Below are 144179 nucleotides of genomic sequence, written 5' to 3'. Positions count from 1 at the left end.
CAAGGAGTTAACTAGCACTACTACAAAATTGATCTAAGTAAGAAGCAAAACCATGAGAAGAAACTGAGAGGAGATCTTGGAACAAGGCCTCGAGTTCAAGAGCAACTTAAGAACAGTCTAGAAACTGACTGGTAAAGTAGCAGTTCTGCAGGGAAGGATTTTTGTGTGCTGGTGCAAGAAATGTGAACAGGAATCAGCACTGAGCCCTTGCAGTGGCAAAGGCTAACCACCTAAGTAAGCCCATAGTCAGCAAGTTAAGGGGAATGATGGTTCGCTTCTACTTGGCACATGTGAGGCTGTATCTGGATCTGAAACACTCATTACAAGACAAAGATGAACAAACCAGACAGTCCTGCAGAGGCCACTAAGAGGGTTAGGGGACTGGAGCCTGGGATGTGGAATGGTTGATGTAAGTGGCTTTGGTCAGCCTGGTAAACAGAAGGCTGAGGAGCAATCTGCACTCTTCATGGCCTAAAGTGGGTGGGATACAGAGAAGCTGGTGCTACACTCATTTTCAGAGGTGCATAGTGAAAGGACAAGACATCATGATCACAGGTTGCAGTAAGGGATAATTTGATTTGATCTACATCTAAGTTCATAATCAAACAAATCAAGCATTGGAACAAGTTGTTCAGAGAGACTGGGATCTCCATCCTCGGAGATTTTCAAAACGTGACTGGACACGGTCCTGAGTTACAAAATTTAACTTACTAAATGGCCCTGCTTTGAGGGGGAACCTCAAGGCCTGGATAACCTCCACAAATCCTTTCCAGCCTAAATGTTTTTAGGATTGTGTTATTTCTAAAGAGAGATTAGATTTAAATAAAAAAATATATACAAGAAATCCCTGAAATGCAATCATAATATTGCTGCTTTTACATTTTGGAGAACTAGTAAGAGCCAATTAAAATATACACCTCCTCCCTGTATGTGAACTTAGAATGACCAAATATACTTCTTTCTAGGCAAATAATCACTGAAAATCTTTTGGAATACAGAATTTTCAACTATTTTAAGCACAAGAAATAATAGACCACCTTTCTTCTCAGCTTTTATTCTGTCTCTCACTAGTGGAACATCCCAGTAAACACTGTTGATAGCCTAAAATTTACAAAAGAAAAAATGTCTGAGAACTAAATATGGTAAAACTAGAACAGGAAATACTCAATATGCAGAACTATCATAACATTCAGTTAAGAACTTGCTTGGCAATCTGTCTGCCTAATTCCTAAAAAACAATGGAGTTCAGTGGGTTGCCTTCAGTAGTGGGACACCACAGGTAAATCTCAGCTTGGTAGAATGCTGACTGAGAACTCCTCTATCACAAAACAGGAAGGGAATGCACTCCTCTTATAATTCAAAGAGATGGGAACCACTGTTCTCTTAACCTTTCTTTTACATTATTGATGTTAACTATTTTTTAAAAGCATTGGCTTAATGTCTTTTTAGAGAAGGAGGATGTTCTTGTCATTTTATGTACAGGTAAGATCATTGTTTCAGCACAACAGCTTCTGCCATGATGGCCAAACACAGAGGTTTTTGGCTATATGTAAGCTACTGTATAACCTGAGCATGGAGAATTTCTTATACCAAGGATGGCAGAGCTATTGCATGCACCAGGGAAGCAAACTGGATTGTGGATTCACTCTCCCACTTCTCTTTTGCACCAATGATGGAACAATTTGATTGAAATTACATTTAGAAAAACTGTAGAGTGTTTATTTCTGTTCTTTATCCTTTCCTATTAGTTTTCAGAACAAAAGGCACAATGTAGGAGTAAAGTGCTACAAGAAAGTAAAAGCCATAAGTGTGTTAGTTTTCTTCAAAATTAAAAATTACTCAAGTTCACTTTCTGATATAAAATTAGAGGATTTTTTTTTTTTAAATTAGCATGCTACTGTGTTGTTGTTTTCTATATAAATTCATACTTTGTCTGAAAGCTAAACTCAATCATTGGCCCACTTTAAATGTTTACATTCATCGGGTCAATAACTTACTGAGACTGATCTACAGAAAACTCATCAGTTTAACAGGTTTATTTTTATTACACTTGGTTACTAAACTAACAGTGTTTCTCTGCATGAGGTAAGTAGTTGTGGTTAGGTAATCAGAACTCAAAGGGTCATTGCTAGTATGTAACACAGGAAATTAGTAAGATTTTGATGGTTACTGTGCCAAAAAAAAAATCACTGCTAACACAAATGCTTCTTTCTTTTGGGACATGAAAGTAACAGTAATTTAACAGTACACACTATTGGAAACTCTCTGTATCATTCGGGATAACCAAAAGACTATCAAGCAAAAGAAACCCTCACCTCTATAAACTATATACCCTATAATCCCTCACCTAGATAAACTATTTCAGATTACTGTTCTGCAGGATACAAACAAAGGCTGAATGTCCCATGTTCTGAGACAGTTAGTTAAGCTACAAGGCAGTATTTGTATCAGTTTATTCCCAGGACTCCTTTCTAACTTCACAGATGGAAACTATGAACAAACAATGTACAGTAACAGTGAAATGTATCTCACAAAGCCACTGAGATGAGTCATTGGTCAGTATAAGTCTCCTGTCAGGACAAACAAATTGGGGATATGCCTCAATATTGTGTGAATTGAGAAGTGGATAAACACAGCCTAGTATACAACATAGCAGGGAATGTCAGAGCTAGAAGATGGAGTTTTAGGAAGGCAAAGGATGAAACATCATATTGTTAACTCAAAAAACCACAACACTGATAAGATTATTTAATAAAGGGGACTCATTGCCAGCCACTATTATAAAGCCTAATTATACAACAATGAAATAGGTGAGGTTGAGTAATTATTTGGGGTTTAGCCCTGCAATACTGACAGATATGACTGGAATTTCTAGCATTTGAACTGCAAGAAGAAAACAGAGGCCTTTAAGACAAACCTCTTCATATTTATTATTCTAAAATCCTATAACTTTAAGAAAATAATTTTTTAAAGTCTTAAAGAGGAAATGGTGTATTTTAAGGTATATTTACATCTTTATATTTGCAATCTAAAACCACAAAAAAATGTAAAAGAAAGAAGTGTACATAAGCATGGTGTCCATGTACATCAATCACAAAAAAACTGGGTTATTTTTGGCCAGCTTCACTCAAAGCAATAAAGTGGTAGACTTTTTTGGTTAGTTGTTTGGGTTTTGGTCTTTTATTTTTTTCTCTTTGTTTAATTTATTTGTTTCTAAAGATTTGTGGAAACCAGTTTCTGGTAATAGGTGCCAGAAATTAGTGTTGTCTTTGTGTGAATGGGAACACTTAAGTATCTATAGATCAGTCAAAATATAGGCAATGGGGAATCAACCAGAGCAGTCAGTGCTTATTGTCTATTTGCAAGTTTAGGAACTCAAGAGAGAAGGGTGGATAGAGTGGAGATATTTTGCAGCTAAGCAAAGGAAACAGAAGGGGTTTTGGACACTGAAGTAAGAAGCATTAGATAATGAGAGGCCTGTTTCAATAGAACAAAGAAAATTAATTCTATTGGCAGTAAGTTTACTATACAGAACTGGATCTGCTAGAGTAATTAAGATCACTGACTGATAAGAAGGCCTTCCAGATCTCCTTGGAATGCAACTTCAGCAAATAAATTCTGCATTATATATAAAGCAAGCTCACAATGTGACACTGTTTTCCTTTTAATACACATGTATAGCCCAGTAAACTAAACCTTATCAAATGTTTAGAAGACATTAGTATTTTACTGCATTTCATCACATAGTTTTGTAATGTGTGGTTTGGGTTTTTTTTGTTTGTGTGGGCTTTGGTGTTTGGGTTTTTTTTTTGTTTCTGTGTTGTTTGTTTTGGGTTTTTTTTGGTTTTTTTTTTTTTTTTTAAACACACATTACAACTTGTCCTAAGTATTGACAACACAGAAATCTGGACAGTTCTGTATTTTCTCATGTCAGTAAACAAATTTTCAAAAGCACTGGCTGGCCAATTTAGACAATTAATAGCCCAACACTGAGAACTGATCAGAGCGTAATTTATATGCTGTCATATCATTTATCACAAAAACATTAACCTTTAAACTGCAGCTGAAGCAATTCCAATTTCATTACTCCCTAGAGGATTCATCTTGGTAATAATCTGCAACCCCTCCAGGCTTTTCTGTGTAGATGTAGAGGGTCTTCCTTTGATCTTTGTCCTCAGTTCTAGAGGGAAGGCAATAATCAAGTCACATTTTATGACTGACTCATAGCGCTAAGCCCAAGATAATTCTTGTTTTGAATCCTATTTCTCATCTCTGCCTCCTCTGATTCCACTTCCATCATTCACCTTTGCATGCCCAACTGAAACTGAACTGCATTTTACAGTGAAGAACATGGGTTTACATAGAAATTCTTACATTACATTGATGCTAATGAGAACAAGACAAACTTGCATTCTGAAGCTGGTTATTTGCTTCATTTCCCACTGCATGTGGAAAAAAAAAAACCACCTCACAATGGTGATGGGAGAATACAGCTGCCATGAGGGAGCTGCCTCACTTCTTAGACATGTCTTTGATAGCTCACTCAAATATGTGTCTTGAAAATTACTTTGTACATCCATAGTCTACTTCTGTTTGACAGCTATGTCCCAGCAAACACCATATATCTTGAGCAAAACACCTTTTAATCTAAATCACAGAATTCTCTGTAATTCTGTTGGAATACATCTGTAAAACAAGTGTAACAAATCAAGAATTGGTTCTCAGTTCAGTAGCATTCTGGAAAACTTGGAACAGAAAGGTTTAGACCAAAGTGAAAATTGAGGTTCTGACAGTGTTGCGAACTTAACACTAAATCTCTTATTTTTCTCCTAGTATCCTCACTCCCTTTGGGGCCATAACCTCCATACACTTATATCTGCAAGTCTCAGCTCTCAGAAGAAGAAATGAATCTAAGTGTTCGTAGAACCCTTCCCTTTGAACTAAAACAACATGCTTGGCTTGATGTAGCTAGTTGCCTGCTCCAGGAGATGTTAATGATAAGGATTGTTTGAATTAGATTTTCTCAAGAGAATTCAAGTGACATAACAAAGATCAATGAAGGTCAAATGTTGTACCAACAGATTTATGCAACCCAATCTTCTTGATCTTATGTGCTTTCAGAATACATTACTGTTTGTGAGCTTGGCAGGGGAAACACCTACCTCTGTAATAGCAAAATGGATTTTTTTCCATGCCTTTTCTGCAGTCCTGCTTTAGTCCTTCTGCCCATATACGACCAACACTTCTGTTAAGGTGGTGAGCATGCTTAGACTTCTAGAAGACTGCTGGATTGAATGTGGAAGTGTAGACTGTACGGAAAACTATGTCTTGTTAGTAATTACATCGCTACACATTCAGAGATGTTTGAGCTAGGTAAGGAAAACCAGCTCTGTATGTAGTGTAGGTACATTAGCAATGTGCTATATCCACAGGAACTAACTTGCTTGGAGTGAGCTCACCTGATGTTCACACAGTCAAGGTAACACAAGTTCTATGCCATTTGCTGAAGCCACAATGAAAACCACATTTTGATTTCAGGACCGTAGAAGAATGACTATAAGCTCTTTGCTACACACATCTTACTGCATTTACAGGCAGTGTGCAGCATGGCACCACCCACTCTGACACAAACTGGTTTTGTATACTTAAAAAAGAAATCCCTGCTGCTTCAGAGGTTGCTTATATTTCTCCATTTTGTCTCCACAGATGAAACTTCACTTGTGAATTTTAGTTTATTTCCAAAGGAGTGAAACATTATGTGTGCACACCTGAGTTCCAAAGACCAGGTTTGAAGTTTAAATTTTATAGTAGTCATGATTTCAGTACAATTATATGTCACAGAGAAGTTCCATTATTTAATGAGACTTAACATGCCAGATGCCTTTCATTCATGGAAGTATTAAAACCAGTGAAAGGTTAAACAGGATATTAAAACTTATCCCTCTTCTCAAACACACAAGAAATTCAGTCATTTGATTACTGTAATTAAAGTGACAAAGAACAGCTGAGCTCAACTGAACTAGTCTGGAGTGTCCCACTAATGGACAGACACAGAAAAAGGACTATCTAGGAGAGACCTAGAAGCAAAGCCATGCTTGCTTTCAGAGACAGCTTGTTCATTTTCTTCAGTTTAACACAACCCGTCTTGCACTTTGACACACTGAAAACACAATCCCAATTATATGAATCAAGATTAGATTAATTATTTGAAGATGTGAGAATGGAAGATGCTTCCAAAATGCTACAAACAGTTCTCATGCTGTATCAGACAACCAGAATCCAGAAGCAGAAACAGTTTTGGTTACAGAGCCACAAACCATGTTTTTTTTTTTTCATACAACAAGCACTTTTGCATGAACTTCAGTTACTGTCCTTCATAAAGGCAACATTCCATGCCTGATTAGACTGAAGTTAAAAGCTAAAATATTTGATCCTTGATCTTAAAACTTAGGGCTGCCTTTATAGGACTGAAAGACACAACTAGCTTGAGCTGTATCAGTTTTATTTCAGAGTAGAAAGAGAATATGAATTTATGTTGTAAAGGTATCTATTGTTCTTTCAAGCACATAGATGAGACATTGTTTTTTCTACTTCCTGACTGTGAAGTGCCAATGATGGGCAGAAAGGAACATATAAAGGCACAATGAAGATGATGTGTTGGCAGAAAGTAAAATGACTTTGCCAGCCCATGTCAGTTACATCCAAACTCAAGATTTAGAAAGAAAATAATATAGCTTGAAGATGTTTTCTTTTTTTATGCCCAAGCACAAACAAATGTTAAATCTTAGAAATGAAAGTACTTTTGTCACCTTCAAAAAACAAACTTGAAAATGCCAACAAAATTTCTCCTGACTTAAATTAATTTTGTAACTAGATTTTAAAAAATAAGTGTGGGGAGAAAAAAATAATCAGAATGTATCTCTCTCAGTCATATAACTAGGAGATGAAAAGTGGCAGCAATCAGTCTGAAAGCATCCTGGAGTAATATAGAACAAAATGAAGCTGCCAATATGATGGGAAGAACCCCTCCAAACTGCAGAAGATGAAAAGGAACAAACCATGAGGGACTGAACAGTAATGCTTCTACTTGAAGCTGGAAGAGCCAGTCTAGAAGGGACAGAGGATGCTTCTATGACTTCAGGACTTCCATTTAAGTTATTTATTGCTTTCATATACATATAAAAGGACAATGAGGCCTATGACAGACATTAGCTCATAACCTATGGAAAGAGAAAATGCCATCTCATTTACAAGAGTTGTGTCACAATCACTAAATTTCTGATTCATTCTAAGTCAACTGGAAGGAAAAGCTTTATAAAGTTTCTCTACTTACTAGTGCAACTCTTGTGCTGTGCATTTCCGCAAGATTCATAAAATACAGAAATGAATCTGATATAAGTAAACCATAAAAAACTTGGACTAAATTTGACAGCAACTTTCACAGATTATCACAGCAAAAGCCACAAGCTGTATTGCTCCTATGTGCACAAAAGTTAGTAAACATTATCGACATGGTGGTTGTGAAAGGAAAAACTGACAATGGAAGTGACTATGAAGGTTGGCAGGTCAAAGAACCAGAGCAGAATACAAAAATTTGAACCAAAAAGAAATACAGGGCAAGAGAAATTTAAAAGTGAACACCATTTAGTTATCTTGGCCGTAACTCATTATGTTTCAATAAGCAGCAGAACTCCTTTAATTTACAAGAAATATGCATAACATTTATTTTAGTTAGTAAGCATCTTAAAAGAAATAATAATATGAATGTATTGTAGGCTGGAAAGTTAGGCATTATACTGAAAACTGCAATAACTACTAGTATCCTTGAACAAAATAAAAGTATCTTCCAGGAAATAAGTATCTGGTGTTGAATTTGTAGCAAGCAAAGACCATTTTATGAATGATACTAATACCAAGCAGGCTTCTAAATATTTCAGAAAAGTTTCTGAAAAAGTGGAAAGTTATATAACCAGAAAAAGCTGTGATTAAGCATTTAATGGAAGCAAAAAGCATGAGATAATAAAATTCCATTCAATGCTTATAGTAAGGAACTCCTAAAACTTGTTGTAAATACACTGCCATGGCAACAGATATACATATAACTGACAGATTTTGTAACTTTTCCCCCTTCATAATCTCTCTGACTAAAGAGCAGAGAGATTTTGGTGTCATGTATTAAAGAAAGCATCATCACAAATTTTACCCAAAGGGAAAAACATTTCAAAAGGAAAAAAAATACTTTGGGGGGTTAAAAAGTTTGAAAGTTTCTAGTTGCTAAAGTTTTTATTAAACAACTGTTATAGGTTTTCAACTAAAAAAAATGCTTTCATGAAAATTTTCAATTATATTATTCTTTTTAACTGATAGGGTAATAAACAGACTTCCGAGGGGCTGCATTGAAAAAAATACAAGAAACAAACCCAGAAGGATCCTTCCCTTCCTTGGCCCAGCATGCTATCTGGCATTCCAGAATGGATTGTGCAATTCTGCTGCAGCAAAGCCACCATGGGACAAATTCTTCTCTCCATTGGATTGAGAGAAATCAGAAATAGCTCTGCCATCAATGCATTTATGCAAAGCCAAAACACTTCAATATGTTCAAATTCAAATGTGTTCAATTAAATAGTACAAACCAGGCTTTCAGCATCCACATGGAGGAGCTTGCTTTCATACTAGATATAATTAGATAACTACAATCAGTGCATTTGCCATCCTTCACTTACAGTTTCTAAGACAACTGTAAAAGTTCTAAAAGGCAAACCAATATTACGGTAGAATCAAGATTTCCTTTGTCATGAGTAATAACAGCAGGAAAGACACACAGAAAACTTTGATTTACACGGAATGGACCAGTGGCCTCCACCAGCCTGAATTGTTGAAAGATGTGTTGTGGAAAAAAGATACCAGTAAGGTAATTTCAAGCCATTATGTCCAATCATAATGCAACTCATTTGGCAGGACAGTTGTTTAGCTGCCTTCAGCAATTTGTGGTCTTAATTTGTATTCATTACCTGATCCATCAAAATGTTCATCTGATTGTCTAGCATATGCATTTGCTTAGGAACAAGCTGTCTAAATATTTTGTCAATTTGTACTGTAACTGGCATGAGGACAACTTGGCTTTTTTATTTCCTCCTGTCTTAGAGAAGAGAGATCAAAGGGGTCAGTAAATGTTTTTGTTGTTTTCCTAGCAGCATTTCTGTATCAAAGCTGTATAAAAAAAAATTCTGTATCAATTCTGTATCAAAAAAATTAAGCCCAGTTCGGCAAGGATAACAGGATAGCCAAGACAGCAGAGGACTTGCCCTGAGTGGAAGACAAAGAGGTTAAAGACTTTTTGGCCAAGCTTAAGGCTCATAAGTCAATGAGTCCTGATGGGATGCATCCTAGACTGCTGAGGGAGCTGGCTGATGTGATTGCTAAGCCTCTCTCCATCATCTTTGAACAATCATGGAGGACAGGTGAGGTGCCTGAGGACTGGAGAAAGGCCAATGTCACACCAGTCTTCAAAAAGGGCAAGAAGGACAACTCAGGAAACTACAGGCCTATCAGCCTCACCTCCATCCCTGGAAAAGAGATGGAACAACTCATCCCGAATGTTATCACTGAACATATGAAGGATAAGATGGTTATCAGGGGGAGTCAACGTGGCTTCACCAAGGGGAAATCCTATTTGACCAACCTAATATCTTTCTATGAGTGCATAACCGGCTGGCTAGATGAGGGGAGAGCAGTGGATGTCATCTACCTTGACTTCAGCAAGGTTTTTGACACTATCTCCCATAACATCCTCATCAGAAAGCTCAAGCAGCGTGGCTTAGACGAGTGGACAGTGAGGTGGATTGAGAGTTGTCTGAATGACAGAGCCCAGAGGGTGGTGATCAATAGCACAGAACACAAAAAGTTCCACTTAAATATAAGAAAATACTATTTCATCGTGAGAGTGACGGAGCAGTGGAACAGGCTGCCCAGGGGGGTTGTGGAGTCTCCTTCCTTGGAGGTCTTCAAGACCTGCCTGGACATCTTCCTATGCGACCTGATCTAGGTGAACCTGCTTCTGCAGGGGGGTTGGACTAGACGATCTCTAAAGGTCCCTTCCAAGCCCTACCATTCTATGATTCTATGAAATCACAATTAGTTTATTAGATTTATTTTACCCTTAACAACTACTGCAAATGAAGTTGGGACTATGGGAAAATGCTGTAGCACACAAAACCCTAATAAGTACTGAATTACGTATTAAAAAAAGAGTGAACCAACCAAATCTAAAGCCAACAACTTAGCCCAAAGTGTAACACAGACTAATGTTCATGTAAAGAAATAGGAAAAAACCCCACAACAATGTTACACCTACAGAATTACATTTGCATAGCAATTCACAAGCCGAAAGTCTTTTGTACTGTGATATTTCCATCGATCACTGAATCATCAACCTATAATTCAGTTGTGTACAACAATATAAATGGAAAACAGTTGGTCAATTTAATGACCTCAAGTTTGCCCGCCTGTGTTTCAGTTCTGAGGGACTTGAACCCTGAAAACTTGTCTGTTTCCATATTTAGATCCTGTGACTGTTGCATGAAATCTATTAAGTCAAAATTATTTACCAAGTTACCATTGTCCCCAGTAAAACATGTACTTACAGTTAAAAATAATAAATGCAAAGTTCACAAGGACTCCTATGGATATACAAAATAAGTGTAGGATTTATGAGAAACTGATGGGAGGAGAAGATGTTTATTTAAGTATCATAGGATGAGATATTAGCCTGTCAGCTACACATATAACACAACTAAATTTAATCAAAAGAATAGCTCACGGTGTTTTATTAGTTTATAAAAAGAAGCAGTGTTGCAGATGATTGAAGAGATACTTTAAACAAGTCAAAAGGAGCAGCTGGAAAACAACATCGTTAATAAAATAGGTAAGAGCACACACTGTCCTTATGAGTCATTAGTAATCACAATAAGTAGTGTACTAGGTTACTACCATAAAATAAAGCAAGTTCTACTAGCATATATTGAGCAATATTCTTGCACTGCCCTTACATTACTACAGAATATCTATTTTTGTTTCTTCTGTTTTGCCTTGACAATAAGAACCACTAGAAGGTGAGACTGGTTGGTGCCTTGAGGAAATCCTATTAGCTCTCGATGCTCAATACTTAGTTGCCAGGAATGCTGGTTAAATTTCTAGCTTCCATTATGAAGCAAAACTGAAGCACCAGCATAATCTGTCTCTGAGACAGGACATTCACCCTCCCCTCCCCATATCAGGTAAAAACATCCACCATGAGAAATACAGTTTCCAAAACCTCAAATATTTTAGGATTTTTTTTTCCCAAATAAAACTGGACAGCCAATTGCCCTAACTCCAAGCAAGTGTATGTGCCAGTCCTAATTCTGAGAACAGCCTCAGCTGCTGCAGGAAAGATAAGGACTTTCTGCAAAGTCCTCTTAAAGTTACGGCCAGCACTATCAGGGAGGATAAAATGCCAATACACCCACTTCAACCCAAAGGTGCCAGGCCTATCAAACTTATCAGTCCTTGAAATGCATGGCAGGGAAGGAGCTGATCCCATGAGCCTTCACTTAAGATGGGGTTATTTGCATTTCTATTCCAGCTTTGAAAACAGAATTATGGAATATTTACAGTATCCTGGCCAAGAAGTGACAAATGCTGAAAATTTACCATTTTTAGCACTGTGAAAGATAACCAAGCATGTTTCTGACAGATACACGACTGTGTGGAAGTGTGTTGAAATAGGTATATTTTTGCTTTACCAATATAGTAGTTTTCAAATAAAACCCCATCTATTTGATTACAAAATATAACCACAACTTTGCTGTATCACAAGTATCCTTGTTTCCCACTCTTCCACAGAAATAATTTTACAGCTTAACATCAGCTCTCACTAAAGTAGATTTCCAGTGAGAACTCAACTGGCCCAGGTATTTTTAAAACAAACAGCACTAATATATTCGCACATTACAAGTCAAAGTCCAAATGTTACTTACATGCAGAAAGTATTTTCTCCTAATGTCACAAGACAGATGACAGCATCTTCTCAGAAAAATAGCAATTCTGAAGAGGCTTAGAGGACTTTCCTAGTGGTCACCTTGAACCTGGTAGAATTCTAATTTGGCATGTTTAGAGTACTATGCTCTGCCAGATGTTGCTACCTCCCTCATCAGTGAGTCTTCACTTGCATTTTAGAGACAACACCTTCCACCTGGAACAGAAATCCTCTGAAATTCCCAGCTGCCTTGCTCTCCATATTCCAGTCTGTCCTCATTTTCTACTCTACTAATTTTAGCTCATCTCATGAAAGAAGATACAAATACCTGGCATAACATATAAATTCCCTTGCCAATTTAGAAGCAATCATTTTTCAGTTTATCATCCTCTACCCAGTAGCTACTTAATTTTCAGACTTTCTGTTTTGAAGGTGTTTCTTTGTCTTTATTTTCTGTCTCTTTAACCAATAACAATTGAAAATTTGATTTAAAGGGTTATTCTGGAAGACTGTGTACAAGAAACATAAAATTAAATCAGTCTTTAAATAGTAGAGTTCAGTCCTCCAAATCCAGGACTGATGACTAAGAAATTCTTAAGGTGAGTTCCTGATACTCAGTATAAAATTAAATCTTTGGTGGTCACATATTACCTTCACTCATCTCATGTATCAAAAGTCTACACCCAGGGCTAAGAATTCACAAGTACTCTCTTAATGTAGATTTGTATTGCCACTGATTTTAAGACAAGACATATTCTGATAAAGATGGGCTCCGTCCTTTTTGGGTTTTTAATATTTTGAGTTGGTTGCTTGGCTTTGTGGAATAACTGGTTTTGGTTATTCACTAAAAGACAGGAATGTGTGTCAAACAATTTCTTATAAAACCAACATTCTTGCACAAGATGCCCACGTGATCTAGCTACAATTGTATAAAGACTTTTTTAAAATATGAGGAAGAAACTTTCCAAATTGTGGTTGAAGTATGTTGGTCACAGTTCACATTTTTATCACCTTTATACAGACTCGGTTGTCAAAAGGAAAAGTATCAGGTGATGACTAGTTATTAAAGCACAAGAAGCGGCATGTTGGGCATAAAGACTTTTCTCAGCTAGTTAAGATGCTGCTGACATTGGTCTTTTATCCCCAGTTGCCTACGGGCTCCCTAATCAAACTCTCTTCCCCATCATTCACAGCACTAACTAGTCACACCAGTAACAGCATGTTTAAACTACTCTGCTGAGGTTTAATTATTGCATTTGATGACATGATACAATTTCATGCTGTTATGAAATATTAACTGCTTTCTGTGCTATAGTATATAACACATTCAAAAGTGGAAAAAGTAACATTGTTACTGTCTTTAATATGTTTCTTAAAAAAAAAACCAACAAAAAACCAGACACAAAGCTTTTAAATTCTTTTCCACGCTATTACTAAGCTAGTGAAACAAATAGCATCAGTTTTTTCCCATGTTTTCTACAGTCTTGGGCTGAAATTTGCAGATATTTAGTGTTCAGACCTTTACCTCCTACCGAAAGCTCTTGATTCCATTGGAAGTGAGCAGCTCAACAAGAAATGTATTTCTTTCCCATATACCAAGGTTACAAGAGTAAAGTACATCAATATGCAACATGTAATATTTCTTGGATGGTAACTGAAGGAAAGAGTGCCTGAAGCCACAGGGCTCATGAAAAACTCAGGAAGATAATTCCTAAATATGAATTTCCCATTGTGTTCTTGGGCTGCCTTTATATTACCAGTGAATGTCCTTATCTGAAAAAAATTTGGACTTTTTCATTATCCCTGTGAAAGTAAAATCCTTAATATTAACAGCTCACTCTGAAAGAGCCAACACATAAAAAGAGGACACTGAAGTAAAGTGGTAAATTATATAATTTCATCCATGGATTAAATACAACTGTAACTTCTTTCCACCAGTTTACATTTTCCTAGAATTTCTCTGGAATACACGTGGTAATGAAGACAAGGAAGAAGAAAAATTTGTCTAAAAAATTCTGTATGTTTCACCTGAAAAACCATGGCCTCCTTACCTCTTGGGCTAACAAAAGTTCCATTATTACTAGAACTAAACTCCTTTTTCACTGTCAGCTTCTGTTACACAAGGCACAAGGGCAGAAATATTACTGTTTATGTCACTCCAAAATGTCCATCCATACCTCACAAAGATAAAAATAATTATTCTCTACTAAGATAGGCAATAATTATTTTTCTTTATCCCATTGCCACTCTTAAGACTGATGGCAGTCTTATGTCACTCCCCTTAAGTGCTGATAATGAATTGATAAGAGAGAAAGGTTTACTTTATAGAAGGTTATATGCAATAACTACCATTCTGTCAAAAAAGAAGAATTAAAAAGTAAAGAAAAGGAAATCCATGGTCTTAAGAGGAGAATATTTTCTTCAGACAATTTCAGACAGCACCACTCTTGGCAAACATCTAAACATTTAAGTATTACCAGAGGTTTACTTTTTGTATATAATATCCACATTCAAAGCTAACTTTTAAGCTCAGCTGCCTCTATTTCCTAGATTAGTTAATTATGGACAGTCAACATATCCAGGCCCAGCTACAAAGAAAGAACACTGCAGAACATGTACCCGTATGCATCATACAAAGTGTTCCCTTAAGACATGGAGAAATGCTTGCCATACTGAAATCAGGACTCCAGCAGCATCAGGATTTCAGTGCTCTATTTTCAGCAGCCCAATCTCTACTTCCTTTTCATTTGCATTGAGGAGATCATGGAAGTATGACTCACTCCACTGTCATACCAAATTATGGGAAAGATTATGTAGTTACTATAGGGAAGAAAATGCAAGAACTTGTACATGTAATATTCCCTTGCCCCCAACCTGCATCTTCAGTGGGAGAAATAAAAAAGCACAAGCAGTCTATACCTTTCTGCACTCTCTGCAAAACTCTAGACCTCAGTGAATGAGAGGAATAATTAAAAATGTAAATTAAGATCAATCAATACTGTAAAAAAAGAGATACCTCTACTTAAAGGTGAAGAGGAAACATTCATTTGGAAAAATGAAGTACTATGATATTATGAAAAAGAAATACTTGTCAGGGCGTTGATACATATGTGCATTTAAACAAGAATATACCTTGATTGCTCCAAAATAAAGTGAGGTTTATATCCCAGGATTGAAAGGGAAGAATCATATAAGACATTTGGGAAAAGATCATTAGCCAATATAGATTACTGTAGTTTCACAATTGAAGAATTATATGGATGCATTTTTTTTTACATTCCAAGGCATTTATTTCCAAGATAATGCAGATGAACCAGTGACAGGCATATCTGGGAGGAAGCATCTGGAATATTTTCCTTCAGAATTATGATCCAGGGTTAAGATCCAATCTATAAGGCTTTCATAGCCAGAAAAAAAGGAGTCTCGATCATATAGAAAAAAAGCCAAAAATTTTAGTTATACTGGCACACATATAAAAAATTGTATGCTTTGAAAAAAGATGCAGCGAAGTAGGTTTGGACGGGGTTGGAAGGGGGTAGAATAACATTGCAAATATATAACTGAATAATAAATGAAAAAAAGAGTTAGGTAACCAGACCAAGGTTAAATAACCCACATGGATTAATTCTTAAGTACTTGCTGTAGTTTTTCCAAATTGGAAGTGTTAGACAAAATGTTAATGACCTCATCTCTTTTACAAATGAAGGAAAAAGATAATCCTACTATTAGTTCCAACACCATGCAAAAAAAAAAAATCCTGTTTCATTCAAAAATAATTAAGAACTTGACTGTTAATCTTGCCATGGATTTTTATTTGTAAAACCAAAAGTACTTTATTTCAAGAAAACAATTTAAATTTGGAAGGAGTGGACTTATTTTGGAACAAAATCAGTTTAAAAAACTTAAAACCTTTGTAAAATAGAATTTCTATTATCTTCCAAAGTAGATTATTAATATCCTTGGAGACATGCAAGAACTCCAGCCAGAGGCAAGCCATGTTGGGACAGAGAACAGACATTTAAAAAGAATGTTGCCATCCCACTTCAAATAGAAAATTTTTCACAGTGAGAATTTTGTTTTAAGAAGAACAGATAGAGACTAGACCACCAGCTGAGTAAGGAGATGTTATGGAACAAGCCAGAAGACATGACTCAAGGAAAAAATGCAGAGAAGGAAAAATTCCATATGTATCAGAGGAAAGCATCAAACAGTTACGGACACCAAATGAAGGAAGAACAGTGATAAACATTTCTTCTAAAAACATTTCTACTTTAGATACAGGTGGTAACCAAGTTCATAAACTTGCCAATAGCAATTTACAAAACACAATCTAAAATGTCAGCTTTGTTTTATGGTAAAATAAAATAGTAACATTATGAAGAGAAGCTTTCTCAAAGAGTAATGTGAAGAGTTTGTGAAACAAACTGAAATGCCATGGCTAAGGTGACTAGAACAATAATCCGTTGCTGGTTGATATCTCAATTATATTTGAGATATTTTCAAACCTAATAATTACTTCCAATGCCTATGAAAAGCACAGGCTGCAATTGAATCCTCTGATAGCATACAAAAAAGCGGTTTCCTCTTCCTCACCTCTCAAGCAGCAAAGATGTCCACAAAGGAAACATGAAATTACATTACTGTCTCAGGATTTCTCTGAACATTTCTGAGTGAAATCTCATTCTTTGCAGCCTGGTTGACAGTCTCTAATCTAAATGCCTTGACTATAAAACATAAGGGGGAAAAAAAGTGAAATTCTATAGCTATCATTAACTTAATATGCTGAGAATATACCAGCATCACTGAGCACACAAAGAGCAGGAAAGACAAGTTTGAAAACACAATCAGAATAAAATAAAATAAACAAAATTAACATGTAGATATTAAGTCTCCATAAGATGCTATTCACATTTGCAAAACAACTAATAGCACTTGCTTTATATTCTGAAGAAATAAACCACTTTCAGAGGTCAGCCTATAATCAACAGCTTGTAACATTCCTTAAACCAATGGACATCTAAGCAATATCCAATTTCTAAAGCATTAGGGTAATCTTTTAAATCCCTATTTGATCTCAACAATTGCTATATGCAGCTGCCTACAAAACAAGTACTCAGGAAGCTCAAAAAGTGTGAAAATATGTCAAAATAAATACAGTTTTGATAAGACCAGATGACAAGGCAGGGCTCTGAGGTACCTAAGCTAAAGCTGAATCTAACTTCCACATAACTTTAATCAGGGTTTGGTCCAGATGACCCCAAGAGCTCCCTTCCAATCTAAATTTGTCTAAGATCCTGTGTAAACTCAAAAATTATTACCAGAAATTATTTTTAAAAGATTACATTTCTATATGATATCTACAGTATTCTAAATGTCCTATGATATTTGTTCAAATATTCTGTCATATTTGAACAGAAAAGCAATATTACACTTCCTCAGTTAGCAAGCTTGCCTTATGCTTTTCACTAGCTCTTTCAAGAGTTCCTTCTCAATACATTTTCAAGCTGTCTTTGCAGGACAATCTTTTCATTTCCTCCTCCTCCATTTTTGTCTTTACATAGATAGCCTATGCTCAGGGCCATGGTATGAAGACTTAATTGTTGGATCCAGGTGCCACTTAAACCAAAGCAGAATGATTACAGGAAGAAATACAGTTGGTCACTTCCACAATGGAGTTAAAAACCAGGGGAATCCTCATTTAAAATCACATTGACAAATAATCTCAACCCAGCCTTAAACTTAAGAGTTTAAAATTTTTAGCATTTGGTGAAGCATTTAGATGAAATGATGGCCTTCATACTTCTGTTTTCACAAAAATCACCCCAAGCCCTTTATATTGTGAAACCAGTTTCCATCTTGATGTGGAATCATGCTGTAAGACTGCATTAGTAAGAAACTGCTTGTTCTCCCCCTCCCTGCCTCGAGAATGCAGGCTCAAGCAAAGCCTCTCCTACCAACTTGTTTTTCTGCCATAGGTTTGCCAGCTCCTTACCATTTACAAAATATATATAATTCTTTTTCCAGGAATGGCTGATAGTATAGGAACAGTATCTCCTGACTAAGACAGCAGAGTGTTGACAACAAAACAGGCTGTGGAAGGGACTGTATCTCACTTGCACTAGATTCTCACAGAGCCCGGACAGCACTTTTGGTCACTGAGCAAACAATCAGATCACACTGGATAGCAAACACTGGGAATGGGAGGGAGGAAGAAAGAGAAATAGTCCTTTTTCTTTTTTTTTTACCTCCCCTTCAGCAGTACCCTTTACACAAGCTACCCAAGCAAGCCCCACCTTCCAGTGATGACTAGTTATGTTCTCATGCTCTGGATTGCAAAATTCACTTTTGCCTGCACAGCTGAAATTGTTTCCCTGCTACTACAGAAGAATGAGCACAAACAAAGCCACTGTTTGTCCATAACACTCTTAAGGATACCACCATATCTAGGGTGTACATAGGATGTGGATTAAAAAACTGAGAAAGAAAAGAAACTTCAGGAACCAGGTTTTCTATAAGATCTCTGGGTAAGCTCCATCAGTCTACACCAGCAAAAATGTAAATGTTTTTCAAAAGCAAGCCAGGCAATTAAAGAAGATTTATGTTTCTAGCATTGTGTTAGAAGTTTCCACTGAGTGATTTTTCTGGTGTGCTTTCTCTCTTCTGAAAAAGCCCCACCAATTAGGATCAGCACGTAATAATGACCAGGCTCTTCCACTAGTCTCCTTAAGAACACAACTCTCTGTGGAAAATGTAGGGAAGCAGGCTAAGACATGTTACGCATTCCCCTTTTCCCCAACAATCAGAGGTCAGGTGTAACATGAAATCTGACATGGTTAACAGCTCTATCCCACTGGAAAAGTGTTCCTCCCTTACTATGTAGACTTTGAGAGAATAAAACTATGACTAGGTAGAAGCCTAAATACATCATTTCACCCAAGGAGAAAAAGGTAACATGCTTCTGGTGGGACTATGCAGCCCGTAACTTCCAGTGATATCCAAACACGGTATATCAAGTTATTATACTTTAGATTTTATCTTACATTTACATATATGCAAAATGTATAGTGCAGAAGGCTATTTTAATGTAGCACCACAATTTGAAAGTGCCAGCCAGGGAATTTGTGCTCAAAAGATATACTCATTTCAGAAGGAATCAGAAATCAGAAGGAATTATTTTAGAAGATGACTGATTATCCTTAATTGAAGTTCCTTATTAATACATAATTTTAAAAATTATGTTTTGCATATAAACTTACAAACTGAAATGCCAAAGATATGCTATGAGGCAGAGCAGCAGCACAGATGTGTAGTTAATGTAGCATCTGCCTTACTTAACATTTGTTATGGATAGAAAATTTTTGTAGGCCTTCAGTTCAGTTGCTATCACATGATTCCCATCTTTATGATTTTCCTCCTGCAAAAAAAGAGATTTTTAATTAGGGTTCTTAGAAAATAACAGAAATGAAATAAAAACTTATGATGTACTTGATCGCTTTTCCAGTGGCTTCAACAATTTGGTTGGAACGAGGAACATGGAAATATGTAAAATAAAGTGATGAGTATTATTAAAGTAAACAATTTAGCCATTGGTCTCTCATAACTGACAAGCTCCATTCCAAAATGTATTTTTCCGTGTCCATTATGAAAATCAGGCATGTTAGCTTTGAAGATTAAAAGTATTCAACATTTATAAGCAAAGTGGTTACAACAGACACTATGGTATAACAGCTGGACCAATCAGCAGCATGTTAATTGGAACATGAAATTCCCAGTACCATTAGCTTTTGCTTAAAAATTCCACATCAGAAAGAGTAGAGGACTATCCAATTTTAATATTTCCCCCTTTAAAATATGTGGGCAGATATATTTCTGTATCCTTTCTTGTAGAGGCTTTGCTTGGCCTTTTCATTTAACTTGTTTATTTAAGGACTTGTCCAAACAGCTCATGTAAAGCAATGAATAAGAGTTCTAGAATCTTCATTTCCAGTTTGCTGCTAGATATTGCCTGATTACAGCAACTGAAAGAGGAAAGAAAAAAACTAGAAACACTTGGAAAAAAAGAACTATTGTTTTAATACCTTAACTTTTAGATCTTAACCTACTGAAATAAGTTGCAAAAAGTTGAGTGAGTTGAAGCATGTATTTGAATCAGCTGGTTCAGAAAATCTGCTTTTCTGGGGGTAAAAAATTAAAAATACTTTAAAAGATAGCTGAGGGAAACAGATTGCTTTCACATGTCTGAAGGTTTGTTTTTCTGCCAGTAATGATGCTACATTAAGGCTGTAATTGGAGTTAGCTTGAAACAGGCTGTGAAAAGAAATGTGTTGGTAATTTGACCAAATGAACTACAGTTTTCAAGAAAGCCAGACAGTTTGAGTAACATTGCTTACAAGCACTAGAAAGCTAGTATCATTTAGTTCTTAATTTTAAACCTCTCATGTTTCCGATTGTAGTTATCCCCTTGACAAAACACCCATTTCATGTTACATTGCAACAGCAGGCACAGAAAAGTGGTTTTCTCTAAGTTGTCCTGCCAGTTTTGCAGTTCAGTCTCTTCTCAAATGCCGCTTGTTGGCTCTAACATTAAGTAATGATCATGAGAGATTTTGTAGTTTCTAAAGAGCATATACACAAGCAGTTTAATCCTCCATTCCCATAGTGCCTCTGTGATTATTTCCCTCCTGCAGAGCTCCTAATACACAATTTTATTATCAGAGTTAAGAAGAATGACTCATGCTTTGTGGGATGTAAGGTAAGTCAGTTCAATACAGCACTGTGAACCAAAGACACATGGATCTCAAATTGTACTCACAACATTACGAAGCTTCAACAACCAGCTCAGGTAGACTGTTCTCTCTACTATGACTTTCAAAAATACTATTCCAAGAGTCACAAAATAACAAATGGTTCCACACTTGCTTAATTTGAGTGACAGTATAGCAACGGGTGCTTTGGCTAGTCTTCTTAAACTTGTGTAAAAAGAAGGAAATGGTGAAACTACTGATCTTGTTACTGAATCCTATATGGTCAAGCTAAAGAACTACTAAATCATCTAAATCTTTCTTTGCTGAGTATTTTTTATAGTGTTATGCCTCACACTTCTATTTTAATGCTCTGTAACATTACTTTACTTGCAGCTATACAGCATGATACATATCAATGTCACAAAATTTCTTCCTGAAATTGAGTTAAACAGTGGCTTTGGGAAATATCAGGTACGTTGAACCTGGCCAACTGGTGTTGAAGTAGCACAAGCTGAGCTGTTTGACCATGAGAGTCCCAAAGACAGGTGAGGCTATTATTCTGGTTAGCATGGTGTCCCACTTGTATCACTTTTTTCCTTCAAAGACTGGAAAGTGGCAGAAGTCAGGGCTAACCTTTGGTCTGTTCTGTGCAATAGGAGAAAAGTTATCTCAACAGATGATCATTTGTTGATCATTGTACTATTAGTAGGTACAAAGTACATGTATTGTATGTTAAGCTAAGACCCAACATTTCATTAGCTGTATGAGACATTTAAGTGCTGTAGCATTTCTCAAGCAGCAATACTATGGATGTGGGAGCCTTTATGATTACGTTCCACATAGCTTCAAACTCCAGTTCGTACCTCACTTGGGAGGTGGAGTTTTCCAGTTTTCAACTGAGCTGCGAGAAGGACACATGTATAGTGATTCTGGATGGAAGATAATTGTACATTGAGGAGCTAGAAATCCATGTAACTATCAGCCTCGGTAGGGCCAGGCCTGTGTTATGTTTTGCATGGCTTTCCGGCACAGTGCTGTACAGTACGTGTTCTCTGGCTGCAGGATAAAGTTTCGCCAGCTCATAGTACCAGCAGAGCCTGCCAGCAGACCCCGCTTAGCACCAGGGACTAGACCACCTGTGTGGCTTTGCCGCTATCGAAAAGTGTAGCAATAAGCTCTCATGCAAATATCCTTTTGGTTTGGCAGTAGAAATGATAAACAGAGTTGTAAGGAAATTCTATAATAGCTTTAAGGACCGAAATGGGAAGGTTTCTTCGATAGAGGGCTTCTGCATAGCATGCAGCTGGTGCACCACTCGGGGTTCCCAACGTCTGAAGGGGCATATGATTATCTGTACTACTCTTTCCTATTGTGTTAGCTCTAATAAATACCATTTTAAGTGATATGTACAGCAGCTGAGTGCTCTTGCTACTGGGATCACAAGGGACCAGCACCTCTTGGTGCAAAACACATGTATCAGTACAATACATGTTGCTTAGTACGAGACCCACATATAAGTGTGCACACATGTCTTGAGTACTGTTTGCCTTCTCAGAAACATCTAATCACTTCAGCAGGACATTTTTGGAAGTTGCTCTCAATATGAGCTTAGACCACAAAGGTTAAATTAGTACTGATGAAAATGGTCCAATGGCTTAGACTAGTTTAAAACTCCAGTGCCCTAAAGGGAAATACATAATCATATTTTTTGAGTCCAATTAAGATTTTGTCTCCAAGTGTTTGGCAGAAGGACAAGACTGAACATTTTCTAGCTTGCCTTTGCATGTATTGTACTATGTAAAGGAGTTCCTGTATTAACTAATGAGGTCTATAGGAGTAATTTTTCTAGTCTATAAGTTTGGCATGCTGGTACTTTCCTAATCCTGAAACTTGACTTCAAAGGATGGATTACATGATGTATTATTATGTATTAACACTTATCAGTGTTATATTATTCTTCCTGTCAGTTAACTTGAAATATCTGCTCCTCCTCTGTGTGCAAAACTTTGTCTTGGTGGAAGAAGGACAGATTCACAAGGTCCTGAAGTCATTGTCTGTCATGTCAGTGTATACAGTCTAACTGCTCCTCAGATATGGCCACATCGCAGTAAATGGAGTACTACTGTTAGTGCATAAGAGTGTTAATGTTCACTGAAGTCACTGAAAACTCCCAGTTTTTTATGTGATGTCTTTTCAGGTAGCTTTGTACTTCCTTGCATCAGTGGTATCTCTGGAAATCCTTGTGCCTCTTGTTAACTCTGGACAGATTAAAGAGCCTTGGCAGCCTAAATTAGCAGTGATGTTCATTTCTCAGAACTTCTGTAGTTCTCTGAATAGGAATGGCATCCTGCAATTACTTCTTAACTTTCTCTCCCTGTCCAAAGAAAATCGTGTCCTGCTGTGTGCAATGAACAGACACAACACACTTTCTGATGTCCTACGCCCCACACTGAGGAAAGGTGCTGTGTATTTATAGCCATGCTTTATGCAGGAATGGCTCATTCTTCAGTGGAGGGGATTGCTCTTTGATGGAAGGAGGTGGTGCTACAGGGTTTACTGCAAGGTAAATTGATGGCTTTTCCTCATTGAGTCACTCTTCTTTGTGGTTCAAGCTGGCAGGGAAGGTGCCAGGTGAATGAAAAGGTTTTCAGATAATAGATTGATGTGCTTATTTGTGGAAGAGAGAAGAATACTAACAGTATGCAGGTTTAAAGAAGTGCCAGTTACAATCAAATGCTTTCCAAATTCCAAAAATGCTGCTCTGAAGAGGTTGTGGGGAAGAAGGCTTTGTGAGAGTCAGAGAAAGGAAGGAATGCAGATTGCACTCAGGAACCTGTTTTATTATCACTCCTGGGACCAATGTATGATGTAGTGAATTTTAAGAGAGAGAGAGAGAAAAAAAAAAGCAGTTTGCAGAATGCCTACAGCTACTCACTTATGCGTATGATAGATACTTATCTCTGATAGAAAAAATGGTAAAATCTATTTCTGGGCCTTGAAGCGAAATCTGGGCATATGGAACATGAGGAATTACTGCAGTTCCTGTAAAAATTTTTGCAGGCAACTCTTAGAAGGGGTTCCAGATTTCCTAGAAATGCTGTGTAAATTTCTAGGAAGGTTTTAAACCTTAGGAAATTCCTAGAGGAGCACAGGTTTTAGATTTAGGACTTCCTATAAACAGTGAGAAAATTCCAAGAAAGGTTTTAGGTCCAGAATGCCCTAGAAAAGGTCTTACTCCAGGGATTCCTAGAAGAGTTTTACATTTTGGAATACCTACAAAAGTCAGGGAAACTCCTAGAAAACATATAGATCAATTAATTCCAAGAAAGTGCTAGAAAGTATTTGAAAATTTCTTAATATAGGAAATGAAAGGCTCAATCTAGGCATTCCTAGGAAGGTTCTTGATCCAGGACATCCTAGAAAGGTCAGGAAAGCTCCTAGAAAACCCCAAATATTCCTCTAAAGTTTACAGATCTCAGAATTTCAAAAAAGAGCCAGAGAATTCCTAAAAAGTGTCAGGAATTCCTAGCAAAAATTAGGAAGATTCTTACAAAACTCCCAGAATTTCTAACAAGGCTTTTCAACGTGAAAAACTCAGAAGGCTGGAGAAAACCCTATGCAAGTTGCAGGAGTTATTCACAAAATTCTAGATATTCCTTTCCTCCAAATTCCTGGAATCTCCTGGGGAAGTCTGCTAAGTGGCAGGGATCCACAGAAACGCTCTGCATACAGTAGGGCAGTAGCAGAAATTCCTAGGAATACATTAAACACCAGAGTTTCTGGAACATGCCAGGGAATTCCCATAAAACCCCAGAAATGTCATAAGAGTATAAGGAAGAATCCTAGAAAGCATACGGAAACTTCATTGAGAACATCAGGACATTTCCAGAGAGCATCCCCCCAAAATTACGAGAAAGCTCCTGGAAATTTCCTGCAATCTTCCTTGGAGGAATTCCTAGAAGGCAGATGGGAGCATTTTGAAAACACATTACATTCCCAGAAAGCAACATGGAAAATTCTCAGAAAGATGTCAGGAAAATGCCTTGAAAGTACCGGTGCCAAGTCCTAGAAAGCAGGTGGGAGAATTCATAGAAAATAATCTAAATGCAATAAACCAAAGATTTCAGTTGACCTTCCTTTCTCCCCCTAACCCCACATCACAAACATTTTAAAGATTTGAGGTTATTTCAGGTTGAGCAACAAAACCTCCAGAGTCCTCAGCAATTTTCAGAGGACAGGAAACTGTTTCTTTCCTGGCCCTGCGAGTGATAGAGCATCACCTACAAAATCCATTAGACATCATTTGGATAGCTACTTCCTTGGGAAATTAAGGCCAGATCTAAACCTTTATATATTACTGAATTTTCACACATTTGCCTGCAAACTTTTAAAACAGAAAAAGCTCCATTAATTTCATCCCTGTATTTTAAGAGTCATAAGGATTCAGTAACTATAAATTCTGAAACAGATCACTTCGGTATTTTCAGCTACTTCTGGACGTAAAGATGGCTCAACCCAAAAGAAATACTATGAAGCATATAGACATTGACTTTTTCCTACTGAAGGTAAGCCAAAAGAAAAAGGATGAAGAGTTAAATACTAACCTTGGTTAATTTTCAAGCAAATCAATGCCAACATACAAATCAATCACCTAAGTATATATTTTAATCACCAGGGAATATATAAATGCTCCCTTCTGAAGGTGGGACCCTCAAATCTTCACAGATTTCTTTTCTATGAGAAGTCATGGATTTTAATAAACTGTTCAGAATTCTTCAGTCATTGACACTGTAACCCAAATGCTGTTTATTCTAAGTTGCTTAAACAAATTGTTTGAGTAATTTTTACTTTTCATCAGTTGATTTAAAGCCAGTAACACTCACCATATGGCCAAATTAAACATTCTGATACTGTAAAACTAAACAGAAATGTAGCCTCTCTTATGAAGTTTCTTCATAACTTGTGAAGAACAAGTACAAAAAAAGAACAAATCACAGGTACACCTGTGATTTTGTATTTTGTGGTTCAGCTGTCAGAAGCAATGTGGGCTTTGTCACTAAGTACTTTAAATCTACTAGTTAAGTTCTAAAGATTAATATTCACATAAAAAGGCTGGCAAACTAAGTTGGTGATCTGCAACGCATGACAGGGTTTTTTAAAGTCTGATCTATTTAAGTTCTGACGTGATGGATACCATTGCCATAAGTATGGCCTTCCTCATCACCACGTCCCTTTTACACAGCTGGCCTTAACATGTGTTCTCTTCATCACAGAATCTTAAGGGTTGGAAGTGACCTTGAGATCCAGTTTCTTCCTCTATAGCTGCTCTGACTCAACAGTGCTGACAGAAGTAGTAAAATCTCACTTCAGTATAGTAAGTGGCTCTGCCTCTCAGCACCAATTTATTAAGTAAGGAAACATCATTCTGCAACATTCCCTGTGCTGACCACAGCTGCATTAATCAATTACTGTAAAACTGCAGACTTCATGATGAAAACTCTGGACTTCTAGGCTGCTCCTTATTTTCTGAGAATATGCTTTCTTCTGCAATCACTGACAAGTTTTAAGCTACAGCCTTTCCACCTTCTGTTCATACAATAAGCTGAAAGACAAAAGTCTTCCCTAAGAGCACAGGAGAGCTTTAAAAGGACAATACACAAACATACCAAGGTCTCTGAAAGACAATTTCAGAAGGCAGAATGAAAAGTGAGAAAAATAAAAACAAATCACCTCAAGGCACAGGTAGGTCAAAAGAAACGAATAATGCAGCTTTCTTTTCTGAGGGAAATATGGGAAATGGGCCATTTGAGATCTAAAAAATACAGTATCAATCAGACAAGGAAACATCAAATACTATGATGTGGAAAAAGCTGCAGATTCACTCACATAGCATCCTCCATTTAAATCGCAACTTTAAGAGTTTGCTTATGTATTTTACACAGATCCATCCCATTCACAGCTTGCTGAAACACAAGGATTTGAGGTAAAAGTTTTTCTAACAACTAAGCTAAAATGGAACTAGATTCATCAAAGGTTACCTATAGAGCATACATTAAAGCATCACTATTCAGTCTAATCATAAAACCAGCCCATACATGAATCGACATAATGAACTTTTACTGGCTACATTATAGATGACTGTGAAACTCTGCTCAGGAAGAATGAAATGATGTAAGAAGTCCTCACCAAGAGTAACAACTGTGTAAAAAGAAATGCCAGAGGTGCTAAAGTCTTTGCTTAATGTACTCTACTTGGTGCAAAATATCAGGATTATTTAGAAATGTCAAAAAAAACCAAACCAAACAAACAAGACGTTCGTGTGTAACTTCCCATTGTATTTCTGTTCGGCTACCAAGCCCTGCTTTGGAAAAGCTACAATCACATAGTGCTCTCTAGTGGCTGTCAGCCAAAAAACCTCCGCAGGCTGCTATCCCAGGCTAAAACCGCACAAAATAATCAAAATATTCATCTGCCCCTGTAGTCAATCACAACTCGCTGAAAGAACCACGCTACTGACAAAGAGGATCAAACCTAGTACACAGGTAGCCCTGCCTGTTTGCAATGGCTTATAGAAATAGGCTCAAAATATCCTTAGTTATAATTAATCAGAACTGACATTTTGAATGTGAATCAGAAAGTAAAGTCAATTCTGTTTAAATGAGAATAAAATTGGCAGTTTAGTATATCTCCAGACCTGTTGACTCCGCATGTTTAACACCGAGGAGCAGTGACTAAAGGCACAGGGGCAGGGAACATGTTGCAATGAAAAAGGTAGCAGTTACATTCCTTCTCTTCCCTTGCTGAGTGTGATCACATTCCTGCACGTTTAATAAATTGATGTGAAGCTGCTTCAACAACAAAATTTATCATCTTATTCAGATACAGGAGTTGGTCAGTAGCTATGAGGAGAGTTGAGCTCAGGGTTTGTAAAATTATCTGTTAAGAAATTATCAAGTCTTGGAAGGGAGAAGGCACTTGTGTTTGTGTCAGCCTTCTGTACTGACACAAGTCTTGTTCTTTGTTAGAGACTGAATTCTGTAACACAAATGCAAATATACAAATAGTCTCAATTATTTTTAAGCACAACACTAAAACATAAAAACACATGACTTCTACTACCAGAGCTGAACTTAACCTTGTGACCAAAAATAAAAGAAAATCAAGGAAGACTCCAATGTGATTTCTTTCTAATATATAAAATGGTATTTTCTTAACCTTTCAGACAGCTTTTCTCTATGTCTTTTTTAAACTATGCTTTATTTCTACTTTTGTACCACACTGTAAGATTTGTAACATAATTAAAATATGTGAAAAATCCAATATCACTGCTAGATAGTTAAGAGTTTGATTACGTCTGCCAGTACTTCCCAGCCTCCATCATCATAATAATACAATATTTTGGGAAATTCCTAGATACTAATGCAGGGGAGAGTTGCTTCTATCCTAGATAACTTTCTCCAGACCTCTGAAGTTCTGCTATGTAACAGACAAGAGACTTATCTCGTGCCTGTATTAACTGACACATTTCTGTAACCACTGACTTGTTAACACTGCTGTTGTAAAACATCTTACTAAAGATAAATTATACTTCAATAGTTGTTACTTCAGATGTATAAATAAGGGCTAGATGGCAAAATTACCCTTTAAAATAATGACCCAATTGCCATGGCTTTCTGGTAGGCACACCTCTATTTTCCCTTATACAACACTGTTTCATAAGTGTGTTGTCTCAGCTACATCAGATATTTATTCAGCCAAAGAAAGCACAGTTTGCTCAGTGTAAAGCCACTACTGGATGTTTGCAGTATCATCTATTAGCTCCATGATTTCCTTCACTGCACAAAGGATTGCAGACTGACAATTATAATTAAATAGAGCTCCTTATGGTCTTTAGAGCAGAACTGCATATTACACTGGATAGGAAAATGCAGGTTAAAATGGACCAAACCTGGTCCTAGTAACTGTGTTCTACGGAGTTGGAAAAATCTCTGTAAACAATATTTATATGATGTTTGCATTGTGCAGAATATGTAAGCTGTGACATTTTTATGCTGTCAGACAGACCTCTATTTGGGAAATCCATCAAGAAGTCCCCAAGAAAATTTAAGCAGCATGTATTGCATCTTTCAGATCCACATATATAGCACCTTGGCAAACAGAAAAAAAGATTCATTTTGACAGCTTTAGTTCATAATGCACTGATAAACAGAAATTTTCTCAGAGCCACAAAGGCAGAGGAAAAAGGAGATAAAACAATATAATTAATGACTTCTGAATTGTTTTTGAAGAAGAAAACCTACTGGCATCTTCCCTGAGTGATCTATTTAAACTTATTTCTACTTAATTCTTTTTGGGGAAAAAACCCCAAAATATCACCAGCAAAAAAACCCCCGTTTGCTGGTTCACTAAGCAGGAATGTAATTACCTAATCATAAATGCTATATGAGTCATACAATCTCTTAGCTGTATGGACATGTACATCCAATACACATACCTACAGATGACTAAGGTTTTGTTTGGATATTAAGAAAAATGTAATCACTGAAAGGGTTGTCAAGCATTGGAACTGCTGAGGGAAGGAGTTGAGTCACTGCCTCTAAAGGTATTTAAAAGACATGTAGATGTGGTGCTTAAGGACATGCTTTAGTGATAGACTTGGCAGTAATGGGTTTATGGTTGGACTTGATCATCCTAAAGATCTTTCGTAACTTAAATGACTCTACAGATGAGAGACACATACTGGGGACAACCTCTAAGTGAAAACAAGATGACTCTTTCCATTGGCTTCAAAGGAGACGGGATCAAGCTCTAAATCCCATTCCACATTCCAGCTTGCCCATGTCTATGTTTTTAGTACCATTTCTGGTGCTGTTTCTAGTATAAACTAGCATGCTTTCCCATTGGCCTAACACTGCTGTACATTTGCACAGTATGTGATGTACAACCCAAACACATAAACTCTTTCAATATTTACAAACATATAACTGTCAGTCATGCAGCTCATATTATGTGGATATATATTCCCCATTGCTCTGGCTTCACAGTAGATTATGTCAATGGTTCTGAAACACTGGAAGCAGCTGGTGCTGTTATTCTTGCAGTGTACAAGTTCAGAGCCACATCCAATGTCCCTCAAATACATCGGTAGTAATTCCTTAAATCCACTCCTCACTACAGCATTTCAGTGTCTCCCAAATTTGTTGGTGAGCGATGAGACTGCTTTGTTAGAATGTCACTTTCAGCATAATGACACGATAAGAGGACTTTGCCAACAAAATCCCCATAAAGCATTCTTGCAAAACACACCTTGCTGAGTTCAAAATTTGCAACCCTGTCAGTTGTGCTGATGTAGCTCTTCATTTGACCATACAGAAAATCTGATCACTGACAGAGGTCAGGTTAGAAGCAGCACTTAAAAAAGGGATCGGTTTTTAACCTTCATCTTTTCACTGATTCAATTTATACTACAGTCCCACAACTACACTGGCACAACTGATGTAGACAGCAAACTAAAATGTACACAAGCAGGCTGAAGTAAAACTTCTGAAATCAAATTACTGTTGAAGTCACCATATCATATAACTGTACTCTCAGACTCCCGTATTTTAACAGATGCAGTAATCCTAGTGAAGAAAGACTCTCGCCTTTTAAATAGTAATTAACTCATACATGCTCATAAATTCTGCTTTGGAATTTGGTTCTTTAATAAGTTTATCAGAAATAGTGTTTCTAAAATCCTACTTGCACTTTTATTCCAATGTGGTTCTTGGCCTAGAAAGGGGCTTTGTAACAACCACATCAGCTTTGACCTCACAGGTAAGATCTGCATTTTAATTTTTGAATAAAGATGTTAAAGGATTTGCATCCAAAAAATACCTGAGATCAGAGCTGCATAGTCTCAAAGTGTTCACATGATTACAGTCCACTAAAAAGGTATTTTACAATAGAAATGTAGTACAGAAACATCATGATTAAATTGATTTTGCTTATAATAATATCATAGTCTCCAGCTTTGAAATTATAGAACAGAAGATCTGTCTAATTCTGTCTTGGGCTAACTTTTCAGGTTAAAAGTTTACATTAGAACTGATCCTAGAAAAACAATCACTATTTCTGTCCATCAAATAGCTCATCTTCTAAATTGCTAAGAAACCTGCCCTTCCAAAATTTGCAGCAAGATGGCATATGTGCCATTAAGAAACAGCATACTAAACTGCAGTACAGTGGATGAGCAGATTGGTTTAAGATTGCTGGCTGTAATGGCAACATACACAACTGTCAAAAAAAAGATATGTAAAAAATGAAAAAAAAAGGGCTTAGTTTTTACTGAAGAATGACTTAGAAAGATTGACATCTGCAAAGGAGCAGAAACACAACCTCCACAGCAATAATCTTACTGCATAATTGTATTTGCCTAAATGAGGATGCAAACCACTACTTAAATCCCTACTTCATCTCTTAGAAAGCAGTAACTTTACTATGTAGGAATGGTATTTGGTCCTAATTTTCCTTAAAATTCATGGAATTTATTTGTAGCTGAACTGCTTCCCTTCTCAATTCTTGCTTCAGGAATTGGTGAGCAGTTAATTGGATGGAACTGTCCCCAGGTTTACTCTAGCCTGGGTACATATAAAACTCGGTAACACACAAAAGCACTCAGAGAATTAAGAATATGTACCATGAAGTGAGCATTGTGTTCCTTCCTGGGAAAGCTCAAACAGCAAAAATTTCAGTCTCTATAGTCCATTTTGCATGCTGCAGCTCCACTGACTCTTGTGCTACATAGCGCCCAAGAATCAGAATTGGAACCGATAGCATGACTTCTGGGGAGTCATGCAACTCATAACTTCAGTCTCAAAACAGATACTGTGCTGCTGACTTGGACCTCGCTTATTATGAGTTCTAATCACTTTAATCTTATATTCGCTTATCTTCAGCTGCTGGTCAACTCTAGACTTCCTGTATTCCCTCCCATGAAGACAAGCTCAAGTTAGCTCCTAATTATACGAGGTTGTGTCTCCTGCGAGATGTTCATAAATCCTGATTATTATGGTCTTTGCTAGATTTCAGGTGCCCAAGAACTGCAAATGGTAATCTGCTGAGGGAAGCTCTGTCACTAATTCCATGTATCCCTGGCCCTCAAGATATTTTAACTCTTCAACTGCAAAATCAGTGTGTGAAATGCCAAAGTCTTGTGTTACACAAGAAATTAAATTGTTATGCAGGTAGCATCAAAATGCCATTGAATTAAATGTTGAAACTTACACTAACATGAGTAGAATCAGTATTCTGTCCTGCAACTCTACGTTGCAGATTCCTCAGCTCTCATCCAATTAACACAGAACATCAACTTTCTCTTTCTGCTTCTGCTGACAACTGAATGATCTTTGCCATTTGAATTAATTTGAAAAAATTATACATCAAAGTTATTTTAGATTCGGTCACAACAAAATGAGTTCTGAATCAGAATATACTGTCTGAATAAGATACATAATTAAGGACATCTCTGATAAGGGTACAAGTTATCCAAACCTATCTCTGAAAAAATTAGCTATGTTGGTTCTAAAATATAAACACTTCAACAGCAAAGCATAAGCAAAACTTGGCTTTTTATTTTTCATATATATTTCCTAATAGAATTTAAGGACTCAAAATAGTTATTTTAAAAGTCTACCTGTTCTCTAAGCTATTTGCCACGTGCAAAGAGAAAGCAATCTTCACTACCATAATTACAATGTATTTGTCTCCTTTGCACTGTGCTCCTGCATCACCCCCTGAGATTCAAGATTCATTGATGTGAGTGAGATTTATGGACAGCATAGGAGCTGCAGCAGTCTGCATACTGCATGTACTCCAGCAACATTGCACATGTTGATTTTATTGAAATATGCTGATATAAAAAAAAAATCACATAATGTACTAAATGTCGGGGTGTTATTTGAAATACATGTGTACATATGATTTACTGAGATGTTCATTGTTTCATATAGTCTAAAGAGTCTTTCTGATCTGTAATAAAGACAATGTAAATAAAAAAAACCTGTATTGCAACTGTGAACCAACGTAAGTGATGCAAGTGTTAATTTCTAGCACCTATGTAAACACAGTTTCATGCTTTCTCTAATAGTATTGGGGAACACATTGCAGCTTAGAAGTAAGCCTTCCATATTACAACTGCTTCCCAAGCATGTGACCTCTTGTTCTTGAGACAAACTGATCAGAATGACTTAGAACAGACTTTCATAAGCAGGTGGCAAGCAGACATTTGTTTATAATCCAAAAATCAATTAGTAGCAGATGCCAAGTTTTAGCTATGTGTAAACTTCCTCCACTTAGTACACCAAGCCAAATAGCTTCCATACTTTTTCTCTTTTTCAATGCATTCAAGTGATTTCAAAACATAAATAAAGGAAAGAAAATAATATACATAAGAAAAGCTAACAAACAGAATCAATCATTGGAAATATTGTGTCAACGAAGAGCTCAGGTACTTCAGGCATGGTATGCTGAGAACTGGTGAAGGAAAGAAAAAGCTTCTTAACATACTGTAACCAGGCAGAATGAGGAAAGGAGTTAAACAGAACAGCCAGATAACAGCTATCTGCCACAGTGCCTATTAATGCCCACAACAGTTTCAGGATCACAGCTGTAGAAGCACAAAATGAAGAATGGTGATTTTCCTAATGAAGACTCAATTGGATGCAAATCATTCCTGTTTTCTCTTTGCTAGACACGAGTGAGGAAAGTGACTGGCAAGCTGTCCCCAACGCCATGCTGACGCTCATTTCACTACTGCTGCCAGGCCTGGACCTAGGAATACTTGGGCAAGCTAAATCAGTGACAAACCCTTCACTAGTATGTGTTGCCTGTTTTTAGTGTGAAGAAAAGTCATAGTTTTTTACAAAATTCAGTTAAGACAGAAACCAGATTTTCATGTGTGGCTTGTTAGTAAGCAAAGGGCTAAACATGAAATAAAACACTGTCCAGCTGTTTGGAAGTCATCGGGAAAGCAGCTTCCCCTCCTCCCCTTATTAAATAAGGAGGGTGAAGGTCTTTAAGCTGTCCACATATTAACTATCAATATTTTTACAGTGTTACGGGCTCATAAAATGTTTTCATAAAATGAGGTTCCCGATTCTACGGAGCAAAAGTTAAACTCCAAAGTCAAGTACCTGCCAAACTGAGATTAATCCCAGTTAAACCCGGCGGGGTTTAGGCAGGGGCCAGCCCCGGGGTTCCTGGGTGGGGCTTTCCTCAGCCTCCGCCCCACGGGATGCCTGTGGCAAACCCCACGGACAGCGCCAGCCTTTCAGCGGGATGCGTTAGACCCTGTTAAAAGCGTAAAGAGGAAGCAGGGAAGGAATCCCGCCCTCCGGCCACGTACCTCCGCAGGAGCCTTGCTCGCCGCACCGCTCGCCCCGGGCTGCGGGAAGCGCTCTGAGGGGAAGGCTCTCCGCGCGCGCCAGCGGCCGTTAGGAGCAGCGCGCGGCGCCACCTGCCGCTCGCGCCGGGTGCGCGGGGCCGCCCCTCAGAACCGCGCTGTGCCGGGGGGCAAAGGGACGTTGCAGACCCCCTGGATGAGTGCCTGTGTGACCGACTCGTAACTGGTCCTGCTCTGGCAGGGACGTTGGACTGGATGACCTTTCGAGGTCCCTTCCAACCCTTAAGATTCTGTGATTCCTTTAAGCCATTTCTGTTATCCCGAAGTCTAAAACTTGCACCAAATGTGGCAAGAAATACTTCACTGGATTTTCCCATATTAATTACTAGAGCTTGCAGGGTCTCAGTTCTCATCTCCCAACTCTGCAGTTTTTCATAGTTCTGGATATCTGAGACCATGGAGTACTTTGAGGATGAAAGAATAATAAGGAAATTCCAGCCATATGCCTTCTTAAGAGAAAACTGTACCTGTAAAAAAGAGAAAGCTTTATATACAAGAATATTTATTTCTCACAAGGCAATGTAGAAAGGAGGAAGATCTGGACCTGCTATGGAAGTTGTATAAACACCCCTTTTTCTCAAAGATATTGTACAACCAATACTTACATGGCACATCAGCTCTAGCCTTGTTGGCTTTGACAGCACTCCACTGTCTTCCACACGCAGCTGCCTTTCCCTTGCTTATTACCCACAATTATGCACAGTAATCACATCCCTGTAACTCTGTTAGCCCTATCATGTCACACATGTGAATTCCCTCCCCATAAACTGATATGTTGCTGTTGCTATTATAAACTGCATAATTTGGAATAATTGACATAAGAGTAGATGTTCCCATTGTCATTGCACCGTGACCTAGAAGGACTTGTGTGGGTAGAGCTGTTTGTCAAGAAAGCAGGCAACTGAGCCTTCTGTTTTCCTTCACATTTTTCTTTGCCTCTCCCTTTCTTGTTCCTTCACTTAAAATATGACAGAGCAAGCACTAGAGCTGTAAGAGGAAGTAAACATGAATATCAGACGGGTGATTCCTAGAATAGCTCTTGAGTATCAGAGATATTAAATGTGAATGGGTACATGAAGCCACCAATAAACAAGTTCCTGATACTTATTTATTTTTAATTTTCCTTCTGTAGTAGCAACTACATCATCACACTTTGGAGAAGATATCTTTCAAATCTTTGTACTTACGAAGCTGTGACTGCCAGATGATACTTCTATCTAGTGACGTGCATTTATTTTCTTGACAAATAAAGGCTCAAAACAGGCCCCATGTCCTGTTTATCAAGAAAACATCTGAGGGGGAAAAAATCACAAAGTAAATGGAGACAAGAGCCTTTTGAGCATGGGAATGCTCATCTTTATTGTTACTGTAAGCACAGTGAACCACAACAAGCTGGCATAAAAATATATTAAAAAAAATAGGTTAAGGTTCATAAGCAACAGAACAAATACTTTCTGTTGCTGCTTCTAGGAAAACTGCTCTGAGCTAGGCTATTTATCTCTTGATCATCAAAACAATTTTAACATGAAAGCTGATATTGTCAATCCAAATGTATCCTGAACTCATTCTTCTAAAAAACAGGGCAGAAAGAAAGATGAGTTATGCTCAGAGATCACATACTGGCTTTGGATTCATGAAAATGAGGTTGTTTAATATTCTGCTGATTCGAGAAAAACAACACTGACATGACTCACCTCTTTTCTTTCTCCTCAGAGAATCATTCCTTTCTAACACAAATTAGGATTTCTCTTTATATCGTTAGGTCATGAAACAGGAGTTCAGTTGTCTATCAAACAGGAAGCAGAGTAATCAAGTCATGCATACCATCTATAGAATTACATGTTAAATATTTTTATCAAAAGAAGGCCTATCAAATGGACATGCATTGGTTTGGTTGTGGAATATGCATCATGCCTTTTATTTTCTTCTTCTTTTCTTTGTGTAGATATTTCATTTTAAGAAGTATTTTTTTTTCTGCAACTGAAAGGATGCAAATTGCAGAAATATCTGCCACTATCCTAGAAAAACCTCATCATAAATGTCAAAGGTTAGTAGTCCTAAGAGAGAAATAAATATATCAGCTCATTGTACTTTCTGGGAGAATGTTGCAAACTTGTTTACCACAAGACTGCTATAGTGAAAAAATAGAGACAAAATTTCATCTCTAAAATCTGTCAAACCTATACCTGGTATCTTACAATAAGAACTCTGTCAGCTTCATTTGCAAATGCTGATCCTAAGATATCTCCTAGGAGGTATGTGCATTCCTTCCACACTAGCTCCATACAAAGACAAAAGTAACGTTTAATGCATGCTCCTCAGAACCATCCCTCTATAACTACTGAGGGGAGAATGCACAGGATCCCAATAAGTGCTGACTAAGCATTCTCTAGGACTTCACTAGGAGAGAGATTAAAAAGCATCCGTGGCTAATACAGGTCAAGACTCCAACCAGATGTGACCCTGAGTACTTGCAAGCAGCCCCTCTACCGGCACCCACCGTATGATAGGAAGGAATCACCTTTCACTTATGGAAAAATTCCATTAAAACTGTTACTGCCTCTAAAAAAAAATCCCGGACCAAACCACCCCGTCCAAGTCGAAACACTCCATGTCCCATCGGTCACCGTGTGACATCTGTCTTAGCCACCAGACTCCCGCAGCTTAAGGGGTGACAGAGGGCGCGTCCCACCGGGGAGGAACCGGCGCCTTCTGATGTGAGGGGAAACGACAATCCCTGCTCCTGGACACTCTCGTTCAGACCCGGACGGGGGACAAGTGGCGGACACCGATTCCCGGGGCGGCGGCTGCTTCCACCCGCGGGCGCTGCGAGGGACAGGACCGGCGGCGCGGGGTACCGGCGGTGCCCTCGCTCCGCATCCTACGGGCGGGACGGGAAGCGAAGGGAAGGGACGGGAGGGGGAGGCCCCTCCCCATGCCCCTGGTCGGGGTGCACCCCCGAAGCCGCGCGCACCTGCGGCGGCCCCCGCCTTTGTGCAGTGCAGGTGCAGCGCCCGCCCCCCCCCGCCGTGACGTCACGGGTACTCGCGGGGCACCATGGGAGAATCCCAATGTTTTCCAACGGATGCGCTCAGCAGCGCGGTGGCTTGAGGCGACTCCGGGAGCGACGCTCGGGAGGGCGTCCCGGGAGGGGCCGTCTCGGGAGGGGCGGTGGGAGGCCGGGCCATTGGCCCGCGCTCCGGCTCTTCCTCACCCCGCCAGGCAGCATGGCCCACCTCCCTGAGGTGCCCGAAGCTGCCCCCTGAGTGCCCGGGGCCGGCGGAGCGCCCCGCCGCAGCCTGCCCACGGCACCGGGGAAGATGCTTTCGCGGCAGGTCCTGCCCGGCTGACGCTCCGCCGCCGCACCCCCGTCCCCATTGTCCCCCGGCCGCCTCCGGCTCCATGCGCGCCTCCTCCTCCCCCCGCCTCTGAGCTTCCCGCCCTCCACCTCATGGCTGCATCGGAAGAAGGGACCGGCTGTTTTCTACCGCGAGGCAGGTCGCAGAGCGACCCCAACATCCTCACCGACCCCGCGGGCCCCGGCACCGGGGAGCACCCAGGTAACGGCCCCGCTCTTCCCCGCCAGCGCTGGGGCGGGCGGGCAGGGGCGCGCCGGGATCGTCCACCAATTTGTAGCAACGCTTATCCGCCGCGGCCGGGCGGGGAATTGGGAACACGCTTTCTGCAGTAAGTGCTGAAATGATGCAGCGGCTTATCCCCAAATAGGATTACAACGGAGCTCTTCCCGCTGCTTTGCAAACCGCAGCCTTCGGCCGCGAAGTGAGCGGGCGGGGGGCGCGGCCGGCGGCGGGCAGCGGGCGGGGTCGGCGGGGCGGCCGCCGGCGGTGCCCCCGCCCCGGGCAGCGCGCCGCCGGTTAACGCGCCCCGGGCTTCGCACCGAGCGCACGCATTTAGTTTCCTGAGGTGGGGGGAATGGAGTCTAATAAAGCAGGCTGTTTGCGTGGGGTCACCATGGAGACAAGAGGAAGCAGAGTAATAATTAAACGCTTTCTCTTCACAAGAAAGTAATTTTCACTTCATAGGGAGAAGCGTAATCTTCTTAGCGAGTGTAGGCACAGAGGGTGATGCTGGGGGTACACAGCCGAGTCCATAGTATATAAATAGAATATTGTGATCTGATTTGTTTTTTCTTTAACAATGGATAATGGTGTTTTCAGCTTAACTTCACTTTGAGGACTAATTCTAAATGTTTGATGGTGGTGACTCAGTGATTTCAGATTGTCAGAGTCAAAGCAGTGATGACCCACTGGGGAAAAAAAAAAAGAACAAATAACTACATCACTTTGATGTGATTATGTGGACAGGCACAACAAAAAGCTATAAGCAAAGGTTAAGGCCTAGTTTACTCATTTTATCTGAATAGATGGCCGTACAAGAACTAGAAGGTTTCTTTATGAAAAAACGAGTCATCAAAACAGCATAAGACAATGCGGTGTTGATCGTCACTGCCCATTACACTGAACTCTAAAACCTAGAGAGGGATTTGGGCTTGAGTCACTGTTGGCCTGGAAGAGATAGTCCCTGAATGCAATTTGGAATGAACTTTAGTTCCATCCCCTTTCAGATTACTGAGTAAATAAAACATCCTAGTTTCTTGTCATACACCTGCTATACTGCTTCCTTCTGAGCCAATAAGGATAATAATATTGTAACTATTTTAAGTTCTTCTATTTATTTGTCTTATCAAGCAATTCTGAGCACCTTGCTCTGGAGTGAAATATAAGTTAAATTAAAGCAAACAATAGATAATCTATCTCTGATGCCCAACTGTTCCGATAACCTAAGTGAAGGGAACAAAGGACTCGTCTAACATGAACTGCTCGACTCACTCCCAAAGGGGCAATCTTGACTGAAAGAGGAATGTATGTTTCTGCCATTTGATTTCTGGAAGCAGAAGTGTCTAATGAAAGGAAAGCATATGCAATCTTGGTTTTGATTCCTCTGTATTATTTTCTGCTAATTAATGCTTGTGGCCTTTGTGAAATACACAACAAAGCAAGCACAAAACATGTCTGACAAATAGACAAAGATATAAACATTATTATGATTTTTGTAAGGAAAAAGAACTATCAATACTAAGTAGCATTTTTCCCCCTAATACAGACTTCATCAGATAAGACAGTGTTCCAATTCATGGCAGAAGCTATACTAACACACAAGAAAAGATGTCTTATGGTATTGTGTTATACATACACTATTTGGAGAAACAAAAGGTGATCAATACATATGGGTTTTGTCCAGGTATAAATAGTTAGTAGTAGTTAGGACATTTGGTAAGCTTTTCAGATCTTAAATTTGTTTATCAAATAGTTTTGAACATCTGTACACTTCAAAATAACAATAAAATAAACATAAGTGAGAAGTTAAATAATATTTTACTCCACCATGGTGTGAGTGGTCACTTTCTATGAGCAATTTCATACAACAGTCTACTTAAAAATCTGAAACATGATTTATACTGTTATCAATATGCTAGGTGACATGACTCTAATTTATTGTATTTGATTATTCGGGAAAATAATTCTATCATTAGAATAACAACATAACCACTGCAAGTCAAAAGAAAGTCTTAGAAGCGCTAAATGAAACACACAAAGTTTGTGTATGTACCCTGCTCACTGACAAACCATGTAGAGAAGTTACTCTGAACATATATGATTCTTTGTTAATTTAAAATATAAAGATTCTTTGTTAATTTAAATACTTGAATTTAAAATTAAGTTTCACTAACATTCAAGGCATGCATTTAAATTTTTCAGACAGATAAGCCAATAACAAAATATAGATATGACTGAAGGATCACTACAAAAACATTCTGCTTTTATATGGCATTTGAACGATACTATATTCCTACTGGAGATGCAATGTTGTTTTGCAACATTTTCTTGAATGCATGATGTGGTCAAGGATTATTCTGCACCAATTCATTCAGCTATACCTACTATAAGCAAGTATATCAAGGTATAAAATGTAATAGATGAAGCCAGCCTATATTCTGAAGGTTTTTATTCTGTTATGTGGGTTTGTTTAAAGACATAATTTATATTCCTCTTCTTGACCTATACAGTTACAGTATTTTGTTTTTAGCCCAGCTTTATACAATAAATTTCAGTCTTAGCTGAGGACATAGAGGTGGCAGCATATAGCTTTTAATGTATTTACTGAAGAAAACTCTCTGATGCAATACTTTTTTCTCTCTTTAAATGCCAGCTTAAGAGTAGCATTGACCATACGCAATATGGTTACAAGACTTCCTGGCTGTCTTGCACAAGTTCAGAATCTTCTATCACTGGACCATATAATCTTGTTTTAGCTGACAATGAGTAATGTAGACATCAGATTCAAGGAACCTGAGCTGAACAGACTGCAGATGACAAAGTGTTAGTTCACCTCCCTAGTGCTTTCATTTGCACTTGTTTTAATGAACTATTGCTTGAGGTCAAATCTTAAAGGGAGTTTGCCATGTGAGAACAAAACTGAACTTTGTTTTCTGGGGATTTCTGTTTGTTTGTTTGTTTCTTTAAAGAGGACTCCTTCCAGCATGAGCAGTGAATAACTAAGTAACTGGCTGGTTCAAATAGTATTAGATGTTGATTTTTAAGACATTCTGGACACTAGCAATCCTGGCTAATGCCAGCAAAAGCTGCAACTAATTCAAGCCTTGAACAATCAGGACTTCATAATAAAGTTTCTTATCCAATGTGCTTTTCTTCACAAAGCATTCACTGTAGAAATTTTATAACCTTGGTTTACTAGAAGAGATATAATCTTTACAGACTACAATTAATTTCATGTCATATAAAAAACTTAAAAATTGACACATGGCACTATGATCTTAATAAATGTTCCTGTAGTAGATAAGATAAAAAAGATGTTCAGTAGACTAGATGCAGTTAATAGCGATTTATTCTAAAACAGAGATACAAATTCACTGATTTAGATCATTTACATGTGACTTCAATTAAAGAGCATCTCCTCTCAGTGATCAACTATGACATCACAGTCATGGTCTGAGAAGAAAATACAGACTTCAGTTGTCTGTGCAGGCTTTACTGACAAACAAATAATTTCCTCTGGCATTTAAATGGTGCACACAGTTCCTATTGGTAGTGTAGAGAATGCTAGGAATAGTATAAGAAAGAGAAGAAGGAATGAATGTTTCTTTGTTTTAATTGAATCAGTTATTTTTTCCTTCAAGATAAAATAATGCATTTTAGCCTGTCATTTAAGTGAACTATTTTATGGCCATTGAGCAATATTTTATGATAATGACTATTGTACAGTGAACACTAGACTTCATGTTTTAGTCTTTAGTTAAGCACACTGTCACACTGAATGAGCAAGCCTTAAAAAAGAATATGTTCTGGAATTGGGAAACATATCAAAATACTCCTGTCTTGCTTAACTATAACTGTCTCTAGACAGTGCTGTTTTTAAGAAAGTGAATTTAATTTTTCTTATTGTGCCATGACTGAACAGCAGATTCACAGGAGACGAATCACAATTAACACAACTTTCATCTGAAAATCCTCACAGGAAAGAGTTCTAAAACCAGTAGCGTGCCTCCTTGCTGCTATTAAGATGGCTGTTCAAAGTCCCATTGTTTTCATTGAGTTTGAGAGAAGGCCAGAATATCCAATTTGATTGTAAATCTGAGATTAGATCTGAGCTGAAAAAATACTCTAGAAAAGATCATGTCTTGCCATAACTTCATGGGAAATGTTTTGAGGCAGTTGAAGTTTAAAAATAATAAAATACTAGTTAAGTCCTCATTAAAAAAAAAAAAAATGATGGGAGATGATTTTGATGGCAAAAGACAGCAATCACTTAAAAAATAATGCGAAGAGGGGTTTCATTAATTTCAGAGATCATGTTTTTTTCCTTTTCTCTTTCACCTCATCTGTCTTTCCAGGAAAGGATCAAGAGAGAAAGGAGGGCAGGTGTATGAAATTCAGAACAGGTTTCAGTATCACCATTTATTTGAGAGACAGTTGCAGGAAACCAAATCATTGCTCTCATTAAATCCTTCCAGCAGTCACAGGGCATAGAAAAGATTGACAATCTCATTTGATTTGTAGTCATAAAAACTAAGGCTCTACAGACCGAAGAAGAGCACACCATGTCAAAACTCTGAGGAGATTACAGACAACCATGACAATGTGTGAATATGTCCCTTAATTTTGGGGTAATCCATTTTCATTTCAATAAGTATACATTGGTGCCATCACGTTTTACTCTATGCTGTTACTTTTCCTACCTGTCACTGCGCAATTAAAGAGTGCTTTTTCAGGACTGACATTACTGGGTTCTTCAGCAGACCTTGCCAGTAGTCCAACCTGCCTTCCTTCTCCAGTGTAGGATCTGTACCAAGGCAAAGAGCTTCTGTGGTGCAAGCAGTAGTGTTAGTTGACGTTAGTAGCTATATTAACAGCTAAGAGAAGAACTGAAGTGTTAACATCTCTTTTACATTGTGTCTTTGGGCTGAAGGATGACCTGTAACCCAGCAAAGCCTCACAGGTAATATAAGGACATCAACCGTCTAAGTAATGCCTAGGGAAAGTCATGACAATAAAACATCAAGTTTAGAAATACTCTAACTAGGGCTTTTTTTCCCTTTCTGTTTTAAAGCTGTAACCTAGCTCAAATAGGCTGCCACTGCCTTCATAAGCCTGTCATTTTCAGTGGTAAATTGCATGAACTATAGCATTAAAAGCAGCAGGGATGACATTGCACACTGCAAACAATGCAGAATTGGTGTTTTTTTTTTAAATATCAATACCTAAATAATGCATTTGCATCTTATTGACAGTGTTTTTAGGTCTTAAGTATACAACTGTCAAAACAAACTTTATGAGTGCAAAAAGGCTTTTTCAGAGTTGCAGCATCTCGTACGTCACACAGAGCAGTATTCCAGGTCTCTCAGCTAGTCTTTACAAAGGACGTTTCCATTTCCTTCCTTAACTCTTCAGATGTTTTCATGTGTCCTAAAAGAACTATCACAGATTAGAAAAAGAAGATTCTGACTCAAGATTCTCAAATGCAGATGTCTTGTCTGAGAAATGTTTGAAACAATGCATGATTGTGCCAGTTACTGTGCAGCATATAAAGAAAAACTGTTCCTACCTTAAGTAATCTGCAATTTAATTTGAAAAAGAAAACAGAGAAAACCCAAGTGCTTCTTATATGTTACATATGAGGAACTGAGCTGTAATTAATTGCTTTCTCTGTATTTCTGTAAGAAGCCAGTGGCACCACTGGAAGTTGACTCTGGATTTTGTAAGGCTCATATTGTTTCAATTAATAGGAAGAAAAGGGAAAACATGGGCTTTTGGTGAAAGATGGACAAGGGTTTCTCATTACTTTTTAGTACTCTTCCTTCCTCTCTGCAGCTAAATTACCTTCTAATGATATTTTCTGATATGAAGTAGAGGTAATTGAAACTTAACAAGGAAAAGTTAAATCAGAAAATATTTATTTGAACACATCTTCCCACCCAGCTTTGGGTGGTAAGTTTTAGTGATGACACCAGTTTCAGTAAGGACTTGAAGAAAAAAAAGAGATGGTTAGACAAGCATCACTCTCCTAAATTAGGCAGAATGGGCACTTGAGCAGAATGGAAACGGTTCAGTCAACCAGCTAGTCTATGGAATACTGAAACCCTGTCTTATCTTTCTTTACGTTATAGCTTTATTTTAAAACAAAAGTAAACTCCAAATTTGATTTTATACCTTAAGTACTCAGACTTAATTTGCACGCACAATAATTTGCGTACACAATTAGTTGCTTCTCTGTGTAAATAAGATAAACTCATATGTCTGCCAAATAATAAGAAACCCCTTCACACTTTAGCTATGAATGAAGATGATTTAAGGTTGTTCAGTCAGTTGTTTGCACCTCACTGAACATATATTGATCACATAAAGCTTGGAGTCATGTTTATCTAACTGTTTCTTTCAGTGGGTAGTTAAGTAACAGTATTAATCTTTCACAATCTATATAGTTTTGCAACTCTTGTTTCAAGACTGCCCAATTTGTAAGATTATGGCATTATGTAACCAAATTTGTGGCTTTGTGTTTTTTAAATTCAATACATAGAATTAATTACCCTGTCTTCTCTAAGCAGGTCAGATCTATAAATATCAAAGAGTAAGTGGAGCTAAACATGATACCTTCATTTTGCTTCTAAATGTAGCCAGAGTTTGTATGCAAATACAATGGATTCTTTGTGCACATTAAATCCCATGCTTTTGTTTGAAATTCAAGTTGATTTATGGTCTAATATGTACACAATTTATACATGCCCTAGAGAGAACATCATGTAACTACTTGACGCAGGTCAATAATTTCATGCTCAAGTCTGCATAAATATTTCAGTAAGATGATCTTAACCAAAGGATATCTTATCTTGCTTTCTGTAGTGCAGAAATACCCTGGAATCACATGCTTGATGTTTACAGACCAGTGATTATATGTAAAGAAAGGCATGGCCATATGCATAAAGCACTTTATGACTGTTGCATAAAATTAAGAGATAGTTCATGTGTTAGCTTTTTTATTTGATTTTTTTTTATCCTTCTTTAAACAGTTCTGTTGCTGCATAACCCCCAATTGGATATAGATCACTATTACACCAAACTAGTGAAGCCTTCAACCTTCCCTGGAGGCCACATAGTCTTCTACATGCCTTGCCCAAATTGATCCATTGTGAATGTTTGTCACTTTCATTTGATTGCTCACAGAAGTCTGCATTTTACCTCTTAACTAAATGGCCTGGACCAAGACTTGTTTTTTCAGCCTTACGAGAACAAAAGAAGCGCTCTACTGGGCCAGAACCCTATTTTCAGATACAGCAATTCAGATTAACTTCAGCTAAAGTGTTTACTTCCATAATAGTAGCTCATTTGACTCTGCTCTATGTTACAATACTTAGAAGCAGAAAATAAGTACTCAGAATACTAACTGTGCAGAGAATACTCTAGAAAAAGAAAATGGAGCCTAATCTTGCATTCATATGAACTCTCCACTTGGTCATAATGAGTTTTAAATTTCTTGTTTAACTCAAGAAAATCAATGGAAACATCAGAATTGAGATAAACTACATATATCACTTCAAATTTCACATACAAGATACTTAGCTCTAGAGAACCTAACAATCTGTAACATTTCTTCCTGCAAGTGAGCAACACAAATCAACTTACTGTCATCTGGGAATCTCCTACATTTCGGAATGTAACAGAGGTACTGTTTTGCGGTAAACTCCTGATACTAATTCAGAATTGAATGGCATGATACAGAAAATGTACATCCTCACATCCTCACTAAAACCAGGACTCTTTTCTGAGATAAGCAAATATCAGCCATTGCCTGAGGCTAGTTTACTTGAGCCCTTGTGGTAGTGGGTAGCTTAACAGATGACATGATGCTGCATATTTTCTTAAGGCAAACATAGGGTATGTGAATGACAGTTGTCAAGATAGATAGCAAATGGACTTCTTAGTGTTATGGTGAACATTTTATGTTGTAATTCAAACACAACAATAAACTGCAAGGAAGCCAAGGAAAAGAGATCATTTTAACAAGTAAAAGTACAAAAAAGTGTCCTTCAAAAATCCAGAATATTGTGTGTGAATGAAAACATTTTAATGGCTCTGACGTACAGTAGAAATAAATACGGTATCTCCCTTCTTTAGTCCAAGAGAGTATCTTTGAAGACAATACAAGCTGATCTGGAAAACTGGCATTGGTGTTTTCCTGTATTCTCTTGTTGAGAAAGAGCAGAGCTTCTTGTAATGTCTTTTTTTTCTTCTCACTTTTCAGCCTGTTTTCTCTACAGTTTTTTTCACTTTTCTGTCATCTACTCTGAGTTCATTCTGTTAGCTAGAATTCTTCTTCTGCCTTATCTAATTCAGGAGCCTCCTGCTTCAGATGCCTTTTTCCTGAATTATTCTTCTGGAAATAGAATGAGTGTTACTACTGTAACAGCACAGAAGCCAGCAAAGCTTGTCTTTCTATAGTTCCAGCATTTTCAGTCCTCCATTTTATCTTGAATTGCCAAAAGTCTCATTTATGACTTACGATTTCAGACTGGATCCTCTATTGTCTAATGAAGTGACTGTCAGTCTTACTGAAAACCATTCCCGTATAGCACTTACAGCATTTCTTCTGGGTGGATACTTTGGTACATAAACAAAACTGGCTTCACACTGAGGCTTTTCCTACAGATAATACTCAGCAGGGTCTCAGATGTCTTTTTTTTCATGAACTATATCCTTTGTTGAAAGTTGCCAGTAAGCTCCAAAATTATTGTGGGCAACGTGAGAGGAAAAGTGATTGAATAACTCTTGTTTCTGAAAGAACCTGGGAGCAAAAAGAGAAGAAGCTGTTTTCAGTAACTTGCTGTTCCATTTATATTTTTCTCACTCTTGCTCTCATAACAGTACTTTCAGGACATGTTTAGGCTTTATTCTAACACATCAAAGGTCTCTGGTTGTATCAACCTCTTGAAAAAAACCTGCACTATGACCTGGGGCATTACTCATCAATCTTATCTGGGGGATGGTGTTTTATATAATCAGCTCTCTTGTGTCCTGCACCTGCAGAAAATTCATTTCATTTCCCATCCTGGAATTTGATATTTATCAATTCCTCCATTTCTTTGCCAGTTGAGCATTTTGGACAAGTTTGGCAGTAACTTATTAAAACTCCAGCAACACTCCCTACCCCCAAACCGAAACAAAAACCACATTGGCAAGAGTTTATGCATTTTGAGATCATGATTTGTTTGGCTGCTCTAGTGAACAGTACGTTACTGAATATGTGCTTAGTGGCTTAGGCATCACAAACGTATCAGTGGAGAAATATATCCTAAATTTTTGACTATGCATTTGTGGGATAGTGTTTCAACTCTATCCGAAAGGACAGATCTCTCAGAAGGAGAGTGCACCTTAATATAGAGGGGTTTTTGTACTTTTTTTTCCCTCATACTATTAACAGAAATGGAAGGCCATTTCTGGTAGGTTTAATTAATTAGTTTTTAATTCTAATTCACTGCCCACCCTCCCTTAAGAATTTCCCCTGCAATTTGGCATCAGAGCATTGCAGAACTCTTTTTTAGATCTTGGTAGCTGATTTAAAGTCGGGTGAGAACAAAAAAAACCCAACTTTTGAAGAGATTAATCTAAATATACATATACAAGTAGAAATAAACTGTAAGTAGATACCTTAGATCTTCGAAATGTATTTTAATTTTAAGTAGTTTCATGAAGAAAAAGGAGAACCTCAGGTATTACATAGTGTCTTTTCAGAAATACCAGTTTTTAGACACCAGAAAACTTCTTTTTTCTGCTTTATATTAATGACCCGATTTTTAGCTTGATAGTGTCTGCTAAAATACAGTCATACAGACTTAGAAATATCTTTTCTGACAGAAAGAGACAAGTCTGGTCATGTCAGAGACAACAGGAATACATGCATTTTAGAGATTTTGGTGGTATTATAGATCAGAATATTCTCATAACACAAGAGAGATCATGGAAATATGGCATAGTCTTATTTTGTCTGACATTGTAAAGAGAGAAAGACTTAAAGGATTAGTCTTGGTAACTTAGCTGTTCCTTTGCAATGTATTGTCATATAATAGGAAATAATGCAGCAAATATCCTGAACATGAAAGAGGGCCTCTGGTCAGAATCTCGTTAATGCCAGAAATGATTTAAAGCCAACTAACAGTCCCATTTTTCTGTCCCAGAAATGACAACACGAGATGTGACACCTCTTATTCTAATGCTACATAAGAACATATCATGCATATGATTATGATATCATTCCACATGACTAATTCCTCAAGACTCACTTATCTTCATTGTTAGAAATCTGAGGACAGCACAAGAAATCAGGATTAGGTTTGAGATGGAAGCTGATACTTTGACAGGGAATAAAGTATCTAACTACTTTCTTTTCCAATGTCTGTTGAGGAGGATGGGCTGAGGAGGCAAAGTGTACTGTTTTTAACTCAAGTAATCTAAGCACCTAATTTACACATTCATTGGACACAAAGCTTCCCTGTCTGTGCTAACAAATCACTGTAATGAAGCATTTGCACACCCACACACATTTATACACATGCTGTTGCTCAGCTTGCACCTGCAATGATGGTGAATAGATGTGTAATTGCATATATAAGTTGTTGAAAGAACAGTTACTAGGCAAGGTCTATATAGCTGTAGCAAGGGGCTGCCTTTTTTCTCTACATTGCTGTGGTTGGCAACTTTTTGGAAGCTGTTTTGCCACATAAATCCTGCTTTCTATTATATAACTCTCAAAGACTTTTCCAGAGAGCCTGTATCAGCTCTACAGGTGTCGGTATTGAGTCATGAAAATGTTGGGTAACTGCTCCATGGGCTTGTGTCTCTTATAGAATCAGAGCCCCCAGCTCCTGACTCTGATAAACTCAGAGCAAGAGTCAGTGCTAGAGGACCAAAGTTTAGGCATGGTCAGATCTTACAGCTAAAGGAAGCTGTGCAGAAGAGGTCAAAAACTGGTACTAAAAGATTCCCTCTGAGAATAAAAAATACCACGTGGAGAAATCTGTGAAATTGGTCTTGTGTGTGTTGCTAACAATAGCACTGTATTTCCTGGCTTACAGCTTCCAAGTCAGTTCTTAGCATCACTTGATGTCACAAATAAATAATCCTGTCTTCAGAGGGGCTACTAAAATGCTGAAGTCATACCACTTCATTAAACATCCATGCTCCAATCATAACTGTTATTGTGAAAATTTTAGTTATAACTTCTCAAAATAATTTTTTTGTTTCCATTTCTCATGTAACTCTCATCTGTGCAGAAAACAAAATCATTGATACCTGGATGTTTTGAATCCTCCTGAAATAGCTCTGAGATTCCTTTGTAGGCATTTTACTATTGCAACAAGCCTGACCGACCCAGTGCTCCTGTTCTCACCTTATCATGTTAGTAGCCTTCAGAAAGTATGACTTCAAAGCAACTATTTTAAAAAAGTATGTCTGGAGTGGTTTTAAGCAGCTGCTGTATTTCATTGTTGATCTGCCTGTAACATACTCTGCCTTCTAAGATATGAAGAAGGCTGCATCTATTCCACAGCCATCCAAGCCTACTTGAAGTGACAATCTTTTTATTTAGGATTATTTCTCATGACTGGTGGGTTATTTACAGATTTTTTTTCCCCAAAAAGATGTACATAGTATCATTTTCATAAATTATCAGCAGCTTTGGGATCACAAGTATCACAGTGTATTCGTTTAGTCTCATCCATTCATCTGCAAATAAGCGAATTCAAAGTGGCTCCAACATCAGTACTCCTGTACTGGTGCAGAGGGTTGTTCCTGCTTAGGTGCAGGACTCTACATTTGTCCTTGTTGAACCTCATGAGGTTCCTCTCTGCCCAACTCTTCAGCCAGTTGAGATCTCTGAATGGCACCACAGACTTCTGGTGAATCAGCCAGTCCTCCCAGTAATACAGGCAATTACAGTCTATATGTTTTACAGATCCTGGTGGGAGAGGGAGGGGTTTTGGATTTTGGGTTTTGTTGTTGATATTGTTGCTTGAATCTGAATTTTAAAAGTATGTAGCTACATTTTTCTGCACTGCAGCTAGGGTCAAGCTCTAGGATAAGCTCTAGGAAAAGAGAGGATAGCCATAAGGTTTTATAAATTTTTCAGTTTTTACCATTGTAGCTGGAAAAATGATATTTGCAGCCTTTATTGGTCAGGAGAGGTGGGAAAAAGAGAGGTAAGGAGGGGATGGGCACTGTCACTTGCTTACATTGTATTTTGATGTTTTTTCCTACCAATGTATTTATCAAAAAGCACAACTCAAAGAGTAATCTGGATTTCCCACATTTTCTTTCTTCATGACTCGTGTCACTATAAATCCATCAAACCTGCAGTCATATCCTCAAACTAGGTCTGAGTGAGCTTAGGAGAGGCCACCTTAAAGCAGCAACTTTGGCCCTAATAGCCATATGTAAGAAGTTGCTCAAACTTCAGCTATATTTAGGACTGAATTTCAGCCAATGAAGTACTCCTGTAAGAGCTGTTTCTATAAACTTGTTTTGAATGCAGAGCCAAGGATGAAGCCATTTGGCCATCATAAGAGATAAGCTTTTCAATTCAAAAGGATTTAGCTGTGGAACAGTCTTGTAGAAGTGCTTGGGCAAGTCTAGTCTGATAGCTATCTAGAGAGAACTCTTTAGGTAACTATCCTAATTTTCTAATTTTTCTACCAAAAATTACATTTACAGATGTAGCATCTAACATTCTGTTTCCAGAAGATTCTTATTCCTCCCCTCCCTGAAAGACTCCAGAAAACCCAACCCCAACCAAAGTTTGTCCTCTCAAAAGAGTGAGACAATTATGTGCCTGAGTTACTAAAGTTATTGCTAATTGTTTTAGGCAGAAAGTGCTCAAATACTTGGATCACAGATAGCATAAAAAACCAGTATGTAACAGCCTTAACAGAAGACACAAGTTTCGAAGGGGCTGATGATGTAACTAAGCTCCGATTGGGAGGATTGGAAGGAAAATTTCACTGTGATTGCTTGTGAAGTTCTTGTTCTGTAAACAACAGAACCTCAGTCCTTCTGGGCATATCACAGTCGCTTCAAGGAAAAATATAGCCTGCAATTTGTTAGTTCATGATATGCACATTGTTTACTATACAATAAGAGATTTAATGCAATGACGTGGGGACTGAAGCAGAATGTTTCAGCTATTTGTAATTTTGTAGCTGATTTAACCATTCACCTAGGATTGTGATGCAGAGCAAGTAATTGCACATGTTAATAGCAATTACAATAACTAACAGGCATAATTACGTGGTTTGCATATGCACTCATGGGATTTTTGTGCATACAAATGATCTGTGTATTTCAGCATTCGATTTTACAAATTTTCTTCATTGTATGTAAAAGAACTCTCTTTTATGTGTTGTTGCCATGCCTACTTCATTTTGCACAATATATTATACTAAATGTTGAAAGCATTTAAGCATACAATTACCACTGATACATATTTCAACCAACTGATTGTAATTGACTGACTGCTTAACCAGATTGGATGAATAACACTTTTCTTTTTTTAATCAAAGACTGATTCTTATGTGTTTGTCTAGTTCTTTGTGAGATCAAGGACTATTTTATTTACTAGAAATACCAAATTTTAGAAACATGGTTTTGTAACTGAACTTTGAAAATCTTTGTGTCTTCCGGGTCTTTCTTAAGAATCTACCTGTGGAAGAACCTACTTAATAAGGAGTTGATAGCAGACAGCCCACAATTTACCAGACTGCTTTTCTTTCTTTTGTTTTTGTTGTTTAATTGCTTCAATGTTCCTTTTTTAAAATTAAGACTGAATAATTCCTGCTACTAAATGATACCCCTTCTCTGCTCTTTAACTTCTGTTTTCAGTTTTTCAACAGTCACTTTATTTAATCTTGTTACAATGTTTTAAGTGTGGCAAATACAGATTCTGGATTGTAAAGACAGATTATTGTGCATTGGTTAAAATGGGGAGTGCATATTCTGGATCTGCATACCTCTAGAGTGTGATCATCTCATCAGAAGAGAAGAAAGTCTCCTCATTTCCATTTACAAAGGGCCAGAAACACAGGAGCTGTCATTAAGCTTATCTACTTTAACTAACTCCTGGTTTCTCCACACCTAAGATGTGCCAGTTCCTTTCCAGAGTAAGCTGGGTAGTTTCTTCAGGAGACCATAGGTGTTGTGACTCTGGTAGGGAAAGGGTTTTTCTCTGTATATCTTCACTTTTGAAAAATTCTGCTGAGATTAGCCTTAAGGTACCTGCATAACTCATTTCATGCCAAAATGGGAAAAAAAAAAAAAGAAATGGGAAAGAATCCCCTAAATTCAGAGAACTAGCTTACATAGGAGGACAATCCAGAAAGTTTTAGTTGTATTAATTGTATGGTTTGGCAGTTTTATAATGCAGCTACAGTTCTTTCAGGGAGCAGAATGACTCACTGCAGAAAAGACAGAGCTAATGATGGTTGAAGAGTTCTAATGATGCCTTTTGTGTACAAACAAAGTACAAATGCATTATATTATGCTTTCATTTTATTAATTAGTCATTCATTACCAAATGAACTATCAATTAAGACTCTCTGAAGAAATTCTTAGTATCCTCCTCTTGCTTTTATTCATAATAAATATCCCCATCTCTGACTAAATGCCTGAATTGTTAGAACAGGTTTAGAGGATACAACATAGTCTACCCTTTTACAGTATGACCCAAAGCTCTGGTAACATAATTCAAGCATGGTTTAATAGACAGACCACCTACCCACAGTGCAAATCTTCAGTGGTCTTGTCCAAAGTCATAATGATTATGGTTCAATCTGAAAAACAACCTTCAGGAATGTCTCAATATGAATATGTCTCAGAACATGCTGAGTCAGCCTGTGCTGGAATGAAGCATACAGTAAAACCCAGTAACAATCCATGTTTATTAAAATCACAAATTCTTATTTCAGGGCATTTACAAATATATAAAATACTTGAACTCTCACAAGCAAGGCACTAAATGGTCATGTTAGTCTGGGAACACACTCAAATGGTTCAATCTATTCTAATTTGGTTAATTTATCCTAAAAGTTATAGTGATCTCTCTCGTTTAACAAAATTGGGCAACATCTGTACAAAGCAAGGTTTAAATAACCAAGCATACTTTACATAACCAAGCATGCTTTGCATACATGCAGATAAACTTAATTAAGAGTTGCACTTAGTCACAGAGTGAACTAGCAGAAGGTACTGGACTAGAAATGAGCAATGCTGCTTATATTTGGCTGCTAAACTCATACAATGCACATTTTGAACACTGCAGAAACAATCTAGCAAGTACAAGTTGATGATAGTGTTAGGAAAACTGTAATACAATCAAAGAGAATACACAGACAGAAAGTAAGAAGGTAGAAATATATTACTCCTCAGGAATTATTCACTCAGCTGTAATGGATATCATTGCATCTAACTAAAACAGGGCTGTAAAACAAATTTGGGTCACTCTATAATCTTAATTAGTAACTACTTCCTAAACACACTGCATTATCAACCAGTCAAAACCCCCTAAACTTTTGCCTCCAGTTCCCTAGATGACCTGTAACAATTTTCACGTTGCATCTTATTTGACAGATGCTGACTTGAAACATGAACAAGTTCTGCCCTTCTCAAAAAATACAGAAATAGCTAAAAAAGAGAATTAAAGAGAAAGCCTTCTTTCTTTTTATAGTCACAGTTTGAATTTCATGCATGGCAGTAGCTCTAAGGCACTGAAGCTATTAAATCATTTTTAGTTCTACCTATTATGTGAGCCATTTCAGAAGAGAGAAAAACCTACTCAAATATATTTAAAGATAAAAGCAAAACATGAAACACAGCATTTGGAACGTATGCCAGCATTTGCATCAATGACATTCATGAGCCAACTGCATTCTGAAACAATCACACAAAGCCTGGATTCACAGCTTAGACTGTTAGAGCAAAACCTGCCAGCTTTAATGTATGCAGTTGTTTAATATCCATTGTAATATCTGGCAATCATACATCCTAGCCCCAGTGCTTCATTTTGTCATTATTTACACCAGTTGTTACCAGTCACAACATTCTAGTACAAAGTGTGACTTTATACTCAAGTGGGGGAAAGCTGTTGTAAGGGAAGCTACTTATTGACATGTGGTATGACTGGTATCGAATTTACTTGGTCACCTGTGCTATTTAATGGGCTGAAATTTCAGCTGATGGGAAATGGCTGTCTTCTGTGGAATTAGGATAGTTAACTCAAGCTGAGGAACTGGTGTGTTCTCTTATCTTTCACTTTCTCCCACATACACCCCCATTATCTTGAAAATGTTTTAACTGCATCTACAGGGCAGAGGAGGAGAAGAGAAGCAGGGTAGCTTCTTGTCAGAGTAACTGCCTCATTCTGTTTTAATTGAAATTATAGGCCTATGTACCCTCACATTTAGGAAAGCGATGTTGAATTGCTGTTGAAGAACCATCCTGGAAAAGTCATCCAGATATGTGTAATGAAACATAAACTGAATGGTGTGCATAAAAACCTCTAGTCTATTGCCTTTGCAGAGGGCCTTTAATTCTTAGAATGCAGTCATGAGTATAGTGGTACACCTGAGTTTGGAGGCATTGCAATGCCTCCTGCACTTTCTGTGTAGATCTGGGTTAACAGGACATCCTCCTCCAAATAATGTTTATTAGGCCAAGCTCTTGGGCAGGACGGAGTTCCTATATCAAATGACACAGTTGTCTATCTGCTTATTTTTTTCCCCATTTACTAGAGACAAATGTTTATCTAATGAAGAGGTAAAAGTTTTGAATACAGTATATAAGATAAATGTGGAATTCGGACTATGGAAACCACTCCTGTACAGAGTCCTGGGAAACTCAACAGGAGATGGAGATAACCACTGTGTTAACATTCTACTAAAAGGACTTCTTGTGATCCAATATGTTTAATTTTTTCTTATGCATTCTTAACCTGTGAGTATATAGGTTGTACATACTTTATATACACTGACTCCTATTTTTAGCCAAAGGTGTTTTTACCTCAGGAATCTCTCATAGCATTCTGATTGTCGTTTTCCTCTGATCTGTGATGTCTCTGAGATACTTCCGTAACTCACATATTTGTCAAACAAGAAAGTGAAATGTGCTGATTCTACTGAAAATCAGGAGAATCTATATCTTAAATTTCACTTTTTCATTATTGCTATGCAAGTGAGATCAGAATAATATTTTTGCCTGTCCTCTGCATCACATGGTTTTAGACACAAAGATCTGTAGATGTACTACAGAAAGATGCTGAAAGAGGTTTCTCGTTAAAAACTACCATTCATTCAGTTTTTCGAATACATGAACATCTGCGTTTTCATGAACAGAAATCACGTGTTGCTAAAGTAAAAGCTGAAGTGATCTTTTAGTTTCCATTGAAGAAAACAATTGAACTTCCATCAACTTCAAAGGATCTGTATATATATTCCTGGCCATTTTAATGGTTCTCTCTAGTAAATCTGAAGGCTAGAAGATCAGTTGTCATGGGAACTGGCAACAGATGACTCAAGAAAACAAAATTAAATGTTGGCTTGATGTCAACAGCTAATCTAGTGCCCTGCCAGCTGAAATCACAGTTAACATGAACCATGCCTAACAAGCTGTGATTTGAACAAAGTTGCAGCCAAAGATAGAGTTTCTCACCCCATGAACAGGAGAAGATTTTAAAAATTAAAACTAATGAGGAGACCCAACAAGTTTGGGAACAGTGAAGCTTACAAAAAAAATGTTTATAATTGTTGAGTTAGAGCTTTAACAGCTATAAAGCAGAGTTTCTTCTTTGACATCAAAATTACGATATCAAATTAATTACCATTTCAAGATCTGTCGTAGCATTTTCAGAACCCATAAGATTGATTTGTGCTGGGATTCAGTCCAAAAGTTGTTTCAAATTGTGTTTTTAGTGCATCTGTTATCTAGAAAATTCAATTCTTAATCTATAAGCTATTTGGAAGGGAATATCTTTAAGCATATAATTTTTGTAGTTGAAAGTTAAAGAAATACTTTTTTTTCCTAAAGAATCCTATCTAACTTCTTTTGGTTATCACTAGATTTTAAGGACTAAAGAGCTACGTCAAGGACTGTAATTCTGAGAAGATATTAGAAATCATCTTTTATGTACACTGATGGAAAACAGTCTCAGTTAAGAACAACCTGCTAATACTTGGCTCCTCCTAGTAACTGTAAAATTAGTCCATATGGAGTGTAATAGAAAATAGAACCGTCTTGAAATAACATAAGAATGTGTTTAGAGCTTGTTGACATAAACATGGACTTTGAAAATTCATGCAGTTTAACTTACGAAAGTACAGTGGATTAATTCACTATTAAAATTTATGTGGACACTCCCATTGACTATTAAAGTGAGCTCAACTTAACTTAGCTTTATTATATTCCAAAGTAAATGAACTTAAATTGAATTAAGATTACTTTAATTCTAAGAGAGTGTATTCATGCAAATTTAGTGTGGTTTAATTAAGATACTCCAAGTATACACAGTTAAATAATTAGGGTTACATTTTCAAAGTATTGCTATGTAAAAAGCCCTTAGATTCATGTAAAGAATGTATTTTAGGCTGAAAGGTCTTTGTGTGCAATACTCCACCAGTCTGGTAACTTAAGCAAATATAGTCATTGACTTTTCTTCTTGTTTTGGGATTTCTCATATGCATCATTGCCATGTTCTCTCTTGTGATAATACATAATCCAAGCTACTGTATTGGAAACATTTTAAAACTGTACTGTAGCTTTGATTTTTTGGACTGTGTACCAGAATCGTCTACAACGCCACAATAATCTGCTCAACCACTTTGAAGTTTTAGAAGTTTGATACTGTCAATGTAGCTATGTTGTCACATATATTATCATAGTCTTGTTAGACTATGGATGTGATACATAGTAAATCCGATAGGAGCTCATTTACCTTTTTCTAAAATGTATAAATTACATAGAAGCCTTCTGAGTTATATCCAACCTGTTACCTATATCATCTTGCTTCTCTGGAAGATGAAGTTAAGGACTAGACAAGGAGAAGTGGAAAGAGAAATAGACGTTTGTTGTAACAGTGCAATGCCCTCATTAGTGAGTGTGTCTGAGATACTGCAGACATTCTGTAGACCGCTGCTGAAGAAGTTAATTTGTGGCTAGCCTATCATGAAGCAAAAAGAGAACTGTGCTACGATATCATGTCTTCTGAGACTGTGCAATTTGTGATCTTTGTTCAGGACTGTGCCTAAAGGCACAATTTAGCCCATATTCTGTACATAGCCGATTCAAAGAAGAATAGATGCAATTGCAGTGCACAATTCATCTGGCTTTCCTTCCACCATACATACAGGTAGCTGCATTGTGCATTACTAGCACTAAATAATGTTACAAATTGCATCTCACATCTAACCATTTGCATTATATTCCCTGTAGAATGTTCTATACAGTTAATGAAGAAACTGTAAGGTTTATATTTTAAAAGCCAAAACATCTAATCTTCTCCATAAAGAGTTACTTATTTCCAACAAGTGTTTTACAATTTCAATTTTACTGTATATTTTTGATGGGAGTTTTGAGTTTTTAGTGAATGGAGGTCCTGTCCTGTAGGTTGTGAGCAGTCCTGAGCTGACCGTGGTGCTGAACACGGGAGTGGTCCCTGGTACACGATGCTTTGTCACCGGTACTCGCAGTGCTAGACATGTGTCTTTATGAGGCTAAATGTCGTGTTGGTATCTCTTACTCTTATCAGCTGATTAATGTAGAGCCAGTCTCAAATTCTTAACGGAATTTTGGACTAAGGCTGATGAAGAGAGGCGCAAAACAGCAGCCCATTAAAGCATTATTAGACAAAAACTCAGCAATTCATGACATATTGATTTGGATCTATGTATGTGCATAAAAATGGTAGGACCTTTTAGTCCTCAGAACAATGAAAATATGGTTTCAAGGTCTGTACAACATACAATATTCAGTTGCTTAATGATTTATTCTTTAGAGGGAGGACAAAATTCTGTGTTTTCAGAACTGGCAGCAAACAAAATATGTACCTTTACACAGTGTACAAATTGCCTTCTCATTGATTATTCTCTTGAAAGATCATCACGATTTCAAATGAAAAGGCAAGACAGACTGTTAAGTATGATATATATGATATGAGAAGAGATAGGAGACAATCTTAAAGGGAATTACAGTTCAGTGTAACTGCTTTTTGACATTACTGTTCTCATTCTTCTGTAGGCTGCTGAAAAAATGGTCATCCATGTTTCAAGTTATATGCTCTCTGGTAACAGCAGAAGTCACAATGATCTTATTTTAACAGGTGAAAAAGGAAATGAATATTGTGTGTGACATTAGGTAGTGTCTGTAAAGCTTCCCTTAAAAACTGATTTGGAGCTCCAACTAAAAAGTTCAATTATAAATATAAAAATTCATCCCAAAAAGTTAAATTATAGGCTTCTATGCTTTTCCAACTTTGGTCAAGGAGAATTTTCTATTGTGCAGAGGGGGTGTGGAGTCTCCTTCCTTGGAGGTCTTCAAGACCCACCTGGACATGTTCCTATGCGACCTGATCTAGGTGAACCTGCTTCTGCAGGGGGTTGGACTAGATGATCTCTAAAGGTCCCTTCCAACCCTACCATTCTATGATTCTATGAATGTTTCTGCCTGAAGGTCAAAAATGTACATTTGGGACATCTGTAAAAATATAGGTAAATAATTGATGGATGTGGACATGGATTTTGTCAGAGCTCCATAAATAGATCATAGGGTCATAGGGCAGTTCAGGTTGGAAGGGACAGCAGAAAATCATCCAGTCCAATACAATGGTTCTTTATAAAAAAGAGTTTCTGGTTTCTCAGACGATGCTATACTAGGAAAATAAACTAAATTATGAAATTTTATTTTGTGATTGCAGAAACAAGTGAATAGCATGATAACATTTCTTTATTCTGTCAAATACCTTAAGATGAGCTCTTATTCTTGGGGAAATCAGTGCCAGTGAAATAAAAAATGCAATGTTAGGTCTTCCACTTCTTTTGGAGTGGTACTTATGTATAATCAGTTTAGATTCAAGTCATCCAGCTTTCATTCATAGACTAATGCTTTGCTATGTAGATAAGCACAACAATGGTCAACAGATATATATGATTCAGTGATGTGAGTAACTCTGGCAGAGTCTGCCCTTTGCATGAATTACACCCTGATCCTCACACTCAGAAGAGCTGTATATACTGTCACAGAAGCTAATAAACTGTATCAGTGACAGCCTTACAAATTGATAATATTTCCCATTCAGTGTATTAATTTACAGGATTATAATGAGTACTGATAGAAAGCCCTTGATTTCTGACATTAGTGCAATTGAAATACTGCATTTATTATCCTTCACCTACGCTGTTAAGACCAGGTTTAATGATGTTAATAATAGCTCAGCATTACACTGAGTAATTTCTGTTGGAAATGCAGCTAGCAATGGTATACTGTTGAAATAATCATTTCAGACCTATGTAAAACAGATGGGGCACTACATATTCCCCATTGGCTAAATTATGACTTGAGAGTCTTGACTGTGCTGGGAATAGGCAGCAGCTATCTATTCCTGACCTCTCAACACGAGGAACCTAATCTCTCTTACACTCACAGAGTAATACAGTAGCTAACTAATATATCAAAATTACATATAAAAGACATAAATACAAACAGAAAACATATTTAAATTCTCAGCCTTTTGCTGTTTCTGTTACAGTAATTTCTGGGCTTGAACAGGATTTGCTACAATTCAGTTGCATAACAACCTTTCAGTGAACCATTAAATTGCTTACACACACAACAAATTTTTATGACAGATGATAAAAATAAAAAATGACTAAAGGCCTTATTGAAAAAGGAACTCATTGCCTTATTTGAAAACACCAAATATCCTAGTGAAGCCTAATCAGAAGACACAAGAATAGTGGTATATTAATTTTGTAGCTTTTGAAAATACTTTTAGGACATTTTAAAGATATTTCCAGGAACATATTGGACTATCTGGTCTCTTTTTTTTTTTTTCCCTTGCTATCTAGAACATGAATTCCAAATCAGAAAAGGTTACAAATGTTAATTACTGAAGTAGTAACAAGTACTCCAAGCATGTTAAGTGTATTCAAATGAAAAATGCTTTAAAATAAGAAAGATTTCTTCAGACTTGTGACAATAGGAAATAAAATCTTTCATTCTACAGTCTTTCTGAGTATAATCTCAAATTTTCTGGTTTAAAAAGTACTTGTTTTCAATTTTTATGAATGTGCTTCCTCTAGAGGTATTCATTAAATGTGACAGAAGAAAATCTCAAAGTTGAGTCCAAACACAATTTATGAATATTTAAGAAATACTGAATAAGTCATAATTTCACCTAATTTAAAACCTATTTAAAAAGGATTCCTCAAATATAAATTTTTCTTTAGTGTGTTTCAAAGAGTCTACTGGTTCTATTTGAAGAATTCTAAAATGATAACTCATCATTCTGATGTAAAGACAAATTTTCACACAATCATTTTTTACTTGAGAAACAGGAATTAGAAGCAAAACACCTTGCATTTTCTACCAGTAACCTAGCCACTTAGCCCTAACCCACCCCTTCCTCAATGGAGAAACACGTGTTTTAGTATCCATATAGTGTTTTGTATGCCAAGCTTGTGCTACCTGAGCTTGTGCTCAAGTCATTACCTGGTAATTTTGACAATTTAATCACTTTTTATTGAAAGACTTTTAAATAAACTGCACAATAAATCATTGGAAGATGGAATGTTGATTAACTTTAATGAAAGGGGTCACCACTTGCTACCAGCAAAGTATATTTTATATTTAGTAATCCAAAGAAGATCTATGATCTCATAAATGGTGTCTTCTAACACAGAAATACACTGACAACTGAAATGTAGAATATTATATCCAAAACTTTTACTACATTCACGCACAATTTTACGTGAAATGGGTGGGATGCTTTACAAAATTAATGTACTTGAAGTATGTTTGCTAAGAAAAGCTTAACAAAAACTTAGTTCTCCAGTCCTTGAAGATACCAAAGTGTATGAAGGGAGTTCAGATTCTTTAAGAGATATTTTTAAAAGGCATGAATTCACTGTAGACATTATTTATTCCTGAAGTGTAAGTCGCTGGAGGTGCATTATGTATGGAGGATTAAAAATGAGAGTTCTAAGTCTCATGCAAAAAGGCAAGATTAAAGTTTGTGTCCTGTTCAGAAGGAAAACATCTATTTTATTTATAGCAATGGAAAATCTGAATCTGAAGTTAAGCCACTGCAAGCTTTTGGGGAATTTTGCTCATCAGCAAGTGTACCAAATATCAGCTTGCTCAAGATATTAATTCGTTAGCTCAGTCCTGTATCAAAAGTTTTGATTTGACTTCATCACTGCAGTCAGTCTCGGAAGCCCTTCAACATTACGTGTGTCGGCATGACATAACTTCTCCATTGGTGAACAACCAGTTTCCTGGCCTGAGGAGTAATGATTCATCTAAACTTATAAACCAGAAAATATCTGATTTATTTTTTAGTGGAACATTTAAGAAGCTCTTGCCAGATATTCCAACTTGTGTGCCTAAATTTCAAGTATTTAGAAGCTTAGCAAACATGGTTTTCAAACTTAAAGAAGCATCTTTGCACATCTCACTGACAGATAAATCCTATTAACCTTGTTAAGACTGTGTACTTAAATTTAAGCACATTTGGGAACTTTCCTAGGTCAGAGTGTTTATTTTTAATAGATATTTGGCTTAATATTTTTTATTTACATTTGAAAACTAGGCTTTTGGTTGTCATAGCTTTTTTCCAGAACCTCAGTAAGTAGAAGGGATGAATGTACACAGAGTGGTGAGACAGTAATTGGTTGTTTGGTTTTGGGTTTTTTTTTCAATTAATTAAGGACTTAAATACAAGCTTGCTTTTAGATATGAGGATGTTTGTTCATTTCCTTGTTTGACTTTATCTTACAGTTTTCCTGATTTAACCAAACTGTCCAGTATTCTGATCAAAACCTTATTTACCTGCCCAGTTTTAGTATCCCTCCATTCAGGAATCATTCAGAAAAGGCTAGTCTTGCCAGCAACAAGGTGAAGAGACTTAAAGATGAGTCTACATCTTTCTTCCTCTTCTGATACAACATAGAAAGATCATGAGACTTTGTAGGACATGCCTGAGAGATTATAATAGGAAGAAGTTACTGAATAACAATTAGATTAATTGCCAGATACTGATTGATAGGTCAGGATAATGCTCACTAGCAAACTTCTACTACATATCAAAAGAAAAATTGAGATTTTTTTTCAATTTATCATTGCATTTAATTCTGTAAAATATTTAATTACTTGCCATGTTACAGATGGGATTACATAAAAACAATCAGGAAATACCAGATTTATCAAAAAGCAAAGTTCCCAAGTTTTTGGGCTGGCTTCCCCTCTACAGAGAATCAGATGCTTCTGAAATGTAAAACTTATAGTCAGAGGTTGTAAGGAAGTCCTTAGCTAGAAAACACATATACATCTATTTTATATATATGTATACTATTTTTTTTGACCCAAGTTATGTCATTGACTTAATTAAAAGACTTCCAAAGATGTTAATAATCATTGAAACAGTGCTACATTCAAATTCTGCCTTAAAGTATCCTTCAGGTAATAAGTGCTGTCCTTGGAGCCTTGTTTGTGACAAAGTCTATGCCTCTGTTTTACATGTGTTTGTTGAACAAATCAGTCTTATATTATCCATGTGATTAGTGCACTTTTTTCAGAACAAGTAATTTACCCAAGTTGCAATGGATCATTCAGTCACTGACTAAACTATTCTGGAAAATAAACGTGGGTGGTTGTAGAAGATGCATAAGAAGACACAATAGGAGAAAAAGCTGTTAATATATTTTTCATAAAGCAAAAAAAGACTGTGCTTTTGTTTAATTTCTTTTTTTTTTTTTGTAATTGTTTTGCTATTCTCCCTAGATTTGGGAAGTTCACTAGCCATTTTAAGAGCAAGAGGTATGCTCAGTGCTCTGAAGTGGAACTGTTTGCCAGAACACTGTTTCAAGAATTACATGACCTAATACCTACAGAAGCAGACAGTGCTGGTTTATTTTAAAAATGTTTTCCCTTAGGGCAGAAAAATGGGCACATGGGTTTACTACCCAACATTTAAATCTGCTAACACGTGTAAAATAATACTGCTCAACAACAGGAACAAGATACTTCTGAGTGGTCATGGAAGAGCTTGCGGAATCAGATTTCAACAAAGAACTGTGGATAGTGATTATATTTGAAAGTGTACAAGTATTCCTGTACCTGTGCTTTTGGCCAGTTTGGTACAGACACCTCGCAAGGAAAGATCTTCTCAAAAAGGACCTATTTTTCACTTTGATCTTATTTTTCTACATAGAATCATAGAAGACTTGAACAGAACAGTCACTGTGGTTTTAAGTCTCCTTTTGCCCTCATGCAAGAAAGCCAATGTTTTTAAATTTAGATGGTAATAATATGTTCCCAGTGACAAAATAATGTACAAAACCATGCTGAGATATGACTCGCTTGAACCCGAGAGCAATGCAGCTGTTCTCTGAGAGTCCTCTCTTGCTTCTTTTAAATGTAGAGCATCTGCCTTTCCAAAACACTTCAAGTTAAGTCTCGCTAATGAAGGCATTTAGGATTGCAGGAAGGAAAGACTATTTTCCTGTGTTCTGGGAAGTATAGTTAAGACTGGGTGGGGAATAATATGAAATTTAAATATTCTAGAAAAAATAGTAAGGGAAATGCCCAGAACAGGCTCTTGCTACTGTAATTTGAGCTGGAATCTTTTCAAACAGTGCTGAAGCAATTTGCTGACAGTGCTGTAAGACAAAATTGCCTTGGGAGAAAGGAATCACAGGTTTGATGTGGTAGCTGACTGAAAGTTACAGTGAGGTTAGAGGCACTTTAATGACCAAAACATTTCCAGTGTGTTTGTTTCTGATGTTAAAACAAGTCCAGAGGTCTCCTCCAGCATTTCCAATGAAAAATCTGTATTGGTTGAACAGTGAATTCCAGCTACCTCTACAGGAGAGAAAAAGAGAAACTTTTGCAAGAAAGAGAAGTTGATTTGCAGATTTTCATCTGGTTCTTCATTTAGAAAACTGAGCCCAATTCTGAGCATTACGTGGGTTTTCACAGTTGCATACAGGATACTATTAATGATCCAGGCGCCTGTCAGTGAAGACATGACTTTCATGGTTAAAATAGGAAATGCATTCATCCGTTTTACATAATATAAACAGACCTGGGTAGAGCCCAAAGAGTCCATCCTTGTATTCCTGTGCAACTTGACAAGAAAAAAGTAAAGGAGTTTCAAAAGAGAACAGTAACAGAGGGTGAAAGGAAATAACCATTTTCTTCCTTGGATTGAGCTCCTGCATTCTGTGTGCTCCGAACAGCAGCAGCACTCAGAGGTAAGCAGCAAGGAACAGATGAATAGAAAAATGGATAAACACTTACTTCCTACTACTGATGCCTTGTTTTGTTAAATTGATTTATCACATTTACTTGGTGTTTTAACTGAGGTGAGTGGACATTATGTACCCTAAAGCTCTCTGGCTCTCTGAGATTCTGTGTTGAGGATATGCAGCTTGCTTTTAGCATTAAGGAATTAGGACTCCTAGGATATTTTGCTTGTGATAACAATGTCCAAGAATGTGTTATCTCTGTGATCTTTAGAAGTACAGAAAAAATTCTCTTGGCTATCTTCTAGCTGAAAAAGTAGGATTGTTCTTTCATACTTTGTGCTCTGAAAGTCATGCGTTTTGTAACCATGAATTTGTTCCTCCAAAACTAGGAGTCAGTGACAGTGCTGGCAGATTGACTGCATAACTCTCTATTACATGTGCTTCATTTCAATATAGACTTTTTCAACAGAGAGAGAGATTTATGACCACAGTTATGTTGCAGAAAAGCTGGGAGGGGTGCAGGGAAAGGGGACTTTTTCCACTGCAAGTGTTTTAATGCTTTTTAATTTAGATGTGTATTGGTTAGCTGGTCTCTTTCCTCCTTGCACTGAAGTTTCTCTAGAAAATCCAACAGTGTAAGAAAGCTTATTTCTATGAAACCTTTAAATCTAGTCAGGTAATCTAACAATTGTCCAGCATGCCTATGATTGCATTTTGCTGTATAGTTTGAAATATAGAATTTTTTTATGCTACCAAGTACTGAATGTCTAGCTGTATATTCATTTTCATCCTAAAATTGAATAAATCATTTGAAAACAAATGCATTATTTTGTAAAATATGAACTTTTAAAATACTGTATAAAACAACATATTGAAGCATTTAGGAGATACTTTAAAAAATAATTTTGGATGTGCATTATGATTAAAATAAAGTGTCTATGAAATTAAATTCAAATACTTAAAAAAATATATATATTCATAAATTCCCTTCCTCTCTCACTCTTCCTACACATTATTCATCTGGTATATGAAAAGCTGTTCTCTGGCTTCCACACAAAAGCAAAGTGAAAAGAAAGCCAAAGATGTTTTAGTTAAGTAACGATTATTCTTCAGGATACTTTTTAAAGCACAAAACCAAATGTTCTCCAGATACTGAGAAAACATCACACACATAGTTTCAGATAATTACATGTTATATGCTGGAAAGGTACTATATTAAGAACACATTATTGAGATTTTTAAGTAAAATCCTAAAATCTTAGGAAATGACAGAATTATGGTTGCCTGTGCAACCTTCATTGGGTTCCTTGTGCATATGCATTATGATGCAGCCTTTAAGTGCACAATCACACACATTTTTCTCCAGTAATCTATGAAGGCAGAAGCATTAATATATTCAGAAGCTTTTTTGGTAGTGCCTATCACTACAGTACCTGTTCCACAAAAGCCCTAAGTACTGTGGGGCTGGTGTGTCCAGCTGAGGAGTGCACAGCATTAGAGAAATATTTATAAATACTAATTTTGACTGCCTCACTTGAGATATAAGTGTATACTATGATTTCCCAGTACCATTAGATAAGGCAGCATTTTATGTTCTTAGAGAATAACGTCTACTAAATTCTGATGTGAATTCTTGCCTATCCAAAGATTTGCATGTCAGCCATAGTTTCAAGATTAGCACCCTGTTTAAATGACTTGGCCCTTTCCTCCACGAGCAGCCTGGCAGTGACAGGACAGGGAACCTACTTCTCTAAGGCCTTCTCCATCTACCTTTTCATGCAATTCCCTGACCCTTTCACAACTTCTGCAGCAAAGCCAGCATACAATTTCTTTGTATGACTATATAATATTGCATTAAGATTATGTAGCCAACAGCATGCACGTATGAGTTCTAGTAATGACTTTGGAATAGAAATTAAAACAGCTCCAGACATTCTGCCATACAAATCAACATCACTGTTCCATCAGTGGTATTTCAGCCAGTAGATCTGCGGTAGACAATAACAAGGTAATTGAACTGAACCAGCAGATAGGAATGACGATGAAACCTTTTCCTGATAGAGGAAATATTGGATTCCATCTGAGGCTCTGGACAGCAGTTTGCTTTGGGTTTAACTTTTTTCTTTCCCTTTAAATTTCTCCAGTTAAATTTTATCTTTCCAATTCTTTTGTATTTCTAATCCTGCTTTTCAGTATTCCCAGACACAATTTTTCTTCTCTTAAATCTAAGCTTTGGACAGAGTTTTGGGACATGCGCTTTGAAGGCAAAGCCAATGAAGTTGTTCTGCCTTTAGCTATTTGTTTCCATTGCCACATGTACTTCATAATCCTACACTCAGCTGCTTATCCTTCATTTTTGCCCGCTGAATGTTTTGTCAGGCAATGTTGTGAAGTGTGGCACTGAATGACAGAGGTTAAGAGCACTCTTTTAAAAACAAGTTAAATTATACACATTAAAGAGTTAAGAGGACTTTCCGTGGTTCTTGGGTGGAATGTCTTTTTAAGTGAAACCTAGGTAAAATATTTTAATCTTTAAATGAAGTTGTGTTTTTTGCCATTGGATTTACAGCATCAGTCAAGAAATTGAATCCATTACATGGTTAATAATTAGTAGCACCAATCCTCATACCTGTAATAGTCTATAAGGACTATGTTGTAAGCATTAAATGTTATACACAAGAGCATTCCATGAATGCTACATTATTATTCATATTACGAGTTGATAAATTATACTTGATTAATTATGAACTTAAATGTGTGGAAATATTTTGTCCATCACCAACCCTTTCTTTCTGATGGATAACTGACACTATTTTGCAATTACAAAGCATCCCTGAGGTAACAGAATGTGGTTTATAGTTCTTGGAGGGTTGAAAATGAGTTGATTTCTAGTAGACCCCATATGGCAGCATTATGGTATTTGCTTCAGCATGCTCTTGTTACAGTGACATCTGCCCAATACAGCTTCAGACTCATGTGATAGTAGCACGTTTTCTTTTCTTCTTGCAGTGTTAGAGGTGAACAAATTTCAACTGAGACTGAGTGAAAGATCTACAATTTTGCATTAGCATTTTTCCATTCTGTGGTTTTGACCTAAACACTTAACAGGCTCTTGTGGAAAGAGGAATGGAATACCAAGCTGTTTTGAGGGAAGAAATCTACTAACCTGGAGAAATAGAAATGTTTTTCTTAATGAATGGACATCATCTGAAACTGATTAAGCACATAAGGTATGAAAAGCCCAAAGGCCCATGTGGTAAACTGAATTAGATTGCTATTTGACTTGTAGCAGTCACTTTACCTTACTACTGCAGTTTGCTTTTTCTATTTCTAATCTCCAATAACAATGTCTTATGAGGGGTAACTTTGCAATGGTATGAAATTTTCCATCTTTTTTTGCACTTCATCATAAAGGCTCACTTTTCACTAAAGGAACCTAATAGTGAAAATGCTTTAACTGAATTAGATGAATGGCTGATCTGATTTAGACAACAGTTGCTGCTGTGCCCTGGAAAAATTTTCTCATTGTTTCCAAGAACTGAGAAAAAAAGTTCTATTTTAACATTAAAAAAATGGCAATTATGGATTTTTTTTTCATGGCACAAGATATCCTATTACTACCTATTTCTAATGATAATGAAAGCACTTTAATTTGATGTATTTTCACATATTTTTTTACTGGAGAGTTTTGTGGCAGATCCTCAGTTGATATAACCAGTAACAGACCAAATGATTTCATAAGTGCTGTAACAATTTATAACTTTCGTTGTGAATCAGCCCTTGAAAAATGATTTACAAAAGTGCTTACTTCTTTGTGGTAGGAAAATGTTTTGTGCTGAGAATATTGGACCATTCTATATCTAGGTCTTCAAAACCTTGGAAAAAACATTAAAACCCATGCCTGAGCCTGCCTTGTAAAGCTGGACTAGCCCCTTTTGGTTTTTAATATTTAAATTTCAGTCTCTCCAGAAAGACACTCTATTTATGAATTATTTTCTTGGTTGCTTTTACACCTTTTATGTTGGAGTCGTTATACATCTCCAAAACAAAAATCTGCCCTGTCACTTTTACAACAATACTCTTTTTTAATTCTAGAAGGAAATAAAAATAAATAAACCCCACCTCCCTGTTTGGCATGACTGTAGAGCACATCAGTGAAGATAAGCCTGAGCCATATACAAATAGGGGCTGGTTTGCTGTGAGCAGTGATCACAGAATAACCATGTTATGACAGAGGTCTAAAGCAAGAATGAAGATGTCAGAGCTACCTAGCAGCAAATGTAAATTTACTCTTAAGATAAAAGCATATCAAATATACCCAAGCGGCTTATTGCCAGAGATGCTAATTAGAAAAAAACTGTATTATGCACGCAGCCATTTGTTCCAAATGGCTCTTCAGGGACCAGGTTAAGGAGGCATTTCTCCTGCGTGATTTGTTCTTGTTTACAGAGGTTGTTAATATTTGCATAACTATCTCAGTGAAAAAAATAAGTCAAATGAATAAAATAGACTTAAATGTAAGCCTGCAAATTTCAGTTTTCAATTAAAAAAACCACTTCCAAGTTTTCAGGAACTGATATTTTAAGGAAAAGCTGTAAATTACAGGCAAGTGTAGATAGGAAAATATTTCAACTCTCCTCATATAGCTCAGATCACTTACTCTTCAGGACAAGACATAGGGATAAGTAATTTCACACACAATAAATGACTGCTTCATCAAACAGCTAATCTTAGAACCCACAAATAAGATGCCATTATAAATTTCATTTTGAGTGGTGCTCAGGACTTGGTTCAAAAGGTTTAAGTGGGTAATGGTCAAAATACAATTGTGAGGAGATAGGCCCAGTGCTTCCAGCATACAGGTACTTCATTTCTAGGAAAGGAGCTACGTGAAAATAAGGTGATTAGGTTAAAAAGGAAACCTGAAATACTCCAAAACCGAAGATGTCTTCAAGGTGCCTTTAAATTGATAAAAATACTATGTTTGAAACCCAGGTGAAATATATACCCGTAACTCAGGATAAAGCTGTCCTAAAATACCATGAATGGCAATGGAAAAATGTAGGGAAAAGGCTCGTATTCAAAACTTAGAGTTTGCCCAGGTGAGAGCAGCACTACCTTAGAAACTCTGCATTTTTCTCCGTTTCCCCTCACTAGCACTGCCTGACTCAAGACATCAGATTTCTCTTTGACTAGAATGGTGGTGAATATCTCCTGTCAGAGTGAAGGCATCCTTCTGCCAAAGCAACTACCAGGAATATCCTCTTCATTAAGGAGACGTCCATCCATTATCTTAAGAATCAATGGGCATTGCAAATGATAACCATACCTTTCCAAGTAAATTAAAATACTTGCATCCCTTTTGCTGAAAGAGAATAAATGAAACCCAGAGGGAGAAAACAGGTTGCTCAAGGCTGCCAGACAAGTCAGTTGCAGCATTGCACTAAAAAACCCAACAGTGCTCCCAGGTTTGGGATCCAGAAAGTAAGGAAAGAAATATAAATCCAATTAATTATCCAATGTAATTAATGAACAAAAAAACCCCTCACATTGAAGTGCAAATACCATAAAAATTGGGGAAGAATCCTAAGCTGGCAACGTTGGTTGGGTTAAAAGAGAAGTTAATCTTTTCTGGTAAGGATTTACTGAAAAACAAATGAGCTGCCCCTTAGCAACATTTTTCCCAGATATATCCAGCAAAGCCAGTTCTGCTATGAACCTCTCTCAGTCATAGCAACGCCATAATTATTTCTGCTAAGCATTTAGCAACTGTGTTGCCATATGTCATTACAAACAAATAATGTACCTTTGAAGTGACAAGTAAGAGAAGTGTGAATGAGAAATTGTTAGAAGCATTTCACCTGGTCAGCAGGCAGCCAGCCTGGGTGAGAGTGCCACAAGCTGTCACCGGGAACCGTTATAAACAGAGCAGCTTACAGCCCAGAATATGCTGGAAAGATGATTAACTTTGTTAGGGAGCTTTTGCTCACCAAAAGTCAAAGGAACAACACAAACCTGGTAGCATAACAGCATCCAGCAAAGAAAAAACTGTGAATTCCCTAATAAAATCATGAACCATGTTAGTTAGACCGAAAGCCCAAGGGGAAGCTCTGCACATCAACTGAGAACAACTCAACCTTACCTATCAGGCCAAGCAAGCAATGTGGTACAGTCAACACATGTCCATGCTGCACATTTTTAATTTCAGATCCTTTTTTACAGATTTGGGCTCACAACACTGCCCATTGGATAGCTGTGCTGCTTGGGGAAGCACATTGCTGCTGGAGACGTCAGCATAGCTTTTCCCCACCCAGTCACTGCTGAGCCAAGCTGGTCAGGAGAACTCTACTGCTGGAATTTTCTAGGATGAGAAGTTGCTGAAAGGTTAGGGGCAGTTTCAGCACATCCTTTCTGCCTCTTAGGCAGTGCAAAACTGCTAAACTCTGAGAAAGGGAACCAGTGCACCTTGTGCCACCGCAGCCCCTGGAAGTGCCTCTTTGGTTTTGCGCCGGGGCTCTCATTTGTGTTCTCCTGCTCAGTGTCACTCGGCTCCTAATTGGGCTAGAGCAGAGGAATTCTTGCTCTCCACTCTGCCATGTTGGTGCACATGATGCTTTATTATACCTATCAAGGATGTCTGTAATACATTTGCTCTTATATATCCAGCTCCAGATTTACAGAGAAGCTGTGTAAGCAGATGCCTCGGTCCAGTTTATACGTACAGCTGTGAATCCACCCCACGGGCACAGTTATGCCAATTATGCATGCAAGCTGGATGATGGAAAAAAAAAGAGATCTAATTAAATATGAATTTGCTATTATGCAGAAAGTAGATCTGTATGAGTTTATAAATAGTGTACATAGATCTCCCTTGCTGGATGACACAGGATTACTGCTGTGACACTTTTGCAAACTTTTGAAATCCCTGCAAAATGAGGCATCATCAGGGAAGTACAGAAAAAGATGCCCAAGAGAGGAGGAGCCTGAGTAGAGGCAATTGTTATCAAATTATGAGACTGGCTTTATTAATGGAAAGGTTAATTTTAACCTGCAAATACAGAAAAAACTGCAAGTATGATCTCCCATTATTTAAATACATTAGATCATAATCCCCGCTCTAGCCACACAACCTTCAAAGATGTTTCAGTTCTAATAAATTCTCTGACATTTAAAAATACAAGTGTGGAGAGGGTTGCTAATATGTGTAGACTGGGAAGCTTCATTTCAGTCATCTCTGTCTCTAACTTCCTCTTAAAACATTTAATAGCAGCTTCATTTCTCTTGGCTTCTATGAAATGGGGATTTTAATTTATTTATGCTGATGAGGAACATTTCAATATCCTCTTCCCCTCTTGTTGCCATTACAGAGAAGAGGGCAATAATTTTTTAAGGAAACTGTTTTTTATCTAGAACATGCAAAATTAAAAAGATACTGGAAAAGTGCAGCACAAATCAGGCTCACAGAACTCTGGGGACCTAGTTAAAAAATACCTGTTAATGGAATTAATTTTTAATGCTCCACATACACAGAGGAATGTATTTTAGGGAATATATAGGCCTACAATATAAAATCAGTCAATTTCAAATGTAACAATGAAACTTGAGCCAACAAAAGTACCGATTTGTTTAAATAACCCATGATTTGTTAATTGTACAACAAATGCTCAGCTTCTCCCCTTTCACAGTAGCTGAAGTGGAAAATGCCACATGTGACTAATCTGACAGTTACTCGTAATATTTAATGCAGCCAGCCCCCTCTCAACCTTCTCCTTCTGATTAATCTATTTATTTATAACTTTGCTGTCAAACAGTACTTTAAAACTAAAGCAAAGGACAGGATTCCAATATGAAGCATGGGTCACTGCCATGCCATCTTCCCTTGAGGCTGCCTGTAGTGGCTTTCACCATATTTTGTGCACCAAAGTCCTTCAGATTTACTTCCCAAGTCCTTCCCTGTTCTTTAATTCTTTCTACATAAAGTCCTCCTCACGCTCCACTGTGCTTAGAAGTCATGTAACTTAAATTAAACCCTGGGTTATTGAGCCATTATGACTCACTTCACCAAGCTTTTCTGAATAACCATGTGGGCCAGAAAATTAATGAATTTCTATTATCTATTTGCAAAATCTATTAAGATTTCTTCAAGAAGAAATGAGGTCTGTCACTCACAGAAAACTGAACTATCAGACCCTAATGTTATTGTTGCATCACTGTATTTTTCTCTAAAAGTAGATCTTAGACTATAGCAAGATCATCCAGGCATGATCACCAAGCACCATGCTACCTAGGCAGCACTTTGGAAAATGAACAAATATGTTCAAGTATCAGAAACTGTTAAAATGCAATTTACTCATATTCACTTTTGGAGAATAAGCCTTGAAAATTTGATCCATGAACTTCCTAATGGTTTAAGAACCAGACAGCCAAGGAAATCAAAAGAATGTCCTCCCCTTCCCCTGCCCATCTCACACTGGGGACAAAAAAAAAGGTGGCTGCAATTTTGAAGTCAATGTTACAATTCAGACACCTTGCAATAGTAATAAAGGCAAAGGACTCTCCTGTGCCAGAAAGGCAAGTGTTTTCTCCCTTATTTTTAGTGCCAGAGAAATAGGACTGGGCCTATTTGTGTAGCACAGGCACAGTGCCCGTTGTAGACTAGAATTGTCATGTTACACTTGCATTGCCACTGCAAGTCAGCTATAAACAGCTACACAAAGCAGAACTCCCCAGTAGGATCCTCTCAGCTCTCCCATTACCTGCAATAACAGCAATGTCTCTGTTTTCTTATTCCTCTCAGGAATACAAAAGATAGGTGATGACTCCCTTTCAATACAGCATTTAAAAATCATCTAGAAGGTGATAAATGCTGTACTCCTGAGAGATTACTACAGTGAAAGCCCATTATGATGAATAAAATTAGATAGCAACTGCAACAATCTGAAAATCCAGAGATCATTGGAGCTGTGTGAATAACTGATACTTCTGAAAAAGTACTTTAAAGCTTTCCATTTGAAGAAAAAGTTCAGCATTTCATACTTTGATAAACTGAAGTTGAAACAAATAGTTTCCTAAGAAAAATATTAATCAGAAGTTTTTGGTGTTGGAAGGTAAGAATACTTAAGTATTCTTACTAAAGGAGTATTTAGTATTCTTACTTAGGAGTAACTGAAAAATCTTACCCAGAATATTTTCTCCAGCTCTACCTTTTACTGTCCACAGTGAACTGATAGCACAGGAAGAAAGCCTTTGGATCCACAGAGCTGTTAACTAGTGTAATTTAATAGTTAATATCATATTTGGGATTTAGGATTATAAAATTCTAGAACCAGGAAGTTGCAAAGAGTCTTCAGTTTTCATAAAAAAAGCTGAACATTGTTTAAATGAGGAAGCAGCCATTAGGCTAGAGGGCCCTTGAAGGCAAAATAAAATATGAAGTTAACCATTAGTCAATCAATCTTGTGATTCCAGATCTCTGATTCATGATCTTAAATAGTTTGAGGTGAAGAAACAGGGTTTGGCCTCCCTTAGTGCAGATGTTTACTGTTCATATGCACTTCTGTAATTATTCAGAAGTCAATTTATGCCAAAAGTCCATATTATTTTTTTCCAAGCATACAATGGCATGGCAGCTTATGGAATACCATTATGAATGCATTACTGTTATTTGCACACATATCAAGATGCAAATGTATACCTGTCATTCAATAACTACCAAAACACAGTTTGATGCTTTTCCCACTGGGATTTTTTTTTTTTTTTTTCGAGTAGTTCATTATTCAGGATTGATAATAGAAGGCAACACATCCCTGAATAACATATTTTAGGGACCATCTGTAAATGAGGGGCTAATGCATAAATTACCCACAGTGCAACTGTATTCTGGTCTACATAGCTCTCACTTTTCTCTCAATTGGGAAAGGAGCTGGATTCATAAGAAAACCAAGAAACAACCCTTTATCCTTCTCTGAAAGATAGAGCCCTGTTTTAGAGGGGAGAAAATCCTAGGAAATTCGTATTGCTTATCCATACACAAATAACATTGCTGAATCTTCAAAATAGTGTTTGAAAGATACTTGTGAAGTTCTTTGAATGAAATATGGAAGAGGGGTGTTAAAATGAACTCTGGTTATTTGAAGTAAACAGTGTAGAGAAAAAATTAATATCATTGTAGAGTTGAAAGGAACTGTTTACTTTTTATGTTTCTGCTCATTAAAAGTGTGATTATATTGAAGAAGGTGAGATGAGATAGAGCATGTCACGTATTTCCACAGAAGACAGCCAGGCAGCATCATAATTGACTTCAAAATAAATTCCCCTGTAGCTGTGCATCCTAGTAGAACTTAATTTTATTAAATATCATGCTAGAAACTACTACTCTGCTACGTTTGTATGAAGTAGCCCTACTGATGCCATCCCATCTGTGCCTCAACCCTCATTAGCCTGTGTTCTTATTTTCTACAAAGATTAATCTATTTCAAGAAAAATCATGGCAAGAAACTATGCTTGTATAGCAAGGTCTCATTCTGCAAATTGTGAGAACTGTGTAGTTGTCCTTCTGTTTGCATTGAGTCTAAGGCCACAATGTCAAAGACAAATGATTAAATGAGTCTGCAAAAAGGCATATATTGGCATTTTTTGGGTTTGCTTGTGTAACGGAGTGGTTCCATGTACGTAGTCAGAACTGGCCAAAAGTACAGCCATTATATGATTCATACATACAGCTGTGGCAACTATATATCAAATTAGTTCTAATTATACACATACTTCACGTACAGCTGCACACTACAATGACTGAAAATATTCTTCTGTGATTGTCAGTGTAGTCATTCTACACACCATTCAGGTCTGTTTAAAAAATATAGCTATCTTGTCCATTTGTGCACTTTAGGCTTGCACTCACTCCATATAGTCCTGACCTCACAGCTTCTGGATTCTTTCATGTTCAAAGCAAGATAAGCTATATCCTTGCACTGCACAAATCTGGGGAACTTTCTCAGCCAGTGACTGCAAACAGAATTTGCTGGGCTGTAGGGTTTAGTGAAAGAAGTGCTGGACCAGTATTCAGAGGTGAAGGTTCTCTTTCCTTCTTTGTAAAGTACTTGGGTATATACTTACAAAAAAGTATTATGTATGACTCAGCTGTTATATTAACAGTTGGGAAACATGATACTAATACATGATAATAAGCTATTCCATGTGGGTTTTTAATAATTGTTAATGACCATAAAGTATACAGGTTAGCTTGTAGAACAAGATGCCGAGGACCACTTCACTCAAGGGTTCATGTCTCAAGTGGCTTTACAGTTACCATGGTAAAAAAGAAAAAAAATATGAAAAGAGATGAGGAGAGATAAAGAACCCTTTAATGGGAACTGAAGTTTAGCTCTGCTCATGATCTTTTAACTGTGCATTTACTCACTCAAGCATTATAAATATAGATGCCAAAATTTAACATCTACTTTGTGCCTTGTCTTGTTCTATTTGAAAGTCATCATAGATGCTACTAGGATGAAGTAGGTGCATTATTGAGAATGAACTAGAAAGAGCATGTCTGAGCTAACCAAACTTTGCACTAAGTTCTGCTAGGTAGCTTAGTTGGATTCCCAAGAACACTGTTGCTATGTCACCCTAAAATCAAGCTCCCAAACCTTCTCTCACTCTGACCTACCAGAGAAGTAGATTTTTCTAATCAAATCCAACTTTGCCGGCAGACTCTGTGATAATCTCTAAAGGCCCCTTCCAACCCCTGCCATTCTATGATTCTGTGATTTTAAAATATGTAATTATGTAACATATTGCATAATATTGCCTACACACATATAAACTGTAGAGATATACTATGTAGATACAGACACACCATAGAGTATCTACCAAATTTGGGGAGGGTGGAGCATGTGTGCATTCATCATACATTAGCAAAAAGCCCAAAGCCAAAACCAAAGAAAAGCAAACATGAGGAAAAGGGTGGCCTGTTTTTCTCTGAAACTGAAGCTGTTCCACATCAGCCTGCCTCCTTGCTGGAAGCAGCTGCACTGCATGGACTCATGCCATTTGAAAATATTCTCCTTGCTGTTCATATAGCACATAGCTGCTGTTGAAAGTTGAAGTCATTGAGCAGAAGTGATTCTCAGAAAGGCTAAAGCCACCATGTGATGTCTCATTTTGGTTCTTGCCACCCAGACCTCTGTGCTGGGGCAGCAGGCAAAGTGTTCATGAGTTTCACATTGCCTTCTGGTGTTGACAAGCTATGCTGTTGTATATGAGGCTGATGTTAGCACCAGATCTGTTCACAATTGTTTTTAAAGCAGTACAGTTTTCATCCGAATCAGGCATGGGCAAATGACCATATTTCTGTCAAATCAGCCAGAGCTGCGATACAGAGTTTATGCCAGCTCTGTGCTTTTATGCCAGACTGATGCCAATTGTAGGAAGATAGACAATGCTTTAAATGGCATAAAGTGCAAGTGGTGCAGACAAATGATACACGATCCACAAAAAGCTTACAGGAACAAAGTGGAATGATCAACATTTTTCAAACACATTTGAAAGGTCAGAACGAATTTCTAGTGGATCTGCACTTTGGATCATTGAGACCATGATAGTTCTGATTAGATGCTAAATGCCATAAAAGTAGATCTATTGGATATTTTGTTTAGACTTTGTAAACCAAAGGCTATTTGTCTATGTCTGTATCTTCTAGGAGTTTATCTATTGTTCAGAAGAGAAGCTGTGTTAAGGAATCTGAGTTGCTGTATCTAATTCAATGCCACACAGAGATGATGGAAATATACAACTACTTCCATGCAGCACTTTGCTAAGTGACAGAACTTAGCTTTGTTCTAGAGCTCATAGCTATACAATGTAGCAGTGATATTTAAGCACTTATCTCTAGCACAATGTTTCACTGTACGTTTTACAAATATCTCATTTCCATTTCCTTATTAAACAAAAGAAAAACAAAATATAAGATGTGGTTTGTTTACAGCTTTAAGCATTCTCTTCTGGTTTTGGTGGGTTTATTGTGAATCACATGTTTTGGGTAACATACTCATGTGTTTTTGCAAATGTGATCTCCAAGTGATCCCACCAGGAATGCACAAGACATAGCTCTCATAACTCTGGAGTAAATTGCTAGAAGGGCACTTGGGCTGTGTGGTCAGCATGTGAACAAAATCACTGAGCTCCAGCACATGTCAAAGAAGTAAAACCGAAATGGATCAGGTGCCTGGAAGCGGGATATGAGCTATTCAGTATAAAATGTCCTCTTTAAACTCCTGGGGAGGTATTCTGTTTGCTGATTTATTCTGACAGGAATTCTTAGTCCTGTGCCCACATGAAATGTCATCACAGCTAGTATCAATTCCATACCTCTGCAGGAAGATCATGGGGACAGGCTAACACCTGCTCTGCTAATCATGAGCCATGTAGGTCAGGGTCAGGCTTCGCTGATCAGCAGCACAGGGAAGCTATGCTCCTTCATTAGCTGTGCCTATTTCTGTGCATGAAGAATCTTGTGTTTTTCAGTGTTGTCAATCCAGGACCCTCAAATTTGCTTCCCTCAGCTCTAAAGGACAAGCTGGGTATCTTGTTGATAGTTCTGCCTTATTTCTAAATAAACATATTTGGTTTAGAGCCACTATCTGAATTCATCATCCAAAGGCTATACCAATAGCCAGATGTCACAATCATGATTTTTTTCTTCTTTCAAGCTTTTCCCCAGTAGCTTTAAATAGAAGAATAAATTTTCCACAGAGAAAGATGATTCTATTAATAGTATTAGATCATTTCAGCGCTTGAAAAGAAGAAATTAGTTGAGCTCTTAATTTTTTAAATAACTTAAAAATATTGTAAGTTCTTTTATTGTGGAGGCCAGAGCATCTGCCTTTGGAGTTTTAATTACTGGAGGAAAAAAAATTCTACGAGTTCAAAAGCAAAAATAGTGAATAAGATTATGTGAAATAGCTAAAAATAAACATCTTCAAACAATCTGGCCCTATGTGTCAGTTCTTTCCCATGCTTTGATAATCATCTCAGTTGTTGAAACAGACTTACACAGATTGCATAGGAGGCTTGAAGATGATTGAAAGGGCTTCTGCTTATCTGGTGAATTGAATTGCCAATAAGAAGTGAAGTTCTGAAGGGCAGCCTCAACAAATTTCCTTACTATATTTTCTCATAATGGAGAAAATTTGGCCAGTTACACTTCTGTGATCTCACATTGTAAAATCTCTCTTCATTCATCTAAGAAAATGAGAAGTAAACAAGCCGTAGGCTTCTCTGCCTTTTCCAAATAAACTTTGTTATCCTCTTATGTAAAACACTAAGAGGATATTCCAAGTGGCAAAGAGCTTTATACACAGCTTCACTTAAAAGCAAAACCATAAAACGTGTTTTGTTCTGCAGTCACAGAAATTTCAGTCATTTATTGTAATGAATGGGCAATGTCAAAGGAACATATGGTATTTTTAGCTCTGCTTCATTACCCAATGTGGTAAATGAATCCTGAATACTTGTAATGTCTAAAAGCTTTCTCTGAGAAGAAAGGCTTTTCCTGCATAGTCTTGATTAAAGTCAGACTGTTATTGTTCAGAGGATCAGTAAACTGTACTGAGCAGGAAGAGAAGTCTGCCTGCAGGATAAGTAGGCAGATCTGTGCAAATGGTGAAATGAGCTGGGTGTAAAAGCAAGAATATGTGTAAAGAAGAGTAGCCCAGTGAGGAAAGGAGTAGTCTCCAATGGGGAGATGTAATTTCAGTGATACAAACTCTTTGTGTGACCTTATGTTCAGGAATTTAGGATTGAAGCTCTGTGTTAGAGGCAGATAAGCTCAAGCTAACATGAAACAGGGCAGTAGAAGGCATAACAGTACATGCTTATAAATACAATAGAGATGACAGGCACGTTTCATACCAGTGTCCTCTGTTAATATGTTTCACAACATTTTCTTACTATTATGTTTCCTGTATAAGTCAAATTGACTTGCCAAGGAATTTGGCTTATCCTTGAATAAGTTGACTTTTCTTTTTCTTCTCTTACTGCACAAGATCCTTGACCTGGTTTGATATGCTCTGATCAGTCCAGACATGAGCCAAAGTATGAGATGTGGCTTATCTGAACAAACTTATGGGATTTCAGAATGCAGAACAATTTTCTTCTATGAGCTTCCCCTCTTGTTTCTAAATATAATAAGAAGCTTCAGACAGAGATTTAGTTTGGCTATAACTTACACTGTATAGGAGAGAACAGGCAATGAGGAACATGTTAGCTCAGACCAGTGTGGCAACCACTGAACACCCAGTTCTCAAAAAAGTCCATGGATTTTAAAGTTTCTTGGAACATCACAGGATCAAATTCTGCCTAGACCAGTGAAATTCAATACCATCATTATACAAAACAATCCACAGAGTCAACAGCAGTCTGAAATCTCTGCAAATGCCAAAGAACAATGGCATACATTTCAAGACAAAATGTTATGGAAATTTTTTAATCTCTTAATTTTCATCACATTCAAAACTAATCAGTTTTTGCAGCTAAGATACTGTCACTTTCTCTAGTAGTTCCCATGTAGGTTTCTGACACACAGCAGCTTTCAGGAGATTTTTGTGGCTTTTTAGTGGCATACTCCAAAACACAAATAGGCTTCCTCATGAGGAAGAAGTTATTATAATATCGGGGTGGGAGTGTCTTGTTTCCAGCTCTCCATGACTCATGCAAGCAGCTGAGAACACACTTAAAATATGAAAGCTGAAAAGAAACTGAGAAAAGGGAACAGTTATTCCACTTCTCTTTCTCTTGGAAGAACTAAAAAAATTCATAAATTTAGTTTAATTTGGGTGAAAATATTCCATGTTTTTCCCTCCATGCTATTTGGGCCAGGCCCAGGACATGGTTGAAATGAGCAAGACTGTTATCTACTTATTTAATAAAAACCTTGTGCATTGAAACAGAACTTAGTTAACATTCTACGGTGGGTTTAAAATTAATGTTTTGTCACAGACCTGGTTATCCCTTTTGCACAAAAAAGAAAATTAAAAAATCAAGAGGAAAAAAGTCCAAATATTATTGCTGATGAAAAGCAAATGTTGGAAAAGCGTTCATTCCATGATCCCTTCTGAAAATCATGACCCAAATGCATATCAAGAGCTGGACACCAAAGAACTACCTGGATTATTAGTCTTTTAAAAAAATGCGAATTTAAACCCCACTGCCAGTAAAATTAACCAAACTTGCCAATACAGTCTCCTGATGTGCTTTGAACTTTGAAAATGATAATGATTTTTTGTTCTTTTGCATAAGCACTGACCATCAGCATAGGAATGTAATCATGTGTGCCTTGGACCCTTCCCAGTAGCCTAGAATCTCATAAATTTTCTTTTTAGACCATTACATTATAAATTAAGTCTGTAAATGCAGAATCAGGGCAATCTTGCCTGTTCAGACAAAATGTGCAGAAGAGGATTTTGATCGGCAACTACAGTATGTATGTGAAACACGGTACTTCTTATACCAAGGCAGATTTAAGCTGCTCCACATCCACCATACTGACCCCAAACACTAAGTTGCTTTGACAAAGTAATGGGAAAATTTACTAGTAGGAAAATCTTGTGCAACTCAGGGTTGCTACAGCCTCTCCTGTTTCATTTGCAGGCTGATGTGGGGTGAGCCATTTCTTTGCAGTTATCATTTACATTTCAGTTTAGCTCACGGTATTCTTTGTACCTCAGAACTAGCTGTTCACAGACCCACTTCTAATGGGCTGCATTACTTGCTAACATAGACAGAGCCAGTGCATTACATTAGCAAAAGGAGCAACAGTTGCTTTCATAATTATTGTCCCTGCTTGGCTACTGGATGACATAGAGAGTTAATGAAGGAAATTGCTGTTCTACTGTCAGGTTCTGATTTTCTTGTTGCTGTGTGGGACATTGTCTCTCTATTCTTCTATTTCATAGAATCATAGAATAGTAGGGGTTGGAAGGGACCTTTAGAGATCATCCAGTCCAACCCCCCTGCAGAAGCAGGTCAACCTAGAGCAGGTCACATAGGAATGTGTCCAGGTGGGTCTTGAAGACCTCCAAGGAAGGAGACTCCACAACCCCTCTGGGCAGCCTGTGCCAGGGCTCCCTCACCTCAACAGTGAAATAGTTTTTTCTTATTTTCAAGTGGAGTTGTTTGTGTTCCAGCTTCATCCCATCACCCCTTGTCCTGTTGCTAGCTACAATGGAAAAAAAGAGATGTCCCAACCTCCTGACACCCACCATTTAGATATTTGTAAATGTTACTAAGATCTCCCCTCAGTCTCCTCCAGACTAAACAGCCCCAGGTCCCGCAGCCTTTCCTTGTATGAAAGATGTTCCAGTCCCTTGATCGTCTCAATGGCCCTGTGCTGGACTCTCTCCAGCAGTTCTCTGTCCCTCTTGAGCTCAGGAGCCCAGAACTGGACACAGTACTCCAGATGAGGCCTCACCAGGGCAGAGTAGAAGGGGAGAAGAACCTCCCTTGACATGCTTGATGCATCCCAGGCTGCCATTGGCCTTCTTGGCCATGAGGGCACATTTCTGCCTCATGTTTAATTTATTATCAATCAGGACTCCCAGGTTTCTCTCTGCAGAGCTGCTCTTCAGCAGTTCGACCTCTGGCCTGTACTGGTGCATGGTTCTTACTCGGTATTTTATTTTTCCTAGCTTCTACAACACACAAAGAAAACAACCTGGAATGGAGTAATTCCAAGAGCTGCAGAGGAGACAGCTTTGTGTATTTTGAATAATTTCCATGTTCATTCCTATTAGGAATAGACTGTGGTCTTGTTTCAGACAAACAGTAAAATTGATAAGCAATTATTTTTCTTGGCCCTTCAGTGAAGAATTTCATTTTAAAAGGCATATTTTTCTATTAGCACTGTAAGGATTATTAACCAGATTCCATCAGTATGGATACAAAATCTCAATTTTTAGAGTATGGACCTCCCAGGAACTCATTAATCTTCCGTTAAGCATGTTACAGTTTTGTCAGAGTAGTGCTTTAAAGCCTTTATCTGAGCCTTAAGACAGTGCCATGGTAAGGAGCAGAGAATGTTAACTTTGACTCAAGATTTAACAAGTGAGAAGTGCCATTGCTGATGGGGACTTTGTATTGTCTGCCTCTGCTCTGTGTGTATGCACACATACATGTGTGTCTTTTCAAGGGTGCTGAGGACAACAGGAAGGTTTGTGGTACCTTGCTGAGTATTTAGTATAATTGCCTCTTTGGAAAATACCGGTAGATAGTGGGATAAATGGATCTTTAAGAAACAATGCTCCCCTCAAATTGTTTCCTCTCCAGTTTATGGAATGTCATGTGCAGCAGTCTAAGCCATCTCTAGAAAGTATTTAACCATTTATTCAGGTCATATGACCTCCTGAGAAGGCTTTCATCATGATTTACTTATCAATCAAATGTAGAAATCACTGGCAGCTTTATAATAGTTTTATAAGGAACCAAATTGGATGCGTAACCTCTAGACAAAAGTTGAATTCAGTCACTGTGTCTGTTTTCTATCTACCCTTCTCTGTAACTGGTCTGGTTTATGTCATATTTTTATTGTCTAAGTATTTCTTCTTCCAAATATCTGTCCTAGTTTGTATAGTAGTCCTGGAATATGCACTAGAGACTGTTGACTAATGTGTATTTGTTGCCAGTGGCTCTACAGAAAGCGAAAGTGCAAAGCAGCAGGAGTGGTAAGGGAAAAGGCAGATACTCTTCTCTTCGTAAAGCAGAATGCTTTCTATCTGCAGTAGTGGCATTGAACAGTGACAGAGCACTGAGAGCTGTGGTGTATTTGAGGGAAGAAGGAAATTGTGCATTAAACTACAAGGGCATAATAATGAATAGGACACGAGGATTTGATTGTTTCTCTAATGTAGAAGTATGAGATGGATATACATTGAGAGCTGATTGTACATCTGACAGACAGATTCATGTAAACAGAAGAAACTCTAACCAGATAATTTCTGGCACACAAATCCCAGAAAAAAAGCAATGTGAACTTCTCTATTGGGAATTATGTTTCTCTTATGCTGAGGGCTTCCTTAGGTGTTACATGTCCCTCTAAATGTAAATGCTACCAGGGATAAGCTGCAGTGCAATGGATTTGAAGGTGCCTCTTGGAGACAGCACAGAGTGTGTTTCTGCAGACTCCCTGAAGAAGCTATAAAAAACATCCTTTCAACAGGTTTGCAGCAAGACTACAGCTAATTAAACAAATGCAGGAGATGAAACACTGGTCCTGCAGTGCAGACACCACTTTACTAGTACAACTGCATGGAAACACTAATTCAAGTCATTCCTGTATTTTCTGGGCTTGGCCTCCCTGTGTCTTGCAGAATAGCAACTTTCCAAGAGGCTTGGGGAAACTACCCAGTCCTGGGGATTTGTAATGTTCTGTGGTACAAAACCCTTTGCAGATGCAGGATGGGTAAGGCTTGGTGCACAGTCTGGCTCTTGGCCCTCTCCAGAGGCGGAATTCATTTAACTATTTGAATAGATTTTTTTGTGACTCTCAGGAGAAGCTGCTCTGCCTGCTGCCTGAGCAAGCTCTTTCTTGCTTGATCAGACGCATATAAATGTCGAGTTTCCTCTCAAAAGAAGATATTGTACAGGCTCAGGTAACTGAATTAACTGTGATTATGCAGCAATCTTTCATTAGTCTCATTTTATTACTGTTATTTAATTCCTCTTTATCAAGGTAAAGCATGTTGTGGGTTCCTTTACGCAAACACTGAAAAACTTATTTTGTTAATGAGTCACTAGTGTCACACTGTGCATTGGCAATCACAGGACGTGCTGTTGGGACTTGACACAATGATCCAAAAGCATGGAAGGTTCCTGATTAATTTCTTTGCACCTTGGCTCATATGGCATTAATGCTGTTGGGTGATATGTCAACTTCCCAAAGGAACATTTTCCAGAAGAAATCACAATCTCAAGCGTATAAGGCATATCTCTAAGAGATTTAGCTGGAGTTGCTACTTTCCTGCCCTCTTCCCTTTGAGAAGTATGATCTGTATCCCCCTTCATTGCAGCTAAAGCTGATTTTAAAATCCAAATACTTGAAGGGAAGTTCAGCATGACAGAATGGAAATAAACTTCCCTGGCAAGCACAGCCCCCTCCTACCACCTACAAATAATGTTTTGGGTGAGGGTTTTTTTGCCTCCTTCAATTAAAGAAAGATGTTAAATCATAACTTAACATACTAAAAAGCAGTGGAAATTATAGGACAAGGATACATGGCAAACATTTGAGTGTCAAGTGAATATGGAAGGTCAGATTCTGGAGACCACACAACAGGTAGAAAAGCACGGTAATTTGCATTTTCATGCAGGAAAGTATAAAAAACTAATCAGGATTCATACCACCTGGCTAAATGAAAGGTGATACAGCCCAAGAACAGCCTGTACTCAGTGAAAGCTGAACTTGGAGCTGTTTTGGGTATAGTTCTCACAAAGGACTCTATTCCCCTTTGTCATTCTGCTATTTATCTTAGTATTTTCACCTTGCCTTCATGAATCTCCATGAATCTGAAGTCTGCACAAATGTACTGTGCCAGATTTTTCCCCCAAGGTAACTCGATGAATGATGTAGTTATCATCTGGATGAGCCTGGCTCACTATCCATCTGCTTCCTTATGAGATTCAACTATTGGATGAGATGAAATCCAAGGTGGGAAATCACAAACATAAAGGATTACAATTTTGAAAACAGAGAGATAAGAATTCAAGCCATTTTAACCTATACCATTGACTATAAAAAGGCTAAAAGTTTGGAAAGGGAAATGCCTGAATTTGCACCTAAACCAACCATTTTTCTAAACCAACCCAGAAAAATACTGAAACATTTACAGCTTCAAATAAAAAAGTTCTTCAAAAAGTAAAGAAATTTCAAGTTCATCAGAAGCATTTTTCTCATTTCTATTTCCAATTCCTAACAATCTTTCAGATTGGAAAAAATCAAAATGTTATATGTCCAAAAAAATCCAATGAAATAGAAACTTCAAACTAGAACATTCCACAGCAGTTTTCTTTCAAAGAGTGTCAAGAAAGAGAGTGTGTCTGCAGAAATGCAGGTGACACAAAACATTTTTAGAACAAGGAAGAGCTCTATCGGAGGAAGCATGTAACTAGTGCAATAAAAAACCTCTTCAGTTTGAATTCTGCTTCTCTGGAACATGACAGAAGTGTTCAAAGGCTCCTAGAGACAATTTACCTCTATACTGCAGATTCAAACACTGTGATCAGTTCTTCCTCTTTTACGATGCTAAATTAAGGGAAAAGGGGGTTGTTCCTGCTGCTTATTCTCTTTCCCAAAGTTCAGCATAGTCCTTACTTTAGAACCAAGACAACCTTCCTGCCTTCTTTCCCCTGCAGGTTTCTCTCAATGGATAAAGACTACTCTCTGCATAGAGAATCCTTTATCGAGAAGTGATGTGTCTTGGCTAACCACATAAATGTCTGGCTTGCATTATTTGGGACTGATCAGTAGTAGACAGGAATCCTTTAAAAGCTCAGCTCTCCCTGTGACATCCTCCATAATATCATTTATAGAGGTAGACACTAATTTTAGACAGCACTGAAAGTTAGTAGTGGTAAAGGCACCTATTCCAAAAGCTGGAAAGGTCATTTAGATTTTACTTACTGCCTCTACCCTCTGGAATGGACCAAAAGGGACCTTGGTTATTTTTTTTTAACTCTGGGTCTGAGTTGCACAGACAGATACAATGACAATAAAGAGGAAAACATGCAGAGCTGCATTACAAACCAATTCATCAGAAAACAGAGCACGCCTGCATTACAAATTTGCCTGCAGCTCTTGTCTGCTGTGTTATTTTTAAACTGCCTGCAGGTTGCAGATTTTTCAGTGGTCCTTCACCTACCAGTGTATGCAGAGGATTTAGCAAAGGCACAACTTTCATTACCATGAATTTAAGTTATCAAAATTCCCAGCACATTAAAATTCAGCATCCTTCATCTTCCCATAAACTTTTTGCTGCAATTTGTGCATTCACTAGAGGACATTCCAAGTTTCTTACATCACCTTTCTGTGGCAAGGTCATTATAACTCAGCTCTGCATCCCTGATGTTACCAACTGCCATACATCAGCCTGTGGAGTGCAGCCTGTAGTTACTATCATCCCCATCCAGCCATCAAGCTACAGACTCTTTGGCTTGACATAAAAATCTAAGAAGATAGTCCCAACTGACTGAACCCAATGCTCAATTTGTCAGCACTCTTATCACTCCGACAGTATCATCTTGGCACCAGAACCATCTGCTATACAAATAAAGGCTACGTGCAGGCAATATATGACACACTTCCACCACACATCCAGGACACAAAGCTCACAGTTCTCCCAGCACACCTGCCTCACTTCTGTGGAAGGATGGATGGTATAGAGTCAGGACTCGATATCTGCAAATGGGAGAGTTGTATGTGCAGGAATTGTGCAATCCATGCACAATTCCTACAGAGAATGGACTGACATTCCACAGTATTTTAAAGAAGAAAGCAATGAGGCATTTTTCAGAAGCACTGATTGCTACAACTGCCACTGATGTAAACAGAAGCTGCAGATGCTCAGACTTTCTGAAGGGTCAGATACTGCAGCCAAATGTAGTGTCATGGTTTATTTCCTTCTTTATTGCCTGGTTTATTCTGCAGGCCAGAGCAGTACTGCAGAGCAACACCCATCATGTCAGAAACTCATCTGATTTGGTATGTCTCAGACCATCAAACAATTCACACTCTTGACCGCTGTAAGAAGCTCTAGAAATTACCCCAGCTAGCAGCACAAAAAGCACTTGCCCAGCTTCATCAGCAGGGGCACAGCCACATTTGTTTCTACCCTTTTGACACACACAGAGCAGGTGACATCTAAATGACACAGGAGAGGTTCGTTTTGGACCTGGAGCTCCAACACAGAAGCCTTTACTCTCAATAGGGTACAGCAGGAACTTGAAAGTAACTTTGATATAAACAGGCAACAAGCTGCAAACTCCTCTGACCTAATGAGGCTGCCAACTGTCTCTTTGTGGGACAGTGTGGGACCATGGGTCTGCCTCAGGCATGGTGGCCAAGCAGAGCCTGGCTTCCATGTGCTGGGTAGTGTTAGGTAGCTGTGTTAGGTTAAGCTTATGCTCATTTGACCCTGTATAACAACTGTCTCTCATTCTTCTACTTTACACAGGTAGTTCAGCTGTTGCTCATTTCTCCCTGCTGATTTGGTGAATTTTGATTTGGCTTTTGGCTGTTTATATTTTGCAGACTTCCTCTATGTAATTGCATGGCCTGGCCCCAGGCTCTCAGGCTCTGGGAAAAATAACCACATTATTCCACAGAACAGTTAGCATAATTAAAATATTGACTGCAGATTAAAAAAATGTGCTGAACGTTTCAGAGTGGTTGGAGAGTTGGCAAGTCTTGGCAGCTTGTTGGCTGCAGGAACTGGCTGATATTTAGGTGCGCCTTCTCCTTCAGTATTCATTTCTGTACGTGGGAACTGCTTTTTGTACTGTCAACTTATCTCCCAAGCAGCCAACCCACAATCAAGAAAAAATGAACTGACTGGAAATGAGGAGCTCCAAGGGCTTTCTTGTGATTCTTATTGCCAGTGAGACCATTTCCTTGTTATTTATGACTTCAGGACATCTGTCTTACTGTGTCTCTATCTATTTTTATTTGTGTCCATCTCTCCAAATGCAGTGTAGGAACTGCATATGGTGAGAATGTTGCAGGTGATAAAACCATTTGCTTAAGAACTGTCTGCAGCGCATGAGAAGCATTAATAAAGTTAAAATGCCCACAAAAACCTCCACTAGAACTTTTGGTTTAGATACTATTCTTTCTTTGACATTTGACTTCTATTTGTATTTCATCTGTAACTGAAGTCCAAGGCATAAAATCCTTACATTTCTACAACCAAAAGGGCAGAAGAGAATGTAAAAAACCCAGTTGACAGGGCAGGTAGAAAGCACAGAAGTACCTACCGATCACTACAGGGCACTTAGGGAATTCTTAGTGCCTTTGCAATATCTCCCTGTATTCTTTCTTAGGGGAATATTTGGGATAATAAACATTGTTAGAGACACACAGGTTTGGGTTTGAATGACTTCCTGGATCTGTCTACATCCCTTCCTATCTGGCAAAAAAGCTAAAATTATCTCATGTTACTAGTGTTAAATAAAACACGTCAGTGATGCCTAAACCACTTTGCAGACACCTACATCCTGAATGATACACAGTAGGATCATTAACTTGCCAAGGTCCTGCTTTAAATCAGCTTCTTATTTAATCTTAAGAAATTAAGAAATGCTTGAGAAATTCCTGGAATGGTAAGAAGTGCTTGAGCAGCAGTGCAGTCTCGCAAACAAGGGCCAGGGACAGTTGATCTGAGGATCTCCTACTCCACTGTAGCTTCCAGGGACAAGAGTCTGTTTTACAGCCTGATCTACAGGTCTTTTGAGATAAGCTAATATTTTGAATATTTCCATTCCCACTTAAGAGATGTCACAAAATGGCCAAATGCTATTTTCTAAAGCTTCTGTTGCAGTTTTAAAGTAATAATAATAGCAAATTAATAGCAGATCTGCTCTGCCATTTTCCATTCTCATTGCTGTTTCTGTAATCAAGAGTAGCTCTATTTCTTGAAAACTTATTTCTGCAATACTTCTCATTTTTTTAATATGCAGTTAGCAAAGGAGCATGATATCTTAGTACTCCAGCTGTGGTCTGTAGGCTACTGCCTTCCTTCTGTGCTAGGCTCATTGCTCGTTCCTGCTTTCAACTTAATATTGACCTCCAGATTGTAAATAAAAAAAATTACCTTGAGTATTTTACCCTTAGTACCTATTATACCATTCTTTCAAAGGCAGAAATGTACAGTTGAAATAGCTCCTAAATTAAATCTCAAGATAAACTCTATGGAATGAGACAAAAGATGCTCTAACTTTGGTATATAGAAAGCGAAATTCACTGAACACCCAGAAAGTTGAGGGGATGGGGAGAAATTTTCTCTGTTCTCATAGTTCACGAGGCCAAGTTTGTAGTTTATCCCTACTGAGTGATTCATCTCTATTACCAGTATTTTCAAAATTGATTGGAAGATGAGGAAGATGTTCATTCCCCTGCTGTGTTTAATAATCTTCCAAAAATTGTTTCCTGTTTACTTGGAAATCCCCACCTCCATGCTGTGATTTAAGCATTTTTACCGTTAACTTGAAAACAAAGCCTGGAAGATGCTGTATAGTTGTTATCTTGCAGTCATAAAGCAATTTATGATAAATACTGTTGTTCCAGAAAGAAATGACTTAGAAATGTACATGTTCACAGCTTCACATTGCTCATTTGAATCATAACTGATTGTTGAAAACACCCAGTCATTCAGTTTTTATTCATGTAACATGTCTAATGACTGATGGCAGCTTCTCTTGGTAACAGTTACTGTATTAGTGCTCAAATACAAATCTCTGTAAAGATCTCAATAACCCCATTTATGGAACTGTGCTGCTTTCTCTCATGGTACTGGCTGGCACATAGCAGTGAATAGTCAGTATGTATTGTTTCATGCAAGACTTGTCTATAAGCAAAACTTACAGTGTATTTTCAAGACAAAATATTAAAAATACTTAAATTGCTTTTCCAGCAGAAGCATTGTCTCTGAATTTCTGTGGCTTGGCTGTACAAAAGGGAAGGAATTTTCCCTTTAGCTTCCTCAAGGAATAAATTTGCACAATAGTTCTAAGCTTTTACTTACATAGTACATATCAAACAAATTATTCTTATATAAAAGATTTGCATTGGCTCACATAAGTCAGCGTGTTTTGTGTTAGCTTATATGAAAAGAGCTCATTTAAAAGGCAGTGATATCCAGTGGTCTGAGAACAGAACTGGAAGCTGGGAATTCAGAAGGGACCTGAGCTTTCCCATACTTCTCTCAGCTTTTCATAAAGGTCTAAGTTTTTTTAAATGAACGCTACATTTACGTGATTAACTGGAGGCCACGTGGGCCTGATTTACAGATGTGTTAAATTTCTACTGTTCCTATTAAAGCTATTGGGAGCTTTCAGCTCTCCCCATTTCAGAAGGCTGTAATGCAGTTACACATAGCCCTTGGGAGGGAGAGTAACACCATTACCTTGGCGAGTACCAGGCATGGATGAAGACAGGAAAGTGATGGAATACAGCAGAAGGCACACAAATTCAGCACATCCCCCTTTCTATGGGCCTAATAGGTCTAATTAATCAAGAAAGAATTGCAGCAGTGGAAGTATTGAAATATTTGGCATTCAGACAAGTACTGTGCAAGACAAGAGTCAAGAGAGCAGCTGGTAGGAAACACTGGCCTGGCACAGTGAGGTTGAACACCTCCCTGGCTGGCGTCCCTCAGCCTGGCCACTGCCTCCAGCAATGCAGATTTTCTTTCAAAGTCCTGCACTACTTACCTTGGTGACTAAACTGTTTGTTAGCTGGTGAGCCTCCATTTGCCTCCTCTTTTTAAGCCTATGCTGAAGTTTTTTATCTAACAGCTGGCTTTCCTCTCTTCCCCTCATAGATGAGATGGAGCAGTCCCCTGCAGTGCGTTCTGACTACTTGGTCTCAGGGATTCGAACTCCACCAGTGAGAAGGAACAGCAAACTGGCAACACTGGGCAGGATCTTCAAGCCATGGAAGTGGCGGAAAAAGAAAAACGAGAAGCTAAAGCAGACATCTGCAGGTAGGATGGGAACCAGAGAGTGATGTTCCATAGGGCAAAACTTAGCTTGTGCAAAATCTGCTTACATAGGAAATGTTAATGGTGAACTGATCCAAACCTAATTCAGAGATTTCAGCATGTAACAGATTAATAATGTTTAAGGCTAGAAATAGCCCATATAGGCTCATTTCCTACATGATATTGTGCTTTTAGAAAAAAAGGTCAAAATGCAAGAAGCACAAGCCTTGACACAGACTGCTCTTCAGGGGCTGTCCCTTCTCCAAAACAGGCTAACATTTATGGCCCCTGGTATTGTTACCCCTTTTATTTGGGGTGAATATTATATAGGTCACAGTAACATTATGAAAAGTGACAGGAGGGAACTACAGCATGTAAAACGCCTTCCCTCAAGCAGCTGTCTCTGTGGTGAAGGAGCCCAGCACACAACATTGCCTGCTCTCGCTAGTCTCCAAAGATGTCCCAGGAGAACAGTAAAGAGACAAACTCACTTGACTTTTCCTAAGATTGGATGGTGCAATTCCATTCCCTTGCTCTCATATCCTCTGGAGCACCACAGTAAAGGACACTGCTTCCTGAGACAGCTCCAATATGTCATATTAACAGCATGAAGACTCTAATACCCCTGTTACTCTGCACTCAGTGTGATCAGACAGTAGGTTAGACCACAAATCCCATTTCTACAAGTCAGTAATTTTACAGCTCTTTTAACAAAGGAAAAGATACAAACAGGCTGACTAGTCTATGCTCCCCAAAACAAAATCCTTGCAGTTCTTTCCAAGCACACAGTAGTTGAGACTGATTTCCACATAAGATCTTTCTTACTCCATTATATGAATATTCTGTTAACTGTTGCTATGTTATGCTACTATTTGGTGCAGTGCTGGAGAAGAAGATGACAGCACGACAAGGTCGGGATGAACTCATCAAGAAAGGCCTTCTGGAGATGATGGAACAGGGTAAGTAAAAATTCTTTTTTACCAGAGTCTGTTTCAGGACAATAGGAACCACATAACTGCAAAAGAAGAAACCCAACAGTCCAATGAGTAAAAAGGAAAACCTGTAATTCAGAGGAAAATGCAGTATCTGAATTAAGCATGTCTGTCTTCAAATTCCTCCCTGATGCAATCAATCCAAGCAGTTTAATTTTTGATGTTTTACCATCATCACTGCAACTCCATCTTCCCTTCCTTTATACATGGTGCAATCTGAGCTGCTATGTATGTTTTATGTAACTGCAAAACCTAGATAAATCCTACTGTCAAGAAAGTCGGCTAAAGCCTGTATAAACTTAAACATACAGACGCATTCAGCTAACATGTACAACTCATTAATCCAAATCTCATTAAAAAAACAACTAACCTGATGTTTTCAGCTGTCTTTCCAGTAAACCAAGTTTGTGACACAACATATTACCACTCTGCCTGTTTTTCATTCACACAGAGAAGTGAAGCATTTGCTATTGTGATTTTAAAGCTTTCCCCAGTACAAACCAAGTTCAGCAGAAGTCCTTGAATGAAAGACAAGAAAGGACTGATTCTGTATATCCCTGATCCAAAGTCCTGATAGATGCTCAAGGGAGATAGAGATTGGATGACTCTTCTGCAATATCAAGTGAGCTCTCTATGTTATGGGCAACATCCCAATGGCCTTTTCCAACTAAACAGAGATAAAAACCCCCACCACTATTTTTACTTTGAAAACTTTATAACAGAAAGTACTGTCATAAAGCCTGGCTTTTTGAGTCTGATCAGTCTGATAGACAGAAATTATATTCTTTGAAAGTAATAATTGAGTTTCTTCATATAAAACAAATGCCATGCTTATAAATAGCCTGTGGTACAGTACTCAGTGATGCTATGCTGGAGTCTAGCCAAGCAACTGAAGAGTCAGAAACAGAACATTTTAAACAGGAAACTTTTTTTTCATTGCAGTAAAGCAGTGAAAATTTTCATATTATTTTATTGGATATATTTTGATATGAGTTAATAATATATCAAACCATCAACTTATTCAGAAATTGAAGTTTTAGAAAGATGATTTTTAATTTCTGTTCATTGAACTCTTTGCATGTCTCATAATGCTAGATAATTAGTTACTTTATTGGCATATTAACACTACTGGATAGAAAAATACATCACATTTTTGCTAGGAATATGAAAGTTGCCCATAATCCATGAATTTGATGACATGTAGATCTAGAGCTTTGCAAAAGAACAGGAAAATAGAAGTGTAGAGCACATTAATAAACCTCTTAGATGCATAAAGAACTGATTTGGAGGAAAACATGTGATGATAAGTTGCAAGATCATTTAAACAAAATTAGAATTGTTTAAATAAGTACATACAGGCCTGCAAACAGGCTGCTTACTCATCTGCAATAAACTTGCATAGGGCTCCTATGAACATCAAACAAATTTTCAGTACCACTCTGCTGCACAGAAAGGAAAGAATGGCTGACAGTCAGTTGAAGGACACTGCAGACACCTGCAAGTTATTTTTCTTTACAGAGTGTTGTGAATCTCCAGGGTTATTTTATTATATTATTAGTAGAAGCAGCTTATTAACTGGAATAAAAAAATTGACCCAAATAATTCTCAGTAAATGATTAGTGCCCTACTTGGACTGAGCTGAAGTGCCAGCAGTTTCAAGGCTAAGTCCTCATTTATTCAGTATATTGCAGTTTTCAAAGCAGAAATACTATACTAAAAGACTACGATAAATCCTAAAATCTCTCTATTTCATCAGGCTCCACTTCCCAGGCATTTGATTCCTGCTCACTTTCATAAATAGTCCAAACTGGGATGAAACTGTAGCCTGAGAAATCTCCAGATCTACTTCATGCATTTACAATAGCTGTGTCACATTCCAGTTTCGTAGCACAAGGTCTGTCGAGCAGCATTTTGAACTGGACTGTTTAACTCAGAGCAAACTACAAAACTAGAATCTGCATCAATCTGTGAGCAGCCCAGGGTGAAATTGCACTATCCTTGCCTTGGTGATGAGTCATCCTAACGTGTTATGTCACTCTTTCTCCTTACACAACCCCAAAACACAGCTGCCCAGACACATCGTGCAGTTGCACAGCCTGGGCCCCTTCTGTCCTCTCCAGCTCTGCTCACAGAGGGCAAATGCCAACCTGCTTCTTGCACACTCCTGAGCCTGAATGACAGGGAATCAGCTTGCACTGTGTAAAAGGGTGCAGGGTCCAGCATACACTGGGGTACATTCCAAACACAATTACAGCCTTTCTTCTTCTGGTTACTTTGCAATACTCAAGATTCATCTGCTTTCCTTACTGGTGGATCTAAAGTCTGTGCTGTCACCTCTGTCCCCAGATGATCTCTAAAATATGGTATTGGGACCCACTGCCAATCAAAGCAACATACTCACTCTGATGTAAGCATAAGCTGATTGTTTCTGACCAGGAACATCACTGTTGTGAGTCTCAGACACTCCTCAACAGAAATTCTTCATCAGGGCTGTCTTCTACTTGTCATGATTTCATTAGTCATTACACTTTCTGTTGGCTAGGGTCTGAAGGAACTCATGTCTCTGACTGCAGTTTCCTTGTGGCATAGCTGTCAGCAGCTTGCCTTTCCAAAGGTGTGTGGAACGGGCAAAACAGAGTTATCCTGAAAATATTTAGGGAGCTTCCCTCAATATTTCTCCCCATTATGAGCACAAAACAGATCAGATGTAGTTGTACTTACAATCCTGAGAGATGGGGCTACCTTTCAAATAATGCAGGGAGTTGTTAATACACCAACGATTATGTTATAGGCTGCTTTCACAATGAGCTGAAATATAGGCAATGAACTTTTTCCCCCTCCCCTTCCCTGTATCATAGCAACTGTGCTACTGCAAGGGCTATTTTAAGAACAGTAACTTTTCACCAAACGTGATTATGAAGCAGACTGAGTGAGCTCAGCATACAAAAATACTGCATCTCTTCTGCAGCATCTCTGGGCCAAAATCTCATACCCTTACCCAAAAGATCAAGAAATTACTCTGCAGATTGTACAAGTGGTATGAAAAAAGGCTTGACTCTGAATGCTAGCTATTTTAAATCAATGTTCAAGAAACTTGTCATGATATCATTGCAAGAAAAGATAGCCCTGTCAAGAGCTTTCAGAAAGGTGTGTCTAGGGCTTGAAATACAAGTTAGAAGGTCAGGGGTGGGCAGCAGACACGTCTGTCAGCGTGGAGTGCTGGATAAAGAGGAAAGCAATTGCTCTCTTTGGTTTGCAACAGTGATGTAGATCTTGTAAATTCTGAGAGAGTCGTGAAGCAAAAGGGTAGTTTGTATTCTGAGGACTCTTGCCTGAATAGGAGAATACTAGAAAAGCTTCAGTCATCAAGATGTGTACAGCTGCAGGGATCACTGGCACAAAAATCTCTCAGAGTAAGCAAAGAGAGCAGTTTCTAGGTCTGTATGAAGTGGGATTTGAATTTCTGATCAGCTCCATCACGCAGAGCACACTTTTCAAGGCAGAGTTCTAAAACTATGTTCAAAACCTACAGCTCAGGAGGGAATATTAAGCAGCCTTGTCTTTGGTAAGGCTCTGGCATTACTGCTGGGGAATCTGTATGGCAGCGTGTCGTGCACAGAGCCTGACACAGCTCAGACATGTCAGACCAACCAGTGAATGTGCTGCAGTGTGAGCTCTGCTTGTGCAAGGACTTGCCTTCTCCCACAGACCTCTGACTTTCTTATGCTTGTGCTCATCTCCCACAGTGCAGGTGCATCCAGAGTACAGTGGCCTTTCTGTATACGCACAATGGCTAATTGCCCAGCCTGCTGGATGCCCACACAGAAAGGTGTTGAGAAATTGGGTGGGCGTTAGTATCCAGATGAGCTGGTCTCCGCAAGTTTTGCATTACAGATGCTTAACACTGTTAGAGATCAGGTGCTGCTCTAAGACAAGTCTCAATCCTCTGAGAACTAGTATCTGAGACTCATTCTTCTCAAGAGGATAGCAGGGAGTTCCAGTTTTCCCTGCTCATGGTTTAGTTAAGTTTAAATGATTTGATGTTTTAGATACCGAAGGCAAAGCCTGCACTGCTGACGATGCCACGAGAGCAACACAGAGTGACCCTCCGGCTCCTGTGTGCCAGGCACTTGCCTCAGAAGAAGGGCAGCAAGAGATAGCCACAACGAATGTGACCTCATTGTGTGAGGAGCTGCATCTGGATGAACTGAAAGAAGATGCAGGTATTGGATAGAAAATGTTTTAAAAAACCTATAAAATGGTAAAAAATACTTTCTGCTCAGCTGCTTTATGAGGAGTCAAATATGTTAGTGTATGAAAATGTCAGAGCACTGTGTTCAGCTCCAGCTGTACCAGGTTAGCAATCAGTACTGAAAAACAAAGATTTTTGAGACTGCTACAAAACTGAAGGACCACACAACTCTTGGCATAATGGGATTAGTTGGATTATGAGACAATCCAGTCCTGGCATGGTGCCCCTTTGATATTAGCAGTGACTACTGTGAAGATGATACAAGCTTCTCTTCAAAACATTTCTTAAACTTCTGTGCCAAATCTGAAATTGTTTGTCCTGGCTCAGGAGAACAATCGCAATACCCAGCCCACACTGTCCATCTCATTGCCCTGAGCTAAACCAAGCACCTTTCATGCAACTGTGCTCTGACAGAGCTCATCTGTGAGAGCAGTTCCTTGGGACCAGAGCAGCCACGTACAACTCAGTAGCTGGAGGGTGTTCAAGTAAGAAATGCAAAAGTTGAAGAGATAATGCTTTATCCTAAATTGCAAGGAGTGCCTTGTAGTGACTACAGCTCTTCCTGCCCTCTGGTCAATCTTTACACATTCTCCATCTGCCCTGGTTACCTTTTGTTCTCCATCCCACCCTCTCATCCCCTTCTTTCTCTGGGATCCCAGCCTCTGGCTACTTGCACCAAGCCTACCCCTACCTGTGGTTTGCTGAGCAATGCTGCCTGCTTACATCCTCAGCTTGCTTCAGCAACTCAGAACAGAAATCCTTCTCTGAAGCATTTTCTGTTTCTTTGCTTTATTCATTCCCACTTCCTTTTCCTCTTGTCCTTTCCATTCCCATGACTCATGCAATTTTGTTCCCTTTTGCATTTTTTCTTTCATGTAATATTGCTCTTCTGGCCCATTTGTAGCTCCACAACACTCTTAATTGTTTTGACAACAGAAACTCTTGTCTTCCAGAAAGTATCTCTCATATTTTTTAATGACAAGGATTTTTTTTAAGCTTAATAACACCTGTCTATCATCTTCATTTTAACTACATGTATTATTCCATCAAGGTATATCCCAAAGCACTGTATGTGAACTTCTAAAGGTTTATCTTCTTTTTCATCTCTTAAAATAGAGACAAAACAGAGAATTGGACATAGACAGCTTCTATTAATACATGCCCTGTTTTCCTCTCACTTCAAACTCTATCCCTTATGTCTGTATTTGGTTTTCTATCACTCTATAAATTAATTAAGGCAAAACCCACTTATCTCTGTGTTCTTAGAACAAGATTGAGATTCTGACAAGATCGAAATTCTTCAGGTCTTTTTATTGTACTCTTTTCTAGAGGGTTTCATTCCATATCACTAAGGAAATAAATTTCTCTCTGAGCTTCTAATCCTTATCACTGAGACAGGTTATCCTGGCTAACCTGAAGGTTAATTTTATGCCTCTGAAAAACCTGGTATTAAGATTTAAAATTTACTTTTCACTGCATTCAAAACTGTGTGTTGAGGCTTTCAAAATCACCCCAATTTCTTATGTCTCTTTCTCTAATCCTAGTTCCTTCTATTGTTTCCCTGCCACAGTTTTTCCTCTATTCTGTATTTCTTTTCCTACATTTTTTGAGGTGTCATTTTTCCATGTTTGGAAAAATAACAGTGGGATTACTTTTTCCTGTCTCCCTCTACTCAGTCGTTGGAAATCTTAACTCTTTCATTGGGGGCCTCTCACTTTTAGAATTATTATTGTTGATCCTGGGTTTATGTGTTAATTAATCCCTGTCTTAAGGAATTCATTGGGTGGGAAAGCTCTACAAAATTGACAGAATGTAACACTAAGTTTATTATAACATTTGTCCTTGGGCTCAATCTAAGCCAATGAAGTAGGTGTCATTCCCCAAATTCCTATGAATATTTGACCAGTTAGAAACAAAATGAATTCCCAATTTCATCCTGAGGCTGTGGGATGAAATCCAGGAAAGGCAAGAGCAAGAAAAAAAAGGAAACGTTTGTAGACTTCATGTGTGGTTAATATACAGAAAAAGAATAGCCTAGGCAGAAGGAGGGCAGTTTTTAACACCTAACCTTGCTAATGGGTTTGGGGCAATCCCAGGGGGAGGATTTCTACTTAGTAGTGACATGGCATTCTGACAAATGACATTCCATGAATAATTAGCTACTCTGGCAAGGAGTCTAATACTTAGCATTTGGAATATTTTCAGTAAGATAATATTCACTCTGCAGCATAGAATCTGTTAATAAGTTTGTGTACTCAAGACTCAAATCTGCCTGCAGACTTGTGATGTTAGCAGAAACAACCACAGAAAAAACACAGAAGCAAACTGTTGCTTGCAGGGGATGTAAAACGGACATTCTTTAGACATGTTGAGGCCAAGCATGTTTTGGATCCACCTTCTCTATAGGAAAGTTCCCTCTCTGGTTGCTCCTCTGCATCCATCTCAAACAGCACTTCATGTCATAGGGACCTCTACTAATTTAGTGAAGTTGCTGTCAGAATAAAGTATCACTCCACTCAGGGGAATGCACTTAAATCTGACTAATTTTTCTATCAAGCTACTAACATCTACTGGAGCTCTTGATCTTTCTGTACTGTAACCCATTAGTGACTTCATTTTTCTCTTCCTCTACCCCACATCTGTCTTCTGTGCAGTATGTACAGAATTACAAATTGTTGCCAGACTGGAACAATGCATTTCCCTTCCTTTAAAAGAAAATGATTTCCTCTAGTTCAGACAACTATTACATATAGCAGCTTTCCTATTCGAGACAAATGTCACAAGAATTCAATGCATATTTATTCTACTTTCCTGTCATTTTTGAAGGCTAAATACTCATTCCTCCTCTTCTAGGCATACTCATTAATCTGTTTGTCAGCAAATTAAATGCTCTTATCTTCCTAATGCTATTGTTTGCAGCTGCCCGAGTGCTCTGGTTCCTCCCCATGCACTCTGAACATGAGAATGCCGAGTGTTCATTAAGACAAACAGTTTTTATTCCAGGCAAGACATTACACTGAGCCAAGAAAAGGTTTGTGACATGGCAGAAAGTAGGTGCCCACTGCTGGGAGTTTTTAGAAGATGCCCTAGAATGGTTTGGAGGGAAAGGTACTTAGTTTAGACAATACAGAATGCTAAAAGGAATGGAATTTGTCATTTGTCCAGCCCAAGCAGTTTGGACCTCTCTCACGCTCTGCTCTGGTGAGCCCCTACCTGGAATATAGTGTCCAGCTCAGAAGTGCTCTGTACAGGAAAGAGTGGGTCCAGAGGAAGGCCACAAAAATAATCAGAGGGATGAGTGGAAGTTGTGCTGTGTGGAGAAAACTCTGAGGAAACCTTGTTGCAACCTTTTAGTATTTAAAAAGGGTTTATAAGAAAGACAAGATCTTTTTAGCAGAGTCTGTTGCAACAGACAAGGGGTAGATTTAGACCAGATATAAGGAAAAAAAAATTAAAGTGAAGGTGGTGAAAGACTGGCACAGGTTGCCCAGAGAGGTTGTAGAGGCACCATCACTGGAAACTTTCAAGGTCAGGTTGGATGGGGCTGTAAGCAAGCTGATCTAGTTGAAGGAAGGCAGGACTAGATGACCTTTTAAGGTCTTTTATAACCCTAACTGTTCTATGATTCTTTGCTGAGGAGAGACTTAAACACTAATCTACCCATTTGGATGACTGCTTCACCAGCTGAGGTAGGAAGGATAACCATCATGACTACTATTGTGTCTGTAGTAACTGGAAATGCAATTTAGAGAGAGTCTGTCTGTGGCTGGGCTCTTGGAAGAGAGCCAGCCTCAAGCCTCTCTGTGGGTCTCCATGTACACCAGGACAGAGATCAGGACATGTAAAAGAGTGTGAAAGTCAAACAGTGAGGCATTGTGCAAGTTTAAGCACTGCCAGGGTCAGCTGGTATCTGAGCAGGATACAAGGATGTTAATTTTGGTCTTCATCACTGAAATTCCACCTATGCCCTGCTTCAGCTTCATGCCTTTCTGGATCTATTCCCCTGTGCTCTCATCACAGCCAGGTCAATTTGATGAACTGCTCAGCGATTCAGCCAGCACTAACTTTAAGAGCTAAGTGCTTTTGCCATCTTTCAGGACACAATCATGAAATGAGCACTACTTCACTGTCTCAAATTTGGGCTTTGGTGATTGAAGTTTTTCATAAGTACCCCACGAATTCTCTGGTCCACAGTAGCTGCTGAGATCCAGTGGTAAATCTTTTTTATGGCAGGCTTTTCTTGGTTATCAACTTTAAGCTCAAGGAAGACTCAACAGTTCTGGAGTCAGGTACAGCAAGAGAAGATTTGAGATGCAAATTGAAGTCATTTATTAAATGACATAAAAATTAAGTTGTAAAAATAAATGTGTACAACAAACAACTGGAAAATCAGCTTTCATGTAAATATTACCAGTTTGATACTTTCTGCCCTTTGACTGTGAGTTCCTAGCACAGAAGAGTACCCAGTAACCGTGCCACTGCAGCTGCAGTGCTGTAAGATAATTCAATGCAGTTCTCAAAAGTTGCTTTGCTTTGCTGTCTTCGTTGTTTTAAAAAACGGAAAGGGAAAAAGGCTTTGGGGAATTAAGGGAAGCTCAGCAGTTTTCTCAGGAACATCAAAACTAACATTTCTTCAATACCTTGTACAATTTATCCTTTACCTGCCTTGGCTGATTGGCTATTTCACAGTAATTATTTTCACTATGGAAAGAGATGCTGTTAGCTGTGTGCCATGTGTTCTGTTTTTCTGAATGTTCCTGGCATTGTCTCCTGGCCTATCACTATTACTAACTTCATGTGCTATTAATTTTACTCATCTTCCTACTAGCCAAGAAACCTTCAGCACCCACGGAAGAATTAGAAGATGTCAGCCTGCCAACATCTGAAGACAGTCCACAAGCCTTACTTGTATCTGAATCCACAGATTCTCCCCAGAAACAGACAGAAAGAAACCCAGCACAGCTTCCCAGCCCTCCGTTGCTCCCAGCTCCACCGCCGAAGGCAATCTCCAAAATCACAAAGACTGTAACAGGTCAGTCATTACTGGTCAGTAAAGACTTTCCCATCCCTTATGTGCTGTTCACCTACACAGCACAGTGTATATTTTTTCCTTGCATCCTTTTTGAAGCCTATTGCCACAAACTGCTGTGAATCAGGCTAGCTATATTGAGTGAAGAGAATATTAATGATTCCCATGAACTAAACAATCCAGTGGCCTGACAACAACATGTTAATCTTTATACTTTACATATTTTTCTGAATCTCTCAGAGGATTATTTGTTGCAAGTCTGCTGTGCTAAATGTATAAAACAAACCAAACCAACTGCCAACATCTGCTCCACTGGATGCTCATATCAATATGCTATAAAAGACAAAGAAGATGTAAATGTTTTAATTACCTAGACTGTCACTGGCTAAAAGTAAAACAGCCAAACTCAAGTCTAAGTCAGTAGGTTCTGTAGAGGTTTCCATCTGAAGACTTTGCTTTCTAGGGTAGGTCTAAACTATAGCTATGAAATGTGGTCTAGTAAGACAGAACACAACATAAATGATACACCTGGCACCCACAAAGCAATCCTCTGTGCCAGACTTCATTGAATGCTTCAAGAGCAGTTCCCCTGGGCCTGATTTTCTAATGTATTGCCAATGTTATTGCACTTTCCAACATTCTGGCAAAGCAGAAAGGGTGTCAAAGTGAATATGATTTTAGTTTCTTCCAATTTTAGGGCCCCTGCATATGGCATAAGCAGTTAAAAGGGCCTTATTGCAAATTAGAATGGAGTCCTGACATCCTAAATGTCAGACTGGTTGGATATTTAGACTTTTAAGTGACAGTCATTATCTCAGCCCTGATCTGCATCTACACTAATCTATTGGCACAATAAATAGGGTTTTCAAAGTCACCAGGAAGCAGAGGGGGAGTGTGGTCTAACCACTGGGATTCATAAAAAATACTGAGGTTTTCAGTCTTTTTGAACAAATGTACAAGTATTTGTTTCTCTTGGAAAATATCTATTGGCCATGCTTAAAAGCTTTATGAGTTTAAATGGGAGCTGTATTCAAATTGGTATCATAACACTCCTTGGGAGGTGCTGTTCAAATTGCATCAACATTCCAGGCTATGGGCTCAGGCTCTAGCTTGCCCCTTTCACTTTGCTCTGCATGAGAGGTAGGCTTAACTAAAGTATTTCCTGTTACGTCCAAGATATTCTGATCTTTGGCATTTTATCCTTATATTAATTTTCCACAAGGAACAACTCTGTTTTCTCAACAACTCCAATAACTATAGACCCTTTTTCAGTAGTGGTTATACCTTTGTTTATTTTTGTGTAGATGTGGAGGCAGTGGTAACTTAAGAGTAAACAAATACAGTCAGTGAGTCAACAGGAATACAAATGTATGAAGAGAGAGAAAGAGTGATCATGAAAGAAAAAGAAGGGGTTGAAAAGCTGTTTTGTGATTAGGTTTTTTTCCCCTTAGTGATGCTGTTAGCAGAGCAGTGAGAAATAAGCCAAGCACCAATTAATCAGAGAGAGAGGGGGAACAGGGCAAGGTGCCAAGACATCACTTTGCAAGATTATTCACTGAACAACTGTCATTAGGATAAATAAGGTGTGATCCAAGGAAACCTGCAACTCTTGACACTGGCCCAAGCTGCAATGAGGACAAAATTGGCCCTTGGCTTGTTCCATGAACAAGCAGGTATAAAGATAAAACAAAATCTTTTCCCTTCCTGCTTTAGGGTTGAGCTGAACATGAGGTTCTTGCTCCGAGAAAACACAGACATCTTCTCTCACTGTGCAGCAGTATAAAGTGACTTGAGGCATATTTTTCATTCTCTCAGGCCATAATTCAATGAGCAATGATTGGTCATAAACATCCTCTGTGCCTCTGTACAGATCATCAAAATCTTTGCCCAGCAGAGGTTGGCTGTCTCCTGGCCACAGCAACCATCCTGATGAGTGGAGGAGGAGCTCTGGGGTGGGAAGGTCTTTCATTGCCAAGACATTGCACATTGGGCACCTGGGTACTGAAGAAATATTCTTGTGCTTTCAGACATTTCAGATTTTAAACAGGATGTGTTTTTTTACTAATCAATACAACTAGCCTGACTCCTGACTCCTGGATGATGAATGAAGCTCTGGCCATTGGTTAGGGTTCTGGGTTGGAAGGAGAGAAATGTGCCAAAATGCCTTCCAAAAAGGAAAAAATAATGTTAGACCTTCCATAGAACAAATTCTTTTATTGTGGATGTAACTTTCCTCATTGAAGAATGCTCTCCTGCTCAACCTACAAATGTCAAGAAGAGATCTGGCTTAGTGTTGTCAGTCTCATACTTCTGATTGCTTTTGGTTATGACTACAGGACTTCTTCCTACTTTTGTTTTGCTGTTCTCAGTAATTCTGACCTTCATCCTCCAGATGCCCAGCTCTATTCACAGTCATACCGTTATGGAGCTGTACCAGTTTTCTACATTAAGAAAAGGCATATAGTTGGTAACCATTATTCAGGATGCTGAGCCTGAGAGGAAATATTTAGTAACTGCAGTTAATATTAAAACCTACTTTTGTCCTCTTGCTTTCTAGTGAGTTATCTTGCTAATGTCCTTTTTACACGGGTATTACAGATAATCCTGGCCTGAGCAGAAGTTTGTCTCTGCTATAAACTGAAGGATTTCTCAAAAAGAAGTAAAACTGATCTGTGAAAACAAGTTTGCACAAAGCTGTACAAGCTGTCAGTTTAACTTCCTGCTTAAAACACTAGGTGGCAACAAGAGAAAAGAAATATCCTTTTGTATGAAGCAGTAGCCTTGTCTTCTTACACTCAGACTGAGCTACTGGTGTGAGCAACGCCATATGCCAGGGGCTTGGGACGGAGGTGTAGGGGAAAGGGGAAAAGAACTGCAGAACATCAAAACTCTTCAGCATCGTTTTTTCAGGCCAGATGTTCAGTTATCTTAAGAGTGGGAAGCTACCAAATTTACAATTAGGGAAACATCTACTGTGGTTTGGACTCGGGTGCTAGAGAAATCTAGAAAAGTCTGATTTCCAACCAAATGACTACATTACATAAAACATGTAGGAAGCTGGGGGTAAAAAAAAAATCACTATATTCTTTTTTATTATTTCTTCTTCTTAGTGCTCAATACCACACCTTTCATTTGGCAAGTTTTGTTACATGAACATTATCCTCATGTTATAATGATTTTACCATTTCTGCAACTGGCACATGAAAGACAGAGATCTACACTGTGCAGTAATCACAGAGCAGCAGATAATAGACATTGGTACATTTTGTCCTGACTGAGAAACCACAGTGCATAAATTTTAATACAGTCTGTCAGAGTCCAGTAGAGGAAGTGTTAGACTGGAAAGCCACAGCAGTACAAACCATTGGTGGTTAGAAGGAACAGTACTGGCAATCAAGAGTGCATTGAGGAAAAAGGAGAATCTGATACTATGGGAAACAGGGGGAAAAAAGGGAATCATCTATTTTGCTGCATCACAGACCTGGATCTGTATAGTATGAGCCTTTTGAATTCAGACTGTTACCCAGCTTAACCTGTTACCTCCTAGCAAGAATAAAACATCACCACTTTCCTCTATTCAGTGTAACAAATTAAACTCAATGCAGACTGTATGTGAAAAAAACCAAAGCAGCATTGCACAACCTCTTGCTCTCTTGTGTTCTGACAGCAGGAAGTGAAATAGATGACCCAGCCATGAAATCTCCTCCTTCCACCATCCTGAAGAATTATGTCATTGTCGGTTCCTCCCAAATCTCAGGACAAGCTGCCCTATTCCATCCCTCTGGCCAGAAAAGTTCAGATCCCCATGTCAGAGGACAGGTAACAACACCAACGGGTTCCCCTCACCTGGCTGCCGTCCACCTGCCTTTACCTCCCAGCAGAGTCATTGAAGAACTCCACAGGGCTCTGGCCACCAAACACCGGCAGGACAGGTACCTACAGCCTCTAGGCCATATGGGTGCATGAGGAGAGTTATTCCACCAAATCATTTGTCTTGGGAAATATCCCTACTCAGTTATTAGCACTTTATTTACACCTACAGCTTGGGTTTGCCTTCCTCGTGATGTCAATACTTTGAACACTCATCCCTGGTTAAAGTGCTTCATTTGGCAGTTACTTCAAAGTCTGCTCTTCCTTCCAGGTTACTGTGACATGGAAGTAGATTTTCAAACATGTAGAAATATTTGATAATCCTTGACCTATTGCAAAAGAAAATCTCCCATGAGATACCAAGTTGGAGTAGCTAAAGCATATCCTGCTCTAAACATCAGTACTCTGCATATGAGAAATGCCACTATTTCAGTATATGTCTCCTGGTTTACACGTGAACATAAAGGGTATCCATTTTTAAACAAATACTTGTGTAGGAGTTCATTGGGTACTTTGTTTGGTTTTCATTATAAACCCTCCCATGCATTAGAGGATGACAGAGATAATATTTTCTATCATAGAGCTTTGGAGTTAGTAACATTTCTCAGTTCCATAATAGCTATTGTCACAGGAACAGATTCAATGATATTATTTCCAAACCCCGTTAAACCTTTGTCATGAGCAGAAGATCAGAATGGTAATATTTCATGCCACATATGTTTTACATTAGGACGTGGTATGTGTTTTTTTACTAATCAATACAATATAGCATGTGGTTATATATCAAAGAAATACATTAGTCACCACCCTTTCATACCTTCTTTTTATGACAGAGGTAGGAAAGCAGATCCACATCAGCCATTCTCAACACAGTCTTGGGAATGCCATCCTGTATTGTCCCATGTTGAATGCTATGCCCTTGCCTTTACAAGCTTCAATACATTCTGGCAATTGTCATATAATCATGAGTTCCTACTGTGGCAGTAACACTATCTTTTGTAAAAACTGGGCTGTGCATTTTCCACCCACAGCTTCCATGGAAGAGAAAGCAAAGGCTCTCCCAAAAAAAGAGTGGATGTCCGTCCGTCCAGAACATCTAGCATTGAGCGCAACAAAGAAAAGGAGAACTCACTGAGTTACAGCAGTGATTCAGAAAATAAGTGGAACTCAGTTAAAGAGTTGGATGAGAACAAAGAAAACATGATCATGAACTCCGAGCTCAAGGAAGACTCTGTTTTTTATCAGGATGAGGAAGTTTTGAATGACTCCATTATTTCTGGTAAGGAAAGTAACTTCATATATTACAAAGATACACTATGGTAGCCTAACGGAATGCTCTGAACGAGGGAGCACGCAACAGAACTTGTCAGGCAGTATAAATTCATCTTATTCACCCATCAACTTCTCAAGGAATCCTAGTGAAAAGCTAAGTGAGATTTGAGTCACAGTCATTGTGTTTGTCTTTGTAGGTACTGCACATTAAGATGATGTTCAGAGTTATGCTGACAAGTCAATGTATGAGTGTGCTTTATCCTTTCAAAAGGTTTGTTATGAAGTAGGTATTGGGGTGATTATATACAGATTAGTATTTATCTGCAGAGGTACTCCAAGGACCGAGAGAGAACAGTTTATCATCTAACAAAGAGGCCCCCCACATATGAATACAGACCCTTTTTCCACGCAAAACACTTTAAAACTTCAAAAAGAGACATTTTTTAAGGAGGAATTATTTCTCATGTGATTAATTTACCCTACTCTTTGACATTCGAGTCTGTTCACCGCTAAACTTCAGCTTCTGCACCAAGAAGCCCATTATACATACCCCTAAAGCTTACTCAGCCCACAGTAAGACTTGAAATTTATTAATAAAATCATTTTCTTTAAAATGTCTGAAGATCATTGTGGCTTGCCTAATCCTTGCAGGTTGTAAATATCACAGAATGATAGGGATTGGAAGAGACTTCCAGAGCTCATCCAATCCAATCCCCTGCTAAAGCAGGTTCCCCTTGATTAGGGGAGCACAGGTGAGTTTGGAAGTCTCCAGAGAAGGAGACTCCACACCCTCCCTGCTAGAACATCCCTCGGAGAGACAACAGCTTTGGGGATGGGACTGCTGCCCACTTATTCAGCACAAGCTGAGACATTTGCAAGATATTTCTGTTCTAGACACTGGGTGGCACTGCTTGTGCCAGCATTCATTCAAGCCCACTGTTTGCAGTTCAAAGAGAAACAGAGATGCATTAGTGACAAGGATAGCACCAGAATAATTCCCTGAAAAGCTCCAGATTCTTTTTAGCTTAAAAAACATGGCTTAGTTCACAAATCAGGACACAGAACTATCCATTAATCCAAAGTTGCTTTACAAGTAGTGTACTATCTGGTATGATACCAACATTGCCGTTGCCACTGTGATGCAGAACAGTGCATCAGTGCTAGAGCTCCATGGTTACAGGAAGATTGGTACCGGGGTGCAGGTCACAGATGCCCCTAGAAAATGTGAGGAATTGTGCCTTGGCTTTCCATTAGACCCTACTTAATAAATAATTCTTTTAAATCTCTAAAAACACAAGGCAAGAGAGTAATCTGTGCACAAACTTAAAAAAATAAAATCACATAATTAGCACATAGCCCACAACCAATCAGTAGTGTGAGCGAGGTCTTTCCATCAGCACACACTCCTAGCATTTGCCTTTTGCTTGATGGAAAGAACAGTAAACTTACAGGAAATTAAATGTCATGATTTAACTGAACTAAAACAGAAACTTTTGTTAGGAACCTGCAGACCAAGCATGAAAAGGATGTGAATTTTCAAAGCATTTATTGTTGACCTAGCTGAGTTGCCATAAATCATGAAGGAAGCTACAGCCAAGATCCTGCCTGATACAGCTTGGTCATGGTGTAGACCAGCATTGAACATGCTCTATTGACCAGGAAAAATAACTCTCAGGAAGAAAATACTTTAATAAGGATATTTATAGGTTCAGTTTCTACTGAGATAGTGATCAGGATGGAATTTTCCTCAGGGTGCTAAAAGTGGATGTGGGGAAAACTAGTTTGGAGCTTTGTTCTCTGGCTTTGTTTTATTTATTTGTTTATTAATTCTGAGACATCAGATAAGGGTTTCTACAGCAGGTGAAATAACAGAACTGGCCATCAGTGGGCCAGTCAAGATGAGAACAAATAAGTTAAACAGTGTTTCCCAGCATATCTTACTGAAGGGGGTAACATCATCTCCCTCCTCTCATTTTGTCAGGCAGGTTTTTTTTTCAGGAATTAACCCACTTGGTCAGGCATGGGGAATGGCTCCTTTGACTAGCAGATCAGCTTAATCCAGATCCCTTGCATTTTTATTTGGTGCAATATCCTAAAGATTAATCAGTGCCAAGTGCATACGGACCATGGGAGTGGCTATAGCATAAGCCTTTTAGAAACCCAGACATCTGGATGAAGTGAACACAGCTTATCCTGAGTGGGTTATATGTTCCCTGCTCCTCTAATACAAGAGAAGAATTTGGGTTAAAGTTGAGATTTTTCAGATGTGATTTGTATTTTTAATTTCACAAAGTAGTAGATTCTAAGTGTGTAGCAGAGCAGCCTGTGAGCAGTCAAGGCCCTGAAAAGCAGCTTCCTTTTTCTTTCTTTCAAGAAAAACATTGTATTGTTCTGTCTTACTTTGAAATAGAAGCCTCTAGAGCATACATTGAGGTAGCTTAAGTCAGTGTCTCCACATCAGCTTCAAAACCTGACTTCTTGCAAAATGATCCAGTCTTTTAACAGCAGAGCATCAGTTTCATCTGGCCTTGATGAGCAGAAATCGAGCCCTGAGCTCATCTGAGCAAAAATCACTGTGATTCTAGCCCTTGTCCTCCCACACTTCAAAGATCAGGTATAGTATGGCACAGCAAGTAGTTTTATAAGAGACTGAAGGGAGTAGAGTCAGTACTGCTGGCTTGTAGCTTAGTTATCAGAGGTCCCTTGTTTCCTTCTAAGCACTTCTGGACAGAGGTGTACACATGTGCTCTACAGTATGCATATATATTGCTTTCAAAGCACCCAAGATGCTCTGAACTGCCTGCAAATGCACTATGCAGATGGCCAGCGTGTGGGCAAGACATCCATCATGTTCTGGAGTCGTTGGGCTTAATGTGCATGTGCAGTCTCTCTGCAGCAATCTCCTGACATGACCAAATTCCTCTTACCGCCTGTTTAAAATTTCCAGGTGAAAATGAGAACATGTTCAGGGATACCCTGGAGTTTGCTGGCCCCAAATGTGCTTCAGATTGTTTCCAGAAGGAATTCTGTTGGTTCCTGTGCTGTGTGGATTAGAGCATTGCAAACTCCCACTCTGCACCCACTCCTTGTGTGGTGGAGACTTGAAAAATCTTGTCAGAGTCCCAAGTCTGTGGCTTTGTGAGCCAAATGTTTTTGATGGAGTCATATATTCAGTTAGCAGAAGGCTGTGTGGCACCAGCCAAATCATTTAACTTCCTTACCCATCTGTTAAATGTATATCTGCTACCTCACAGAGGGCTATGTGCTTTAATTAACGTTTGCAACAGACTTTGAAAGCATTAGGAGGAAGTGTTAAAACAAGGCCACAGCTTTTAAACTCTAAGCAGGGTTTTGAGCTGATTATGGTTTCTGAATAGTTTAAATTTAAACCACTGCAACTATCAAAAGGCTTGTCCTGGCTCAAACAGGGAGACTATAACTGCTCTCTGCCCCAGTCTTCTCAATGTGAATGTGTGGATGTGGTACAGGGCCCTCCCTTCTGCGTGAAGAAATTAAAAATCAGTAATGGTAATAATCATGTAGGTCCACAGATCCCTAGCAAATAACCCCCAATATTTAGGAAGGAGAATCTATTTAGGATTTAGAATCTTGCCAACCTCCAGAGCATCCTTTATAAAATACACTTTAATCCTATCTCAAATGCCAAACAAAAATACCAATTAAATGTCATTTTATTTAAAAATGAGGTGACCTTTTCTAGAAAAGGTGAAGCATTAAAAAATCTCCTTTAAAGTAAAAACGAACCAAACCAAAATAACCTCATATTACACACCATGCTCCCAAGACAAAGCAAATACAAAGATTTCACTGTAGTTCCTACATACTCTGACAATACACTAAACCCCATCTGACTGGTGCTACTCTGCAATGATCATTTTTAGACTCTGCTGAAACCTTTCACTGGACACCAGAAAAGCCAGGACAGTACACCACAGGAGTGCAGGGATCTGGTGTAAATTTGCTTGCTTACAACCTACCTGTGACTTGGTTGTTAGGAGTCTGCAGTCCTACCAGTATGACTTATAGTAGCACTTCTCTCATAAGCAAGCTATCCCTCCTCAGATATGGACACTACCTCAATCTTTCAGCCTGCATTTGAAAATAAAGATAGTTTTCTACTTTACAGCTATTTTACTGCATGTGTTTCCATACACATGGCAAAGTGGTTTGATAAGCTCAGGAGTCCAATTTTCATTTGTTTAGCCTGATAAAGTCTAATGAATTGGACCAGAGATACAGAAACACCGAACATCAAATGCAGTTCCCACTAGTAAGAGTGAAAGATGTTTCTAATGTCATCAGAGAGGCAGCATCAAGGACTTCACAACCAGCACACTGAAAAGCATTAGACTCCTACTCAAAGCTATTGTTGCAGGTTCTTCCATGAATAGCTCTTTTATAATAGCAACATTTTAGGTTGTCTGGTTTGATGGAAAATACAAGTTATCCTATTTTAACAATAAGCACAACAGGTCATGCAATTAGAGTAAGTGTTTGTATCTCTTATTGTCCAAATGCCCAATTATGTTACCAGAATTCTGCAAATTATCATGGAATCTGGCCTTTTCATTAATTTCTTGGAGTATTTGCCCCTGCCCTCTTCAGAATAAAAGGCCTAATGTCAACAGCATAGCACTGATTGCTAAATGAAATTGCTATGACACACTCACACTGAACAGGATGTAGACATACCTAATGACTTACATTTAGTGTTAGAGTTCACATAGTGTCTGATCACAATTCTAATGTTATAATGTCTAATGCTAGAAAACCAGAATGACATTTAATATATGTGTGTGTGTATATATACACATATGCCAAGCAACACCTCCAATTATTTCCTTTACTATTACCTGTTCCTGGCTATGCCTGCTGACTCAGAGAGGAAAGTGTACATGATCTGGCTGCTTCTGCACTGAGTGATCCAGTCCTTCTGCAAAGGAACCTCTAAATGGTTCAGGAAATAGGGGTTGCTCAGGGCTACCAGGGTGCTCAGAGGACAGAGGCAAGATGCACAGCCTTTGGCTTCTGAACTAGTGATGTGAATCATGTCTCAGCTGCAAATAGTTTTCACATGAGAGTAGTGCTTGCTTATAATGGATAACCAAGATAAGAGGGGAATATGATCCTTCTGCATTTGTAAGCAGTTTTGTGTCCGAGCCCTGCACAACTGTAGTGATGCTTACATTCATGTGTACAACTGCTCATTGCACATTAACATACAGGTCACTGTCACTCTACAGGTTTCTCTCTCTTCATATGTTCGTGATTCTTTTCCAGGAGCTGTCTTTCTAATTACTTTCTTTCCAATGCATGTCCCAGGTACTTTGCCAAGAAAATGCAAGAAAGAACTGCTGGCAGTAAAACTACGAAACAGACCAAGTAAGCAGGAGTTGGAAGACAGGAATATTTTCCCAAGGAGGACAGATGAGGAAAGACAGGAAATCCGGCAGCAAATTGAAATGAAACTCTCAAAGTAAGTCTAAGAAAAGGGAGGAACCTCCCTATACAATGGAGTGTCCTCTGAGTACTGTTGATGAGACACTATCACCCACTGCCAAGTCTATTTGCTGCAATGAATCATACACAAACTAATACAGCACATATACAGCTGTCTATCAGCCACATGAAAAAAATCTTAACTCCCTCTTCAGTCAGGATTCCCTGGATTTCAATAGAAAACCAGACAGAAGTCAATGTGGGAGAAAATTTCTGCCCAAATTCTGCAGCTCCACCAACGATTATGTTGATTTTGAGGTCCACCAGAAATACCAGTACTATACAACAATAGTATTTATTGATTAATCTGATTTTGCATTGTCAGTGTTAGATGAATTTGGGGATAAAGGCAACTCTTATAGCTGCCTATTTACTTGAAAAAGAGAAAGCTGCTGTATGCATTATGTTTCTGGTTTAAAGAAGAAACAACTTCATCAGCATTGCCCTCACATGGGTTAGGTGTTTGTGTAAGTCCAGCTGCAGGGACAGCAGGGATGATCTGGTTTTGATCAGTAACCAGGGCAACGGGGTAGAGCTATGAGAGAGACAGCATTATTGTGGTGTATAGCCTAAAGCAAAGATTTAAGGTAACTGTGAGGCTCAAGCTGCACCATTTGGGTTAGCTGTGTGGTTTTTTAACAGCTACATTTGGATATCTGCAAACATGAATATTTTAGATGAGACAAAGTGGATTGTTAAATAATCTGTGCTGCGCCTGCCCACGCTGGGACAGTGAGCGCTGCTCACCGCCAAAGTGCTTGGAATCAAATTGAGAAACATGAACAGAAGTTCATTTTCAAGGCTTATTAAATATTAAACATCTCAAGCCTTTCCTGAAAGAAACATTTATTGATATTTAGACTAGCTCATTCATGTGTGTGCATTTGATTAAACTTTCCCTCGGGGGACAGGGAATGAGAAGCACACATAGAGATCAGAGCACAAGTCCTAATGGAACAGAGTTTATGGAGAAAAACAGCACTGCCCTCAGCTAAGAAAGAAGCGGGAGAGTGAACACAGATGAGGATTTTTGTGCAATTCATGATGCCCCTGCAATGTTGGAGATGGAGTAACTGCTTTCCAGACTCGGTAATGGCTGTTTATTCTTTCTAGCATGTTAGCACTTCAGGTCCAAAGGAGAATGGTGCAGTGTGCCAGTGACTGCACAAGAGAGAACAGATGAGAGTCCCTGGCACAAAACCACGTACATCCCATGCAAGCAGAAAATATCATGCTACAATTTACATTAAGTTCTGAGAGTTACAATCAGAGCAAATAATAGATATGCCACATAAATACCCATCACCTTAAGTGTCTTGTACCTTATTCGTGGCTTTGATCATCTTGACCTTGCAAACTTCGTGTATTCATTTCAGAGAAGTATTTCAAGCTGTACTTCAGTATTGTTAATTTCAGTATTTTGGCCAATCAATTGCTCATGACACGTCTACAAGAAATTAGAAGCCTAATTTTATGGGTTTTAAATACACAGAAATGGTTTCCACCCTACTGCATCCTTAAAAACAAGTCCAATCATCACAAAGTATGCTCTGAGTGAGAAGTTTATCTCATATCCAGCCACACCGCACACTGATGAAATGCCTAGAAGGTCACATCTCTTCAATACAGCCTGACTTCTCTTAGTGTGAAAGGTCTAATGGAATTGCAGCTTTGGATGATACAATTACAGGCTTTATGACTTTCTTTTCATTTACTATTTGGCTTGCATAAATAATTACCCTACAGAATAATTTTAAAGCAGGCACAGCTTAAGTCAAGCATCAGTACCAGGATTTAAAAAGAAAACTGCTCTACTGGTGAAGAAAAGGGCTGGTCATTACTAGAAGCTAGGGAATGTAGTGTCTACAGGCCATTATTCTCAATGGCAACGTCTAGAGGATGGCTAAAAGCCATCTTTGTTTCAAGTGCTGGAAGATAGGGTTTCATTTAGCTCCTTCCTCCTGGAACGTGTAAGATTCATCGCATGTCGGGGAACAGACGGTGCAGAGATTGCTGAAATAGCCAGGAATGGCAAAACAGATTGGAAGCAGTCTCCCACACAACTTCCAGCACATATGTCCACTGGCAGAACTCAGCTCAACTCTTAACTCATCCACCAGAATAGAACATGACCATGCAAACAAGCTCAGGTGATGGATGCATGCAGGAAAATATTTACACCAGGAAAAGTGAGTACATGTTAAAAAAGAAAAAAATGTAGAAATACTGGTAAAGGCCAAAAAGTCAAAGTCCTAGAAATATCCCTCTGGAGTTTCTGATGAGGATGGACTAGGTGTCATCCCACAAAACTCAGACCACCCCAGAGTTCCCACTCAGAGCACAACCTGGCAGTAGCATGGAAATATAATCACACTGAGAAGAATGCAATTCTTGGGTGAGGTCTTTAAATTCATTCATTTTACTGGTACTTGTGCAGCATAGTGACAGCTTGGAAGTTTACTGCTAAACATTCAGGTGTGAAGCACTGACTGGGATATGGGATCAAATAGAAATGTCTGTTCTCTGTGTGATTTTGCCACTGTCTATGCAGATAAGACCACAGTGTTGCTGCTGCACTAGTGACACTGATAACAGCAATGGGACTTGCTGGCTCAGTTATGAATGTGTGCCATCAGGCTACAGATCTGCACTTTAGCACCAAAGAATAACAGATTAGTGAGCATTATTCAATGGTTGTCTGCATAAGAATGGCAAGTAAACAGGCAGTTGTTTTCAAGATCAGTATTTTTCAGCACATTTGTAGGTATTTAAGAGCCTATAGCTGTCCAAGAAATTGCCTCAGTGCCACAGCTAACACTAGCCTAGCTCTGTACTCTGGAGAGAAAGCTGTGCTGACGTATATAATGTGCAAAATACACTGAATAACAGTGTCTCTGTAACTTCAAAAATGAGGAGGCAAAATAATAACATTTTTCAAAACCGCCAGATTTTTTCAAATGGTTTTAGTTGTAACACATTTCAACAGCACTTGTGAACCTGCTGCAAAAAACAGCTCTCTGCTATCATGTTGATGAGTGGTTATGCAGTCAAAGCTAAAATCCTTATTTTTCTTAATTTCCCCACTCATTCCATCTCAAAAGAGAGACTGAGGAATTCTGGTAGATCTTTTGGGCCAGATTCTACTTTTACAGCAGTGCAAGCCCACCGACTTCAGATTTGTTATTGACTGACAGCAGCATGAGTACAGATTCAAGTATTCATTTATGTGCATTGCTGCCTTTGAAAAGCGTTATTGCCCATATTTCATGCTCCAGGCCAATTTAGTCTACCACTTGTTGCCGTGGAAACATGCACGTCTCCCTCCTCCTCCATCCAAAGTGGCAGTATTCCATTTTCCTCAGAATTCCCTTTCCAGTAGTGTTTCTCTTCCTAATTCATGCATCCCTAGTGCCCCAGGCCACGATGGGCACATGCAATATTCTACTGTGCATTAGGCAACAGGGCTCCCAAGAGTGCTTGGTTCCCATTATGATGTGTTTGGAGTGAAGATAATAAGCCCTCAATGGAATTCAGTGAATTGAAAGCTCTTTGTGTCAAGAGGCAGAAAAGGCATTTGCAAGTACGATTATTTGCAATAACTGCTTTCTGCCTTACAGACTCGCTTTCTACTGGAAGGGGCTTAAGCTGAAATCTGGGGGAGAAAAATAGTTGCTAGATTGAAAAGTGACACAGGAAAAGGTTGTTTAATTAAGTTTGATATCTGACTGTTTAGAAAGTTAATGTTTGAACTGCCTAGGTGGTTGGTACTTCTCAAGTATGCCTTGTATAACCACAGTTAAAGACACTCCATTATTACTTAATGTTTCAGTGAAAACACGAATTCCCAGAAAACATAATACTTGTAATTTTCACTTCATGTTCTGTTTCACCTCCTTGGATATTTGCATAAGTAGAGACTGTGCATTAAGCAACACTTAAAATATTATCGAGACAGGAATTCAGGTACAGAAACGTGGGCAGCAAAGGAGTCAGACAGGAAGAATGATGGTTTTGTGGACACAGAGGGGAACCAAAACTCCAGCACCTAAAACTGATCTTTGCCACATTGGAAATCTTGGTGTGGGTAAGTAGATCATGCTGGGGCAAGGTTTCTTGGCAATGTAAAGTGAAAAGGAGATATCTTTATTCAGTACCACATCTGGAAATCTGCAGTTCTAGTGCTGCTCTAAGTTTCTTGAAAAGGCATTTTTTGTTTGACTTGCCCAGAAACTCCAGACACAGCTAAATGCTCACCCAGACTAGACCCTGGTTTGTACCTCAGTCTCATGTAACAGAGCATGATGTTCACAGTGCTGCTGGAGACAGAACACTACCAAGCAAATAGCACTTGAGATTTGCAGCCTAGAAGCAGAAAGCGTGACAGTTCAACACTGAGCTACCATAAAGGAAAATTTTACCTGTTATGAAACAAAAGCTGTCCCCTGTTTTCCAAGACTGGCACGTCCAGTGCTGCTTCCTCACAGAAATGCCTCGGTGAGCTTTGAGCTGTGCTCACCAAAATGGCATCAGCCCTCCAGACCAAGACTCAGTGGGAAACTGAACCGAATCCACACAACTTTGGAGAATATTTTATTTGATTTTGATCAAAAAGGTGGGAGTGGGGGTGCAAACTATTAGCATCCTCAGTGCAGGAGCTGAGTAGATACCGACCTGAGCCCAGATTAGAGACTGGCCCAACTCCCTCTGGAGATTATCAAAGTTTTTTGATGAGGCTCCAACTGTGCTTAAACTCCCACCCACTGAACCAGAAATCAAGAAGCTGCCCTGATTTCAGAAGGCTGGGAAGACTCAACACATTTATTCCAGAGACAGAAAGGCAGGGGCAGGCACAAAGAAAAGATCATCTGTCACTGCTAGTTAGCTGTGTACAACTGTATGTGTTTCGTTCTTATTTGTCAGGAATCATCCAGGTAACCTTGTCTTTGGTGCTAAAAATAACCCAGCGAGCACAGCGTGGGCGTCTGTGCAAGCCTCAGCCACTCACATGAGACAGGAGCTATATATAGAGCTGCAATTTAATACTGTGGGCGTGTGTGTAAGCCCAGGGAGTCTCCTATTCTTGCTCTGCACTAGGCTGCGAGAGAAGATGCTGGCAGCAGGGACCAGCTGGAGGGTTGCTGTAGGAGATTTGCATGTGGCTACAGTATTTCATTAACAGCTTGCACAGTGGCAGAGTGCTTTTTAAACCTGCTGCTGTGTGAGGATTTAGGATTTTTTTCATGTTTTTTTCCCCTTTTCCATTATGGGCTCAGCTTTTCAGGCTACAGGAAAGAAAAATTTTGCAGTAGATGGGGGAGGTGGGCGAAAAGTTTTGGAAGAAAGGGGGAAGTGCAAGTAATAGCTGAGATGTTTTTGGAGCTGCCTCCAGGATTTAGATATCTGGATCCCATAGGCATTAATATTCCCTATGCCCTTCCTTGGTGTCAGGCAGTGACACACAGTTGGAAACCCTGTTGTGTACCCAGTGGCAGACAGCACTGGGTTGAGGTTTAGCATCTGCTGACAGAGTTACTCTGAGACAGCCTTCAAGGACAAAAATCAGGAGGAAAGGAAGAAAGCTCAAATTTTGTTAACGTTTCCAAGCAATGAGTCAGTTTAGTCTCCTGTTCACAGGGCTTTTTAGGTCCAAGGGAACTGCAGTATGGCTGAAATACGTGTATCAGAAGAGGTTCGAGTAAGTCTCTATGTGTCACACCCTGTCCCTTAAGGACTGAAGAGTTCTTGAGGAAAGTAGCCTTTGTTCCCTTTCACTTGTAAAATTAGAATAAACATCACTAATGTGAATCCCTGGTCAGCAAGTATCAAATCTAACTGCCCCAAGTGTGTGATCACAACAGACTATCTGGAGAGGAACTCTTCAACCAGAGGTTCTTGCTTACTTCAGTAGTGAAGGACAGTGCACGTGCAATTAATTATGGAGAATTAAAGAGCACTCTATTAGCTCTGGCCAAGAGTTGTGATCTGCAACTGAACCAGAAAGAGCAATTTGCTGTCTCAGATCAGCCCACAGCATTTTTGGCAAGAATTTTTGAACACGCTAATTCGTTTATGAAAGTCTGCAACAGAGGACTTAGTCTTGCATGTTAGTTTTTGATTAAAGATGCACGTGACTCAAAGTTGCTCTCATCACAGATTTGTAATGCTAAGGATTCAGCATATATATCCTGTTGAAAGTGTTGGGTATTTACTTTGTGCAAACATGGAGAAGTGCCATTACAAAGGGTAGTTACTTATGCCTGGGGACATGAGAAAAACCGATGAGAGATTGTCTTCTGGGAAGACACTAACTTCTTGCACTGCTCTGTTCTACTTCCCTGGCTTCAGTGCTGGGAATTGATAATCAAACATATTTTCCAGAGCACAGTGAAGGCAAGGGCAGCAGGTCAGTGCACAGCAGGGAAGGGAAGAGCAGAGCGGGAGGTGTAAACACAGAGAGGAATATCCAGGGCCTTTTCTGGGACACAAAAACAATTTCTTGAATAGGTCTTCTGGCATAAGTGGCACATATGAAACTAGAAATAGAAAAAACAGGGTTCAGAAAGCTGAAATATATCACAAGGAAGCATAATTATGTAAACACACTTACAGGAAAACTGCTAATGCAGGAAAAAACATTTAAGGGGAGAAAATAGCACCCTTGTTTTGCCCTGCTGAACTGTCTACAAATAGCAGCATGTGTTCAGGCACTGATCCTGTCCCAGGAACTGGGCATCTACACATGCCTGAAGATCTGAGCCATAACTCTGTAAAGTGACTAGCAGCCATAGACTAAAAGGAAATCTGCAGAACACTTAACGATGCTCTCTAATGCCTCACCTTACACTGGATTATGAGTCAGGTCCTTAAGCTCGTTTGGATCTGCTGCACAAGTAATTACAGACAGAAATTACTTTAACTTCTAATCAATACAGACCAAAGTATCTTTGTGCCAGCCATTTGTGCTGTTTGCTGAAAAAAAAAAACCTGACCAGAACAAGGTACTGTAGCAGTTGTGAGCTACCGATAACCTAAGGGTTAGGCAGGGATTCAGGCATTCACAGGGGTGGCAGTGCTCACCATTTGAGGAGCTGATCAATGTATTACTGAGAGAGTTTAGGATTAGATTTTTTGTTTTAGACCTGTTAATGAAGTTCAGGAAATGTGTTTTATGCACTTAAAGTCAAGCACTTACTTCACTGTAGTTGAAACAGAAGCAAGACAGGATGGAGAGTGTGTATCTGAAAGACTATAAACTGGTATAAGCAACATCTAGCGAGAAAAGGGGTTGGCTGCATGTTATTTAGTTTTCATGAACTCAGTTGCAGACCTGCCACTTGAAAGCATGTAAAAACAAGAGAGAGAGGGGTGCTTTTGGTATTGTGGTGGTTTTCCCCCTGCCCTCCTTTTAAACTTAACCAAATTCATATGCAGGCTGGATAGAAACGGTTTTCACTTTTGTTGTGAATTGCCTGCAGAATATCTAAGCAGATGGAATTCACTTCTCTCACAAAATGTGTAGTATGACCTTTAGTTTGGGAAAGGGAAGAGAAAAAGCTTTCTTACTGTGCAGTGTCACCTTTGCACACACCATACCTGGAAGGCATATGGCTAGTACTCAGCAATATGTTATCACTGATTTATGGGGCAGTGTTGTCAGATGAGTCACCTGCACCTTTGTGTGATGTACTTGAGCATGTTTTTGGACTCTCTTCCAAGAACTGCCTCACCACATGTGATCCAAGGAAACTAATTCACACAGTGCAGTTGCTGACCCTCCAAATACTGTTAAAGTTACTACAGTTTCCCCTTCCTGCCGCTCGGCACAACATCTGTAGCCTGGTTCATTCGAGATCTTAATTCCTTCCAAGAATCAGAGGTTTGGGCTTGCTGCTTTCATACAGAAAAACTAGGTCAGTCTGGCACAGTTTCTACCTTTTTGAAATAACCTTAGAGAAGATGAGGGGGGTGAAAAATGAAATAAATATTTAGATAATAGGGAAGAGGGGAAGGAGAGAAGAGAGGTCAGAACAGAAGGTCATTGTTTTTAATCAAACATTACTCAATAAATATTGTACACTTGTATCAATTATTAAAATGTAGTTCTAGGTAAATCTTTTTGATTCCATTGCCTGTGCCTGCTTGGCAAGCTGCAGCTGTGTAATCAGGTCTTGTGGGGCTTTTCCTGTTTATTTGTGTAGCTTGGGAGCTCCTTGAGTCAAACAGAGCACTGCAAGTTTCCTTCAGTACCCGTTTTTCAGGATAATTAACTCATCTGAGGGGCCAGCACACTTCCTTGACCTCTCCAGACTCTGGGGAGTGTTGTTTTTTTCCCCTGGGAAGAATTCTCATTTTCTCTCTTTCTCTTTAGCTGTCATGTGTAACACAGCAAAAGACAGAAAAGGACTTCCAGATTTATCAATCCATGCTCAATTATTTATCTAGTGAAAAGAAAAACAAACACCTTTGTAGGCTGAAGACCTCCTTTTCCCTCTATAGAGGACTATGTCAAGGCAGCTAGGAAACACACCTAGCTGCATGTTGGCAAAATCTGAGTCTTAACTCACATTAGAAACAGATTACTTCAGCTAGTCTGTTGTACAAAGCTGTGGCAGTTATGTGGTTGAACTAGATGATCTCTAAAGGTCCCTTCCAACCCCTAATGTTCTATGATTATTTTGTTTTGTTAAAACTGTACAAAATACTACTCAGCCTAGAGACAGCAAGCATGAGTACCTCACTGTTGGAAGAAAAGCCCTCAAAATCAAGACTACACAGCTCACAGAAGACCAGCCATTATCACTTGCTTAGGATGATCATATTCACTAAGCAAATTCAATTCTGAATGAATTAATACTTCATTAGTTTTTCAGAAATCATGTTAGAAAAATGTAAAAAGCCAGGATCTCACAATGGTATCTCCAGATAACAGCTGATTTATTGCCAAGAGATCAGGCTAATTTCAGGATGTCTGCAAAAGCCATTTTCTGGCCAGGCTACACTGCAACCTTATAATTATCACACAGAGTGGCCATAGTACTTCCAGACATCACCCAACAGGGGACAAATCCCCCTTCTCAGGAAAAAGGCTAAAACCAGTACTAATGTGGTAAGGAAAGTTATATTTATAGGCATCATGCAATTAAGTTTAAAGAAATCTTTTTGCAGCCTGTTTACAACATAAAAGAAAAAGAAAAGGAATGATAGGTGTGTGGAAACAGCAAGCTTAGGTCTGCAAGGAACAGCAAGCTCAGGGTTAGCAGGGAATTTAGGGTGAACTAGAAGCCCAGCACTGCTGGTGACTTGCCACGCATCAGCCATAGTGAGAAAAACGTGTTTCAAAAGCCCAGAAAACCAGTGTATGACGGAGGTAATTTGCAAAACAAAGGCCAGTTCTAGTTTTGCTGAAGTCACTGCCACCTTAGCTCTCTCCTGAGCTTACCCCCATCCTGGCAGCCACTCAGCACTCCAAGGACACACACAGATGTAGTAAAATGGAATCCTTTCCCAAGAACAGAGACCTAAGAAAGGTTTTCTGTTTCTGCCTTGCACTTTGGCAGTAAAAGATGGTGTATGTTGTACCACAACAAATCATACCAGAAATGTCAAAATTAAATGCTCAGGTCAATAGGACCTTACCTAACAGAACTTACATAATCAAGTTCTTATATATTATTCAATTGAAGAACCTAGATATTGAAAGCTCAGAATTTCCCATGCTGACTGAAGTCTGCCAGCAACCTCTATTTGAAATTACACCACCTTAACCAAACTCAGGATCCTAAACAGAATTAAGGAGGCTCCTAAAAAGCTTTGGAGAAATGCAGATAGAATAAGAGGATGACATTTTAATATTCACATCTTCTCTGCATTTGCATGTAAGTTAGCTTGTCTGTAAGGCTCAGTGGCATGCTTTGTGGCATCAAGACAAGTCATACTCCTCACACAGCCTAATTTAAAAACAAAGGAAAATAGAATCACTAAAATACCATTTGCTGTGGGAAGTGAATACAACCCTGGAGGGTCTGCAAATCTGGTTTTCCAGACAAGACACTTTGCCAAATTTTTCTATTCTATACAGTAGTAAAACCATATAGAGTAGCTTTGCAGAGCACTGTGAGATCTGCTGGTGAAATAACTTCAAAATAGGTGATTACTCCTGTCATTGCAACCAGGGCAGTCACACTCCTACAGAGTGCTTGGGCCGTGTCTTTGGGTTGTCACTGGAGTGTCTCATTTTACTTTGTATGCTGATAATAGGAACACTCTGCATTGAAAAATCAACAGATAACCTCAAGAGACACTTTGAAAAAAAGCAAAAGACTAAAATGAAATCAATGGGAATGCAGTAAAGAAACAGGATTCAGAGCACGCTGCGGGCAAAGACGCTGTGGCTCTGGCCAGCCTCGGTTAATGACAGCACGAGGGCAAGCTGCTGGTCTAGCTCAGTGCTGAAAAACGCTGGGCTAACAATAGCATGCACAAGAGAAACAGCAAACATTACAACAGATGGTGATCTGCCATCTGAAGGCAGGGATATCCCATCCTTTTGGAGATGCTGTGTGGGTGAGTGACAGGCGAGAAGTAGAAAGTACTTGTGTTGCAAGGGAGAGAGTTCCCAGAGAGATTCCTGCAATTTGATAGCGAGTGTGCAGTCATACATATGCTCCCAGCAGGGACTGTCTATCCCTGGGACATTTATGACTTTAGCAATCACTATCATTTAGGGTTTTTTTAGGGATTACTCAAAGCCAAGAGAGCACTGCATTTTCCTTGATTTACTTCTGCAATTAAGAAAGCTGTGCCCTTGCACAAAGCCTGACATCACAACCAGTTTGCAAAGTGCAACACCATGCCCTCTCCTGTTTGGGTTTTTGGGTTCACACAGCTCAACACCACCAGCTCTGGATGAAATCCTTGCAGTGGCCAATATGCCTCCAGATGTTTGCCACTTCACGGGCTTTGCAGATCGGCCCAAATGGTCCTTTATAGACAAATACAGGTTATGAGGAATAGACAAATACATTTTCCAGAGCACACATTGCATGGGGAAATACTCAGCAATTTGTAACCATGGCAAGAATGGCCATTCTCATATCATTTTTTTTTGCATTAGATGAGGGATGGAGGGATATAGTCATCAGAGACAGGCTGACAGGCTATGCATACCAATACTTCTTTGTCTCCTCTCTGCAAATCCAGCTATGGTTTCTTCCAATGACCCAAATCCCACAGTTGTACATTGCAGTGGCATCTGTTGGTAGGGACAACTGTTCATAGATTAAGTGAACAGTACTGCAGGATCTTAATGCCAGCTGTGCAACGGTGAGCATCCCAGCTGAATTCAGCATATTTTGAGACACTTCCATCTGTGTGTAGTATCTCTTTGACGGACTTTGAAATGCAGCTAATGCCATAGTCCAAACTGACATGTCTTTCTGTCTTCCTGTCTCTGTTCCCTCTAACTCCAGTGGCTGAAATTGCATTCCTGGCTGCCCAGGAAGTTGAGCCATGAGCCTAAGGACATTTCATCTCTGACAGGGCTCAAGAGTGGCTGGCAAGCCAGCCTCAGTCTCCTTGGAGGAGATGAAGCACAAACATTGTATTAGGCATTGTTCATCCCAGTGAAATCTAACTTTTTTTCCCCCTATATATTGTTCTTCACTAAGCACCCAGGAGTATACAACTGTTGCACCAGGAGCATTGGAAAGCCTCCGTGAAGTGGCAGTCCCCATCACTAGGCTAAGATTTGCTTCTTGTTTGCTAGTAACAGACTTGCAGGCTCCTTACTGTTGCTCAAGCAGTTGCTTTTAATATCACATCAGCAGCAGAAAGTGTCTTTATATAAATTAATATTCTGGTAATAAATACATAATGGGATAGAACTAAAGCCCTGGGATTTATATGAGTTCTTTCATTTACTTGTCCTGAAGCATCAAACCCACAATATTCTCAATTTGCCCAAATCTGAGCTGCATAACATTGCTTTTTATTTTTTTTCTCTCTGTGGGAACACAAAGCTCCTGAATTTTCCTCCTGCTTCAGAGGAAAAGGAAAAAAAGAAAAGAAAAAATCCAATCTATTTCCTTGCAATGAAACATTATTTACCATTTTCAGTGACCTGCACAGTGTGACCCAGATCATAAGCAGTATGTGGTTTCAGTTGGAAGACCCTTCAACATACATTTTAATATACAGCCTTGAGCCCTCATCAGCCTTCAACAGAGGAGTTGCACTGGGAGTCTTCACCACTTGCACTGTTATTTGAAGAGCATGTTCTTTCAGCAGTTTTCCTTGCTGAGCTATTTTTAGCTTGAATGTATTCCCCAAACCAGTTCTTTGCCCAGCTGCAAGGCAAAGCAGAAGCAAGAGCAAGCTGTAGTGCTGCTCACACTGACACTGCTACCAAAAGAAACACTCAACTGCAGATTAACAGCATGTCTTTGGATGAATAATCACTTGTACTTTTGTCACCTAAATATTACAATAATATTAAATATGAAATATTACAATTCTGTTACAAACAGGATAGATTCTCTACATAGCAGTTCTGTTAAACCAGAATGAGGGAGAAGATGGAAGGGAGAGGAGAAGGCTCCTGTTCCAAAATAAACAGCTATTACATTTACACCTTAATCTAGGGGCATTAGTTCTTGTATATTAACTAACACCTCAACTGAAAATGAAAACCCTTATGTTGTGTCAGACCTGGAATGTGCCACCACATTCTCCAAGAGTCTTTAACTGCATATTGTATGAGGTATGAAAGCAAAAGCCTCCTGAAGGTGATGGAAAGATGCTCAGCATCTTCACTGAACTTGCAGCAGGCCTTTGAACTGAGAGACTGGCTCTGCTCTCCAACTGTGTCTGGTCTTTGTTCCTCACACATTGAGAAAACTATGAAACCAAAGGTCAAATGCAGCAGGGCTTTCACAGGTGGTGAAAACAGTAAAGGCTTCTCCATCTGAATCTTCTCACATAATTAGATCCTGGCTCTGTTGATGTATTTCAGCCCACACAGTGTTTATCACCAAGTAGCACTAGGCAATAGCAAACCTATCACAGGATGCGGGTCGTTCAGGGACAGTGGGTTATGACACAAGAGTCATGCTCTATGTAGTTCCTATTCCAGCTGAAATCTGACCTCCTCATTGCAGGGCTTATATCACAAAGATTATAACAAGGAACAACTGCAATTGCCTGGGAGATGAGTGACAACATAATTAACTGAACTCTTGATGAACTGCAGCCTTGAAAACCCAAGAGAACTAAAGGCCAAACAAATGAATATGATATGTAATTAAGGCAAGATACATGGCTTCTGCATTTTTTATACCTTTAAAGTATATTTAAAAGGATCTTTTACTAGACACCCAAAGGCAATTTTCTTATTTGAGTGCAAAAAATAGTTTGTCTTCCTTCATAAACAGATATTGGGCAATTTTAAAGCAGTCAAGTTTTTGCATGCAACTCACAATCTATGACATCAGCTCACCCTTCTCATACTGCTATTCAGCCTCCTTACTATCAGAGAATGGCAGCAACTACCATAACCTTGTTATAGAAATGCTGGCATGTCACTCAGCTACCACTTTTTATATGCTCTAGAATTACCTTGGGGTAAAAACAAGTCTGTGTCTCAGTGTCTACCTTCTAATTTTGTACAGTCTGTAAAAGGCAAGTCCCTCCTACCAAAGATTTACTACTACTCATAATTGTACATTGCAGGCTGCACTGCCACAGTGCAATGTGTGGGTGACAAAGCTTTGGCACATATCCCCTTCACAGATACTTACAGGAAAGATGAAAATAAGTCTCTTGTTGAACATGATGTTCTGGTAACAGAGGGACCAATTTCAGAGACAGAGTCGTTGTCTCTTGATGGGCAGCAGGCACAAGCTGCTTTATGAGGAGAAAGTACAGGGGACTTCCATTTCTCTCTCTTTGCCTGGACTGGAGCTCTCTCAGCAGGATCCTCCCCACTACCCACTCCCCAACTCTATCTGCAAAACTACCTGTGACAAGAGACAATCAATGCGACTGCTGCTGGCTACAGCTCACTTAGTGAAGGCTGAATTGATCACTTACTTGTTAGTCAAGTCCACAGGCACACACACGTGTCCAAGTCTACCCAGTCTACCCCTCTGATACCAAAATCACATGGATCTAAGTAAGAGCAAAACCAAGATTCTAAAGTATATCTTTTGGCTTCAGCTACAAATCTGAAAGAAATTCAGTCTTGTGAGAATCACACACAGATACGGTGCAACAGACTACATGCAAATATATAATTGGGAAATTAATACATTTCGCTGATGAATAAGAAACCCCATGAACCAAGAATGTGAGCTTTTTTTTACACTGAATTCTGCTGAATGCTTGTCAAGGTCTGCCAGGTAGGTGAGACTGCAGACTAATCAAAGGAGCTAAAAGCAAGGACTGTCCGAGGGATGGGAAGTCAGCAGAGCCCCATGTGTATACAAGTGGCCTGTACCCTGGCTGGGTATCGCTCTTATCAGCTATCTTGTGCCCGTACCTGCAAGCCCACAGCTTGCTGTGGCTTTGCTGAAGTGCATTTCCCACAACGAACAAAGCAGACACTGCTGAGGTTAGCTATGAGGACAGAGAACTTGGCAATGTTTCCCGCTTGTAGAACATATTGATGCATTGCCCATCTGATAGCAGACCTTGAGATCCTAGTGACACGCAAATCCTCAGACCACCGAGGATTCAGTCATCTGTAACAGTCCTATGCTACCAACCTTGGGGTAATGCTGGTCCCAAGACACTAATTCCCTTGAATGAGAAGGGCACAGCCTGAGTGCGCGAAGTAAATATTGATCTATTGATCAGCAGTCACAGGCACATGTTCATCAGCCCAATGACTCAAACACGTGCCCTTGCTCCAGAGGGGACAAGCAATTAGTGGTTTTCCCCTTGAAGCTGATCGCAGCATCTGCACGTGTTGAAGGTGGCAGTTAGCAGGACCTCAAGCTGGACTTGCGTGGCAGAGGGCTGTGGTCCACCCCACCAGATCAGCCAACAGAGACTTCCCCAGCCATTGAGCTGGTCAGGGCAGTGCTCATTATCTCCCTGGGCAGCCTATTCTGCTACAATTATTCACTGCATATAGATGTCAAGGGAAACAGACAGATAAACACAGATTTATTGCTCCTCTCAGGGCCAGCATGGAGTATTCAGGAACATCACAGGATTCCCATGTGCACATTGAATGGAGAAAGCAAATACCCTGAGGCCATGTGCAGACTCTCAGCACCCAAGGTACTTTGTGACTGAGAGTGCACGTGGCCATACCTGCTGGGTGTTCCTGGGGCAAACCACAGGTGACCGAGCTACACTGCAACAACCTGCTCCTCTCATCTTCAAGAGTAACACAGCAGAGGACATGGGAACAGGAAAAGGCTATGGCTTCTGAGATATGGCAGTATATATACACATTCAGTTGTCTTTCTGAGTCCAAATTACTGGAGTAAAAATTCTAATGGTAATCTGAAAACACCCTTAGAAGACTCCCTAAACTTCAAACAGCTGCAGACCTGGTGCGTGAAGGTTTATGCTCACTGTGCACAGAACAATAACACAAAACCCTTCTTTTTCCAAACTTAAGAAATAGCAGTCCATGTAATGATGCATGTCCAACTTATGGTGACTGCTCTAGCACGATTGGAAAACAGGTTTTGGTCTCTATCCAAACTTGCAGCATCACTGACACCTGTACACCGAACTCTGAATTGTATCCAAACATCATTTACAGGAAAGCTCCACTGGTACCTCCAGTTCTGCTCAGTTTCCCTGAGGCAGCTGCAGTCACCTCCGCTGAGGTGCTGCCAGTTCAACTCTGCTTACTTCTACTCTTGGCAACCTTTGGTTTGAGCTAATGGGAAGCAAATTCCTCGAGTGGATACTCTTTGACATGAGACAGTGGCAATATCAGTGATAGTCCAGGCATTTACATCATGGGGGATATGAACAGAGATGAGAATTGCCTGCAAGTTACTTGAGAGTTTTTAAGGAAGCTTGTTTCAAAACCCTTCCAAAAATGACTGGCCCTGCAGAGGTGCTCAGAGGGAGACATACTGCTGCCCAAGAACACAACAGCATCAACTGGATACTTTTCCAAAAAGCAAGAACTAAATAGCTAAATTTCAATCAACTGAAAAGAAACCATTACTGTGACACAACACAAATGCACTATTACACAACCAGAGCTTACGATCACCTTGCTGAGATGAATCCCACATGGAGTCAAGTACTTAAGTGAAAAAAACAACAGAAAGCACAAGACTCACCCAACCACTTCCAAGTCCACATCTACGTTGCAGCAGTGCTGGAGCCCACCTCAGACCTTCAAATGACTCCTACAACCAGAGGTGCTGAGCAGCATGACCACAGGAGATGACCTTGCAACCACCCTCAGGTGCACCTTCAGTGAACCTGCAGGTAATTAGCCAGGATTCTGCTTCAAAATGGCCTGCAGCTGCTTAACACAATATTTTCTCTGTGCAAAGCTTGTGGAGAACATGCACAGTACCCTGAGGGCTCAGTGTTTAGCTTTCACAAAGGCTCCTTCATGGCAGGTACCTGCTTTGCTCTCCAGGACCACACACTGCTGTAATGTAGTTGGATGATAATTCTTGTTCAGATGGAGTTTGTTTCTTTTAAACATAGGAGATTTGAGCATCCCCTCTGTAGAGCCTTGGTCTGTCAGTCATTGCTTGCTGGCCTGCACTCCCTGGCAGCGGTGTGAGGAGACTTGGCCGCCATTCCCCCATCGGGGTTTCTCTGCGGCCTGGCACTGTTCCTGAGGCCACGGCGCTGCCTCTCCACAGGGCCAGACGGCCACCTTCAGAGGAATTGCAGCCAGCATAATGCACTCTCAGTGTTTTCTGTCAGAGGCACTTTTAAAAGCTTCAGAGAAAAATATGAAATAAATATCCCAAATAGAGCACTTGTTGCTCAGGAGAGCACGTGGAGCCTCACAGTGCCCAGAGATCAGCTCACACAAGCTCACACTCTTCTGAAACAGTTTCTTACTTAAAAACTCCCTTTGAGATAGATGCACGTTTCTGATGGGTAATCTGTAGCTTCCCCTGTGTTATGCTGAGCCACTGACCTGACAGGAGCCCTTAGAAGTGTGTTTGTCTTTTGCTCATTCCAAGCCTGGCTGCAGACAAGTTCTGAGGGAAGTCTGTGGGATCAAGGGAGACTCTGAGTCCCCTTCTGAGGAGATAAGATGTGGCTGGGGCAGCCTAGACTTCTGTGGGGGGCAGTTGAGGAGCTCAAGCAGGACAGGCTCTGCTCGCCCAGTAAATACCTACAGCAGCAGCTACTTTCTGCCATGATGGATGATAAGACAAGGCAGTGTGTTCTGCAAGCATGTGTCCTCCTCTCTGGATGTAGAAAGGGCCCTCTTGCAGCAAGGGATTCTCAGGTCCTAACTGACTACAGCACAGCTCAGCTGATACGTGGCCCCTTGGCCCTTGCTCACCCAGCTAGGGCGTGCTGCCCTCGTGACAATCAGCAGCCCTCAGTGGAGGCATCTGGAGTCCTTCACCTTCACCAACTCACACTGTTTGCTGGGAGTTAAGCCATTACACAAGAGAGCTCTCACAGGGAGAAAGAGAACCAAAGGGGTTTCTGTGCAGAGGGGGTCTTCTCCTGAACAGAAAAAATGATAGAAACAAACCATCCCTACACCGTGGTAGCAGCAATATCAATAATGTTGCAACTTCTCATTTGATCACAACTCTCTCTGTATTTGGTGTTGTCACTCTACCTTCAGCTTCCCAAAATCCTGTTAGAATTTTGTTTATAAGTCCACATCTAGTTCCATGATGATGACAAAAAGCTTTAAAGCGTTGCCTGCACCTTTGAAAAACTCAGGAAAAAAAATGCAATGCCCTCTCTCAATGCAATGTGTGTGTGTAAATATGTATGTCGGTGGGTATCTGCACTTGTTCCTTTGTGGGTAAGGCTGAGCATGCACACAGAAGTATGTTGTCATCTCTGGCACCTACCATGTATTTATCAAAGCCAAAAGGGAAGTGGGATTTTAAATAATTATCCACCATACACATGACAACTATACTTATATATATGTGTATGTATATAAATACAGAGCATTCATATACGTATGCATTCTGATGCTGCTTTAATGATTTCTGTTAGGCTTTTAATCCCCCAGTTTAAAAGGGGCCTCTGTATGCAATGTACGGATTCTGGGACAATCTATAAGTCTCACATGGAAAGGCTGTAATTAAGAATGGCTTGAGAGAGAGGCACCTGAGCAGCAGGTCAGGTGGACCTTTCATTTGCAGATAAGCTCTCCAAATAATTCATTCTTGCTTCATTTATATTAGAAAATGCACATTCATCTCTTTCAAACAAAATCCAGCCAGAGTTATATCATTTCTGAGACATACAGGGAAAGGAGTAAGGAGGGAAGAGTCCAAGGGTATCAGGAATTACAAATACAGGTTTAAAGCCTTAGGGCATTTCAGCATCACTCGTGTTTCAGTCTGGATTATGGCAAGTTCCACTGCTTCCAAAGAGAAATCCAGAGACTAGGAAAAAACTCTTAGGTAATACAAAATGTTAGGTAGGAAGAATGAGAGTTAGGCTGTAGGTATTTCTAAGCACAAGAGCTCATCATCTTAATTTTTCTGGTGGTGTGAATCTGGTATGTAGTTGTGATACCTTTGTCTTGCCCAAGATGACAGCTTTCCCATTAGAAATTAATTAGAAAAGGATATGGAGTTGCATTCATGTTTTGGGCTGTTGGTCTAACAACATATGAATAGAGAGTTGATTTTTGAAGGTACATTTGATAAGGCTTACAAAACAAGAAGAAATTAGAATCAGGTACTTTTACTAGTTCTTTTACAGCCTGTTAACAGTAACTTCATTTTTTCATTCCCTGTATATTTGATAAAATGTAGATCTTGTATAGCATGACCGTATAATCATTCCTTTATTTGCTAAACATAGTAGAGAGATAACTACCGCAGCAGGGGTTTGCAGTGTGGTCCCTGCTCTGAGCATTTCTTTGTCTCTGTAACTTCATCTCTGGCTTGGCAACATCTGCTGGAGAGGAGACGATGAGAATCCTTAAGGTTGCCAGAACACAGGCCAGAAGGCATCATAAACTCTTTCCGATCTGTTTGCTGGATTATTACTTGAAAGCTAGCAAATGCAGCTAGCCTGCATTTTGTGTGTGTGTGTGTCTGTCTGCTTAGGGGAGGGGTTCAATTACCTGAGATTCTCTGCAGATATTAGCAGTGTCTCGTGGGGAAGTCTCATTTAGTATGCAGAAAAAAAAAAATCACTATGGCAGTGATCATATGATTTGAAGACTCAATCCTGAAGCAGCACTACTGAAAAGGGGAGGTGAAACTGCATAAGACACTCTGTTCAGACAGCATGAGGCTGTGAGCATTTTATTCAGCAGGCAGGAGCAGAGCTGCTGGATTGGTTTGTTAGATGTGTAGTCAGGAAACCAGAGGAAAGCTTTATTTCTGGCAAGTCTGCATTTTGTCAGGATGCACCACTGGTGTTATTAGAAAAAAAGGAAGCTCGTTGCTATGTGAGATTCAAAGGAAAAGGTGGTGATAGCTGCAGAAGACCACTGTGAAACTCATTTGATAACCACCTTAAATACCTCCTCAAGAGTGAGTTTAACCATTGGAGAGCACAGAGAGCACAGGTTCCAACTGACTGTCCGGAAAGTATGGTGAAAAGGATGGAGGTTCTGAGGAAGCATTTCACTGACAGCAGAGCAAACTAGAAGAGAACTTCTACCTGCATTGCTGACATTCAGGAAAAATAATATAAGAAAGCACTCTGGTGCTGGGATTCTTGTATTTTTTTTTTTTTCTTCCTGAGTCCTGGAGAGGGATTGTGTAGTCCCCTCCTGAGGAAAACACCAGCCAGAACTCTGAATACTGCAGACTTTCCAGAGAACAGGCATGGTACAAAATGTGATTTTGGTGTTTTTCCGCAGGCGACTCAGCCAAAGACCTGCTGTTGAGGAGCTAGAAAGAAGAAATATACTTAAACGTGAGTATTTTTTTTCCCTGAAGTATTTTATATGTGTTTGTTGAAACCAACAACTGCATTTCTAGAACTTCTGGCTTTTAAATAGAAAAATTCATTCACTGGGACTAGTCTCTGTTCCTAAAACTTAATTTTTCACATGTCCTGGGATTCAAATACTGCAGGAATCAGGATTTACACTTTGATACAGGTCTGCAATTTAGTACAGAAAAGAATTACTTGCTCAAATTCAGGCTTTCAAATACTTTTCATTCTGATTACTGTGAGACAGATGTCCAAGTAGGAAATACAATCGTAGTGTCACACAGTGCAATGAGAATTGGAGTGCATTTTCAAGATGTGGACTGTCATGGCAAACCATACACTGAATACCACTAAGGCTGATGTGGAATGGAGAAAGCACCCTTCTAGAGGTGTGATTCTCCTAGCAAGTACATTTCTTTACCTCATTAGAGACTTGCCCAAAGACAAGTCAAAGAATGATTATTCTGAGATATTAGTTATTAGAGAGGAATGTTCTCAGCACCTCTAAAGTACACAGAAACTTGAAACTCTAAAGATCAGTATTCTGACCTGGGGATCCAACAAGTGATGAACATAATCCCTTTCCTTAAAAGTGCTGGGAACTTTTCCTTCAAAGTTAGGGGAAGGTAAGAGAGAGCTATGACATCATCTCCATTAATGGTTTCAGACAGAAATGGGGAGGCCATCTGCTTAAAGGAAAAGTATATTACTTCTGTTATTTTCATGGTCTATTTAGTGTTGAAATACAAAAACCAGAATAATGTGAACAATAGCTTGTTTCTCATTAAATGAGCGTCAAACATAAAGCCACATAAGTTTGTATCATACAAGCAACGCTGCCTGTGCTATTTAATTTTTAATTATTAATGTGATTGTAATTTGCTAGGAAAAAGTTTGCTCCATTTTGTTGTTGCCTAAAATTTAATGTCTCAGGACCTTCTTAGTAGTTCATAGAAAAAACTTATGTACGTGCCATTGAAGTTACTGTGGGTTTCATTTCAGTTTTAGCACAAAGGAACGCCACAGACAACTCATGTGTGTCGATACGTTCAGTACTGTTCCAGTGCAGGCATGGCACATGTTACATTAGATCTAACATGAGGATAGCTGAATGAGAAACAGCACACATCCTTTGCAAATGTGAATAGATGAACTTGGCCAAACTTCACCTGTTATTTACTGCAAGAGACAAGAAAAAAACCATAAATCCAAGATTCTGAAACATGTGGGGCCAGATTTTCAAAGTCAGTACCTAAGATCTCTGAAAATCTGGTTCTTTGTTGTTTTTTTTTTTCCTGGCTCAGGGAGAGCTGATCTCTACTGAAAAAAATCTGTTCCTTTATGTTTACTTTTTGAAGTGTGCTGGTTACATCCTTAATCTGGGTTAAACTGACCAGCTTTAATAATAAAAAAGTTTGAATACATTCATATAATGAGCTTAGAGAGAGATAAAGCAGAAAGAAGATAAAGCAGAATTAAAGATATTTCCTGAATGCCAGCTACACATACTGGTCCAGATTTGTATCTCATTTAAAGAGCTCTCAGCATGGAGCAAATTTATTGACTTCAGTTGAGTTGCTCAGGCTTTCCACAGGTTCAGCTGAGATCAGACCCACTTCTGTTTTATTTACCTCTTCCATTATATAAAAAGCTAGGTGTGTTGTAAAGAGCTAAGGCCATCCCTTCCTTAGCTTTATCAGCTGCAATCTTAAAAGGCTGGACATGCAACAACTCTTGTCAATTCATGTTTTAAGCAAACCTGGAAATTAGTAAAGTCTACTTTTATTAATAAGGATATCAACATTCTTGTTATGGACTTTAAAAACACCCGTGTTGGGTCTGACATCCGTGGCAGCATAAATGCCCTTTAGTGTATGCACTCCTCCAGGTTGTAAGGGTTTATACAGTTGGATCATTAAGTTTTCTAACAACTTTCATGTCCACAAAGCATAGTGCTAAGGGAAGCAATGCTACCCCCAAAGCTAAGGACTAACTCACATTTGTACAACTCCACCAAAATGAGAAGCATGTTACAAGTGCCTAAGTGCAACCACTATGTTATTGTAAAACAAATCTCAGTAAGATCATAACAAGTGACTTTTTATCTGCCTTCCTTAGAAGGATATTTCTGAGATAAAAGAATACTTAAAAAGCAAACTCGAAGTCAACACTTGCTTACAAGTATGTCCTTTAACTACAGAAACACTGCTGGTTTACCACAAAGCATGAAAAGCATATGAACTAAAATCACAACCCAGGTGCTCACATGTTCTGCTTGCATTTAATAGAAAGCTGAAGTTCACATTCAAGGAGGCAGCACCCCTGAAAACACACTGTGCAATCCCTGGTTCATTCTTAACATCAGGAATTGTTTTGGTGTCACGAACAGCTCAGAGTTCCCTGAATAACTCCCAGAACAGCAAAATGAATTACAGCCCTGCACGTGCCACGTCGTAATTGGGAGCATCTCCCTACTGAGATGTACAAACCCAGCCCTCATTAATGAATGGACCTGAGCATAGGCAGAATGATGTTGATGGGAAAAATCTCTCCAGTTTGTCTGTAACAATGCTTGAGTTTTATAACAAGCATTTCCTAACAAAGCGTGGTTTATTTTTCCTGAAAGAATGATTTATTTCTTGAAGCTGAGAATAAGCACTGGACCTGAGTAAAGGTCTCAGAGAAATGGGTCATTATACACGTTCAGAATATTTGGAAAAGCATTTTTTTGTGTATTTGTGGTTTTCCTTTAGGAATTCTCTCAGTTCATATCACAGTCATATCTTAAAAAGGCACTATGCCACAGAAAATTATCTTCTTTTAATATAAATATATAGAAAGGAATAGCTACCCTAAAAGAGGTGAATTAAAACTCAGTTAAGCGTAGTAGGAACTTCTTGCAGATATGTCTACATCTTACAATACACTCTACTTTCAAAAACCTCTTTTCTTTTTAAAGATACCAGACTTCAATAGCTGCTCATCCCTGACAGAGCACTAATTTTAGCTGCCCTATTCTCTTTGAAATTTGTGCGCCCTCCCACCAAATTGTAACACAGCACATTTGGGGTTCACTTGACTTACATTCTTACTATAGCCAGTTGTAGCTATGCACTACTATGTTATCTTCAATAGACACTGATGACTGCATTTCAGTGTAATCTAATGAGTGTAAAAATAAGAGAGAAGAATGCTTCATTACTGAAAATATCACTTTGGAAGCCCATCTGCTGTGCTAGTGATTTTTTGAGGCGTGTTAAAAAAAATCACATGTGCTTTGACACTGGACATATCTACTGGCAATGGTACAATCAGCTTCACTGTAGTATCCAGAGAATCCCAGAATTAAACATTTTTTCTCTAGGCTCTCAGCTTTGTTCAGGTCACAGGCTCAGTTTAATTTAGTAACAGATAGTACTAGAAATAGAAACGCCATTAACTCGTTTCCTAAGGCAAAGGATATATTTCATGCAGTGTTACAGCACTCTGGTCTATTTTTAGACCCAGCGTGTAGGAGTTATCACGGCTTGAATGTTAATAGGCACAACACACAAAAGCAAGCTAGCTTAGGTTAGAATGGAACACCACAAAAGAAAACTCTGTGAGGATAAAGAGGTTCGAATCTCAGTGGCCTATCCTGAATAGCAGAGGAAAAAAGCACACAATTCAAAGATAACTACTATGGTAGCATGACCATCTAAAGATGTAGCCTGAGAAGAAGGCTATACAAGAAAGAACATGCTTTCCCTGGAGCTGCTGCAGTCTTTTCAGCATCTAACAAAAATGAATGGCCCCAGTAATATGGAGAATAAAAAATGATGATGGACTATGGAATATTTTGATTTTCCTTCTAAAGTTTGTACAATGGGAGAGTGGATGTGGCTGCTGCTGTTTTATTAAGTATCCTTGCAGCTGGAGTTTAGAGCACAGGAAAAGCTAATCTTGGCACCAGTATGTTGCCCTTACAGAGAAGTAACTGTATGTTCTAACAGAGAACCAGAATGATGTATGAACTAACAAGACATACGACTAGGAACCAGATACTAACTTGTCTGCACTCTGATTTTTATTGCCTGAAACTTTGGAAAACACCAGTCCTCCTCATAAGGACCTTTTTATTTTTTATGTTCTCTGCAGAACGGAATGATCAAACAGAGCAGGAAGAAAGAAGAGAAATCAAACAGAGACTGACAAGAAAGGTAAAATCTTGCAACATCTTCTATTATTTTTAGAAATTTGGCAAAGCTAATGTAACATCAGCCAGACATGGAGGTCGTTGTTTCACAAAACCAGCCTTAATATACATCCTCCTGAGCAGTGCCCAAGATACTGGTGTCTAGTAACATGAATTATAAAAGTATCTACCTTAGCTCAGCTAACTGAGACTTAGTAGAGTATTTACATATAAACTTTAAATCAGAACATGGGTATTTGCATGTACATTGCATTTCTTGCAACTGTATTGCTAGAAAAGGACTACCCCACACTTTGAAGCAATCAGTAGCAGAGCTGACTCCCAGCTGAGCACCAGGTGTGCTCCCACAATGACTTTCTCTTTGCATTTAAGGTATTCCCAGAGTCAGAACTGGATCTTGTCAATTTTCTGTTCCTAAGAATCCCAATGAGAATTAAAGCCAAACTGAAATTCTTACAGTGGGTCCAGTCCTGAAAACCTTTCACAGACTGCAGTAGAAAACCCCTACAACATGTGACATTATACACAAATCATAAATTCATTATGATTCCTTTACAAATTGTAAATGCATTTTATCAATATCCAGGTTAAAATATTTTCTTTCATCCATTATAAGGCCACTCTGCTGTAGCCCACAACTCCATATAAACCATTATCACTCTCCTAACAATCCCCTGTAGGACTATTTCCCTGTAATTTCCAAGGGTTGGGGTTGTCTCCATATACAGAAATGCATGCCAAGCTAAGATGGAAAACAGAAAATGTTGCATGTTTTACTGACATATTTGGTATTAACACTGGTTCTGTTTTACAAAACTATTGAATACAGCTTAACCAGAGACCTACAGTTGATGAACTAAGAGACAGAAAAATCCTGATTCGATTTAGTGATTATGTGGAAGTGGCAAAAGCACAGGACTACGACAGGAGAGCAGATAAACCATGGACAAGACTATCAGCAGCAGACAAGGTACTGACATAATTAACATGACTTATTACTGCTTTCTATTTTGTCTATAGCAATACATCAGAATTTGCAAAGACAATTAACCTTCAGGACATTTAATCTCTGTAAATGTTACTGTTATTTTTCATGCTGAAAACACACTGGCCAGTGCAGACTGTCATAAAACCTGCTATTTATTAAAATGCCTGTTTAGTACTATAAAGTCTTCTACCTGCCCATCACATTATTAAATTTCTTAATGCTTTAGAGCAGCAACTCCAAAGCATTTCCAGCCAATGCAGTACTAACATTTATCCTCAAACTGGAAGTTTTGTCTCAAACACGCAAACATTTCATGTCCTGTTTTTATCAGTGCTCAGCTCCCAGATCACTTGATCCCACATTTTCACAAGCACAAACAAATCCTTGTTTTTGTTCCATCACATACCAACCACAAAGCTGACTTACATCCTAATTTAACTTCCACATTTGAGTGCTTCAGTAGTACAAAAAACAGCTCAGCACGATGCCAGATAGAACACTTGCTGAATATGTTGAGAAGTTTCGGGGCTGCAGCAAGCAGAACAAGCAGGGATACTGAGATAATTGCTAGGCAAACTGGGAAATACAGGACCATTACTTACTGCTTTCTTCTGTGGTGTGGAGATCAAACACTTCACTCTCCATTCCAGTGTCTTTCCAGTAAAAAATACAACAAATGGGTTCAGAGGACTCATACAGAACAGGAATGATGCATTTCTGCTACAGCAGCTGTTCTGAGCTCACTAAGACAGTGAATAAGCTACTGTATATTAATCAAAGCAATAATGGGTTTCTGTTTTCCCTGTACGTACTGGTTATGTATTAAAATTGGGCTTTTCCTAGTTTTACTGGGTTTACATTAACTAGGCAGGTTTATAAGCTAAAAAGGAAGTGACAGAGTTCAATTGCATATACTGGTGGCAAACGTCAGGAACTCAGGGCCAGGGGTTTGACCATTGCATTTGTGACTGAAAAACTTCTTTTTCAGAGTAGGAAAATACATTAATTTTCCTTATTTTTCTTTTAATAAATGAAATCTGATTTGAAAAATGAACATGGGTAAAAGCCTCATAATTTTAAGCAGCTAAACTACAAAGTAGCAAGTATGTAAGAATCTGTGAAAGCATCAGTGTGTTCCAGTTCAGTTGCAGTTGCCATTTAACAAAAGAATGAAGTCTGGAATTTCATTATATTAAGCACCAAAAGAGAATATTCTTCTTCACTTATGGCTCTGCAACCCTATGGATGCAGGTGACAACACAGTCTGGACTGGTTTTTGCAAGTTGTAATAAGACAGTCTGATATTTGCTTAAAAAAATGACACACATTGCCATTCCATAAAAGTCAGTTGATCAAGTTCTCAGCAACTTCTCTTAATCTTTAATACATTTTAACTGGAATCTCATTACATGAGAGACAATAAGCACTGTGGTCTTATTCTCCTGTCAGAATTGCTTCTAGTAAGAAGCGACTCTGTCCCCAATCAGTAGTGAATGGTAGGACATATCCGCTCACCCATCCGTATAACCTCCATACTCAGCACCTGTGTGGGCACACCATGCTTTGCTACACCTGATACCTACTATTTCTGCTATAGAAAACTCCTGCTTTGCTCTGCAAGTCCAGTAATTTACAATGCTTATAAATACAAACTGATTTGTTAACCTTCCTCTATTTTGAATTCCTAGGCAGCAATTCGGAAAGAGCTCAATGAATACAAAAGTAATGAAATGGAGGTACATGCATCAAGCAAACATTTGACAAGGTCAGTTTTCCAGCTATTTATTCCCATTGTCTGCTAAAACCAGTCTGTCTGAATCCCAAATCTGTAGAGTATTTTTTCTTACATGCTGGATGTGGGAGAAGAAATATAAGTCACCTCTCTTCCTATTCAGAACCTGACTTTTCTGATATTTTTTGTCCTTTGATTAGCATGTCCTGAGAATGTGCACAAAACCAATCATTGCCTTTTTCTAAGTGGCAAAAAATATGAGAGACTGATTCCACAGCCACTGTTGCTTGTAAAAAGACCTTGTTAATTAGAGAAAAATTGAAACAGCAGTCAGTTATTTCCCATAATTTGTTTCTATTAGGTCTCTTGAGCAAGTCCAATTGCTTAACTGAGCTTTGGTTGTCCAATGAAACAATAGTCTAGGCAAATCACATCTACACTTGAGTTGTAAATGCAATGAACATTGAATCTAAATGTTGTATTTATGTAACTCGAGACTGTTCACACAATTGTAAGGGCCCTTGTAACATTACAGGATTTGGGCTCAATGTTGATAGCAAGACATCACTGCATTGACAGGCTGAAATATAAGAAAAACAATAGGATGGCTGCAGTTTAAGTCTGAAAATGAGATCGACCTTCTCTAATTGAAGCTATCAGAGGAGTTTAAGGAGATTATAATGATATATCTTGAAATTTGTTCAGGATATTATGAGTAAACAGGCTTCCAACCTACAATTAGTGCTAAGGCTTTACAAATGATTGGGACTTTAATTACATCTCTCAGACATAAGAATAAGTCTACAGACCAAGAATATATTTATTCTAGACAGAGTCTTAAGACTTTCATACATTAAATGGACAGTATGTCATCAGTTTTCTGAAGGATCAACTCAACATGGCATAACTCCGACAAAATAACAAGATCACTGCATATTAATAATAATAGAAATATTCTTTAGAATCTTTCTGCCAATGAAAAACTGTGGCTTAATTCCTGAAAGAAAGAAATCAACCCCACAGCTCCGTTTGCACTCACACTCCCAAAAAACTGAACTGGTTAGACTAGGCCTTGACGACTGTGACTGCACTACAGCCGTGGCATGTGTGCAGAAATGTGGTGAAAATTAAGACATAAAAGTACTGAATATTCTTCAAAATTCTTAGGATCCCTTTCAACAGAATGAATACTGTTGTTTTGGTTTTTTTTAAAGAATCTAACATAGAATTTGATTTCTTTTCAAAGTGGTTTGAAAAGCGTCTCTCATTTCTCCTAGATTTCACAGGCCATAGAAATTTTCTTCTGAGAAGAATCTGTCTTTACTTTTTGATACTGCTGCTGAACAGACATCAGGGAATATATAAGTCTTTCCCTAAAGTTCAGTCCAGGATACCTTGATGTTTATGTGAAAGAACTCTGAAGGACTCTGCAGACGAAGCCTCTGCAGCACTTACATACAGAAAGAAACACCAGAGACGTACTTCACTCTGAAGTCAGAAGAGCAATGGCCTGTGGAGTGGGATGATCTGCTGAAAAAGACTGAAGTAAAGCTACTTGAAAGAATCAACTACTCTCCTTTAGCACTTGTTTTGAACTTTTTGCAACCTATCTTGGAAAAGGAGATGTTGTGCATGTACAGGCTTTACCATTCCAAGGCCTCTGACATAAATGGACATGACACACTGTCATTCAGTATTACGTTGACGAGACATTTTGAACTTAACACAATTAGTTTGTAAACCACTTAAGTTCATGTTCTAAAAACTAATTTAATGTATTATAATTTCATTCTTTTTTATATAATGTCTAACAGAATCACAGCTGCAAGCATTTTTGATTCCTGTTACTTTTGTTCTTTAATTAAATGACTACTTATTGCAGGAAATGAACATGTTTTCTAAAGCTCTTTTTTTCCTCAGGGACAGTTGGGAAGAGATTACAATTACTGTGCACCAGATCATATAACTTCTTTATCAACACAGTCTTCAAAAGAAGGATCTTATCTAAGGTTTACTATCTTGTGCAATATCGACGTCTTAGACCAGATCCTAATCAGTGTAACATGATTATCATTCTATACTGCTTGAGGTTCTGGCCCTCTAAAGAAGGACAATTTAAGTTCACTGCTGTTCTCACTCAAAATTACTAAATTTGACAACCATGGAAATGTAACAATGACCTTTAGCAAACAAATTATTTTAATGCTTTGTTGACAGTAAGAGGATAAAAGTTACTAAGTGCTAACAACAATGCAAATAGAATGGGTTAAGCAAAATGCAAAGCCAGACATTCTACTAATGCTTGACATCTGGAAACATCTGAGAGTTCTACTCAAAATACTCCTAAAAGGGAAAACTTACAAAAATAAAAAGTACACTGATGGCTGGAAAATAGACCCATCAAACCACAACAAAATGACACACACACTCACAAGGCAAAAACTTCTCTGCAAGAGTCTCAAATTCTTTTAGGAACCGGTTCAATGTTAAAAACTTGAGGAAGGCACTCTCAGTCTTCCAGCTTCATTGAGATGATCTCCATGAGGCATGAAGAAAATATGGTATGTAAAACTGTTTGCATAGACTACTACTAAATAGCTGCAAGAGGGTGAAGAGAATCAAAACCAACAGTGGATGGACATTGCTACTCACTGTGGGCATAAATCAGTGCTCTTCTTTGAATAAATTAACACTTATGAATGAGAGGTAAGGACATACAATGCAACACTTAACAGATACCAGTAAGGTCAATGTTAGAAGAAGCTGAGGAATCCTGGGAGATGTGGTGCCCAGGACCAATGCAGCTTGCTTTGGTGTAGCCAGCTGTACAGCTTTAGTGTCTATCAGTTGAAGGCTCGAATTACCCAAATCACTTAATCCAAAGATTTTTTTCTATTTGTTGCAATTTTATAACTTGTTGGCTTCTTCCAGAAATGTGTAACATTATAACTAGCCTTTTAACTTACTGCTGATTATTTTTATCAATAATTTTATTATTAATAAAATACTATTAATTCTAAACAACAATATAATGACAGTCCAGGTGTGATATACACAGAAGGTTAGCAGAAAGGAGAGAGAACTTCCTTCAGTAGAAGAACCATTTTAGTTTGAGAACAGTAGATGACCAAGCTGTTAACTCCAAACTTGGCTAATAATCCATGAAAGTAACACTGTTATGTTGCAGCAATGAATACTTTCCCTGGTAGCAAAAATATTGTACAAAACACATTCTGTTGAAATATACAATAAGCAGAAAAAGATTTTAAGGGTGACTTAGAGCAGCTTTTGAAATTTGAAACCATGCTTAGGAACTGCATTCCTAATGTGACTTAACCATCCTGTAGTTAAGCACCAACATACTTCACCTCATCCCGATGTCCTCAGCTGTCCTTCCATCACAAGCATCAGCCTTTTTTCTGCTTCGCTCTAAGAGACAGAAAGTTGTGACCACTTCAGAGCCACAAGATCACTGTCAGCAAACTGCTGTCAGCTTACTGAGGGGCAACTCTATCAAGCTGTTTGGAGCCTGCAGGCATTCACTGGGCCATGCACAGTGCTCAGTTACTGTTGGTTCTCAGGATGGCATCCACTGAAGGTATGTTAAGTTTCAGGAGGCTACTCTTCCTTGTGCTGTATCTTCCCAATGAAAAACAGAAACAGATCTGCAGTGCACAATTCCTATCCCTTCATTTATATGTCTGCTCTGGATGATCCCAGAGTCTCCCTAGGCTGAACTTTGCCTTTGTGAATACCCCTGGTGGTACCCTGCACATTTGCACATTTTTAAAATTTGACGGTGCTTGATCAAATGTTTGAGAAGTTACTGGGGTGGGGTAAAGACTGATAGGTGGACACTAAAGTTGCAGACTTCTGGTTTATCATGAGTCCTCAATAAAAATAGCAGTTATATAATTTTTTTCCAAATGGCATTCAATGAAAGAAAAAAATTTGGGCCTTGCAAGAGGCTTTTAGGAAACTTGTACAGTTAAGAGAAAAATACTCTTCATATACACACAAAATTCAATTAAACCACCGAATAAAGAAAAGTTTACCATCTCATGAGGTCCATCTAGTGGAGAAAACAGTGATCGCAGGCTCAAAACCAGAACAAAATCCACAAAGATCAGAGGTTCAGAAAAACTGGAAAATCATGAAGTAAACTCATGTAGATGGGAAGAGTGAGCCAAAATATTTACTAGCTATTTCAATATAATAATCTCCATAGAAAACACAGCCTTGTGTTTTAAAAACTAATTAATATGAGATCCATTTCACTTCGGGCTGCTCCTGTTTACAATAAACCATTTCCCATTGATAAAGTCTAAGAACACCAACCACAGTGCATTCTGCTCTCAGTGCAGGTTGGATGGAAATCCATCACATTCGTTTCTGATCTAAGGAGTTGCTTTTTAGAGACAGTATTTTCAATAAGGATGAAAGGAATCTTTTTCATAAAGTCATAGATTAATAGAGATTGACAAGCACCTCTTTGCCCATTCAGTGCCACTCCCTGTTCTGAGTGAGGCAAACTTAGAAATGACAGTAGGCTGCTCAGTGAGTGCTGAATTCAGGCTACAATCTCCGAGTACGGACATATTTGAAGGCAATATATAGATACAGAAGGAACTTGGAAATCAATAGATTTTCACATTTTCCTTGAGGACCTCTGTCAAAGAGTCTTCTACCCTTACCTTAAAACTCCATTTTAAATCATGACAATTTCTCTCTGGGAATAAACTTCAGGGAATTGTTACTGTTTGAAATAGTGAAGGATAACTCAAAGACAAAGTACCTGTTGCACGGACACATCGCACAGGCAAGCCAACAAGTTAATACAAGGAAACTGGTGAAGTAGCACCAAAGATGCAGACAGTAGCCAGGTTCAGCAGGGAACTTCTACTGGATAAATATTTTGAAAAACCGATTGGGGGTTTGAAATAAATAAAAAACCACGAGAATAAAGTAACAGTCACAAACTTAGAATGATGATAGTCAGTCTATTAGACCTTTTAAAAATAATTGGACAATAAGAATAGCACTATAGCATAATAGCTGCATTCAGAACCATCTGGAACGGAAATCAATAAGTCTGAGATTTAGACTGAGTGGTTTTGGTAACATGTAGGAAAAAATTGAGGTTAAAGAACACTACTGTCAGTAAAGGTGTTGATAATAAAAGCAATATTATGAATGTCAAAGGGAAGC

The 144179-nt window shown here is 38.7% G+C and overlaps 1 protein-coding gene across 1 annotated transcript; it reads left to right on the top strand.

Moving 5' to 3' along the window:
- Window positions 1-37652: 37652 nt before the first annotated feature.
- Window positions 37653-139041, top strand: PHACTR3 (phosphatase and actin regulator 3). The gene is made up of 12 exons (XM_062009452.1): window positions 37653-37761; window positions 90869-91030; window positions 91909-91986; window positions 96069-96242; window positions 101100-101303; window positions 104968-105232; window positions 106202-106449; window positions 111786-111939; window positions 131980-132035; window positions 136194-136255; window positions 137081-137221; window positions 138928-139041. Exons 1-12 carry the CDS (start codon window positions 37653-37655, stop codon window positions 139039-139041), a joined length of 1767 nt encoding a protein of 588 aa, XP_061865436.1.
- The last annotated feature ends 5138 nt before the right edge of the window (window positions 139042-144179 follow it).

Source organism: Colius striatus, chromosome 16 (genome assembly GCF_028858725.1).
Source record: "Colius striatus isolate bColStr4 chromosome 16, bColStr4.1.hap1, whole genome shotgun sequence".
Taxonomy (NCBI): domain Eukaryota; kingdom Metazoa; phylum Chordata; class Aves; order Coliiformes; family Coliidae; genus Colius; species Colius striatus.
Note: the sequence above shows the minus strand (reverse complement) of the source record. Positions and strands in the feature narration are given on the sequence as shown.

Excerpts from the sequence above, each read along its gene's own strand:
- PHACTR3 (XM_062009452.1), top strand. The coding sequence starts at position 37,653 with ATGGCTGCATCGGAAGAAGGGACCGGCTGTTTTCTACCGCGAGGCAGG. Across the intron at positions 96,243-101,099 it reads TGAACTGAAAGAAGATGCAG|CCAAGAAACCTTCAGCACCC; the intron begins GTATTGGATAGA and ends TCTTCCTACTAG. Across the intron at positions 111,940-131,979 it reads ATTGAAATGAAACTCTCAAA|GCGACTCAGCCAAAGACCTG; the intron begins GTAAGTCTAAGA and ends GTTTTTCCGCAG.